Source organism: Ammospiza caudacuta, chromosome 1 (genome assembly GCF_027887145.1).
Source record: "Ammospiza caudacuta isolate bAmmCau1 chromosome 1, bAmmCau1.pri, whole genome shotgun sequence".
NCBI classification, from domain to species: Eukaryota; Metazoa; Chordata; class Aves; order Passeriformes; family Passerellidae; genus Ammospiza; species Ammospiza caudacuta.
The window spans coordinates 34,347,051-34,485,199 of record NC_080593.1 but is presented as its reverse complement, the minus strand read 5'-3'; the positions used below and the strand labels follow the sequence as shown (position 1 = coordinate 34,485,199).

Below are 138,149 nucleotides of genomic sequence, written 5' to 3'. Positions count from 1 at the left end.
CAGGGCACGGCTCCGCAGCCCGCGGATAATTCACTGGTTCCTGCAGAAATTACGTCACCCTCACCATCAGCGTCCCTCGAGGTCAAGAACGTTTTGCCCAGACTGGCTTAAAACTCTCGGGAAACACGCCCAGGGAGAGAAGCCGCTGCTGCAGGTACAACAGGCGAGGAACTCCAACAGGTCCTGCTGGGGCGGTGCCCGGGGAAATCGCGGCACATGGCAGCAGCCTGGCCGGACCTGCCGGGTACTCTCTGCTGCTTTCGGAGGGTCCCCTCGGAGGGAAAACCAACCTCTGTCACAAGCAGTCAAGGGTTTAGATGCCTGGAGCCAGAATACCACGAAATAAATATGCCTCCTTGCTTTGATCGCGTTCGTTGACTTCTTCTAGGACATGGTATGCTCTCCCATTTAGATCGGTGGTGCGTGCTATATGGCACATCTTACTCCTTATGTACATACATAGATATACACGGACACATATTCATGGAATATCTGCCTCTGTTCTTCCCTCCCTTGTTCCTCCATTGAAATTCAGTTTCAAAGAAACTGCTCAAATCCAGAAAGACTACGTCTATGCGCTGGTATATGCATGTCTTTTACTACGGTAACCTGTAGGGGTTTGTCATTCTCAGTCCACAAAACTCGTTTTGAATGCTTTTGGTCTTGTTGCCAACCAGCATTAAAAAAAAAAAAAAAAAAAAAAAAAAAAAAAAAAAAAAAGTATAATTAATAATCAAAGCATGTGGAAGAAATCCCACGGGCTGCTCCTTTCTCATTTAGCACCTTTCCTGCAATACTTGTAGCCCTGTAGGAAGCATAAATGACTTCTGGATGAACGTCCTGGGATGATTCCGTGGGGAAAATTTTGAAATACCTTTATATTTGAGGGTTATTCTCAAATATAAAGGGGGTTGGTCACCCTCTATAGCTCTTCCCTCTAGAAGAGGACCACGGGATTCAGCCCCCATCCATGTTTGGGGAGAGTGAACGGCAAGCCCGGAGCCCTCAGGAAGTGGGATGCTCCCCTGGGTGATGGGGGTGATCCGAGGGAGGAAGGGTTATGGGTCCCCCAGGGGTGGGGATGACATTTCAGACACTGCAGTTCTTCAGCAAAAGCCAGCCTATCCTATGGAATCGCTGTTTTTCTCGAGAAAAAAGCAAAAAGGCAAAACTAAGGAGAAGAGAGAAAGAGAGAAAGAGAGAAAGAGAGAAAGAGAGAAAGAGAGAAAGAGAGAAAGAGAGAGAGAAGAGAAGAGAAGAGAAGAGAAGAGAAGAGAAGAGAAGAGAAGAGAAGAGAAGAGAAGAGAAGAGAAGAGAAAAGAAAAGAAAAGAAAAGAAAAGAAAAGAAAAGAAAAGAAAAGAAAAGAAAAGAAAAGAAAAGAAAAGAAAAGAAAAGAAAAGAAAAGAAAAGAAAAGAAAAGAAAAGAAAAGAAAAGAAAAGAAAAGAAAAGAAAAGAAAAGAAAAGAAAAGAAAAGAAAACCCTCACTACTCGGAGAGAAGCAGCAGAACAAAATGTTGCAAGGGAAACGTTTCCTGGCATCCAGGCTGGGTGCAGGAAAGTCACTGGAAAATTGAATAAAACTGAGAGCGTGTGCTCCAAATCACCCCCCAGCGCGGGGAAGGAACATGCCTGGGAATTACAGGGGGGAGAATCGACAGGTGGGAACTCGCAGTGGGAGCTCGCAGTTCGCCCCTTCACGGGCGGCCTCGTCCCATCGCGCGTGGATTTTGGACCAAGATATCAAACCTCAAATCATTTTGACCGAATAGTAACGAGCTGCAAGCAGAGCGGGCTGAGCTCGCTGCTCGCGGTGCTCTGCAGGAAAACCTCTCCTGGAGCAGCGGGAAGGAGCCGCACGGCTTTGCGGGAGACGGGTTCATGGGAATTGCGTGCAGCAGTTCACCCAGCAGGGACAACCAGATCGTTCGGTTCTTGCCCCTGGCCTCGAAACTGGCGGGGTGTAGGCAGGAGGGTGCAATTAAGCCCCTGCCGTGCTTTTTCCCCCCGGGCTCCTCACAAACGCCCTGGGAAAGCGGTTGTGGCGGGCGAGGCGGGCTGAAGGCAGCGCCGCTGGCCCGGCCGGGGGGAGCGGGTGAGGAGCAGAGCCCACAGCATCTCACGGCCCTTCCCTCCCCTCCTCGGGCACAGCGCTGCGGGGCGATCCATCCTCTTTGAACCCAGGGCCTCATCCTCTAGGCAGCGAGGGAAGCAAACCAACTCTGCAGTGGCCTTTGGATGGGGAATGGTAGGGAGAACTCTGTTCTCAGCCTTTGACCCCTGTCACCCAGCTGTTTCTGGAGCTATTTCCTGCACCAGTCCCCCATCCTGGCACCCAGGGGAGGATGTTTCTGGCTGCCCAGGGCCATATCTGTCCAAATAGCTAGCACTCCTAGTGTAGAAAAAATATGCTGTTAATGTAAGTAAACCTATGAAGGTCCCATTCCCCTGAAGCTATGAGAGAAGCTCTGGGCAGGGAGACAGGATTCAAAACATCTCCCTTTAATGAGATGCATGGCCTGCTTGGTTGGTCAGCAGCATCCTCTTGGCCCAGGAGCACCAAGGGCATTATTCCAGGGCCCAGGTTGTGCAGATGGTCCCAGCACCCATTTGCCCAGAGCCTATATGGTCTCCATGGGATTTGGGTGTAGCAGCTGAGGTTACTTCTCCCTCCCAGAAGTCCTTCCCCAAATGCCAAAGACACCAAGCCAGAGCTGTTTTGCTTTACGCTGCCCAAGCAAAAGCTGATTTCCAGAACCCTGGTGGGGCTGGAAAAGTTTCTGCCCTTGGGTTGGCATTCCCGAGCAGAGCGCAGAGTGGAGGTACCAAACCATGTGTCTGAGGTGGCTGCCACACGCAGCACAGAGCAGAACCACCATCCTCCCATTTCATGTTTTTTTAAAAGACAACATCACTGTGTGTGCTTGTATAAATCCTCAGTGATTTCACAGCTCCCCGTGGTAATATCACCAGGCTGACTCTTATGATTTCCTCCACGCCTGCACAGTTTTAGATTTATTGGTCTCTTACATACTCATTCACAGAAATAAAAAGGGTGGGAGTGGAGAGGACTTGATTTCTGGCTGCTCTCTGAGGTTTCCATGCCAGATCCGTGCAAGATCGAGGGCTTTGGAAATGTGGGTTTGTAAAACAACCCCTTAAATTACTGCACATGGGTTAGGGGGTTAGGCACACACCCACACCCACACACTCACACGCACATATGCACATACAAAGTAATGTCTTACAAAGGGTTAAAATCTATTAAAGTAAATGTTGAAAAAAAAAGAAATTAAAAAAAAGACCCAAAGACCCTCAGAACCAAAAAACCTGAACACTCTTGAAAGAATCTCTGCATGGTAGATGCGTTAATCCATCCAATAATCACTCCAGAGCCTCATAGGTCAAAACTCTTCCAGCTCGAAGAAATTTGAATTTTGTGCAAATTAGGATGAAATCAAATGGGTTGATTTCACTTCCACTGTCCAGCATGAAAACTGGACAGTGGAAGAGGAGCTGCTGAAAGGACCAAAGAGTCTGATTTTCCAAAGGTTAGGTCCTAATCCAGCCATAGAGAGCTGAAGGGATACCAAGGCATATCATGATGATGACAGAGAATCAGGAAAGAAGTGCCCTCAATTTGATAGTTCTTTGAGTAGAAGTGAATCCTCAGCTCATCTCTTTCCACAGGAATGTTACTTACTCTCTCTACTCCTTAACTCTGTCTATGTGAAGTGTTTTCCTACTGCTAGTACAACACTTAGAGATAACCTGTCTCTACCTCCCCTACAAGAAATGCTTCTGAAACAGATCTCCATGGGGTAAGTGCCCCAAAAGGTATCAAGTTTGTCTTCCTCAGACCTCTGACAGATAGAAGGAAGTCTGCATGTGTCCCAATGAAAGCAATCTGGAACACAAGCCAGCTCCTCATTTCTGAGACTGGAGCATATGTATGAGATAGGGATGTTCCAAATGAAAATGTGGTATCTTCCAAGCCCTGCGGGGAAATAAGAGGCACCAACATTACATGAATGACAGATGCACTGTCCACAGGCTGTATTTTCCATGGCATCAAGCCTTCACACCAGTAAAAGATCGTTCCTAAAGCCCAGTAATTTCCTACCAACCTACCTGCAGAACTGGAGTTTCCAATGTGTAAGTACCAGATTTCAGATGCACTTTGGGTGCATTAATTAAAGGATTAAGCTGTTCTTCTCTCTCTGAAGCCTGTCTGGAAGTTTTTGCACACCCTTGGTAGAGTAGATGTTAACCAAATCAATTCTCATGATTTGTACACCTCATAGTAAACACGGTGGGCATTTTTATTGGGCTAACAGAGGGTTTGCATATGTAATGACTCCAGAGCAAGCATTGGTTGTCAGTAGACAAAACAGACAAAATAGAGAAGGTCAATTTGACCTATGAACCATGCAAGTTCACAGAGTAATTTGTACTTTGAAATATGTGGAACTTGGGCGACAGGGCTTCAGCATGCAGACTGTTCTGGATGACTGGAGGGTAAAGACTTGCTCACACATGGAAATGCTTAACAATGTCCACACAGGACTCGTTGTTTCACCTCAGATCCACACCCATCTCAGCCCAAGGTGAATTTCCTGGTTAGACAAACCTGAGCTCCAATGGAGATACGGAAGAACACAGGAACTTGCTCAGAACAAGAATGTTCACGTTTGGAGGTACTCTGGGAGGGCCATTGTATTTTGCGCTCAGATCCCATCTTAATTTGCATGAGCTTTCAAGAGGAGACGCTCATTAGTACAGTGTGATCCTTTCAATAACTTCCTAGTTCAGGGTGAGTGTCTTCTGTTGGTTTGCACTAAAGTCATCTAATCTAAATCTAAATCTAAATGTAATGAAATGAAACTAAACTGAATTTAGAGGGCTACCATAAATCTACATGCAGATTCTCATCTCAAACCTCAACCCAGACTGCTTCTGCACAGGGGTTGGATATAAAGAGATAAAACTAATTCTTTTTGCAATCGAGGAGGCCTCACCTGAGCAGAAAAGAGCAAATCACCCCCACTGTTCCTGACAGGAAGTTTCAGGCACGATGATGCGTTCAGCTGTAAGTTATCACCTCTCAGCTGTGACAGCACAACTGATGGACACAGCACCTCTTGGTCCATTGCAATGAAATTGAAAATAAGATTATAGAAACCGCTGGAATAAGATTATAGAAACCGCCGTTGGAATACACTAACTAGTCTCTCTAATTCCTGAGCTCTGACAGCGTTGCTGACAAGGCAGAAGAACTAGCTACCTTCAACTGCTTTACTCACAAGCTACTGTTATTAATTAACCTAACATGATTTCAGTTTAAATTAACCCACCAGCTGAGGAATGGGCATCCCATTTTTTTACAGCTGGAATGAAAACAGTGATAACCTACTACAATATATACATCAGCTAAATCCAAGATGAGTTATCAAACACATCCCTCAGTGAAATGCTGCATTTTGCGGATGTTCCTGCTTATGCACTCCTGTCCACTTTTTTATCTCATTTCTGTATAAATAGGTTTTTAATCATCTGGAGGATAATAAATACATTGGGTTTATGACAGCCCAGGAATGGGCATGTCACATATTGAATTGTTGAACCAACCAGTGCTTGTCATTTTACCTATGAAGTTGGATCGACAGTGGTTAGTTGAAGCACCAGGGGGTTTTGCTTTAGTCAAGTCAGGGACCCCTTGATCCAAAATCCATTTCCATGTTGTGCATGCTCTGGCAGCTCTTGTTCTCCCACCATTTCTGGCTTGCACAATCCCACAGGGCAGTCCTTCCATGTATCCTGTTCTGGTTAGTTTATTGAGTAGAGGCTGTGGCTGTGGCCACTCTCCCATTGTATCCTGTTGTGCAGGGTATGGCAAAGCTGCTTTGAAACATGTGAAATCACATTCCAGCAGTGCCTGATTTTATGGAGAGTATTTTGGGTGTAACTTCATGACATATTTTAACCATTTGAAAAATTGATATTTTTTTATCTCAGTGAAAAAAGTCCACTGTTTTGATGTCATTGGAGTGTGGATGATAAATTTAGGAGGAGAGTGGGAGCCAGGAAATCTGGAGCTTTCTTCCTGCCTGGCTGCTAGCTCTGTGGCCTTGGGCAAGCCCTAATATTTCTGACTCCACTTCCTAGCCTGTAAAACTGGGCTAATATTAGTTACTTCATGGTGATGACTGCAGCAGTGATCAGTTATCAGGTTTTTAATGGAAAAACCCCCAACTTAGAATGTTACTGCCTGTAGTGTTTTAAAGAACTATGTCTTTGTTATTCATATTGATTTTGAGGATTATAAGAACCACCCATCCCTTTATCCTGTTCATCAGGATTGCTTTACAGTATTCCTCCAAGGGACTCCCTTTGGAAGAGGGACAAATCCAGTTTGTAATCCAAATCATCTGCTTAGGAACATCCCAGGCATTATATAGCTGCTGTACAACATCTGAAGTGAAAACAACTCAGTTGTCATTACAGCAGATTTTAACTGGAAGAACAAATAATTATTTAATGGCAAGCTTAATGTTTTCCTCTTGCACTTCTATTTTGTAACAATTTCTTATTCTCCCTTGTTTTGCTCTTGTTGAAACGTCTTCTTTCTCCCTTTCAGAAAATCAAAGTGGAAATCTCAAAACACCTATTTAAGAATTTCTCATGGAAAATTCTTGCTGTCAGCTCTGTTCCAAGTCACCTGTGCCCTCAAGCAGATGCTGCTCAGGTAAACTACTCTTGTGTTTCCAAGTCTTTAAGTGTTAACCTAGCTCTTCTTTTCCTACATGCAACTGGAAAACTCTCCCGGGCAGGGGGCATCTTAGTGTTCTCTGCTTCATCCACACTCCACATAGTCCTGTTTACAGTGCCTAAGGAGTGACAGCAATAATAAAGATGAAAAGATACAATTAAGTGATCATTAGTCCTAATAATCCTCAACATTGGAGGAGTGACTGGAAGCCTCCTATTATCAGCCTGCACAAAAAAAGTCTGGATTTGCCTGATCCATATGGAGGATCAGGCCCATTCTGGAAGAGGAGTAGTGCAGGCATTCCTGACCACCCTATTTCTGGTATTTTGTGCAGCTGGGTGGGAATCAGAATCAAAGGGCTCAGCCATAGTTCTGATTCTAGAGGCAGCGAATATTTTCTGTCTGCAACACCACTGCTTGGCTCTGTAGCACTAAGTAAATCTAAAATATAACCCAAACTCTCTATAAAAGTAATGTAAACCTTCAAGATCTATAACCAATGCTTTGCACTCTCTAATGTTCTGTGGCAAATTTTATTGCAAGGCTTCATAGAAAGCCATTTACCTACACCCACATCCTGGGTAGGACAGTGTTGCCTGACAAGTGTCTGTCTAGAGGAAGCCACAGCAAAGCCATCATAGCCAACATTTTGTGGAAAGCAGTCTTTCTTATTAATTCTGTAGTCTCTGGTTACTCCCATTCCATTTTCCTGATTCCAGGCCTTCCCTGTCATTGCTCCATGGTGCCCCTCTGCACGAGCCAAGAGGCTGTAGCAGAGCTTGCAGATCTCATGTAACAAGGAACTTCATGGCAAGGAATGACACAGCCCAAGTCTCTGTCTAGCTTTCCCACAGAACTCCTGACATTGGTTTCACAGCACCACGAGCATGGAAGGTCTGACCCTGCAATGCCCAGCCAAAAACCATACCATTTTACACTAACACAAGCCAATCACTGCAGAAGGAAGGCAACAAATAACACGTTTGGAAAACACATTGCAGTGTTGGGATGTGGCACACTGATATGTCTCTACCAACGGGGAAAAGGAACCCTCCCAGGGACAGGAGGTGGGTGCAGAAAGGTGTTTGAGCCTTTGGCCATGACCCAGCTGCCTTACAGGCTGAGGGCAAACATGCAATCCATCCATCATCTCCGTGGCTGTGGCTGATCAGCGTTGCCAGGTTTGCGTTTTTAACAAGGCACACGCATGAGCTGAATATAAAATCGAGACAGGAGAAGAGACAAGCAGCTGCTGGAGCCGATGACCACTGATCCTTTCCATGTGAGGGGGTAACCTTTGGTAACCTTGGCCCCATGTCATGTGACAGGGCCAGGAAATAAACCCTGGGCTCTTACCAGCACTCCTGTGCATTACACCTTTATTGCAGTGATGACAGGTTGATGGCTACACTGAAAGGTTCTTTTCCTTTGGGGAGTCCTGTCCAATGTTCAGCTTTATCCGTCCATAAATGCTAAGTAGTGTAGGGTCGCTGGGAAAGGTTCCTGCCCCCCTTCAACCCCTGCATCTGAAGACTGAGACTGGGAAAGGGGCCCCTCACCTGCCTGTCAAAAGCCACTAATTCATTGTCATCATGGCTGGTTTTCTCCTGCCTGGAAGTGTAGAGAACTTACCTCTGAGGCACTCTTTCAGAAGGATCTTCCTTCTCTCTCTCCCTTCCATACCTCATCCCAACCCAGTGTAGTAAAATACCGATTAATTTCTGTGGGATTTCCTTGGATGTCAGGATATGGCTCAGATGCTCTCATTTTAGATAACTCCTCTGGCAGACAGAAGAATACTGTAAGAGTTTCTCTCCTTAACAACTTTGATAATTACATTAATAAGGGCTCTCAATGTGCTGCAGGCTTACAGGCAGAGCTGATGCTGAGGCATTGGAAACAGAGGAAATCAGAAGTTAGCTGAAGAAAAAAATAAACTAGGAAGAATGCTAATCACAACTTGTGAGCTCACCATTTTTTGAATGCTATTATTCCTTCTTTTACTCCACCCCCCGCAGCCCCTAGCTCTCTTTTAATTACCATTCGTGGGAAAGGTAAGCTGACCGGTTTGATAATTCTCAGCACCACAACAAGTGGTACAAACGAGTTTAAACTGGAGATCCTAAAAGCTTTCTCTTTGCATAAGACAAATTTATAGCTTGGAAACTAAATATTTGTTCAAAGAACTGTTGAAGGTGTTTGAGCACACAGGAGAGATGAAATGGCAGATTAAATATTTCATTTACATGTGATATACATGACATTAAGTCCTATCTTAATTCTTCACCTGTTTTCTGAAATCCTTTGACAAACACAAGACATTTCACCTCACTGTTTTTATTTTGAGTGGCTTTCATGATCGTTTAACTATTTGGTGTTGCTGTGTGGAAATATCCTAGGAAGGGTGCAGACTCCAGTCCCTAACAGGAGTGGCACAGGCTGCAGGAGGGTTGATTCCTTCTTTAGCAGACATTTCCAACTTGCTGCTACTGAATAAGGATGCGATTTCACCCAGGAAACCAGATCTGACTCCATGGGGCATACAGATGCTCTGCGGATAAGCTCCATAGGAATGTTTTTAAATAGAACAAACATGCAAACAAACAAGCCAATGGCCCTCCTTACCATAGAAACTCAACAAAATTTCTTTGGTGAGAAAAGGAGTTCGGCAATTTTGGGGCTTCTAGGAGTTCAGTGCAGTGTTTACTTTTGCACAGCAAGCCATATGAGACAGTCTTTATCAGAGCCATTTCCACCTCTGGGTTTTTTTGTTGTTGTTGTTGTTTTGGGGTTTTTTTTTGGCAGCTTGCTGAGCTACCATGAAACTGTGATCTGCAGCTCACTCAACCAAAGCTGCACAACAGGGTGGCAGAGATCCATCCCTCTTGTACACACACTTGTGCACACACACACACATGCACACCATTTGCCCTTTCTCCTTCCCATCAGGACTGTAGAAGAGAGAACACTTGTGTGGGGATGGTAGTCTGATAATCTGCCACAGTCTGCTTTCAGGAGAAATACAGATATTTATCCACAGGTTCAGGTGATGACTTCGGCATACAAACTACTTGTAAACATGCAAATTTGTACTTCATCCACAGCTTATTAGAGCAAAAGTTATTCCTTACTTGTACTTCTAATAGAAAATATTAAAACAGTACCAAATGTGAGCATAAGTGACTTTCAAAAGGGGTTTTTATTCTTTATGCCCTAGATGCCTAAACTTAACATTTTGACGTAGCACACAAGCTGTGATCATAAAACGAGTTTTACTGGGAAGCCATGTTTTCTTCTTGTGTATCAGACTTATTTTAATTCATTCTGGGTATGTTCCAAGCACTGTGTTAGAGATTAAAGGCAACTGTGCGCCCCAATTAGCAGCCAGCCCTTTCTAAGTAAAAATATTTCTGAGGGGCGAGATGAAAGTGGAATAATTTCTGTTCATTAGCAGTAGAGAGCTGGGACGGGTTTTTTTCACAAAACGGTTATACCTTGATTTTGAGCATCTCAAGGTTTAAAACGAGTGACTACGTAAAAATGAAACTCAGTGCAAAAATACCCCTCCAGGAATCGCTTTCGATAGCGCAGTGGAGCTCTGCAGTAAAAAGCATACTGACTAGTAAAACGTCGCGACTGCTCACGACTCAAAGCTCTCCGGCAGAAAATCTAGCTCTGGGGCACTAATCTCTCCTTTTTCTCATGCAAAACTTTTCAGCTGCAGTCGCTGTGCAGGCCGTAAAAACTATGGCTTCTCTTGAACCAAGGCAGCAGAAAATTCACGCCGTTCCAGAGGGACAGTCGGCCGCGAAAAAAGTGGCGTTCGGAAGGACTTCACCACCTCTTTCAGGGTACGATTCCTCTGCGCGAGTGCAAATCCTGCCTTGTGTGCCCTGTAAGAGAGAGAAGTTTTTCCCTTTGGAATAATATGGAGTTTACCAACTAAAAATCGAGCAAATAAATCTCTGTATTTCGGGGGTGTGTTTTACACCTGAAAGACTTGTTTTAATTTTCACATTTTCACAGAGGCCTATAAAGTGAAAAATTACTTTTCACCCGCTTAACCTTCTGAAGAAGAAAAAAAAAGAAAAAAAGAAAAAAAAGGAAGAAAAAAAAATTAAAAAAAAAAAAAAGGAAGGAAAGAAAGAAAGAAAATAAATTAAAAGAGCGGCGTTAGCCACAGTTAAACAGCCGGGTGAACACAGCCCGCCCTGCCCTGACGCGGCGGCGATGGGCCGGGAAAGCTCTGCGGTGCTGCCCGGGCTCCGAGCGGGCAGGGACTGGCAGGAGCGGGCAGGAGCTGGCAGGAGAGGACAGGAGCGGGCAGGGTCTGGCAGGAGCGGGCAGCAGCGGGCAGGAGCCGGCAGGGACTGGCAGGAGCGGGCAGGAGCGGGCAGGAGCGGGCAAGAGCGGGCAGCAGCGGGCAGCAGCGGGCAGCAGCGGGCTGGAGCGGGCAGGGGCTGGCAGGAGCGGGCAGGAGCGGGCAGGGGCTGGCAGGAGCGGGCAGGAGCGGGCAGGAGCGGGCAGGAGCGGGCAGGGGCTGGCAGGAGCGGGCAGGAGCGGGCAGGGGCTGGCAGGAGCGGGCAGGAGCGGGCAGGAGCGGGCAGGGGCTGGCAGGAGCGGGCAGGAGCGGGCAGGGGCTGGCAGGAGCGGGCAGGGGCTGGCAGGAGTTGGCAGGAGCGGGCAGGGGCTGGCAGGAGCAGGCAGCAGCGGGCAGCAGCGGGCTGGAGCGGGCAGGAGCGGGCAGGAGCGGGCAGGGGCTGGCAGGAGCGGGCAGGGGCTGGCAGGAGGGGGCAGGAGCGGGCAGGAGCGGGCAGGGGCTGGCAGGAGCAGGCAGGGGCTGGCAGGAGCGGGCAGGAGCGGGCAGGGGCTGGCAGGAGTTGGCAGGAGCGGGCAGGGGCTGGCAGGAGCAGGCAGCAGCGGGCAGCAGCGGGCTGGAGCGGGCAGGAGCGGGCAGGAGCGGGCAGGGCGTTGCCCGGCGCGGTACCCACGGGCACTCCGGCCACCCGTAGCCTCTCTTGCCACACGGCTCTCCTAAAAGCCGAGCTCTCCCCCGTGCCTCGGCCTTGCCCATGTTATTCCCCCTCCGCCATCTCGGGATAAATCGCCGGCGCCTCCTGTTAACTTTCTATCGAGCAGATTCGGGAAGGAGAGTCATCCACTTCGGTTAAACCACCCCAGGATCCCGACAGGGACCCCGACGACTGATTTATTCTCTGCCATTGTTTTACTGGACAACATTCGCTTGCCTAGAAACCGGGCGTCTCGGCTTCATATTGTTTGGAAATATCTTTGAAAATACCCCATCTGCCCGTCGTTTCGCCAATCGTAACACCTCTTTGATTTGAAGGAGAGAAAGCTTAGATCCTGCTTTTTATTGAAACCAGCGGAGGACCCTGGGAGGAGGGGGCGGGAGGGAGGAGAAGATGGGAGGGGGAGCAGGGCTGGGGGCAGCCGTCGGTCGGCATTAATCACACATCCATTTGTCGGGAGGAGATGGTGCCGATGCGTGCCGCGCACATGTTTCCGCGGCCGCGGTCCCGCATCACCTGCGGCCGGCAGCCGGGCCCGGCGCGGGGAGCGGCGGAGCTGCCGCCCGAGCCGAGTAACACGCGGGATCACAGACCGGGATGAGCCTGCGGATGCAGGTTTACCTCCTGCTCCCCGGGGCGGCTCGCTGCTCGGGCGGCCAGGGTGAAGTAAAGGGATGCAGACTGGTTTCTGGGCGGAAAGCCTCGCTTGTAGAGTTGAAACTTCAACATTTCCCTGGAAACACTTCTTCACAAGACATCTTTACAAAGACACACAGAGCCCCTGCCATCTACAAACACATCTGTGGGTGTATAGGCATGTTGGCTTGGACACGTAAATTCGATAATATGCACATCTCTTCCTCGTGTAAGTGAACTTCCTGCTACCAGATTTCCCTTGTTCAGTTTGCCCTTCTCCTCGACATGCCAGGCTCTGCCTTTAAATATCCTCCACGACAGAGTTTTTTGGGGCGAAATCCGCGGGAGACGAATTTATTAATCTGAAGTAGTCCCTGCCCTCTGCACTGAAAATAACACAACGTAGTAATTGCGGGACTGTGGCTTCAGCGCAAATCCGAGCTCAGAGCACAGCCCACATCCTGGTCCCTATTCCGGTGCCCCGTGAATCGGGCGTTTGTGTTGGCCTATGTGAGTGTTAGTTATTCCGGGCTGGACAAAAGTCTCCATCAGCTCCTGAAGGCGTAGCACTGGTGGGAGCAATGAAAACGCTTCCTTGTGGGCTCCCTCGCTATTGGTATGAAGAGTAAATTGTCTACCGTGGCGAGTCGCCTTGGCCGGGAAAGGGACGGAGAGACGGGAAGGATGGGCAGGAGACACGGGAGCGAGGATCGCGGTGGGACCCCGCGCCGCGGGTGTCTCGCTGCTCCCTGTGGGTGCACACCCGCAAATGTGGGCGCTGCAGTGCCCGCTCCCAGGACCTGGGCCGGGGATACCCTCTGGCATCCCTGGTCGGCCGGAGGGGCTGCCCTCGCCAACCCAGGCCCGTGCTCAGCAGGATGAGTGCATGTCACTGCCAACCAGGCTTTGCCCGGCCCCGCTTCCCCACCTCAAGCGGGCAGCTAAAGTGGGAGAGGGGAAACAGGAGGTCCGACCACTCGACACAGTTAGCATAGAAACTAGCCGGTATATACATACATTATATATATATATATATATATATATATATATGTATGTATGTATTTCTTCCAAGGGTGTTGGGATGAGGCAGAAATGTTTGCATCTTAAATTTTCCGAGCTTTCTCTTTTTTCAGTACTCTGTCCGTGACGGTGTGATCCGTCTTACCCTGATATAGAGAAAATAGCACTAAATTGCGTCTCTTTTCATGGCTTTTCAAATATCTGTCCTTCTTGCAGATTAAACCAGCGGCTGCTGGAAAAAAAAATCCCAACACTGTGAAAGGAATAAAACTCTTAAGTCCATAAAGATGAAATGTAACAAGTATGTTGAATACATAACGCTGCTATATAACAGTTTCAATTAGTTGAGTTAGTCCTCTGTAACGTCTTGTAAAGGTGTAAGGACACGTTTACAGTAAAAGCAACATAATGTTCTCAACTGTACGAGTTAATTATTTCCAGATCCTTTTTTTTTTTTTTTTTTTTTTAGAAGTGAGTTTCACAAGTAAAGGCTCTGTCCGGGTATAAAACAAGTGATGTATTTTTCCAGCATTAAACATCTTGAGTTCATAATGAGAAGCGGAGGAGAGAATGGACAGTTAAATAATTAGACTCGGGGATTTCAGAGACGGAAAAAAAAAAAACAACAACAACAAAAAAGAATAAAACAAAAGAACAGCTTTTTGTCTTTCGGGGAGCGGTGATTATGGCGACCGTGTCTCCTTCCCTCCTATTTATCTCTATTCAGTAGCAACAGTACATAAGGCAATAACGCTGCCTGGCACGGCCACTCACGGAAGGCAGTTGTGTGTAACCAGCGGCCGAGAGGGAGAGGGGAGCAGAGACTTCCTCCCATACAACTCACGAAATCCACAGAAAATTCGCGAAAATGCTCATCTCGAACTCAACCCCTTCAAACTTCTGGAAACGGGCAGGGTAAAGTCTCAGGAGTGCCTAAGGTCCGTGCACGACCCCAGAGCTCTGTGCCAGCAGCCTCGGCCCTCTCCAGCCCTCGGCGCCCCCCGCTCTGCCGTTCCTCCCGCGGGGGCCGTGGGGAGGTGGCACCTCCGCTGTCACAGGGCTGGGACGGAGCCCGGCAGGACAGTGTCCATGCCCAGTTCGGTTCCCTCCTGCCGCTCCTGCAGCGCGACTGTCTGTTCGCCCTCATGGTTTTTATGCTATAAAGGTCGCGACTACTTTGTTCACGAGGAATTGAACTTGCTCCCGCTCCCGAGTGCAGCCGAATTCCCACTTCTCCCCCCGTGATATTCCGCTCTCTAGCTGGACTCGTAAGCTTTTAAACAACACCCTCAAAACGAACTGCACGAACCCACCTCCCCCCTGCTAGTTTTCCCTTTAAATTTACCTCATATTTAACCATATTTTAATTTTCCTAGGTGTGGGTGTAAAGTCTCAGCCGGTCAAAGCGGACATGAAAGGGAAAAACAAAGGCAGATGGGATTTCCCATGCTTAGGCCTTTCCTGTGACTGAGTTCAGGACCTAAAACTCCATGCGAAAGGCTTGGCTTTAGGTCCCTGTGCTCCACAGCTTCCAAGACAAGCGTAAGATGAGGCTGACCAGGGATCCCTTGGTAAAAATCAAGGCAAAACTTAGTTGTCACTAATTTTTATTGACAATTAAAAGGCCCACAAATTCCTCTCTTGTACGTGTTCACTCAAATTTGTCTGATTTAAAACCAGGTGCTAGTATCAAACAAAATAAAGCATTCCGAATTTCTCTTGAAGATACTTACATTATTTATTAGACTATTTTGTTCATGATGAACCAAACTCGCTTCGGGTTCTCACGCTGCACCAAGACCAAAGAAAAAGTCTGCAGATTACCTCAATTTTTTTTTTTAAAGCAATCTGTTACAGTATCACTGTTTGCAGAAAGGGAACATACACACAAACATATATGTATATATAAAACTTGTCTAAGCTCCTCTAGAGCACATTATACACACACGTACTCCGGGAGAGGTAGAGCCGTGCTTAACAGCAATGAACATTTCCCCAGTCCTGTGGGAAGTCTGGAGGTGTCCGATAGAACTAGAATCCCACGAGACTTGATTTTGGTGTCTGGTTTTCACTCCTTTTTTCTTTTCTTTTTTTTTTTTTTTTTTTTTTTTTTTTTAATAAGGTAACAGGAGAGACGAATTTCCGATATCTGTAGGTAAACTATATTTGCTCTTCTAAGGATGAGAAAACTAGAAACGTCTCTCTGACCTACGACTGGGATCTCAGAACATACTGTTCTAAAGCAGAAATGTCAAAGTAAAGTAATTTACCACCTGGATGTCCTTGACTAGGATGATTAAAGTTCAATCCGAGGTGTGTGCACAGTTTTACCGTGTTATTTAAACGCATCAAAGGTCATAAAAGGATTCCAATAACATGAGTCGCAGACCAGAGAGCTTCCTCTGTGGAGAAATCCGTATTTTATTCTAGCCAAAACTCCAGCACACTCTTGAAAGAAAAAAGAAACAAAGAGAAGGAAAAAAACCCGGGATGTTAGGGGGTAAAGGGATTTAAATTCTCAAGGGGTTGGCAGACTTGCTGGAGGCTGGAGGGTCGGGCTCTGGGGGATACACCCGGGAAAGGACAGAGCTTTCGCCTCTCATTAGCTGCGCAGACATCTAGTGGGAAAGCCTCGCCACTGCAGCCCGGCCCCTCCGCCCCGCGGGAAGGCGCTTACCCGGCTCCCCGGACTCACGGTGCCCTCCTCTCCTCTCCTCTCCTCTCCTGTCCTCTCCGCTGGTGTCCCGGTAGTGGCGAGCGCTCAGCCGCGGCCCCGCCGTGCAGCCACACCGGAGCGCCGAGCGGCGATGGCGGCGCCCCGCGGCGCGGCCCCCCGCGCCCCGATTGGAGGCTCCCGGTGCCAGCCCAGCCCCGCCCGGGTTCTGCTCCGGTGGGACCGGCCCCCGACCGATTTCGGTCCCACGGGGGCGACCCCATAACCTGCCGTGCTGCTCCGCCCGGTGCCTCGCTCCCTTTGGCACGGGCGGTGCTCGAAACCCAGGCAAGGCTACCCACACCCCGCAGCCTCTGGGGCTCTGTTTACACTTGCAAATCCCTGATGGTTATCGTCGGCAGGGGACGGGAGCCTGCCCCGGGGCCACCCGAGCAAGCCGGGACACGCGGGGCGCTGAGACCCGCGGCTCCGGCGGGGCGGCGGACACCCGAGCTTATCCCGAACACTTTTTGCTCCTTTCTGGGTCGCAGATCTCAGCAGGAGAAGGCAGAAAAGGGAGGAGGAGAGATGGGTAAAACACACGTAGAGCTCGGCTCTAGGCTTCCCCAATGCCATGGCAGAAATTAATGTTCTCATTTACGCCGCGGGGAGAGGACGGAGTATCCGGGGAAGGTGGGGGAGGCGAGGGAGAGGCGTTGATCTTGAGTTTTAAAACATGTACCGGCACTATAGCGACCGATCATCCCGTGACCGGGGGTCCCAGACTGTCCCTGCCTAACAAACAGGTGGCTTTTCTTTGGGCACGACACGCGCTTCCAAGCTACAGTGAGGTCTAGTGCAAGGATTGCTCCTGTTTTGCGGAATGTTGTGTGGGTATTTCCTTGACTGGGTGTTCTCCTTCAGTTCCACATTCCCTCTTTTTCTAAGGAGTTCAGATCATCCCAGCATCTTAGTTGCTACCTAATCACATTGCAGGTGAAATGGGGGAAGCCCCATCCCGTGCCCAAGTGATGAGGATGCTCGGACATCTCCGACTTGTGAATGCTTAAACTATTGTTCTTGCAGCCCACAGGTTTTTCTTGTTTTGTTCCTTTAGTGACCACAGATGCCACACTTATATTTTCACACTAGGTATCAGAAATCTCTTCTGATCCTAAAAAGCCACCATCTTCCATAACCTTATTTTCTATTCTTTCCTTGACCCTTTCTGCTCCTCAAGTTGCCAGTCACCTGTCGTTCCCCAGGACTTCCCTGTATTACAGGAATGCTCCTCACCTCGGAAGCAAAACTGTCTCTTTGGATATTCAGAAAAGCAAAGAGACATCTTGCAATGTGCACACAGGTTTGAATTATTGGGCTGTAAATTTCGTACCGTGATAAAAGCTTCAGCCTGGTTGTTCAATATTAAAGCTTTTGGCAATAGCATCACTTGGGTTTTTTACTTCCTTCAACCCCCGCCTCAGACCTACATTCCCCTCTCACAGATTTCTGAGAAAATCTTTCATGTTTTGTTTTAATATCGCATATATACGTTTCAGGTTTCTTAGCTGGTGTACAAATAAGAACGGACATATGGCAAGAACATTTGATGTCTGAAAACGAGCAGAAGATACTTGCTAACCGATTTCCGCTGTGGAGTTATATGGGATTCTCTTTTTATATACAGGCAACTTTTATGTCAGCTAGGATATTCTTGCTCACAGTTTTTAAGGTTTCGATCCTGTGGTTGTTGTTTAAAAAAAAAAAAAAAAAAAAAAAAAGTAGTACAATCGATAACACACAAACACACACAACCCCCCAATAAAGGCAATTTAGTCTTAATTCTCTGATTAGGATACTTGTACACATAATTTCGTTTTTCCATCTAAGGGGGATTTGTTTCTCCACTTGACACGGCTGTGCCATTTAAAGAAAATGAGACTTTGATTGAAAGCTAATTATGAATTTGCAATTACTTGATTAGCTAGGCTCTGCTCAAACTTCGCAGGAACCTCAGCATAAACTTCTGACCTCTCTTTTAGCGACTCCCAGAGTAGACACAGATCTACAACCCCACTCTCTCCAGAATCCCGCTGAAATTCATAGGTCAAACAAGCTCCCTCTCCTTTATTTGCCAAATATTTACATCACACAAAGTGGTGATGACGCGTCTGTTCATGCCTTCATCAGCTCACAGTGACATTTTCCCTATGGTAAAACCTCCTGGCGGATTTGGGAGCTGGAGTGGAGTGTTCCCCCAGCAGCAGGTGGGCGGCCGGGCCGGGACAGCGGGATGTGCCCTCATCCTCTGGTCCTTGTACCAACGGCCTGAGCCATTCAACCTGTCCGGCCTCTCATGTCTGCACACAGAGATTTCAGACAGGATCCACGTCCACACGGCGCGACGGACTTCTCGAGGGAGAGCCCCTGGGTTGAGAATTTGTTGACCTGGCAACAGCAAGAAGCAGCGTTCAGCGGCTATAGATACCTCAGTGAGCAGAGGCGCACCAGCCTTTATGTTTCCTTTACAACACGACTTATGATATGTAGCTTTATGTTACTCCCAACTCTTTGAGGGGACGGGGGGGTCGGGTTCTCCTTTTCTCTTTTTCTTTTCTTTTCTTTTCTTTTCTTTTCTTTTCTTTTCTTTTCTTTTCTTTTCTTTTCTTTTCTTTTCTTTTCTTTTCTTTTCTTTTCTTTTCTTTTCTTTTCTTTTCTTTTCTTTTCTTTTCTTTTCTTTTCTTTTCTTTTTTTCTGTTTAGGAGGGCTGTGTGGCAGCGGGCCGCACCGGGAGGTGCCAGAGGATTTGACACATCCCCCACACGCATCAAGAGAAATTGCAGAGAAACACGGTCTTGTGAAAGTGGATGACAATTGGTAATTGCTGGCAGGCAGCGAGTATCTTCCCCACAATAGGAAGGAAGCGGCTCCGAGCGAGGATATTGGCTCGCTGGCCCCAGGGCAGCTACATCTGCAGGAAAATGGCCTCGGGTTGCGTGCGAGGGGACGGGCAAATTTCTTCCTTTAGGTATCTGCCCTAGAGGACCAGGGGGCACGCTTGGCTAGAGATGAACCTTTATTGTTCAGCCGCTCGTTATTTTGCATGTCAGAGGAGTTGCTATGAAACCACTCCCTTTTCTCCGTACCATTATTGGACTAAATATACTTTGGCTCCCGGGACTTTGCGAATTGTCTTCGGAGCGTGGGAATCTTGGCGTGTGCCCTCAGCTCCCCTCCAGTCCCTTGGCACCAGCCTGGCTCCTTCTCCCCGGGCATCTCTGCAAAGGCTCCCAGGACTGCTATAGGGTTGCTTTCGCTGGGTTGGAACCATCCCCGCTCTTCCCCCGTCTCTCCGTCCATGGCGAGGGTGGAAGCGTTTACACCCCCACGCGTGGGAGAGGCTGTGGGGGCACAGGGTGGCAATGCCAGGCGGTGCCGGTGGTCTGGCTAGCGCCATCCTCAAGGGCTCCAAGCTGGCGTGCTCAGGCAGATGAAGTTCGAGCCCCAGATGAGAAGATCTAAGTCCAGGCGTGGGCAGATGTGAACCGCTGGAGTCCGCTGTGTGCGGGTTAATTAGGGTCTGACTCCACTCCCGCCTTTCCTGGTGAGCCACGACTCTCAGTTTTTAGCTGATTCCAGAGTAAATAACATCATGGAAGTACAGTCAGCTGTCGCGTATGTAAGAATGGGATTTAGCCTTCAACAGAGTCACATATGTAACTGCTTATCTAAAGAAGACATAAAATACAATAAGCTTTGGAAAAATTCATGATTCAGCAAAAAGGGAGTAATATGCTTACCCAGAGATGCAAGTTATCGACTAGTCTGCATTTGGCTGGTGTTATGTTTAAAGGAAAACACTGTATAATTCCTATTTAGAAAATGTGTTCACGGTATGGATACAAAGACATTAGTTCCATCTAACATGAAGAGTAGCAAATGTCTCTCGTCGTGAAAGACAGCACGTATTATATGTACCTGAGAAATGTATTCTAGGCACTAGAACGCATTTTCTAGACCCCGGGTTTACTGGGATTTGACCAAATAAACTTTTAGCAAAAATGTGTGTGCTTGGTGAAATGTAAAGCTAATCAGAGAAGACGGGATCACATCACGGTATCGAGTAGCACTGCTGGTAGGTGGTTGGTTGGTACTGAGAGCACCCACGACATGGACGAAGGTCATTTTACCATGCTGAGGACTCAGCCGAATCCAGCTGCCTCTTCCTGCTCGAAAGTGATCACAGATCCGTGCAGACCTGTGCGTAGCTTTTTGTGAAACGCGTCCCCAGGGCTGTCCCTGCGGGGTCCCACCCACGCAAGAAGACGGCTCTAGCCAAGCCAGAGGTGGGATGCGCTTAGGGGTGGGAGAGGACGCCTCTCCAGCAGAGGAATGAGCATAGGGCAATGGTGCCAAGGCGGGAGGCACGGGTGCGGTCACACCGACACACCAGCCAGGGCGAGGGGACACAGCGCTCGCTTCAGGTGTGCGCGCCTGCTGCCCGTGGGTGCGCCATTCCCCGCGGCACCGCGCACCTCCCGCCTCACCCACTGCCGCTCCGTGCGCCCCCAGAGCAGAGACACCGAGTGCCAAAACCCACTGCTGTCCGTGCTCCAGGGCTGGAAGGGGCGATGAAGAGGGGCCGAGGCGGGACTCGGAGCTGCCCGGGGCAGGAGGCGGCGGCGCGGCCGGGCGCAGGTGCGGGCGCGCCGCGGGGCGAGCCGGGCCCAGGCCGGGCGGGCGCTCAGAGCGGCCGGGCCTTCCCTGCGGGCTGAGGGCATCGGGCTGAGGGCAGGGAGGGCCCCGAGGCCGCGCTGCAGCCACCCGGCCTGCTGGAGGAGCCCGAGCGAAACGGGATGGCAGCCACGGCGCTTCCCCAGCGCCCGCTCCCGCCCCGCTCCGCAATATTTGACAAGACAGGGGTTTGCCAGATCCAGTGTTTTAGCTTCGGTGGTTGGTGTTGTTTGGGGATTTTTCCCCTCCCCACGGGCAGGATTTCCACTCGTGGCTCAGATACGTTCCAGCCAGAGCCACCCTCCCCTCCCGCCAGTGCGGTGAGTCCCTGTCCCTCTTAAGATATTTCTTGAGAGAGGCGGGAATACAGCCCCGAGTGCGTACAGTCTCAACGGCGCTAAGGGCTGAAAAAGAGACGGAGAAGAGCTGTAAGGCAGAGTTAGACATTAGAGATAAACTGCCTCCATCAAGTCAATGTTTTAATCACTCAAACCACTTCTGAAAAGGGAACCAAAAACCCTCTTGAAGAATGTATTCAAACAGCTGTCTTCCAGTAAAGGCGAACATGTCCAATGTTTCCTGTATGATTTTTTTTCCTCTCTCTCTCCTTCTTTTTTTTTTTTTTTTTTTTTTTTTTTTCCTCTAGATACTGCGCACGGTCCTCTTTAACACTGAGAGCCAGACTGTTTCCCTCCCTAGGTGAAGATACGACTTCGGGGTCAGCGTGAAAAAAACAAATAAATAAAATAAAATAAAATAAAATAAAATAAAATAAAATAAAATAAAATAAAATAAAGACTGTGCAAGTTCTTGCAGAGAGCAGCAGCGTCCACTTCTGCCCCTGAGCCCCCCAGGTCGGATGTAATGTGTAAATGTCACGCTATTACAAGAAAGTTATGGTGAGAAAGGGGTTTTGGAAACGCTTTCTCTCGCACTGTAAAGGAAAGAGAGACTTCGGCTTCTTTCCGACAGCTTTTCAAAGGGAAATAAAACAGCACAAAGTGGGCCTGAAGCTCAGGAAGAACTTTTTTTTCCTTCCTCTAATGAAAAAGGTGGAGGGATAAGTTTAATTGTAATCAGGCTGCAACAATGCACCATGTGATCATGTGGTAGCAATTATTACAAGCTCACAGCAGAAATAGAGAGGATATGTTATTGTAGTTTACTGTACCTTTTTCCTCTCTTTTCTTTTCTTTTCTTTTCTTTTCTTTTCTTTTCTTTTCTTTTCTTTTCTTTTCTTTTCTTTTCTTTTCTTTTCTTTTCTTTTCTTTTCTTTTCTTTTCTTTTCTTTTCTTTTCTTTTCTTTTCTTTTCTTTTCTTTTCTTTTCTTTTCTTTTCTTTTCTTTTCTTTTCTTTTCTTTTCTTTTCTTTTCTTTTCTTTGACCTACTGGTAGATAGGGTGAGAAAATAATTTACCCTCAAAATGCTAAATCTCGAGAACCGGAGGGTGAACCAAAGAATATCAAGGAAAAGTAACTTGAGTATAATTTTGTCATCTGCTGCTATCGCACGTTCAGAACATTGCAACTAGATGATGGAATCGACCAGATAAAGTACTGCACGGCCAGCCAGGCCTCCTCCTTATCAGAATTTCCTAAGGGAAAAACAAAAACTTTCTCACCACCCTTGGTGTGAAAAAGCAGATCTGATGGCAAATAAATCCGCCTCAGTTTGCATGGCAAAATTAATTGAAATTATAAGGGAGGGCTTCATCACTGTGTTCAAGCAGCCTGCGGCTGACATAGAGCCGGCAAAGGCTCCTCCTCATCAGTGCATTTACACGGCAGTGTAAGTAAAATATTTTCTGTGGGCTACTAACATCCAGTGCCAGACTTGAGCTGCTTCCACTCGCCACATATAAGCAGAAAGCTACCGCACACCCCCTCTCCCCCGAAAATACTACGGAAAAAATATAAAGCAAAGCAAAACAAATCAGAAAACATACCTCGCCCGCGAGACAGATTTTAGGATCATTCCCATTTTAATTTTTAATCACATTAAATACCTTCAGCGTGTTTTCTGAAGATGAAATACGAAAAAAAATCATAAACAAAACACCAAACTCAAAAAGACCCACTGAGCGAAACGATCTTCTGAGACCTGGCTGCATTAAGATTAGCCCGTGTCCCACACTTGGGGTGAAAGCGGTGACATTGTTTTCCAGCACACCTTTTTCACAGGAGGTGCCGTCTGAATCTTTGGATTCAGACTGAAATAGTGGGGTTCCTATCTCGTGTGCGCCTGACGATTTTTAGGGCGCAAATTTCACAAAATTTCCCGAACTCTTCCCCTTTTGCATTTGCTGTTACAAATTCTTCTTATTTTGTAATTATCACAGCACCCCCCCTTAGCACGCAGTGGGAGGGAGAGAGTTAAGATGTCCTGCAAAACCCGCTCGTAAAGCTGCTTACTTCCATTAGAAACACATGAATATCCTGAAAGACACAGTGTATTTAAAACGGACTCAGGAATGTTTATCTCAATCCCTGATGCTTTAGAAATTGTGGAAGAAAACAGCCGTGACACTACTGCTCCAAATTACCCTTCTGGCAGGTAAATTTCATTTGCTCATGAAAATCAAATTCGATTAAGGCTCTTGGTCTTGCTATCACTTTACTCCCGCTTCTTCCAAGAATCCTGAACTCTGCAGGACGATTATTATTAGTGACTAAGATCACCCTCTAGCTCCTCCATTATCAGCTAAGATATTTTAGCGAGTTTAGAGGGATTTAACTCCGCGACAAACATATTTTCAGCAACCAGACGCGATTTTTTTCCCCTTCATGCTTATTTATTAGCTCTAAGCAGTGCATGGAAAAGTAAGAGTGGATTTCCTCGGGCAAAATTTGGGGTTGGGCTGGATTTTTTGGTGTCTTTTTCTGCATCCGTAGATTGTGATTAACCTACAAGAAATCAGCGTTCTCCTCAGCTGGGCATTCCCGCGGCAGGGCTGCGGAGGGTGCGTGTGTGTTATCACACAAAGACGGGTCTGGGAGGGGGGAAAAAGCTTTTTAGACACTGAGCCGACAAATTCCGTATTTTCAAAACTTGTCTTTCCACTGAAAGGACTTCTTCTGGTTTCTCTAAGAGAAATCTTAGGGCCTCTTTAGAAGTGAATGAGTGGCCATATTCCTATCACGTAGAAGGGTTTAAAAATACTTTATATTTTCACGTTTAAGGCCACATTGCTGCAGTCCTCACTGGCAAGACTATTCTTAGCTTCGTGGCGTCAGGAACACACACAGTGACCTGTTTTAAAGCACTTGTAAGGGCCAAATTCCGCTCTCACTTACACCTGCGAAGTGGGTGAAATGCTTCTGACCACTCTCGATGCAACGAGGTTAAAAAATGCTACCTCAGCACTTTATAATGCCTGAGATGAGCATGGCCATGAACCGCGATGGGTGACTACCATCAGTTAGAAATTGCCTGCCTATGAAAAGATTCAGGACCTTTTAAAATCTTCCTACTGATCATGGTTGTTCATAGTCCCGCTCCCCGAGGAATTAATACTCTTTTTAGAGGAAACGATTCAACAGATGTATTTCTCTCCAAGTTGTTTCACACTCTATATAAATGCAAAGCAGTTCGGAGGTTTGCATTAGTTCTCCTGGAAATCGCTATAGTTCTACCATGCGCTTGTATGTGCTGTATTTCAACTTTATTTCACAAGAAAAGGACAAAAAAAAAAAATTGGAAGAAGCTTTGATTGGTCTGCTTGCTGCATGTATGGAAGAATTTGATTACCAATTAACTTTTCCAAAGACGCTCAGATCAAATACTGGCTTCAAGTAAACTCCTTGGTTTTGGTTAATTTATCCAGCTCATCCCAAGACTTAGATTGTGAAAAGTAAAAGCTCTTCCACAAGTGGTAGGGAATGGTATATGTTCAAGGCAAGGGGGGCAGGCTCGGGAGTGTTTTTATCCTTGGTGTTGATTACAAGGTCCGCGATTTTTGAAGAACATCTGTTCTGCCCGATGCCGTCAGTCCTCACGGTTCCTTTCTAATATTTAATGGCAGATACCCATTAAGGTAGGAAGAAATTATAGCTGAGGAATGAAAATGCGGTATCGGGGGCATCAAAAATATTTGACGAGGCTTTTCTGTTCTCTCGGTGTCAATAATTTATTAAAAATAATCTAAATTAGGAAGGAAAAACAAAGCGTGGAGTCCCGTGTCCAACAACAGTTTTTCTGTACCCTACAGATGTCATTTTTGCCTATTTTGAGGAAACAGTCCCCTTCCCAAAATCCTCCTCACATCATGGCAAACAGGGAAAGAGAACTGTTGTATTACTGCTCTTATCATCAGTGACAAGCATGGCCTTCTTCCATAATTATTAAATAGACCTCTAGAGTGAGTAAGAGATGCAGGAAAGGGAGAAAAGTAAGCTCTCCAATCTAATCTCCCTTCTTCTTCTAGCGCACAGGGCTGGAGCAGCCCCAGGAGGGTAAACAAAACAAAATAACAACCACCAAAAGTCAGCAGACCGGATGCTCCCCCTTGCCCCCCGCCCGGACACCCCACACCCACAGCCTGCACCGGGGCCGAAAGCTACGGCTTCACAAGGCTTCTCCCTCCTTATGGAAAGGAGCTTGAAAAGCAGAGGCAGATAAGCGAGAAACTCTCTGCGGCTGAGGGTGAGGGGAGTTTGGAGAGTGGGGGCGGGCTGGGGAGGGGGGTACAGGAGAGCTGGAGACATTAGTGTTCTCATGGCTGCCCTCTTTTTAACAAATCAGACATCTTCGGGCTGTGAATGACAGTTCTCACATTGGCTAGACTGCAACTTTCAACTTGACCTTGGCCTCTAGCCGTGTCTAACCCGTATGTAAAACAGCGCTGCCCCATAGAGCTGCCTCCCCTCCCCACTTCTCCTCCCTCGTCCTGCAAAGCGATTTTCAGAAGCAGCCTCGAGAAAACCGAGGGAAGCAAACCGAACCAACTCGTGGCAGTCAAGCAATGTTTGGCCGGGGGAATCCACAGGTTTCAAAACTGGAGCCTGAAAGAAAAGGGAAAATATGCGTGGAATAAATATTTGCTTTTGGCCATGAGGAAAAATGCGGAAAAGAGTGTGCAAAGTTGAAAGTGGGAACATTTTACTGGCTACAATGAAGGAAAAAAGCGGCTAAATGCTGCCAAATTAGTAGGGGGATGACAGAGACTTCAGGTATCCCAACTCAGGCCACGGAAAAAGCACCTTGAAAAAATATCCTTGGGCGCCAAAGAGCTATTCCTCATGGCTGGCAGCTCTGCGCTAGGCAAGGAAAAGCCTGCTCGGTAACAATGTACGTCCCGGGATTGCTCTGCGCTTGTAGCCATGAGGGCAAAACAATGCTACAACGTCAATGGAAAGCACAATAGGATAATAAATACGCCGAGCTGTCAGACTCAAAACAAAGCAACACGCAATTGGGGGAAAAAATTAGTTTTCAAGATGGGAGTATTTGTGGCTGTTTTGTGCACACGCGTGAGGGCTGAGAGCTGTTAACGATGAGACGAACGCTGCTTCAGGTCAAGTTTATTGATAGCTCAGTGATGGAGGGTTCTGGGTTCAAGGCTGTGGGCGAAAAGCTTGGGGGAGAACAGCATCCGCGCGGATGGGAGGTGGGAGGATGTTAAAAATTGAAATTATTTCACCCTATGGAAAATTCATCCCGAAAAGAGGACGGAATTGTTGGGGTTTTTTTTTTCTAGCATTCACTTGCAAAGCGGTACGGCCTTCAAAAAAAAAAAAAAAACCCTAGTTTTCAGCCGATAATCCATTTTGTTTTCCCAGCACACACATACACGCAAAAAGCGCCGTGAGTCTGTGCACACACCATGCAAGCCGACGTGATATTTTACAGCCGAAAAAGATTCAAGTCGAATCGTAGGCCCAGGGTTTTATTATTACGGCAACAAATAATACAGCTGTATCACGATGAATATCCAGTTAACTCTCCCGCTTCCCAAGACCTTCCTAAAAGATAATAATAAATAAAATGGGGATTTCCCGGTCAGTTCCTCTTATCTCACTTCTGAGACTTTGTGGCGAGAGGAGCGAGATGGGTCTTGGGCTTTCGACGGGCGGGAAGGAAGGAGGAAAACACCCAGAAAAGACCCCGGGAGGCTCCGTTTCGACAGCCTTATGTGTCCCAGCGTTGCGCGGAGGAACGATTCTCCTCCCTCGGCTTGCGGTGGGCTCTCCGCGTCACCCACACGGGGCCCCGCCAGCGCTCCCCGGGGAGAGGCGGCGGCTCGGGCCGGCGGAGGAAGGGGTAGAAGGGGTGCGGCTCATCTTCCCTCCGAGACGAGGGGAGGCCTCCGGGCTTTCCGCGGCGCTCGGGGCGGGGAGGGCCGGAGGAAAGCGGCGCAAGGAGAAACCAGGCGGGGTGCCAAGGGGAGCCCCGCACCTCGGGGGGTGCGCCGCGGCAACAACGGGGCCAAGGAGTTCACGCCTCGGTGGCGAGGGAGGGCCGGAGGGAGGAAGGGAGGGAGGGAGGGAGGGAGGGAGGGAGGGAAGGAGAAGGGACGGGCCCCCCCCCCGCGGCGCCCTCGTCCCGCGCGGAGGCGGGACCGCGCCCGCACCCGTGCCCGCGCCCCGGGCCGGGACCCAGCCCCGCGCTGATTGCGTTATTTAATTATCTCCACTTTATTCCCTCAGATGTTTATCAGCTGCTTTGCATATCACGTGGGGGCGGGCGGGCCAATGAGGGCCGGCCTGGCGCGACGCTGGCGCGTCAGCCCTGGTCAAGTCCCGGAGATTGAGTATCTCTTTTTTCAGTCTTTGGGGCTTTTAAAAAAGAGCCACTAGTCTCAATGCGGAGCGGGCTATGACAGCCTCCGTGCTCCTCCACCCCCGCTGGATCGAGCCCGTCATGTTCCTCTACGACAACAGCCTGGATGAGATCAATAAGAACATGGACGGGTTTCACGCCGGCAGCAACTTCGCGGCGGCGGCGGCGGCCAACCCCTGCCGCAACCTGATGGCTCACCCCGCGCCCCTGGCCGCCCCCAGCGCCGCCGCCTACACCTCCAGCGAGGCCCCCGCCGCCGGCATGGCCGAGCCCGCTGTCAAGCAGTGCAGCCCCTGCTCCGCCGCCGTGCAGAGCTCCTCCGGCGCCGCGCTGCCCTACGGCTACTTCGGCAGCGGCTACTACCCCTGTCGCATGACCCACCACAACGCCATCAAGTCCTGCGCCCAGCCCGCCTCCAGCTTCGCCGACAAGTACATGGACACCTCGGTCTCCGGCGAGGAGTTCACGTCGCGGGCCAAGGAGTTCGCCTTCTACCAGGGCTACGCCGCCGGGCCCTACCAGCCGGTGCCCGGCTATCTGGATATGCCCGTGGTGCCCGCCATCGGCGGCCCCGGCGAGCCGCGCCACGACCCCCTTCTCCCCATGGACAGCTACCAGCCTTGGGCCATCACGAACGGGTGGAACGGGCAAGTGTACTGCCCCAAGGAGCAGAGCCAGCCGCCTCACCTCTGGAAATCCACTCTCCCGGGTAATACACCTGCATGGCTCCCCCTGTCTCTTCTTTTCATCCTGCTCCGCTCGCCTCTCCCGGGTGTCCCGCCGGCGGGTTCCGCGATAACCCGCCCCGGGCCGACCCTTCGCCGTCCCCGGCCCCATCCCGCCCCGGCCCGCACATGCCCTAGCGCGGCTGGAACGGCACCGGTGCCGCCCCCTGCCCCCCGCCGGCGCACGGCACATCCCGCCTCGCCTGGCCGGCCCCGGGAGAGGAAACAGCTGAAAAGGGCCGCGGGAAGGTCTGCGCTATTATTTTCCATAGACCACGAAGTACGCGAGCTCTGTAAATCTCTGTAGCCCCTCTCGATCCTTTCCAGAGTCCCTGACCGAGCTGCATGGGGTTTGTTATTATTTGCCTGTCTGACAGAAATGAGCCTTTGCCTGCCTAAAAGCTGCCTGCGGCAGCCAGGAGAGAGCAGTCCCCAGTGCTGAGCCGGGCTTTGGTAGCTAAATCGGAGCGGGGCAGGCGGAGGAGTGTGCTCTAACCCTAGTTCTTGTACCTCTTGAAGATGTCCTAACCCGTTCGAGCGATTTTCTAACGCTTCCCTGCACGCTTTTTCTGTTCCAGACGTCGTTTCTCATCCCTCGGATGCGAACTCGTACAGACGTGGAAGAAAGAAACGAGTGCCTTACACAAAGGTCCAGTTAAAAGAACTCGAAAGGGAATATGCTACAAATAAATTCATAACCAAAGACAAGAGGAGGAGGATATCGGCGACTACAAATCTATCAGAGAGACAGGTCACAATCTGGTTCCAAAACAGAAGGGTCAAAGAGAAAAAAGTGATCAACAAATTGAAGACTACCAGTTAATGGATTAAAAATGGAGAAGCAGCAATTCAAGAGTTTCAGAACTTTTTTTTTTTTTTGTGTGTGTGTGTTCAGATTAAAGTAATTATTAATAATAATTAAAAAGAGAAAAGACAATGAACCTCTTCTTTCAGAGCAAGAGATCTGTATCTTTGGAATTATAGCCTTTCTTTCTTCTTATTCTTTTTTTTTTTTTTTTTAATATTGCTGTAGCAAAATTGTGAAAACTGACAGTTCTCCTGAAATCCCAAACAGCCAGCCAGTATCACTGACAGACTGTACATCCCACAAGGCCAGCTCCGAGAGATACGCTTTCAATTAGACACGATTTTCTGAGAAACTTGTAAATACTTCTAGGACCCTGCTATTTGAAAGAAGACCCTTCGTGGCCACGATGCGAGAGCTGGTTAACGTGAGGAGGTCGATGTGGACACATGATCTGGTTTTCTTCCATTGCAATCCAAACTGTATGTTGAATGACTGCTCAGGTAAACCATAGTGAAACAATTTCAATTACTGTATGTTTTTAAGCAATGCATTTATTGTCAAAAAGTAATAATAAACCTCGAAGGTACTGAATAAGGATTTCAGAGACATCAGTAATGAAGGAAGTTCTGTGGAGGATCTGTCTTGATAGTAAATCTAAACATCGCAAATTAGCGAGGATAGAAAGGAAAATATTTGCTTGGAGATGTCTTTTGGTTTTATTTTTTGTTTTCCACAAATGAATTCTTGTCATCTAAACTGGGGGTTTTTTGTCTCTTTGGGGGTTTTAATTTTTTTTTTCTCCTGCAGACCATACAATAGATACATTTTAAAGGACTCTGCCTATTTTAAACCTGAAATAATCTTCAATAATTAATATTCTAAGTCCCCGAAATTTTAAAATATTTGAATATCGGCATTTCTTTACAGTAGGAAAAAAAATGGCCTGGGAAAAAATACTTTGAACTGTGAACTGAAATAACAAGAACTTTGAACTGAAATACATTTTTTTTCCCAGAAATATTTTGATTTATGTAATCGATATTTGATCTATAAGTAATTAGTCGTTTCTCCTTGTTTATTGTCTGTTATGAGGCCGCATTAGAATGTTTAGGGATTCTTTTTACAGCACCTTTTAATCCAATCAGTTATTTCAACCAGCACATTATTTTGTTTTTATTCACTATAAGAAGCTATCTTGTAAATAAAAAAAAATCAGCGCACTGTGAAAATGTACTTATGCACCCTTTTTTTTATATATTTCTACTGAAAAAAATGAAAACCCATGACGTGTAGAAGTATAGTAGTATTAATACTGTTAATAAAATAGTCACTGTAATAAAACCTGAAAGGAAAACTCTTTATTTTTTTCCATTCCTACGCACACTTAATGGAAAAAATTATAACGTATCTGTCTTATAATTGTAATACCGTTGACTTTCAGTATGTATCTTGTGTATAGATGGTGGATTCTGTTTTATTTTTCTTGGCGGTGTTTGTCTGCGGGCAGGCACGCCTGATAACCAGCGTTCCTAAACTATAAATGTTTCGGTAATGTTACACAGTGGTTTTGCAGCCGCGCTGGGGGACGGGGGGCGGAAGACCAGGATGATACGAGCGCAGCGCTGCGGCCCTCGCCGGGAAATGGAGGCCGGCGGCCGACCCCGGGGATGGGGGCGCGCTGCCCGGCCTGCCGATGCCTCCGCGGGGCGGTGGGGGGCTGCGTGGCGATGACAGGACGGGGAAGGCCCGGAACCTTGACCTTGAGGGGGAAAAAGCCGATTTGTGACCTTGACTTTTGACAGCTCCCGGCGCCGGCGGCATCCGCGGGCCGACAGCGCCACCTCGTGGCCAGCGCGGGGCGGCGCCCGCAGCATCCCGCGCCCGCGCAGCATCCCGCGCCCGGAGCGCCGGGAAAACGCCCGTGTAAAATGCCTCTGGAAGGGCCGGGCAGGGCGCGGAGCAGGCTGTGCTCCCTCTGTGCTCCCTCTGTCTCTGGCGGTGGCAGGGCTGAGCCGGGCTGACGCGGCGCCCAGCCGGTGCCCGGCCGAGGGATGCCTGTGCCGTGCGAGGAGCCGCAAGCAGGCCGGGATCGTGAGTGGAGGGCGAGCTGGTCGGGCACAAAGTTCGCCTCAGCCGCCTGTCTCCTGCGGTGGTCTGTAGCTCTAATTAGAGCTATCGGGGAACCTTTACGGTACATTTAGAGGGTATCATATACCGCGCTCGCTGTGTGCTTCTAGCCTTACATTTCTGAAATTCAAAAGGACCCACCTCTGCAGGGATCAGCGCAGAGCGATTTCCGTCCCTCAGATCTGACTGTAAGGCATTCGTGCGATAACTGACATGAAAACTACCTGCAGGAGCGGGATTTATTTTCCAGGAGGCTTTCGTGTCGGGGGCTTTGCCCTACACTCGGGATTTTAGCCTTCCCGCCGTGTGCGGCCGCGCAGGGGCTGTGAACCGCTGTGGTTTCTCGGGCTGCGAAGCCCTGTGGTTTCTCAGGCCGCGGAGCGTGGGAATTTTGGATGCATCCCTTCTGAGGCCAGTCAGGGAATTTCTGAGCGAGAAATCCCATCCTGCTGCGAAAATAGCCTAGGAGTGTCACATTATTGGCAGGCGGTTCCCAGAGCATGCAGCTCGGTTGTGCTTTGGGGTGACAGGGTGTCGGCCCCCTGTGACAAGCACCCGGCCTTCCAGTGGCCTGCGACACCGTGCGAGGGACCATGAGCAGAGACCCACGGGCACAGCCGCATCCATCCATGGCGGGCAGGGCCCTGGGCTGCCCACGGGCGTGGGGAACCATGGGGGAATAGTCTCCAGGAGCTCCGTGGTAGCCCCGCGGCCTGGAATTTTCAGCGGAGCTGGAGCAGGCAGAAGACTCCGCGCTGGAGCTGTTGTAGCTGCGGGAGCCCTGATAGCCCGCTCGAAGGTCTGGGGCTGTGGACTGGCGCCGGGGACCTGTCTCCCACCGGCTGTACCTGCTGCCCACGGGCCGTCTGCCTCGGCGGCAGGCACCGGACAGCGCCTTTCCACCCTCCACTTGCGACGTTTTCTGCTGAAGGAGAGAAATTGCCTGCAGAAGGCCACTGGTGAATTACACTTGTTCTTCCTCCCAGTGAATAATTTTGTTCATTTCGTTATATTTCCCAACCTATGTAATTTCGCGGCCTGTGTAATTAATGCACGAGACGCCGCAAATTATATTTACTTCAGGTCGGAGTTGGAGGCGATACAGAGGACTGAATCCTGCTTACCTTAATCAGGATCTTCTATTTTCAGATCTTGTCCCGGAGAGATATAATTCAGGGACGCCTTGAAAGTAGCCCACGATGAGAACATGGCCGACATTAGTATAATTGCAGTTTTTGGTTTTTTGTTTGTTTCTGGGGATTTATTTTTTAAATTTTGTTTGGGGGGTGGTTGTTTTGCTTTTGTTTTTTAAGGTAACTTTTAATCGGAGCTAGCGTTTGAAGATTATGTTTTCGCACTGAACTACCTACCGTTCAAATTTGCTAAGCATTTCAAGACTGACTGTGGATTAGCGAATTTAAATTCCCACTACTGTTCAAATAGCTCAGCCGCGTATATATTTCACAGGGTAAAAAGGGGAGCGTTTGACTCGCCGTCGCTGGCAGGAGTAAGGTAACATTTTGGATCCGACCCCTGCTGCCATGTAAGTCAGCATCGAGGCTCGTGGCTCTCGGAGGCTTCAGCAGGACGAGCAGGTCACGTTTCCCGGCCCCGTCAGGGAAGCCGGACCCCAGGCCGGGGACGGGGCCCTCCCCATCCCACCGGGGTGTCTCCCCGAAGCCTCGGGCGGGCGGCGGAGGCTCCGCGCCCGGTGCCGCGGGGAGGCCGAGCCGCGGCTCCTCCTGGGCCCGGCTCGAGGCGCCTCTGGAGAAATATCCCACTGTGCGAGTGGCCGGATCAGGTGAGCAGGGACCTGAGGAAGCTCCGTGCCCCGCTCTCCAGGGCACCGGGAAGAGGGAGCGGAGGTGGCCGTGGGAGCGCTTCGCGGCCGTGCGGCGGCTCAAGGCACCAGCACGGCGGGGTCTGAGGTTTCCGAGCCACGAAAGGTTCGCTCTGCGCGGGCCTTGCGTGCACTCCTGCCCTCGCTCCCGCCGTCCCGCGTGTCTGCCGACCCACGGCTGCACCCACGCAGCCCCCGCGCCTCCATCCCTCCATCTCCCTCGTCCCTCAGCCGGGTAGATGCGGCCTCGGAGCGCGGGGGAGAGCGGGCATGTAGGTGTGTGTGTGTTCGCGTTATTTATTACCTTCATTTACCGTCCAAAAGCTGTTGGCACATACATTTTCAAGTACAAATTGCTGTTGTACTACATATTCCCCTCTCACCAATCTGCCGCCAGAGTCCTAAAACACATCCCTAATACGTTTTACAAGTGAATATTATCACCAACGAAAATAATTAAGCAACGTGATACATTAATTCACGACCTCCGTCCTTGCACATGATTCGAAGATAATTATTATTTATATTCCCCGCGTTACAGAGAGTGTTTTAAAATGGTGGTAGGGAACTCACTGTGTCTGGATTGCTGTGTAGAGTTACGGGTGCAAGGAGTTTTATTTGTAAACGTTAAGAAAATATGCCGGAAGAAGGATTTGGAAGAAAAAGGAACAAAATTGAAAAACAAAATGTATGTAAACGTAGTACAGTCTTTTATTCTCTCAGCTTCCCTTGAGTCAAGAAGGTTAGGTATAATATTTTAGCAAATATGGAGAGAGATTCAAGGGACAGAGGATGCAAGCTATTGCTATTACTGTATATTTAGGTATTTATCAGAGCACTAATATCAGAGCACCATTTCATTCCTAGCGCAAAATGCGCAATATAATTTAAGACAACTAAAAGTTCGGTTTCACTTCAATCTCCACGTAGTTCACTTTCAATCTTAGATTCAGAGGCATACATTTTAATTCCCAGTGTCTGGAAATGTTAGTTTATAATCGCCTGATTCTTGGCGTCGTGGGTCTCTCAGTTTCCCATGAGCAGAAAACGTCCTTATGTCTTTGACGCGGACAGACAGGTATAACAAATGCTACACTTTTTCCCACCCAGCGAATAATCTGGTATTTCATCTATCCCCGCCTAGAGCACTTGGCAGTAGCAAAGGTGGTTTGCTATGGGAAATAAACCTTGACAGGAGCATATTTCCGAAAAAGAATAACTCTAAATCTAATTTTTTTTTTTCGGCTGCCTTTTGCTCAGAAAGATGCCCGTTTAAAATATCCCGGAATGTTGTCCTCAATATTGAAATGTTAGGAAAATCGCCTGTTACTTCCAGAAAAACGAGTTTATACACACACATACATATATATATATGTGTGTGTGTGTCTGAGAGAGAACGGGTAAGAATCTCGGCCTCTAGCCTATACATTAAAAATATCTACGGCGTAAATAAAATCCCATTCCTGGTGCATTTCAGCATTCTCCGTGGGCAGCATTAGCAATAAAATCAAGACAGCGTTTAATACAAAAAAAATATTGGCAGGCGCTAAAAGGCCGTTTGTCGCCATTCATAACATTTAGATTCGTTTCAATGCACTTTCATGAGGGTCCGAAGAGATGTCCTTGCGCACTCTCGGCCCTTAGAGGAGTCCAAAGAGAGGAGGGGGAGTGAACCAGGGGTGGCATTCCCGGGCGGGCCGGGGGGAACGTGGGGCGGTGGGTGCCGGTGCGCCCTGGCCCCGTCCGCAGGGTCCGGCCGCGGTGTTCGGCCACGCCGTGAGCCCTTCCCTGCCCCCTGGGCCCCCTCCCCCTTGAATGCAGTTGATTCATGAACTAGGGTACGAAATGCTAATGTTCATTAAGTCTACCCTCCTCCTTCCTCCCTTCGGCCTCCTTCCCGCCCCCGCACCCCCAAAAAGATTTTTTTTTTCTCTCCAGTGGATGGCTTCAACATGGCGTACTGCAAGGCAGAAGCTTTGCCCGTTCCTAGATCTGAACTGTGATTAAACATCCCCAAAGAGAGCATCTCTCTTCCTCCCGCCGCTTCCCCCTCCCTTCCCTCCCCTTAGCGTAAAGCGCCCTCTTCTACGTAGGAAAGGTCAAGTCCTACAACGCACAACCCACGGTCATTACTGTACTGTGACCCGGGGTGTACTGGGGAGGAACGGCCGGGTGTCTCGTGATCAAAAACACTGGGACTTTTTCTTTTTTTTTTTCCTTTTTTTTTTTTTTTAATTTCTCCTACTCGTGCGATGGGATTCCGTGGAATTAGACAGCATTTTAGCCTCCTGCAACCACCTTGTGTGCAAATCGCCATCGGAAGTCCTAAGGGACCAGGAGAGAAACAGAGAGAGGGGGGAGAGAAAGAGGGCGGGGGGGAAGAGAGAGAGAGAGGGGAAAAAAATAGCCATAATAGTAGTAGTAATAATAATAGCAATAATCGTCATTAGCCTGTGATATCGCTGCAGTTTGCCTGAAGCTGGCAGGAAGGACGATGTGTCCCCGTGGCTAGATTTCTCTCCATCTAAAGGCAAACCAACAACAACCAGAACAAAAAAAAATATAAACCCCCACATCAACAGCAACCCAAGATACTGAAAAATCCAGAAGGCATGTTTGGTGGACGGTGTATATTTAATCTGTGAGAGAGGAAACCAAAAATAAGCAATCCATCCTCAGTGAACTGGAGATCTACAGCCCAGCGCGGGATCCTAACTGTCAGTCTCCGTGGGGATATATTTTTGCACAGGCGAGAGACTTCTGGATGCTGGGGTAAGATTTTCGTGCTCTTCCTGGAGGCGGCTCAATGTTTCTCCTCTCTCCCTGCTCGGTGGTGAGCTAAGCAAACAAGGCAACAGCAAACACGCACCCGGTCCCCTCGCAGAAAGCCCCCTGCATGACTGCAGCGGAGCCATTCGGGAGGCCTTTGTGGAGAGTTTCCCAGGCCCCTGCTCTCCCCCCAGCCCACCCACCCGCCCCACTCCGCTTCTCCCACGGGGTTTGAGGCCGAAGTGCCGCTTCTCCTGCGGGGACCGGGTGGGCTGCCTGAGCTGATGCTATAATAGAGCCGAAAGTAGAAAAAGTGAGACGGTTTCTGTTAGCTTGGGTGCCGGCTCCACCTTCCCCAGGGATGCTGCTTTCCCCTCTAGCATAGGTGGGAAGCAAAGAGGTCTCTTGGCAGGAAAGTGCGCCAGGAGAGGCTGGGGTCAGAGCCCAGGACGAGAGCAGACTCGCAGATAGAGCTGCTGGTTGTTTGGCTTTGTGCAGCGCCGTGCTGTACCGCAGAGCTGGGTCAGGCTGCATGGAAAAGCGTCTCCTGGTTTTTATCTCCGGTTGTTTTATTCCCGTGTACTCGCCTCTGAAATTATTTTAATCATTCAAGTGCCGGGGAGGAGGGTGGACGGCTGTGTGTGGAAGAAATATGGGGAAGGATGTTTAACCGGTCTGCTTTTCGCCATTGTTTGTGTGTATCTGGAGAGAAAAATGCCAGTCGGGCATTGTAACCTGTCAGTTTTAATTAATCTGAATTTCGTCGTAATCGCCTTGATTTGAACGCACTAAGCAAATTGCTTTCATTTATTCCTGATCGTATAAAACGACCTATATGGTCGGCTTGGGTGAGGAGTAATGGAAAAGCGGGTTATTTCCATCCTGGCTTCGAAATGCCTTCGGGTAGGGAAAAAAAAAAAAGGAAAAAAAGGAAAAAATTTGATTTTTGATACTAAGCAATCTTGCATGGACTTCGTCTCCAGACAGTGGCTGGTTTACATTTAAATAAGTGAGGATTTCTAAGTACTGTGCTGCGTGACCGCTTGATGGAAAAAATAAAACCGAAAGAGAAAGAACGATTAACACCCGCACTTCGCCTGGTCCCATTCTGGATGTTCTGCCCAAATTCACCCGGGCTCTGCTGCAATGCGGATCTGTCATGCTCACGAGACCCGGTTTCTGAAAGCACTGCTATTGGTACCATCATTTGCTGAAAAGTCGAGAAAGGGAAACAAGCGGGACAGAGAGCGGGCTTCCACCCGGGCATAGGCAAGAGCAGCCATATTAGGCTTAGAGGAAGAGCTGTTTTCATGGATATCTTTGCTTTACATACGAGAGAGGAGACAAAAAACGATCCTTACGAGCTGGCTGAGTTGTACACGGGCATATGATCGCATCCTGAATTGCAGCACGTACTTTAGGCTCGTGTTATACAAATAGCTTCCTATAAAAGTTGCACAAGTACAGGTACTTTAATTATAATACAATTCTGAGAGTCCATCAAAATATGAAGTTGGAGCTTTGAAGTCGTTGATTTGACAGTCCCGCTATAGTGATACTTCCTGAACCCGCCCCCTAAAGCAAGCATCGATGAAGAAATGTCTTTAGTTCGGTGGGTTTCACGATATGCGAATAAGGCTCTCCTATAAAGTTAGCAGTGGTACAGTAAAATCTGATGTGTTTCTTGGCGAGGTGGGCAAAATAATTAAATAAAAAATTGAAATACCTTTATAAATCATTGTTAAAATTTAATGTGCATTAGAGAGAACCTTATATCCTATAAAATTCAATTTAGCTTAGAATCCCAGTCAATTACCTTGACGTGAATTTCTGTGGTATAGTGTGGATCTCGGCATCTCAGAAACAGTCTAGCTACGACTGCCTGGTCTCGGCATTGAGGCATTTCACTTTCTGTGGCTTTCTGGACTTAATCTAGAGGGCACATTATATATCTCATAGCTCTTGTGCGTTGTTTATATCATGAACCGGTAGGCAGAAAATGCTCGTTTGCCAGAGGCAAACGCGATAGGATTATTTTTTCCTCTCGGTGAATATATTTCCTGGATTAACAAATCTAAGGTCAAGTTCAAGGCATCGATTCTAGCAATACTTTTAAATGTAAGTCGACACGGGAATGTTTTGGCGGACTTTTTTTTTTTTTTTTTTTTTTTTTTTTTAATGTGTTGAGTAAAGCGGCACTCTCGGTTGCGGGTGAACTTTGCATGGGAACATCGCTTGGGATACGGCCGTCCGCAGGGACAACTGTCGATTACTAGCACCTCACTTTCAAGGGATCACTGGGGATGTTTCCCTAAACCGCTCTGCTTAATTCTTCATAAAATACATTGACACGAAAGGGGACTGGTACCTGCTCACTACAAACGGTGCTGAGGACACGGCGCTTTGTGGGTCTGGGTGGGAGTGGGTGGAAAGTGTCTGCTTTTCTGTACCTGCGCATTATTACCAAGGAAATTTGCTTTCGCCCCAGTTCAGAGCCCGCCGCTGGCTCTAGACACCCCTCTCCCGCAGACGAAGTTTGCTAGAAGTCACTTGCACCTGTATCTGGACGGACGAGGGGGGAAATAAGTGACTGTGTGTATGTTTTCTTGTGCTGGGAGAGCCTCCGAGAGTGCTCAGGGCGAGAAAAAGAGACATTTATAGCAGCATCGTCAGTCAATCAATTTCTGGTACACTAGTTGGTCTGAGGAAATCTCTTCCTGCGACCATCTGATTGCCAAACCCCGCAGCATTGTCTTTCGGGACTAGGCTCCGAACCTAGCAAATGTAAACATTTTAGAGGTGTGCAGAGCCCCCAGACCCCGGAGCTCCGGGCTGGGAGACCGGGTTTGAGGAGACGCGACATTGCGAGAGACTCCCCGCGCGTTGGGAAGGCGCCGGGAGGCTGTCAGAGCAGCAAACCGCTCGTCTGCTGGTGAGCAAGAGAATAGCTGCCGAAACACCAAGTTTTCTATCTAGAAGTAGCTTCCTCTCCTGAAAAAAAAAGCCCGCAATATTTCGGCTACTTGCTGCTATCAGAGAGCCCTCGGATGTTCTTCAGCTCAAAGGGATGCAAAATATCACGATTGGCGGCCAACAACGAGTATATCTCCGTAGGTCCGTAGTTGCTGAATCCTAAAATTCAAACTAGACGGGAAGCTTGGTAGGAAAAATACCCATTCACCCTCTTAATATCAGCAACTTAAAAAGACAGACAGAGGGTGACAGAGGAAAGGATTTTGCTAATTGATATTAAAAATTAATCTAAAGTATTCTAGCCAGATGAGTGCAGCCTTTTGAGGTGTTCAAGCCCCTGAAATAATGTAATGTGGTAAAAATTAAAAAAAAAAGAGTCAGAATTAAACTGAATCCTCTTTACATCTGCTCGTTCTCTTTACACGTATTCTGCAGTTTCCTACCAAAATCACAACCACGTCGCCTCACGTTTTGGAAAATAAAGAGCCATGTCACAGTACGGGGCTTCCACCTTATCGATATATACACATACAGAAGTACATACAAGAATTCACCTATTATTTAAATTATTTAGCTAGCTAATGTAGCACTTCATTCTATTGCAATCTTATGGAAACATATTTAGTTAAAAGAAAGAAGAAAGAAAAAAAAAAAAAAAAAAAAAGGAGAAGTATGCCTATAGCTTTTTTCCATAACAGACAAAATGGCAAACAGAAAATAAATGCCTTTTAAGAACTTCTGAGCCCGAGATATTTAAAATCCAAATAATTAACAGGTTTTTCTGAAGCTGCATTCCTGGCAAATTTTGCGACGAATTATCGCCTTGTGCCCCTATTTGCTTTGGTAAAGGAGGAAAGACGGTGCGCTTTTTTTGTTTTTTTTTTGTTGGCAGCGACATTTCAAATTCCCTAATGCTACGTTTTCTAATAAGCCTTTGTAGACTGTAATCAACCCTCACTTTTACAAAACACTGCCCTAACTCCTTAGATATTTTCTCCTGCTCGAGTGGTAATACCCTTCACCCTCCCTGTACGAGAGAAGCAGCAGAGATTGAAGCCAGCGATCCTGTAATATTTTAATTAGCTCCTCTTGACGCAAATTCCTTCTAGCACACGTTCCTCCTGTTAATTAGAGGCACCCACCCTACTGGCAAGGTAAATGGTCGGCTTCAAATATTTTCCAAGCAGAGCCCGGTACAGAAAGACAACAATTTAGATACAATAGAACTTGACCTTTTGGAGAAGCAGTAGCGAGTTAAACAGTTCCCCTTGCACACCATCTGTATATGAAAAAGCTAGACTATCGAGGCGTCCTAGTTCTGTTTATATTCCTCCCAAGAAGAAGAGATGTAGCTTTTTTCTCCTCCCTTTGTTTAGCTTAGCTATGGGTAAGAGTCTCCCCACCTCTTGGCCACGCTTCTCCTTTGCAAAACCGTCCTGCGGCAGAGGTTCCAAATTCAGAGCGGTTTTACCCTCTCTAATCCGGTCGAAATACATGGGAAGGCGTAACGAATGCATTTTGCTTCTCCAAACGAAATGCCTGCCTTTGTTTATGTTGTTCTCAGTGAGGTTAGCGAGGGGAAGGCTCGGTTTTCCCCCTTCCTCAACGCGGAAGTCCCAATTACTGTATTAAAAGAGCAATTCAACATTAGACCAAATAATCAACATTGATAATTGTGCTGAACACAGCAACTTAACAGCAGGCTCCCTGCAATTACCCACACATTCCGGGACTTTAGGCGTACATTATCTCTTGTTTCACTTAACAGCAAATAAAGCAGAGAACAGCCTGTGCCTTGGGTGTCTACTGGCTACCAGACGAGCTGTGCCCCCCTCGGTTTCCCCATCGCCCTTCCCGCTTGCTGTGCAGGCGGCACCCGGAGGCGTTTTGGGGTCCCCCTGCGTTACAAACCCGCTTGCAGAGAAACAGGCAGCTCGCTTTGGAGAGGTGGGGGAGAGAGCCCGAGCGATCCAAAAACAGGCATCGGGGCTGCACGTGTGCATGCTGTGCAAGCACATATATGCCCAGACACACGCACACCCACGCACACACACACGCTCCTATTTCCAGTCGCCTTCTCGCCCTTCTTGCCTTAATTTCCCTTTGTTTCCCAGAGGCAGCCCCGACCTCTGGCACCGCCGAGCCTCGCACGGCGCCGCAGCCCCCGCTGCAGAGAGGAGCGGCAAAGAGCCCCATACAAACCTGTGCCAGCTCTGCTCCCCATTTCTAGCCCCAAGGTTTGAAATTTATTGAAATGCAAGAGGGCGGCTGCAGTGAGTCCGAGGAGGTGGCGTCCCGCGATTAAGTGTTGGGCAGCTCTGTCATGTCTGCTCTGGCACAAGCTGAAGTTGACTGCCAAAGTGCTATAAAACCGCAGGTCAGTCTAGAACTGTTTTCGGTTCCCCTAGACGCGTCGTGTTCAATTATAGCCTTAAAAGCCCTAATACAAGTGCAAGAATTTGTTTGCCATCACACAGAGGCGGGGCGAGGCTCGGCAATGGTGGCGCCTTTGTTATCTCAAAGTCACTGAAATCCTTATACATTCCTTTTTGTTCGAAGGGAGGAGTGTCTGCGTGTGCGCAGGGTGTGGGGAGAGGTTTTCATCGACGGAATTGAACGGTGCGGGTGTACAGGGGAAATAACCAATGCTCGGACACCAAGAGAGGGCTTCCGACCCCCCAGTCCACTCCACCCACCACCCCACCACGACCACCCCCTGCAAAAAAACGGGGGAAAGTAAATGCGAGCAAAATTACAGCGTTGAGGAAAAAGCCAACCAGAGCGCTGGCACACCCCTCCCCACCTCAAGTTAAAAAAAAAAAAAAAAAAAAAAAGAAATTAAGAGGGAGAGAGAGGGAAAGCCCCCAAACCTCCCAAACCTTTTTACAATCCCTAAACGACATTGCAGTCTTCTGCTAGCGGTTTTGACGACATGCAATCCTTTTCCATCCACTTTCTAGCAAATATGTCAAGCTGGAAGATTAATTCATTAATTTCAAGTTCAGCTCACAGACGTGCAGTAAGCATAAGAAGTTCTTGCAGCAAACCAAAATAAAGAGTTCATTACAGGGATACGTCCGGAGCATTTGATTTGTGAAGGGTAACCCTTGTAAAATAAGAAAAAGGCATATAAACATTAATGCTAATAAATTAGTTTACTCCACTACAAAGTAATTACTTGATAATCTTGAATTTACAGCTTGAATTCAAACGCAATAGTTAACTATAATGTAGGGGAAATACATAATGAGAATATTTTCTCTCTGCATAACATGATTAGATTTGTTATTTAGTCGGTTGCGATAAGGCAAGCAATAAATAAATAAATCGATGTTGACATTTAAATACCGAGGATCTCCAGAATTTAGTAGAGAACTTTCTCCGGATATATAAATACTTCCACAGCACTGCAGAGGAAGGAGGGGGGGAAATCCAAATATTATTTCCCTAACATTTTCGTTTCCCTTCCACTAGCCTCCCAAGTCCACGGGGGCACGGATCTTGAGCTACGTCTGATTTCCTAAGAGTACCGACTTCACAATAGCCGTTTGCCACCCTGTTTTTCTATTTTGATAAAATCCAGCCGGAACTCAAATATTTCTTTTCTGAAATCGAACATCAGAAGAGCAAAAAAATACTTTCTCCGAGAGCTTAGGGATGTCCGTGCCTCAAAAGGTGCTGTATTCTTTGGCGTATTTCTGTGTTTTCTTTGGCTCTGCACATTCGGAGGGGTGTGCATTTTTATTGGCAGAAAAAGTACTTTTTCGTCTCTCCCCTGTACAATCCGCTTTCTATATCATCCCTTTCATGCAACAATAGTAAAAGTTTAACCAGGTTTTTAAAATAGGTCTCCCTGGGTGTCAGCCTTCAGCGACGACACAAAGCTAAAAGGAAAGTATCTCGGTACGGCGAGTTTGTTCCTACGGGTTAACAGTATGTCAAATAATTTTAACTAGGCTTCTGGCAATTAAACTCGGAGTATTTATCAAGCTGGGGTAGCCCAATATCCACTGGTTTTTCAAGCATTTAGTTGCAGAGTTGAGGCGGAGAGATCAGCAAACAGCCTTTAGCTCCGTGGTCTGCACTTTAAAGGGCTTGCTGGCTTTCTGGCGTTGCGACTGGGGCAAGGGATGGTTTGGAGAGGGTGAGGAGGGGAAACCTGCGTCCCGGGGACCCGACACTGTTAACTACCTCCAGTAAAGCTTGGCTGAAGCCGCGCGGGGTATTTGAGGTTAATATGTAAGTAAGGGAAGGAAGACACTAAGCGCTTCGGAAGTGAACATGAATGCAAGCATGTAATCTATTCACCATGAAAATCAGTAAAGACTTGACCCTGGCACATTCTTCCTCGTAAGGTTTCCAGAAAAACCCTGAAGAGTGAGGGCTTTTTTTTATTTTTTTCTTTTTTTTTTTTTTTTTTTTTTTTTTTTAGGGGGGGAGGAGGGAAAGCTCAAACCGATCAAAAAAAAAAAAAAAAAAAAAGGAGAAAAAATAAAAAGGGGGGGGAAAAGGAGACGTTTTCTTCAGGAGCGTTTTCCTCCTCCTCGTAAGCGGCTTTCCACAAGAAAGCTTGCGTGCATCTCTACTACGGTGCCCTCCTTCTCGGAGCCTGCCAGCGAGCCGCCGAACGCCCCAGCAAGCCCACAAACAAACAGAAAGGTCTCACCTAACCCCGGGGGGAATTGATAAGCCTCTCTGCTGCAGAGCCAGAGGGTGCCAGGGCCCGGGCGGCTAAGCCGGGGCAGTGGCAGGGCGGCAGTGTGTCCCCCCGGGCTCCCCCCCGGCCCAGCTGCGCTCGGCTCGCCCCTGGGCGCTGGCGACGAGCTGTTGCTTTCCCCCGCGACGGCCACAAAGGGAGCGGGGCCCGGGCCCGCCGCTCGTCAATGTCAACGTCGGGCCACGTGACCGCACCTCCCTGCGCCGCCGGGAGAGCTCTCCACGTCAGCCTACGTCTCCCCATCCCTTACTTCACGGATCCGCTTCAAAGGGGCAGCTGCGCTAGAGAATCATGTTAAGCTCAGCTAATGCGGAGAAGCCGAGGTAGCCCTAATGATGGATTTTGATGAGCGTGTTCCTTGTTCCTCTAACATGTATTTGCCAAGTTGTACTTACTACGTCTCGGGTCCTGATTTTTCCAGCCTCCCTTCTTTTTTGCCCCAAACCCCGTCTTCTCGCCCTATGACATACTCCTACTCCTCCAACCTACCCCAGGTCCAACCTGTGAGAGAAGTTACCTTCAGGGAATATGCCATTGATCCCTCCAGTAAATGGCACCCCAGGAACAATCTGCCCCACTGCTACTCCGCAGAGGAGATCATGCACAGAGACTGCCTGCCTGCCACCAACACTGCTAGCATGGGCGAGATGTTCGGCAAAAACACAGCTAACGTCTACCACCCCAGCACCAACGTCTCCTCCAATTTCTATAGCACGGTGGGCAGGAACGGGGTCCTGCCCCAGGCTTTCGACCAATTTTTCGAGACGGCTTATGGCACGGCGGAAAACCTGGCCTCGGCGGACTACCCGGTAGACAAGAGTGGCGAGAAGGCGCCCGCGGCCGCCGGGGCGGCGGCGGCGGCAACTTCAAGTTCGGAGGGCGGCTGCGGCAGGGCGGCGGCGGCGGCGGCGGAGAAGGAGAAGAGGAGGCGGCCGGAGAGCAGCAGCAGCCCCGAGTCATCTTCCGGCAACAATGAGGAGAAATCCGGCAGTTCCAGTACGTATAAAGGCAGCGCCGGAGCGCTTTTAGCAAAGGCAGCTTGAAATCTAGCGCACCGCCGCTGTTAAATTTTTATATGCTGTTTTATAAGCATATAAGGTTTATGAAGGGCCTTTAGATTTCCCCCAACAAAACTTTGTTATAAAAGGCGAGATCACGTGTTTAGTGCTGAAATTGGCCGTGAAATACCCACCGGGCAATGGATGCCTAATTTTTTTTTCCTTTTTCTTCTCCTTTTTTTTTTTTCTTTTTTCTGCTTTTTAAAAAAAATAATAATAAAAAACCAGTTCCGTGGTCAGCTCTTGAAAATATAATAACGTTCGTTCTGTGCCTGTAAATTCGGCAAAAAAGGAGATCCTGACTCCTTTGATATCAATGTAATCCAGTGATTTTATAAAAGCCATGTGTTGCACCAGAAGTCTAGTTAGGAGCTGAATTCAAAGCCCTCGCCGTTTTAACGATTGCGCTAGAATAGCGTTTAACAGATAAAGTAGCAGCCTGAACTGTAGCAATATATTAAAAGAAGCAAATTAACCTAAAGCTGGCCTTTTTGTCTAAAGGAAGCCATTTTACTAAGGCACTGTGGCAATTACGTGTTGCCTTCTGTCCAACAGTTTGTTACTTACAATTGTTATTCAATCTGTCAAAGTCTGATTTTTTTATGTGAGCTTTTTAAAAGGCAAAGCTAGTATACGGCCGGGGGGAAAAAATACCTCGACAATGAACTGTACCAGAAAAGGAAGTTTTTAAAGGGATAGCAGCTACGTTTAATGTAAAGAGCTCCTGAACCTTGAAACCTTTTATATTCTGCTTAATGAACTTTAAAACCGTAATGGCTAATCGAGAGGAGAATACCTCGATGCGGTGGAGAACGTGCTTGAAAATAGCCGGCTAGGGGGAGAGGGAGCAGCCTCAGCCTTGGGCTCAGGGGTTTTTCCCCTGCTCGGGACGCAGGACGGGATCAGGCCGGGCAGCGAGGGCTCGGTGCAGGCGGGCAGGGGCTCGGGGCGGGCTGGGCGCGGGCCCCCCCGCCCGCTGCAGGCGGCCAGGTGATGGCTGCTCCCCGGGCAGCTCCCGTGCGGGGTGGCGCCCGGCCGAGCAGCCCACAAAGGCTTTCCTCCGGCTCGTGAAATCCGCGAGAGCCCCCCGCCACCGCTCTTTCCTCCAGCTGCCCTCCCCGCGGAGGAAGCGCGGCCGGATCGCGGCTCTCGGCGGGGGTTTCTCCCTGCGCGCTCCCGGGCCCGCGGCGCCGCGGGGGCCGGGCTGGGCCGGCGGCTCCGGGCCCGGCCGCACGCACCCGCCACGGCGGAGGGCTGGCGCCAAGCCCCAGAGCCACCGGCTCCCACCCCGGAGCGGGCAAAACGCGTCTTTTCCACGTTAACGTGCTTTCCCTGGGAGTACCCCCGTCCCTCCTCAGCCCCCGCCGCCGGCCACCGCCGGGTCTCAAACGTTTCTGCCTTTTTTCGCTCCACAGGTGGACAACGTACGCGTAAAAAGAGATGCCCATACACCAAATACCAGATTAGAGAGTTAGAAAGGGAGTTCTTCTTCAGTGTCTACATAAACAAAGAGAAACGCCTCCAGCTCTCCCGAATGCTCAATCTGACCGACCGTCAAGTCAAAATATGGTTTCAGAACAGAAGAATGAAAGAAAAAAAAATTAACAGGGACCGATTACAATATTACTCAGCTAATCCACTACTTTAAAACTCATAGCGTTTTTCAAGACGAGATTAAATTCAGATTTCGCCCTTGACAAGGTCAAGCCACGGGGTTACGTGGAGGAAGGAGGTGTGTATCTGACGGGACTAGAAGAATCTAAGGTTTTACACACACGTAAACCTTCTCTGGAACTGCGATGATGATTTTTTATATATGTATTTACATATCAACTGGAATCGATTTGATTTTGACACACATGGGATCCATTTCTAAACGTGCACGTCACCTCTGAGTGCAAAATCCATACCTCTTACCTTTCCAGGCACTGCGGCTCACCCTGCCACGGCTTTCGGCAGGCACGGGCGGGGACGGTCCTTCTGCATCCCCGGACTCGCCCATCCCCGGCCCTTCCTCGCCCCTGTGCTGCTGTGCAACATCTGTCTGGAGATCGCCAGGTCGAGCTCACCCAACCAGGACCACTGCAGAATATAAACTCTGAGAAATAATCTTTTGTTCTTCCTTAGGAAAATGTCTGGGTTGGAGGCAGTGTTCCATTGCTCATGGGTTTGAAATAAGATTTGAAGGACGGAGACACACACACACACACACACACACACACACACACACATACAAACAGAACTAAAGAAAGGGGGGATGTCATGTCCACACCTTCCTGGGGCCAACCGCGAGTAGTTGTAATATGGATGTAGTGATGGTTATAGTAGTGTTTCCTTTGGGGGTGTGGGATGGGATGGGGGCGAGGGGAAAAAAGACCGAAATGAAAAAAATTAATTCTTTACTTTTAAAAATCAGGTATAAATTCGCCATATGTCGTAAAGAAACAATCACTAAAAATAAAATTAGAAAAATTTAATTAGCTCTTGTTTTATTTATGACAACAGACTATGCGTTGCCATCTTTTTGGAGACAAATCATATACAAATACTAAAAATAAATCGGCAAAAGAGTGTGAATTTCAGCGTTTTAAAAGAAACAGCTCCTTAAAGGAAACTAACCTTCTGGCTTCTGGCTCACAAACTTTCTTCAGGAAATACCTGTGGAGAACGACAGTTTAGCAAATACCACACAACACTTAATTGAAACTTGGAGTTGTGCAATGCACTAACATTGGATGATTAAAATAACTCTATTGCATGTTCGTTTAAAGGTGACTAGTGAGGAGTTTAAACAGAAGCCAAACAATGTAAATATGGTAATTTTGTTGTTGTCTACTTTAAATGTCATGAGCTCTACTTTGTCGCCCAGTCGACATATGCAAAGAATGGAGAGTTGTTTGAACTTATTTTAAATATCTATAAATATATATATTTCCCTGCAGGAACCAAAGTGTGAAAAAATGCAATTAAAAAAAAAAAAAAAAAAAAAAGAGGAAAAAGAAAGGAAAATATTTAAAATTCTATATCAGTTTACAAAGGATACCGTGTTCTATCGTTGAGGTAATTTGCTGTTGAGAATATCTGAATGTATATTTCATACAGGAATGGTGTTTTACAAGACTTGTAAATAATAAAAAAGAACCCATGACCTATTTTGTTCGAATGCCCTTTTTTTTTTCCCCTGGTTGGTTTTTTTTCAGTGGTGTTTTTTTTGGTTTTTTTTTATTGTTCCTTTGGGGCTAAAGGGTGTGGGATTTCTTTACATGTGCAACAAAGTGGTGATAAGAATGTTTTTGACTAATAAATTTTACCAAATGGATGTAATTTCTTTGTCACAACTCACAAAATGCAATATCTTTATATGACGTCACTGTTTTCAATCTGTATCATCTATATGTATATACAGTTTTCTTTTAATATGCGCAAGTATTTGGTTGCATGTATACAGTGGAACAGCGCACAAGGAAAATAAAATTAAAAAAAAAAAAAAAAAAGGAAACTTTATATTTTTACTCTGGTGTTACGTTACTGCATGTTCTTTTCTCCAATGTAACTCTGGGACCCGAAATTCCTCGTGACCTTCTTCGGCCATTTGGGGTGAATTACTCTTCTTTTGTGAACTTCATCGTTAAATCTTCGACTCTGGAGTTAACAAGTGAACCTGGGCTTGTTTGAGCATACTTCCAGCGGGTCACAGGAAAAGGAAAATTAAGTGTGTACATAGCTCGCTACGTGTTAGGCCTTCTCCTTCTCCTGCCAGCGCCGGCGGGGCAAGGTCCTGTGCTCCAGGGCTGGATGTGCCATTGCCGCTTGCTCCCCGCCGCGTGTGTCCAGGAGAAATGCCTGCCGGTAGCATTTGGGACGCGTTTTATAAGCTGGCACCAAAGGGAAGTTTCAAGCCAGCTGATGGATGTGGCCAGAATTTGAGAGCCCTAAGAAAATTGTTGTCTTTGGGGAAAAGAATCCGCATGGCAGCGTGGTGGAAATGGACTGTTTGAAATTGTCCTTGATCTCCAAGGCAGGGAGGGGGTGGACTGAGGCGGGCAGCGGGGGGAGGAGGGCTGGAGGGAGAAAGTTGGAGAGGGCAGGGGGGAGAAAACCCCAAACACCAAACAATAGCTGAGATAGGAATGTGTTTTGAGGAGAGTATTTGAATCTTTGATGTTGACCCTCATCCTAACCAGGAGAAGAAAGTGGATTCTGTTTTTGCATTGTTTACTGGCTTTGAACTTCTGTATTGCTTGGACATCACCCATAACCTTGAGGTGAAGGACTTACTGACTTTGGGCCTTTGTTGACCACCGCCACCCAGCCAGACAACGTTTACCCAAAGGGAATGTTGAAAAGTGAGGGGGAAAAGAGGGGACTTTGTTTGTTTGTTTGTCTAGTATGCAAGGGGAAATGCCAGTTAAAAGGAGACAGACAGATGGATGGACAGACGGTGAGAGAGGGATAGAGGGACGGATGGAGAGCTGAATGGCTATGAAAGTTAAGCCTGCAAGCTTCCTTTCCTGGTTAAAAATTAACTGGTATTCAGAGCCAATCCTAGAGACAGTAAAAACATGGAGTTTCTGTGGTCGGGGTTGGATTTCCTAGCCCAATAAAATCGCATCCTCTGTGTTGCTGTGACATTGCGGCCATAAAAACTGTCCGTGACTCGTCCGCTCGCCTGTACCAAACGCATCGCTCTAAAGGCAGCCGAGGCGCGCCCGGAGGTTTTTACACCGGGAGGTGAGCCACCATCGCTCCCCGCCGCCGTCCGTCTGTCCGTCCCCCCGCCCGCCCGCCGTCCTGCCGCGGGGCCCCGGCGTGAGGGCGGGCGGGCAGACGGACGGACGGACGGACGGGCGGACGTCGGCCGCGGTTTAGGGGCTGCTTTGCCACAAGATGGCGATCTTCAGATCAATGTCAAAGCCGCCCGGGGCAAGGGGAGCAGCCCTGCAAAGGGAGAGGGAAAAAAAAAAAAAAAAAAGAAAGAAAGAAAATCTTGGCCTTTGTTCACTTTGCATCCCTGGAGCCACACGGGTAATTATTGCACTTACCGGGCTCCGCTGCACAAAAAGCCGCTCGGGATGCCGGGGGAGGGGGGAGACGCTGGGGCTTCTCGGTGGAGTTAAAGCCTCTGGGCTTTGGGTTAGGAAATGCGCGAAGGTAAGTGTTTTACACATCTATCCGGCATGGAGAGCGGCGAGGAGTGCGCGGTGACCGGAATGGTACCCTGCCATGTGGGGTGGCCCTTGCCCTCACGGCTGAGCACCGCGGAACAGAACCGCAGGGAGGGGAAAGGATGCAAAAAGTTGCTGATTAGGATGTGAAATAATATAGAAGGGACTTTCTAAGCTGCAGTTGACCTTTTATTTTCTCTTAGTTTTGGCCAGCCACGTGGAAAATCCACGTTATCTGGAAATATTTTTTCAGAGTAACTTGTAGCTTTCTTCCACTTATTAAAAAGAAAAAGAAAAAAAAGAAGAAGAAGAAAAAAAAGAGAGTGTAGCATTGGAAATATTATGAAACTTGACATTTATGTGTGGAACAGTAGGTGTCTTCAATCAAATAGATCTATGGCAACACAGTCTGCAAATGACAGACAATTCTGACGATCTTATTAGTCTTGAACTATAGTTTAGTTAGGGTCGTTTGGTAACTTTAAAGGGTAGTCTGCTTCCTTGCAGCTGGACACAGATTGTGGTAAACAACTTTTGACATACTTATGCTAAAAACTGTTTATGTGATTGCATATTAAGTCAATGTTCGTGCAAGACCAGATTTAGACTTCGATTCTTTCCTTTCTTTCTTTCTTTCTTTCTTTCTTTCTTTCTTTCTTTCTTTCTTTCTTTCTTTCTTTCTTTCTCTCTCAGCACATGTGCTGTAAACAAACAATAGTCACTCATTCTCATGTGCTCGGGGCTGCTCTGGATTGTAGCTTTGAAACTCTATCCTCTCTACGAGTACCCCTAACTCCAGGTTACTTTCCATGCCCATAAAATTTTCACATGTTTTTCTTATGTCTCCATTTGAGAAGGGTGGGCGGGAAGGTGGTATTGTATGGAGAAGATACTGGTTTGGCTACATGCTTTAATACACATGTTTCTTAGGGCAGAGTTTAAAATATCTGTCCGAAAAAAAATTAAAATATGATTTTATCCTTCATCTTCTATGTATATAATGCCTGTTGCCTGCGGTATTTTTTAAATTGTACTTCCAGGGGACTGTTGCAAGTGTAGTTAAAAGCACATGCTCAGTCGACAGAGAGCAGTTTCAGATGATTATTGGAACCTATCGATTTCATCAAAGATGCTCCATTAAAAGCTCGGGGATGTTGATCCCTTTTGACTTCCCTCAGCCATGCCAGGACGCAAGAAGCCACGTGAGAAGCAGGGAGATTTGAGGGTCCCTTTGCAACATTTCATTTTACACCAGTCAAGTTAAACTCCACATATTTGATCAAATATTTATTTTTCCCCTTGTTGTTTCCCTGTCCCATTCAATACTTGGCTGAATAAATCAAAGGGACCCCAGCAGCAGTTAAAGCGCCCTCTGGTTACGAATTGTTTACTGACGGCCGCGGTCATAGGATAATATTTTAAAAAAACAAGCTTGTTTCTTACAATAACTGTTTATTATTTCACATTATTTGGGTTTGCGTGTTTTGGAGGGAAGAGTGGAAGCCAGCTCAGTGTCTACACTGTGTTTAATTAATCGTGTACTCAACTTCAGCTCACATACCACATCCAAACCCCTGGGAGGCTTTTTCATAAGCTCATTGGGTTTGTGTTTTGTTGTCTATATATATATTTTTTTTTTTTTTTTTTTTTTTGTTTGGGTCACGATCTTTTCATTAAATGTGCTGAAATCGAAACTTCTGGCCGACGTGTGTGTCTGACAGCCAAGCTATACCGCAACCAAAAAAAAAAAATTTATATGGATTCAGAACTTCTTTAAAGGGAAGACAGCCACAAAAAAAGGAGAAAGGCTACAGTTTCAAATGCTTAATAGAGCTGTGCGGTGCATCTCTGGCAATAGAAGGGGCGCACTTAAAAGACAGACTTGGGCATGGAATATTTTCCCCACACATATATAACCCGATACCGTTGTTGCTTCTGCATGGTGGTTGGGGCTCTCTGGACAATAGAAAGCCCCGTTGTTCTCGTCAGTGCCGGAAAACGGCGAGGAAATAAAGCCCTAATGAATTGGTTTGGGTGTATTTTGTCCTGCCGCACACCAGCATTTGAAACTCGTCAGAATTACTTGCAAAATATGTTCCTAATCCAAATAAGTAAAACGATACATGTATAATATAAAACATAGTTAGGCGAGCAAGCCTCCGGATGGCTGGAATAAAATTAAATCGCAGCCTAATTTTTAACGAGATAATCCGCCAAAACAAGCCAACCTCCCCAGCAGCACCACCAGCGTGAAAGAATTTCTAGTAAAGATAAAATTAGTGGGGCCGTCATTTGTCACCTAACTTGGCACAGACGCTGTTCCTAAACCTCCTGTCTGAAATCCGCCTTCTTTGGAGCAAATCCAGAAAAAAAAAAAAAAAAAAAAAAGGGAAAAAAAGAAAAAAGAGGAATCTGGCACACACACACGTTCCAGGGAGCTGACAGTTCCAATATTAAATAACTATAGTCTGATCGCATTAATTTTTGGAGCTGTATAAAATGCAGTCCACGGCTGTACTCTCAGATAGGCGGCGCATGCACTCCCGCACAGACTGCAAGGCCGTTTACGTTTTCACAAATTGCAGCTTGCCCATGTCTACAAATAAAAGCATATTTTAATTAGCTCGCAAAATGCGTCTCTGGATTAACAGCGCTGATCTTTTGGGTTATACGGGCCAATAATAAAAAGATAAATCACGGTTTAACACGATACGTTTTGAGATTTCCAGTCAGAGTTTGCTTAGGCTGAGCTGTCGGTTTTTATTTATTCCCTTTTTGGTTTTAATTTTAGTTCAACCAATAAAACGGCTTAACGACGCTATTAATGCATCTATTATATTTTTCTTAGATCAATAAAATTTTATTTTGATAGTATTGTCTATGTACGCCATGAATTTAGATTCTCCACGAAAACACCTTCTCGCTGGCTTTGATATTTATCAGAATTTTATTTGCTCGGTTTTATAGACCCTCGGATAGCTTTACTTACAGAAGTAGAATTAAAAAGAAAGTAATTCTCGTCCCCTGGCGTCCACAATATTCTTTAAAATTTCTTTTAAATAGGGGTTAAGTTCCAAGGGACGCATTGTTAAGCGCTGGTAACGCAGTAGCTGCACTCAGCGCATGCCAAATTAGCTCAGTTTAGTCAGAATTGACCATTATCTTTTATAGTTACGAATCAAGTGAACATTATTAGTTTTACTTCGCTGGGTTTGATGATGCTGGTTACTATTTGCCTTGGCCTTGTTAGCGATTAAAGAAAGCGGAGATAATGCAGCGCCGAGCTGAGTTCATGATCTAGACGGGGTCGGTGCCTTGACCATCAAACCGGCTCCGTTTACTGCGGTCACCGCAGGAGCCCACGGCAGCTCCCGCGGGACCTGACACGGGCTGGGGTAACCCACTGCTGCAAAACCTAATCGGGGAGGCCAAAGAACACCTTCCAAAATTCTCACCGGCCTCTGTGCTTTTTGTCTGACTCCCCGGCACTAGATCGCAGAGGGAGGAGAAGCCAACTCGCGTCTCATCCATGCACTCGCAGTCATTTCGGCTGACGAAGATTGCACCGTACTTCTTATAGTACTTTCCTTCACTTTAATCCAATTTTTAAAAGGGAGCTGCTTATTTTAAAAACAGGTTTGGAATGATTTCAAGCGTTTCTCCTCGGTTCCGTATGGCTTTTAGATTTGCAATCCGTTTCTATTTAATTTGGCAAATGCAAAATAAACATACCGCAAGAGCAGACTTCCCCAGAGTAATTTTTATACCTGACTTGTGTAGAGAAATGTATTTGGAAGGCGGCGCTGGGGCTCACGTTTCTTTTTATTTAGATCTGTATTTATGAAGCTAAGCCTATTGATAATAGCCTTCCTGTATACCAGCCAATAAACCAGTTCCTTATGTGGTATTAATTTTGTTAGTAATGATATGGCCCTCATAGGAATCTGATAAGGGTTCGTCCATCGCACATTAACACATCCGAAGTTAGTCGGGTTGGGAAATCACAAACAATGTCACAGGAGGAAATGCGGGAAAGGAAAAAAACTCGAAGGGCTTCTACAGGCTGGGAGATCTGCCCCTGTCACCGGTCAGAAGGAAACCGCGATGTGATGCTCGCCCCACCACGCTGGAAAAATCAGGCGCCTTTCCACAGAGATTTTATGGGTGTTCCAAAGTTGTAGCATCCCCTGCCTGCCCTGGCGCTTCCCGGGGGCGCGGAGGGACGCTGGGGAGGGCCCCGCGGGAAGGGACACTGCCCTCCTGCCGCAAGGAGGGATTCCTCCAGGGGAATGTCACGCTGTGGAAAAAAGCTTTTCCCCGTGGCAGGCAAATATTGCGGGACGAGACCACGTGGGTCTTGACAGATCCGTGGGGCGAGGGGAAGAAGGGCTCCCTGGGGGTTTCGAAGGCCGAGGGTAGGGCCCGGGGAATTCGGGGCGCCGAGCCTGCTCCGGCACACCCCTCCCCGCAGGCAGCGGCCCCAGCACCGGTGCCCGGCACGGACTCTGGTCCCGGCCGGTGATGACGCCCGGTCGGCGGCCGCTCTCACCCGCCCGACCTGCTGGAAGCAGAAAGCGGCCGATGGTGCTTCTCCCGGCGGCGTGCGGGAGAGAGGAGCGAGTGATGCTCCTCAGGGATGGGCAGCGGGAACTGGGCAGCCTCAGGCTCCCCTTGAACTAAAGTGCCCTTGTTCCGCGGCCCAGGCAGTGAGGCGACTTCAAAATGGCATAAGCGAGAGATGATGGAAGTGAAAGCAAGTAATCATTAAGCATTTCATTACGAAATCTATCTGTCTCTCTGCCTGCGTCCCTGCCTGTCTGCTCTCTGTCTGCTACCTCCGCCACAATTACATATCGACTGGACCGGGCTGTCTAGTATCTCGGTATTTATCTAGCTACTCTTATTTCTATTATTTAGTGCATTGCTTAACGGAGACGATGCTTTTGAAGAGGCGAAAGTGAAAAGACCCAAATGGAGCGGGAGGGAGGGGAGATATAAAAATGATCGTCCAAATATAAACACATCAATAAACACGGTGCGCAGCATCCTGCGAGGATCCATTTGAACTGCTCGCGTCTGGATTCTTTCTGTGACATATGTCTGGCTTTATATTTTAAATGGTAATCAGACCTCACTAAGAATCCAGCGTTAACTAAAGCATTAGAAGCTGCAACCGCACAATCAATCCTCCCAGAGTGGCATTGCTCCCTAAGAGATTCCTCAGCGCAGCGGCGAGCATTTTATCTCCAGGAAAATTAAGCCCAGCCTGGCGTCGTGGCGGTGATGTTAGGCTGCAAGCAGCCCCCTTCCTCGCTAGTTTAACGCGGGAGGCACCAGGCCCCTTTACGGTTTCCAATGATCCGTGATAAACAATAACACGTCTTTTATTTCTTAAAAAAACGAGACAATCAAATAAAATGAGCAGAGGCTGAGCATAAAACACCGGGCGAGCCGTGGCTTTATTAATTTCGTGTGACACATAGCTGCGGAGGGAGGTGAGCAGGCATTGCTGCTGGAAAGCCCGACCACGGGGAGAGAGGAGCGATAGTAAAAGCTTCATCTGGACACGGCTTCAGCCTAGGTATAATAAACATCAGGACCGCCGGGCTATTTTATAGCGGCGTGTGTGATAAGAAGGGAGCAAACTTGGAGTCAGTACCAGCACAGCCTTCTCTTTCCCCTTCCCCTTCCCCTTCCCCTTCCCCTTCCCCTTCCCCTTCCCCTTCCCCTTCCCCTTCCCCTTCCCCTTCCCCTTCCCCTTCCCCTTCCCCTTCCCCTTCCCCTTCCCCTTCCCCTTCCCCTTCCCGGGAGCGCGGCTCCCTCCTGGGCGCAGGCGCTCGCCCATATGGTGGAAGTGCGCGCGCCCGTGTGTATGGAAATCCATATTACACATTAATATACATCTATCTTCCAAATTCAGAGGTCGACCTGAGAGCAGCTCTGTGCATACGAAACCAGACGGGGAGGGGTTGCTGGGGAGGCCCGGGCTTCCATTGGCTGCGGGCGCCTGCCGTGGTGCGGGGGTATCTCTCATCATATTCAGCATGTTTTGCACAAGAAATGTCAGCCAGAAAGGGCTATCTGCTCCCTTCGCCAAATTATTCCACAACAATGTCATGCTCCGAGAGCCCGGCTGCAAACTCTTTTTTGGTAGACTCCCTGATCAGCTCGGGCAGAGGGGAAGCGGCGGGAGCAGGAGGCGGAGGCGGAGGAGGAGGCGGCTACTATCCCAACAGTGGGATCTACCTGCCACAGGCGTCCGATCTGTCCTACGGGCTGCAAAGCTGCGGACTTTTCCCCGTTCTGGGCAAACGCAATGAAGGTACTTCTCAAAGCATGGTCCCCAACTCGCACTCCTACGTGTCAGGGATGGAAGTGTGGCTAGATCCTCCCCGGTCCTGTCGCATGGAAGAGCCGGAGAGCCAGCAGGCCACCTCGTGCTCCTTCGCTACGAGCATTAAGGAGGAGAGCTCCTACTGCCTCTATGACTCAGAGAAATGCCCCAAGGGCTCGGCCGCCACCGAGCTCGCTCCCTTCCCGCGGCTGAGCGCCGAGGTCAGCGCAGCCAGCGGCGGCGGCGGGGTCCCCGTCCCGGGCTACTTCCGCCTCTCCCAGGCTTATGGCACTTCCAAGAGCTACGGCGCGGGGCCAGCCGGGGCTGCCCCCTTCCCTCCGCAGCCCCCCGGCCGCTTCCAGACGCCTCCATCTTTGCCTCCCGTCCCGGAGCCGGGGAGGAAGGAGGATGAGGAGCGCTCCCCAAGCCCCTTGGCGTGCGTCTCCCAGAGGGAGGACGAGACTCAGACTTCATCTTCCACCGCAGAGGAGCTCTCTCCAGCTCCGTCAGAGAGCAGCAAAGCTTCTCCAGAGAAAGAGCCTGTAGGTAAGCGAATGATGATGATGATGGTGGTAGTGATGATTAAGGAGAAAAAAATAAAAGAAAGAAAGTAAGAAAAAAAATAGTCGTTGAGGATCATAGTGGCATTGAAATGCGAAAGGAGGATCCCAGCTGCCCCGCGGGGCTGCCAAGAAGCGCTGCTCAGACTGACCTTCTGAACTTTGTAATATTCGGGCATGGGGTTGCCGTAAAAATTAATGTCCATCCTATAGTTTAAAACCCTTAGAGCCTCCGCTATGGGCAACTTTAGCCTGCATGCTGCTAAAATATATAGAAAAACAAGATCAATCTCTCCCCCGTGATGTGAAGGTGCCTACCAGATAACAGAGATGTTTGTAAAGCATCCAAAATAAGCAATAGGCAGTGCCAATAAATAAACCTATTAACGCGGTAAGTTATATTTTACGATCCAGAATGCTTTTCGGAATAACAACCGCGCTGAAATGTGCCATCTATGAGCTGCTATCAAATTAGACTGATGAATGCACGGCGAATATCCTTCAGCATCTACACTAGATAACAGAGCTGTTATTTATACTTTTCTTTATTTATTTCCCTTTCGTGTGCCCATGGCAAAAAATAGCTCCCCTTCCCCGGACGGCAGATTTAGCAGGAGCTTCTCTCCGTCCGCCTTTCGGACGCCCTTTTATTCCTTTTAGGCGGCTCGTTGGAAAGTAGCATTTAAAGAAAAGGGAAAAAAAAAAAGAAAAGAAGGGTCAGCGAAAAACTGTTAGAGAGCCAACCCCAAACCACTAACCACTCTTGAGCCATCAAGGGATTGGTGTTGCCTCTTTCCCAGTCAGTTCTACTGATAGAAATCACCCCAAAACGTTTTTATTGTTGTTATGACCGCATTTTTTCTCTCCCGAAATGGTTGGAAATGAGAAGGCCATGGCGAGGCTCTCCGGAAAGGCAGGGGCTGAAGGCAGGGAGGCTCCGGCTCCCCAGCTCACCTTGTTTTCCACCTCCGTAGCACGCTTACAAAATCCGGATCCGGAGGCTTTGTTTTTTTGGAAGCAGGTGCCTGGGGAGAAGGAAATGAGACTGCAGGCCCTTCAGCAACTGCCCCCAGTACCAAAGGGCTCGGAATGGCCGACAGGGAGAGGGTAGGAGCTCGTTTTGGAGGGTCGGAGATAAACTACAATCCGGGGCACGCTGCCCCGCCAGAGGCTGTCCGGAGGTTTGTGAGCAGTGGCAGTTCTTACCCGGACAAACCCAAAACCTTTGGGAAACCGTTCTGAAGCTCTCGGTTCCCTCAAGGACACCCCACATTCCAGTTCTCCGCAGCTGGCGGAGCGAGCCTATCGCACACACAGACACAGGCACACGCACAGATGCTCCTTCCTTCTCCCCCACAGCTCTCTGCCTCCTACCCGATGGTAACGTCCATTTTTTACTTTCTCAAAACTAGGCAATTCAAAAGGAGAAAATGCAGCAAACTGGCTCACGGCAAAAAGTGGCAGAAAGAAACGATGCCCCTATACCAAGCATCAAACTCTCGAGCTGGAAAAGGAGTTTCTATTCAATATGTACCTGACTCGTGAGCGTCGCCTAGAGATCAGCCGCACAGTCCACCTCACAGACAGACAAGTTAAAATCTGGTTTCAGAACCGCAGAATGAAACTGAAGAAAATGAACAGAGAGAATAGGATTCGGGAGCTCACAGCCAACTTTAATTTCTCTTGATGAACCTATAAACACATCTTTATGGTTTAAAGAGCCAGTATCATTTTCCTAGGCTGTATTCATCCGCACCTGTATGGATTAACGATTTTAGGCGCTCTCAATATGTCCTTAACCTCTTAAGAGCTACTTTGGGGGGTGGGCGGATTAAAGTCACGCTAAAGCACAAAATGCCGTGTGTGAACCTCCCCTCTTCCTTCAGCCTTTCCCGGGGCCAATTTGTTTCCTCTAAGCTTTGAAACACAAAAATACCATTTCAGGAGCTGCAAATATGTTTCTCCCTATCTGTCTCTCTGAAAAGTAAACAATCCTAGTTAAAGGTGCATTCATTTAAAATATAAGTGCTGTAACTTGGACTGTACGTAGCTGCACAATGAAGAATTTAAGTGTTGCCATATTTCTATATATTGGGAGCTTTCCCCTTCTCTGTTTGCCTTTTCTCCCCCTCCCCCTTTTTTCCTTCGAAAAGCGGGACTTAAAATAATGAAATGCAGGCATCCTTTAAAAGGGTTTCACGGGAACGGGTGTTAGGAATTATTTTTCCTTTTTTTTTTTTTTTTACACTTTACCTTAAAAGCCAATATTACAGCTTTAAATTTGGCCAGGAAAATGAAATATCTTCTCTTTAAAGGTATAAAAGATTTCGGTTTACTCATGGACTAAATTATTATACTTACCTCTGAATTTCTCTCGCTGGTTGTAGATATTTACTTAATCTAGTTTTGCTTAAATATGTGAATTTGGTGATTTTCTTTTGTGTCTATATATAACGTTACCATTGGTAACGCATGACAAGCACACAGAAATTCCCCCTTGAAAAGAAAATAGTCACTTTTTCCCTCACTAATTTCACTGAAAGTATATATCCTGAACATCAGATGGACTTTCTGAGCCAGAGTCTGAGATTGCGAGGGAGAATATGTTCGTCTTCCTTTATACTGTGAAGTTACATTCATTAAAGGGTCAAACATATAGGTCAAAAAATTTAAAAAATAAATAAAAAAAAAAAAAAAAGAGAAAGAAGGGGAAAAGCTATAAATACAGATATGGATAAATGTCTATTATTATTAAAATGCCGATACTGTTTTAAGCAAATGCATTCTATCGTTATTATAAATGTTAGTTCTAGCTATATCTAGTTCTTACCTTAAATCGGAATAAATTAATATTGTAATGCTGCTGTGCGTGAAAAAGACGATGTTTATGTTCTCATAGAAGAATAAAAAAACCGTGGAATGAATCCTTTTAATTTTACCTCTTTTTGTGACTGTTTATCCTCAGGTTCTACTTTATGTCTTCGAGAACTTTTACAACAGGAATAGTTGCCTAAACCCCCTGCAATTACTTTAGGAATCTATTTAAATATTACCTAGACGGTCGTAATTTGTCTGGGCCATATAGCGATGGTGCTCTAAGGTTTGTCGGCTTTTGTTCAGTTTTATGACTTGCTAGTATATCTGGATTGTTGCTGTCTTGAACGAGTGGTTTCAGTTGACTGAGGAACTGCATAGACTGAGGAAGCAAATTACTATTTCTTGAGGGTAGGGAAACGATATATTTCTTCTCTTTTTTTTTTTTTTTTTTTTTTTTCCTTTTTGTTAATCGAACACCTACAAGTGTGCGGACATTTTTAACTCCAGAGGACGTTGACAAAATTCTAGCTTTATCTCAGGGCTGAGAAGAAATCGTAAAGGTGAGATCATGGTGGGGGGGGGGAACGCCAGCCTCGCCTCCCTGCCAGCGGGCCCCTCCAGACAAGGCTATTCCCTACCTGGCTGCATGTGGAAGAGCTTATTTCACACAGGCTGCCTTTTTTTTTTTTTTTTTTTCCCTTGTCTTTTTTTTTTTTTTTTTTTTTTTTCTGCATCCTTTTTTCCTTGCTGCATGTTTAGCTAACAGGGTCTTGCACAAAGGGAACGCAAAAGGAAGGCTGGAAGAAAAGAGACAGCTAATGCTTCCTTGCAAGGGTATATGTATGCCGGGAGGAGGGGGGGGACAGACTTTGAACCCGGGCTGGTTTCTTGGGAGCCGTTAGCTTTTCGTGATGTAACATCGTCGTGCACGGCCCTTTTTCCCCCGATTACATCTGCATGGAAAGGCGAAAGCTGCCCGCTCGCGTGTGTGTGGGTGGTTGTTATTATATTTTACTCTTGTTTTCATTAACCCACCCGAGGCTGGCCGGGGGGCGCGGAGGGGCGCCGGCGGGGTGGGCGGGAGGGCGAGAGGCATGTTTTAGTCACGTTTCTGGTTTTATTTTCGTAGCGGGATCCTTGCGTTAAGGACCACGGCAATGGGGAAAGTAATAATTAGCGCCTGAGAACTGCTCTGTGGTTTAGGTAGTTTCATGTTGTTGGGGCTCCACCTTTCTCTCTACAGCACGAAACTGCCTTAATTACTTCAGTTGATATCATCACCAGGTATGCTTGGTGCGAGGGTCCTTTCTACCCGAAGAAATCTTAGCGCTGAAGTGAACTCTAGGCGTCAAGTCCCAATGCCATTGTTTCCCATCTGCAGCGGAGCCTCCTTTGATTCCTCAGATAAACACGGCAGCCGAGGGGGGAAGCTTGACAAGTTCTTCAAGGTTAGCTAGCTCCTAAGCGAGTCCCTGCCTGCTTGCGGGTTTTTAATATATCTCGTTGGCTGCATTCAAGGTCAGGTGCGTTTTTGCATTCCGCTCGGCGTGGGTCGAGCTCCGGGGGCCGGGGGGAGGTGGGCGGCTGTTTTATTTTTCAATCTGGATGTATTAAAAACCGAAAGACCTGAAAGCGTGCCTGGGGGAGGGGATGGGGAGAGATCAAATCTACCTGCCCCACTGCAGGCGTCATCAAAAACTGGGGCCCGGAGCGCACCCACGGGCGGCGGGGTGCTCCGCGCCGCCGGCGGCTCTCGGCCCCGCGCTGGGCAGGCCGGTGCTGCCGGAGCCTGGCTCGGGGCTCGGCCGGCTCCGCGCCTCCGCCGTCGGGCCCGCTACCCCGGGGCTGCCCGCGGCCCGCAAGGCCTCGGTTACGATCACGATTGCAGTGCGGGCTCTCCGCGGCGGCGGAACGGGCAACAGCGACCTCTCCGGGCCCGCTGCCGTCGCCGCCACCGCCGCCTTTTGTGTTCGCAGCGCGACCGCGGGCAATGGGCGGGCTCCCGCCGGGCCCTCCGCCAGCAGCCAGCGCCGCCGCGGCCGCGGAGCGGGGCACCCTCCGCGGAGGGAAGGAGGGCGGGGAAAAGGACAGAAAACTCACTCGTTGCTCGTTTAATTCTATTTATTTTTTAGCGGTCGTGATTATGTTTGCCTTTAAAAAATAGCAATAGTAAAACCTAAGAAGTTTTTCGAAACTTCAGGCTGGGCTGCAGGAGCTCAGATGAGTTTGGATAGCGGATTTCAGCCGTACTCAGAAATGCAGTCGTCCCCGGTCGGGGCAGGAGCTGAGCTCTGCGTTGCAGTAAAATTTAAGTGCTTGTGTTCGCCTCTCCGCACAAGGTCTGACGGGCTATCTGCAGTGTCTGTGTACATTTCGGGGAGTGTATTTGCAGTTCTGTGTTTGTGTGTGTGTGCCTGTATAGCGTCTTTTGCCTCTGCCCTTTTGATTCCCAGCTGAATCGCCTCATCCTGATTTTGGACTGCTTCCTCTAAATTCGGAATCATTTTTTCTCTTCACTGTGCCAAACCCCCTCCTTGGCTTCGTACCACCACTGGTTCCGTGAGAGAGGTCTGCAGTGGCAGGAAGCCCTGAGAAAGGCGATCCTGAACTTCCCGTTCAGGCGAGATCGCCAACGCCCGCGAATTCCTGCCCCGCGCCCGCGTACGCTGAGCGCCTCCGCGGTGCGCGGCTAATGAAGCAGCGCCTGAAGCTGCCCCCCCGCTTAAAAACCGACGGGATCCTTCCTGATGCAGCCGGGGGCTGGAGCTAGCGGAATGGGAGCTCTGCTCGTTCGGTTGCGTTGGGATGGAGGACAGGGAGTACTTTATTCGGACACGATCGCTCCAGCGCTGCTTCGTTCCTGGGAATTCTGGTTTCATGTAGCATTTTAATGTCTATGTATGTTTCTGCCCTGTTTGGGGTATTTTGCCCCCCAAGGTGGAAGTCACCAAAACCTTAAGTAATTTGCAAAGTAAATTGATGAAGCGAAATCGCCTACGTGGCTCGTATGAAAAATGTACTTTGGGTGAAAATGGATCTAAAACGGCGATAAAAGAGTCGAATATCCCAGCGTAATTGTCAGCAACGTGACCGCGTGAAAAATATCTAATTATTTGCTGTATTTCTCCTCTTACTTTCTGTACAACCTCTCCTGCCCCTTGGATGTTGGCAGTGAACAAATGCGGAATTTTACAGGGGAAATAAAAACGCAGTCACGTTCTTTTAAGCGCTATTGTTATTGTTATTCATTTGCTATTAGTTTTGGTGACGAACCAAAAAAATAAAACCCGCTGCTGAAGTTGAGAACCCAAATTCGAATATAAACATCCAGGACTCCTGCAGCTAAGATTATTTTTTCTGAATGGAAAAAGGAAGTTCTACAATCACATTTCACCACAGCTGACTCTTAATAATAAATACAAATGACGTGGAGTTCCGTCTTTCCAGGAAAGAAATACAATTATTTTTTTCTATTACGGAGTGTCTATACAATGGGGAAGAAAAAAAAAAAAAAAAAAAAAAAACCAAACAAAAAAAAAAGGAGAGAGCTTTATTTGCATTTTTAAAATTGTTAGAAAATAACGGGCCCCTTGTTTATTGAGATCTTGAACTGTTCCACGATTTTCGAACTCTAATGGGGGATAATAGTTTCATTATGAGCCTTTGTAATTTTGAATGTGGGAGAGAGCGGTGTTAAAATAGGCCCTCTGTAAGATTTCGGATTAAACTGTTGAGAAGACATGAAAAGAAAAAGAAAGAAGGAGAGCGAGAGAGAGAGAGGGAGAGAGCCCACATAGCGATGTAAAACTAATTAAAACCACACTTTCGCATGCACAATATTTACACGCGATTCTAATCATTACTCAGTCGTCCCTGCCGTTTGCTGGGCTCTCTTTTCAATACAAGATATTTCGAGTAAATTGAGCCTCTCACGGAGATTTTTTTTGTGCCCCCTGCATCTTAGTGACCGCGCTCCTTCGCCAGCCACGGGGATAAACAGCGTGAATGTCCGCCAGGGAGAGAGAAACCAGGGAGTCGCAGGCATGTTTGCCAAGAGCTCAGCCACTACTTTAATTCCTAACACTGGACTTGGATCTGGCCGCCTCTTACTTTCCCCCGCGCACCCTCCCCTCCTTCTGCGGAGGACTGTAACCCTCCGCTCGGCTTCCGATGCCGCTAGCGTGTGTCCTGCAGTCACAGGAGGTGCCAGCAAATAAATAACTATATTTGCACATAAATTTGATTCACCAGAATGCCGGACGGCCGGCTGCGAACGCCCCTTTGATAGCCGCCTGGAGAAGCAGGGTGCCTTTCGGCAGAGGGGAGACGGGGCATTTTCTCCCCTTTCCCCCCGCTGCTTCCCTGCATAGTTGCAGAATTAATTGTGGTGATAAATACCGCCGCCCGGCTCTGCCCGCACTCCTTCCCTCCCGGCCAGGACGGCGGCTCCCTCCGGCCACCGCCGCCCAGCCCCGGCTGCTCTCCCCGGCCTGGCGAAGGGCTCCCCGGTCCAAGGGCAGGGGCGGCGGGCAGGACGAGGAGGGTGTTTCGGTCACTGCCACACCGTGCCCGGCGGGCTGGGCTGGTGAAGTGCACTTCGGTGCGGGCCGGGCTAAATACCGAGCCAGCGCCTGCCCCTGTCCTTCTCCGGCCGGGCGGGGAGGGCCGGCTCTGCGCCGGCGTTTCCGAAAGGGGATACGTTGAATTTGACTTTCCGCTGCCAGGCCTGAGCCGAACGGAACGGTATTATTTACAGTGGGTTCCCAAACTAAACACAATAGTATAATTTAACCTTTCCAAGCACTCGTAAATTTTTACTGCTGTGAAACACAGCGATGCAAATGAGCGCGCTCATAGTTACTGACTTAATAACAACCCCGTGGCTCCCGAAACAATAACTCCTTATGAAATATAATAAATGTATATTTAAATACAGTATACCGCAACTACTATTTTGCTCTTTTTATTGCTTCGGTTATTGTATCGTTTTATGTGAAGGTCTCCGATCACAAGGCTGGCGGGATTTTTTTCCGCGGAGAACACGACCCACTGATGGGATGATTAATTTTGATATAAAATAGTCCGCTTAAACGAAAAAAAAAAAAAAAAGAGAGAGAGGGGAGAGAGAGAGGAAGAGAGAGAGAAAGAGGGGAGGGGGGCTGTAATACGGAATCTGATCTTTTAATCTCAGTTGGCCGCAATTAAAACAAACCCCGCCGTATAACTCAAATATCCCTTTGCATAAAAACATATGGCCTCGCTATAAAAATTATGGCTGGAAAACACTGACCCATTAATAGCCCGCGGACTGATTTATACTTTATTGTTCTGCTCCCCCGCCACGTGACAGGCGCAGCCAATGGGCGCCTGCGCTGCCCTCAACTTATTACTGACTCTACTTCTCCGCCAGCACCAAGTTGTTACGTGAAACCCGCAGCCCCGAACCGCGGCGGGTCCGCCGCCGCCCGCCCGCCCGCCATGTCGGCTCCCGGGACCCTCAGCAATTACTACGTGGACTCCTTCCTGGTGCCGGAGGGGGACGAGCTGGCGGCGCCCCGCTACGCCCCCGCCCCGCTGGGGCCGCCGCCGCGGCCGGCGGCGCTGGCCGAGCACCCCGAGCTGGCCCCCTGCAGCTTCCAGCCCAAGGCGCCCGTCTTCGGCCCCCCCTGGAGCCCCGCGCACCCCGCCGGCGCCAGCGGCGTCCCCGCCGTCTACCACCCCTACGCGCACCACCAGGCGCCCGTGGCACCGCCCGACGGCAGGTACATGCGTTCGTGGCTTGAGCCTGTGCCGGGCTCCTTGTCTTTCCCCGGGTTACCTACCAGCAGGCATTACGGCATTAAACCTGAACCGCTGGCGGCCAGGAGGGCTGACTGTACCACGTTTGACACTCACACTTTGTCTCTCTCTGATTATGCTTGTGGTTCTCCTCCAGTTGATAGGGATAAGCAAAGCCACGAAGGCGCATTCTCTGAAAGCAATGGAGAAAGTGAGGCAAACGGAGAGAAACCGCAGATCGATCCAAGTAAGTGGGACGGCGAGGGTAATGGACTTCAGGGCTCCGCGCCGGCCGCGGGGAGGTGTCGAGGCGCTGGGGCTAATTACGCGGCCGAGCACCGGCCGCCGCCGCGCCAGCCCGCCGGGCTCTGCCATCTGCAGAAGCCAGCGCTGCCTTTCTCAGGCTCGAACGGGATCTAGGACGGCTCTGGCTTTCCGGGGTGAAAGGAAACTAAAAACCTACCCAACAACTGCAACTTAAAAAAACATTAAAAAAAAAGAAAAGAAAAGAAAAGAAAAAAAAAAAGGGGGAAAAAAAGACAGAGAGAAATGCAATAGCCGCCCATCCTCACTCCTGCCACCCCAGCAAACTCAGCAGGACGTGCTCACATCCTCCTGCTTCGCCGCGCTCCCAGGCGTGGGCAGACGCCGGGGACAGGGGTGCCTAGAAAGCACTGGATGTGAATCAGATCTTTTTTGAGACGGCTCTCAGGGCAGGGCGGCTATTGCTGGGCTGAGAGCAGAAACCTCGCCGTTTACTTGGTTCCTCCCCTCCCCCTTTCGTCTCCTCGGTGCAAAACCCCGGGCTGGATGCTCCCAGGACTGCGAGACTGGTGGCAGAGCGCCTCGGGATTACTATCGCGATTAACGCCGTGCGAATAAGGGTCCTAAGAGGGCGAGGGTTTAATTATGCCAGCTGTAGATTAACTCGCCAGCTCCCTGGGTTTTGCCAGGGATGACACAGGAGAAGGTAGAGATTAAAAAGACAAACAATTTCGATGACATGTTGATCTGGCTGCTTACTCCCCGGGCTGGCAGTTTGAGGTGTGGGGAGGCCAGGAAGGAGGGAAGGATTTAGAGAGTGAGGAAGAGAGAGGAGGAGAAAGTATTTAAAAATTGTATTCTCTCCAAACAATAAAAAAGGCGAGGGGAGGCGGGGGCAACGGGGCTTTGCCGCGTGTGGTTGCGTGTGACCTCCCCATGTGTCTGTATTTTGGAGTCCATTGTGCCTCACGAGCCTCTGTGCCTGGGGAAATGAGAGCCACGTCCCAAACACGAACACCGGGACACCTGATGGGCTCTTTCTGCGTGGATTTCCCTCCCAGCCCCCTCCCTCCACCTCCCACCCTCCCCCTCAGCCTGAACTTCTGTTGTTTTCGTTGTAGATAATCCAGCTGCAAACTGGCTCCACGCAAGGTCCACCAGGAAAAAGCGATGCCCTTACACCAAGCATCAGACACTGGAACTGGAGAAGGAATTTCTGTTCAATATGTATCTCACTAGGGACCGTAGATACGAGGTGGCCAGACTCCTCAATTTAACAGAGAGACAAGTGAAAATCTGGTTTCAGAACAGGAGGATGAAAATGAAGAAAATCAACAAAGATCGAGCGAAGGACGAATGATGGCGACACGAGGGTTAAAATGAAAATGCGTAAAGTAAAAGAAAAAAAAAAAGAAAACAGTTAAAACAAACAAAAAAAATTCATCCCCTCAAGCCCTGCCATGCAATGCGTCTGGGTCCAGGCCTCATTTTTCCCTTGGCAAATTCTGATTATGATTGTACAATGATAGTCACAGAGGCCAGATTGCCAGGAGAGGTACAGTAAGACTTTTAATTTTCTAATAGGAAAGAAAAAGGGGGCATTAGCACGAAAAGGCTGTATAACTGGCTTGTATAAATCTACCTGTTTCTTCACTTATGGAAAGAAAAAAAAAAAAGAAAAAACTACCTTTTCATAATGCACAACTATTTACGGACTGTATAGTTTAGTCTACGTAGTTAATTTTATTCGCTTTTTTTGCGTGGCAGAGAGATCTCTGCTCTAATACTTGAACACTGTGTTTTATTGTGGTAATTATGTTTGTGACTCAATTTATGTGCTTGGGTGCTGTACCGGATGTAATGGTGTAAGCTAGAATTCAATTTGAACTCAGGTTGTTTATTATAAAAATTGCATAGAGTATAGCTCTGTAGTGTATTAAGTCTTTTCTGTATAATTAGACAGTTAACCTTTGATTGTAAAATATATATATTATATATATCCCAATGCAAAATAAAAAAAAAAAGGTAGAAAAAACCGTTCGTTCGGGATGTCTGGGAATTACGGTTCTCAAAATATGAAGCAAGTCATTTTAGTATGCACAGTTGATACATATATAGTACTGTCTTTGTCGGTTGTATATATAATCTATATATTAAAAAAGTAAATAAACAGACTAGCTTAAATATTGTTTTTGCACCAGTGAGCAGTTAGCAGATTTCGGAGCTATACGTATATGTGAAAAGGGTAACTACCTATGGTTTATGTTTGAATTTTAATCGAATGATTTGGTGGTTATTGTAATGAAGGTTAATTTTATTGATAATAAATTATACATTATAAAAACCTACATTTGGTTATTGTAAATTTGTATTGATTTTAAAAAATCTGGGAAGTTATGTTAATGCAGAACGTACACTGTCTATTTTGAAACAGTTACCTCATGGCCTACTGACCAAATCGTTGTGTTGAAATGATATTTAACTTTTTGCCAAATAAAATATATTGATTCTTTTATATTTTGTGATGTTTTAAGATTACTGAGGAGAGATTCTTCCACGGCACACCGAGTCTCGCCAGCAGATGTGGCGGGGCTAGGGCAGCTGCAGAGGCGAGGAGTGGTATTATTTTCGAGCCAAGGCAAACCCACGGTTTTATAAACGCAGCCCCCAGGTGATGGAAATTTGTTCTTTATTTTTATCCGAAATGGACACATTCGCGTCCTAAATGCCATAGCTTCTCTGAGGGTAGGGATTTCTTCCCCCCTTCGGGTAAGCTGGTGCTTAGCAGTGCGCGGAGGGAGCCCTTGGATGGCAGCGGGGCACGGTGCCGAGCCAACGCCGTTTTAATAAAATTCGCCGCCGGGGCGGGGGAACTAGGACCAAACCAAAATGTCCGACGTTCTTTGGCGCGGACAATAATGTAAATCTGCTCAGACGGCGACATTTAAACTGAGATTGTTAATTAGCCTCCACCAGAAAATGTCCAGCACTAAGCGTGCTTCCACAACCCCGGTGAGAAGGCTCGCCTTACCAGGGCGTTTATTTCAAATTCCTTGCTAGAGATAATTGCCCATGCAAAATATGTTATTTCAAACGTCATCCACTTTTTTCCTTCCCGTGCCTTCATTTTTGTAATTTTTTTTTCCCTTTTAAATGTCCCGTGGCAAGTAAATACAACCCGTTGCGTTTTACTAGCGCCTCAGATTATATATGTATTTATAGATAGATATAGAATCAGATAAAATTTTACTGACAATTATCGTAGAATTTATGGTGTCAATTTTAGTCGCTGATTTAGCCGAAGGAAAGCGGTGGGCTGGCCACAGTCTACAGCAGAGAACACGAAATTACATTTATTTTTTAAAAAGAAGAATGATTTCTTTGGAGTGGAAGATTTCCATACATCCCCTCCCTATTTCATCTACCCCTCCCCCGCCGCCCCAAGCCAAACCAAGCTCAGCAACAAAAGAAAATAGCAAAGTCTATGAGCTTGCTGAAATTTACCCTTGTTTTGGGCGGACATCTTACTGCTCACGGTGGATATCCTCCATAACATGAATCGCAGCACAGCTCTACACCACACCGACCCTTGTTTGCAAATATGGCGAATAACAGTAAAATCCTTCTCGTTTTATGAAGGTACCTTTACACATATATACATATATATATATATATATGTATATGTATATGTATATGTATATGTATATGTATATGTATATGTATATGTATATGTATATGTATTGAAAGCAAAATAGGACGGAACACACTTATGGTCTTGGCAGAAGTTGTTGTTAGGAAAATTCAGAGCCATACTACAGTGCAATAAAAGAAAATGACTGCTGTAACCGTTTATGGGGTGTAAAACGCTGCAGGGCTGAAGACAAAACTTAGGGAGCCGGCAAGAAGTTTACAGATGTGCAGAACTGCGGGAGAAAAAAAATATGCTTTCGACTTCACCTTAAAAAAAAAAAAAAAAAAAAAAAAAAAAAAGAAAAAAAAAAGGAAATAATTCCGAGGTAAGATTTGATGAGTTCTAATTAGCAAAAGGGAGCCCGTTCTGGCGTGCACACACACAAAAAAACCCCTAATTGATCCCCGAGCCAGTATTTGGGGATGCTGGGACGCCCTCTGTTGTTGCAGACAGAGGCAACTTCAAAGAATCAGCATTAAGAGTGTGTAATAAATGACGGGTCTGCAAACTGTCTGGAATTCGGCTCTTAATGAGTTTACAACTGTCCAGCCACAATTAAGATTTTCTACAAAAGCCTTTTCATTTGTTTTGTCTGGCTGTTTTAGATAAAGCGGGAGAGCGGAAATAACAACCTTTTATTGGCCTTCCCGTGCTTAAATCCAGGCTGGGAGGTGGACATTTATCTTGCCGCGGGCTGGCGGGCCGGGGCGCGGGCCGCGCCGGGCCGGGGCGGGCGGCGGCGGCGCCGCAGTGGCGGCCAGCCGGCGGCAGGTGGCGCTGTGAGCCCGCGAAACGGAGCCCGGCCGCCCTCCGCCATCAAGCGCTCGGCCGCCTCCCGACAGCTCCTAAAATGTCGACTTTATGGGAGCATAACTGGGCTCGGGAGCGCTGAGGTGGTTTTGACAAAGGCCGGCGGGTTTGAGGGTGCTTTTTGACCCTCTTTATCCCCGAGGTTTTTCCCGCCTTATCCCGCCGAGCGGGCGCTGTCAGGGTGGCGTTTGCCGCCTGGCTACGCTCAGGGCACTCGTGGAGAAAGTGATGCTTGATCTGCACCAAGGACACACTGTGAATTTCTTATTCTCAAAATACCGAGACATTTCCTATTATGTGATAGAGACGGATTGAGCCCTGGCACCCAACTGCCAGCTCCTTCTTTTCTCCCTTGCCCCAAACCTTTGCTCTCCTCTGCTTAAGCTCCGAGCCTGCAAACAGGGTATCCTGATTTCCCGAAGGGCTGGTGTGAAATGAAATATTGGGAGAAAGGGGAAATAGAAGGGTTCGGGCAGGATGTAAGAGGGTCTCCCCGGCTCAGCCTGGGAGGAGAACGCCCGAAGATCTTCACCCTTGGAGCTCTGGGGCCAACCGATGGATTTTCCAATGCCCTTGTCCGCTCTGCGCGGCTGAGACAGCCATGCGGGGAACCGGCAGTGCTGCAAAAATCTAGTTGGAAAATTATTTACCGGCCGGTGAAATTTTTCAACAGCTGTCTTTGATACAAATAAAAAGCCCTGCTTGTGTCCGAAGCAATTTCAGCTCTGTGGGACTCGTTGTGATTATATTACACAGATGTGAGAAGGCTGATGCTCTGCAAACTTGACGTGTCTCTCAAAGTCATTCCTAACTTGTTCTCGCCGTCTATTTTGTTTCCTCAAATAGTTTTCTTTTTTTCCCCTCTTTTTTTCCCTCTTTTTTTCTTTTTTCTTTTTTCTTTTTTCTTTTTCTTTTTTTCTTTTCTTTTTTTTTTCTTTTTTTTTTTTTTCCGCTTTGCTTTTGTTGGCTCCCGCGTCTTGAGAATGAGGTTTAGTGTGGAGTTGTGGAATATTTTCAGATGGCAATTGCCAAAAGAGACGGAGGAAAAAAGTAATTGGAAGGAAAATAAATGCAGGAGGAAAGGAAGCATAAAATATGGGCTGAAATATAAACGTTTTATTTCGTGAGTTTAAGCCGGGCAACTAAACAAATCCCTGCATAGTCCTCTGTAACAGAGCTACTTTCTCTGCATCTTACTTACATTTCCTTAAATCAAAGATCAAAGTCATTCTCTTTATATCGAAATTCAGCACTGGGAATGCAGTGAGTTAGTTTTTTTTCCCGCACTGATTCAAAGACTTAATACTTTCTAGGGATAAGGATCAACAGCCACTCCCTGCTTTCTAACAAGAGCCTTCCTATCAAATGTTTGTCGACAATGGCATTGCTAAACTTATTATGAGTAATTATTTTTTTCCTTGGGCAGTAAAATTATATTGAAATTAAAAAGTGTTTATGCATCGTCATACTAAGTAATAACTTGGCACAGCATGTTCCATTATAATCGTGGATAAATTATGGCGAGAACAGATTCCAAACCAGCAAAATCTTCTCTACTAAGAACCACATCAAGATACTGCTTAGTACACAAGCCATAATCATGTAGTGCTCCCAGGTCGCTTATAACTTACGAGCACCGTTTTATCACTACATTTTACTTCCCGGAAAGCTCAGTGCCAAAGAGGAGTAGTCCAGAGCTTACAAGGAAAAAAAAATACAATTAATCCATCCTAGAGGGTTATTTTTTAAAGCGTGCGAGAATATTACCATGACCAAAACCTTGAAATCTGCGCCTGTTCGCCCTTTCTCGATTGGAAAAAAAATAAATTCAAATGCAAAGCGGATTTACAGGCACGATAATCCAGCCTGATCCTGTAAGCGACAAAACGGGAGATTTCAGAAGCAGCGTTATGCCCAGCTCGCAGAGGGTGCGGGGAGTCAACAAGGTGGCAGGGACCCATGTCTAGGGGTCCTTCTAGCATTTATTCAGTGAAGGCTTTTTGATAAATCTAAACGGCTGCCAGGGGGAAATAAGCTGCAAGTAAAATACATTTAAAAAATCCGTGGCGGCGACAAACACACGTAAGCAAAGAAAAATACATAAACGTGCAAATTGTTGAGAATCAGGGAGCTCGAAATGCAACCACACGGACAATCTATTTGGTCCTACGCTATCCATATTTAAGTCTAGACATTGGTTATATTTGCTGTTTCTTTTTTCTTGCATCTTGGTATGTTGTCACCAGAGGAGCAATATATTGGTCTAATGCCATCTACTTCAGCCTCTTTGATCTTCTTGGTCGTCGTTTTGTTTGCATCGCATTCGTTTAAATTCTTGGGCCTCTATTCCCTTCCAGCAGCCTCTTCTGCCGGCATGCTCCCGCACCGCGGTTGCGACCGCAGGGATATTGTCTAATATTGGTGAATTGGAAGAAATAGCCGAAGGGGCTCTTTCGGCGCCTTCTCCCTTAATGCCTGCGAATAATAACTGCGTTTTCACATACTTAACACTTGGCAAACATTTACATACATCCAGCACATCTGCATGCTCCGAAGCACTAGTATCTCAGGGATCTGGTGATTTCAAGAACTGACTTGCTTCTGTCAGTAACCTGTGTTCATGGGGCTGCAATAACCACGCATAAAGGGTGCCAAAGGGTGCGCGGGTGGGTGTTGGAGGTGTGCAGGGGGGGAGAGGGTGCTCCACGTTTAAAACCACAAAGTTTAGGGTCCGTGCGAAATATCGGCAAGAACAATTTTAACTGGTGAGAAAGTCTTTGTACACGGGGCACCAAACTATAATTGAAAGGAGAATTTCCGGGGCAATTCCATTGTGCTTCTTCCAGTTTATGATGTGCAATACAGGCAGGCAGTAAAAGCTGTCTTTACCAGGACTCCCTGTCTGAGGGAAGGAAACTCATTTTACGATCCGTTTAAAGGAAGGGCACGGAGCAGCATCCTCAATGGAGAGCCATTCGCATTGTTGGGGACCCCAGTGTTTAGAAAAGCAGCAACTCTCCCCGTCGTGCGGGCGTACCGCTGCCGCCTAACGCTCTGGACTGCAAGGTATGGAGGGCGGAAAGGTAACTCGGGCAGGAAAGAGGCGGCGGCGATTTGAAGCTATTTGCAGGCGATTCCTTCAACTCTTAGACTTTCGGTTTATTCTGTATTTTCTTCCTGAGACATTCAGAAAGTTGAGTCCTCTTTTTTTTTTAATTTTTTTTTTTTGGGGGGGCATTATTTGTAGTGGTTTTTTGTGCATTCTGTTGTTGGGTGGGACTTTTTTGTTTAGTTGGATGTCGTTGTTTGTTTAGGGGTTTGGGGTATGTTTTTTCAGGTTTTTCCCCTCCTTTATTTTCCCGGGGAGGACGACTGTGATTTTCGCCCCCCCTCGGGGGCAGGCTGCTGGGAAGCGCCTTGCTTTCCGCGGCTCTGGGGAGCGGCGGGGGTGCCCTGGCACACCCTGCGCAGGGTTACCGCCTGCTTCTCGCCATTACAGCGCGCAAACAGCGCGGGGTGTGTGTGAGGGGGGCCGAGAGGAGCCACCTCCTTTAAACCGGGCGCACACAGATAACTCCACGCGTACACATTTAAAGCTCTGAAACCTGATTTCTCCCAGCGCCCCGCGGCCCGGCAGCGCCCGGGCGGGGAGCGGTGTCCCCGGGGCCGGGCGGGCGGCGCTGAGGGCGCTGGCGGCGGCTGAGGGCGCTGGCGGGCGGGCGGCCCCGGCCCGTCCATGGCCGGGCACCGTCGGGCCCCGGCCGGCACCACCTGTGAGGCGGGCGGGGATTGGCGGGCGGCGTCACATGACCGGTCACGTGCTGCGGGCAGCTCGGTCCAAAAGAAAATGGGGTTTGGTGTAAATCTGGGGGTGTAATGTTATCATATATCACGCTACCTCGTAAAACCGACACTGAAGCCTGCCGGACAACAAATCACAGGTCAAAATTATGAGCTCTTCGTATTATGTGAATGCGCTTTTTAGCAAATATACGGCGGGGGCTTCTCTTTTCCAAAATGCGGAGCCTACTTCTTGCTCCTTTGCAAGCAACTCCCAGAGAAGCGGCTATGGACCAGGCGCGGGTGCCTTCGCCTCCTCCATGCCCGGCTTGTACAATGTGAACAGTACCATATATCAAAGCCCGTTCTCTTCCGGATACAGCCTGGGCTCTGATGCCTACAACCTGCATTGTTCCTCTTTTGATCAGAACATTCCCGTCCTCTGCAATGAGCTAACCAAACCCAGCTGTGAGAAAGCGGAGGAAAGCAACCTGCACAACCAGGCTGAGCCTAATTTCCGGATATACCCCTGGATGAGGTCTTCAGGTAGGGGCGAGCGGAGAGGGCTCGGAGCCGTGGCAGCCAGGCAAAGCGTGTCGCCAGGATTACTGTCAGCACAGCCTTTATGGTTTTAATTATAGCCGAGGCGCCATTGCGTAGAAAGCCCGTGGCATTGTATGTAAATGAGTATCATAAAACTTTTTATTGCCCAATTAATGGGTTCTAGCCTCGTAAATTTATTTAACTCCATTTGCTATGGAATTTTTAGCATTGATTTGATTTGCGCTGTTTGCTATGAAAAAGCGGAGAGCTGGCTGCGGGCTCCCGGAGCCCCCACGGATTAAGCTTCTCCCCTGCCCTCTTGCCGAAGTTGGGGGGAAAAAAAATGCCGCTGGCTGGGCGAGGCGGAGGGGACAGAGGCGTTCGGGAGCGAGGGACGGCGTGTCGAGGGCTCTGCCAGCTCGCGTTGCCGAGACGTGCCACTCTCGTCCCCCCTGCCCTTTCCACGCAGATAAGAATCTATAGAAATGTACTAAACAGGAAAGCGGAGGGGGGAGGGGGGCACTGGGGCACGAGAGTGTGTGTGAAAAAGGAGAGCTCTCTTCTGGAGCTAAATGCTATGTATTGTTTACGATCCAGGCGGGATGGGTGGGGGGAGCCCACGACATTAAAATAAAATAAATACAGCCCAGCCTTCCAGCTTTTTATTTCTCCTTGCGAAACGTGAAAGTCTGGAAGGTTTTAGGGAAATACATCGCCTGGGGGAAAAGTTCCTCCTCCCAAAAGCAATTTCCTCCCCCACCTCCTCTCCTGGACGCTTTCTCTTCACTTTTTCTAGGTCTCGAGCAACTTAATTTTTGCCCTGCCTGAGCAGGGCAGGTCGTGTGGCTGAAATGTCTTTGTTAGGGCAAAGTGGGGGGGCGGGTGGAAGTCGAAGAAGGGGATCGTTCACTCTGGCTCGGCCACTTTTCTGTTTGTATGCTTGTTTATTTATTTATTTATTTATTTATTTAAAATATCAATAAGAAAAATAAAAAGAGAAAACTTTCCACTTCTCTTCTTGTCTAACTCCTGGCCGTGTGTGTGCCTGTTTTCAGGTCCAGATAGGAAGCGAGGGCGCCAGACCTACACCCGCTACCAGACCCTGGAGCTGGAGAAGGAATTCCACTTCAATCGTTATCTGACTCGGCGGCGGAGGATAGAGATCGCCCATGCCCTCTGCCTGACGGAGAGGCAGATCAAAATCTGGTTCCAAAACCGGAGGATGAAGTGGAAGAAGGAGCACAAGGAGGAGAGCTCCAGCACCCCGGCTCCCAACGAGCCCACGTCAGCAGCAGCCTCTGTCGAGAAAGTGGAAGAAGACGAAGAGGAGGAGGACTAAGAAGTCCCACTCGAGGAAGTGATCTCTTAGAATAGTGTGTGCACATGACAGTTGGAAAAGCTCCCTTTAAAGGAGAAAAGAAAAAAAAAAAAAAAGAGAGACTTTTTATTAAAAAAGAAATCAGTTCCCATTAATGATCATCTTGAAAGCAAGCGTTTGCAAACATGAAAACATTTCTTGGGCTGGTCTTCCAGCCTTCTCTCCACTCTCCCATACTCCCCAAACCTGCCCTATGCCGAACCTTTCGGTAATATCTCCTAAGAGCATCTTACAATCAGCTTGGTTTTTTTTAATCTCCATTAACCCAAATCTGGGTGGGCTTCTTCAGGGGACGTTTCAGTGGGAGAGCTGCTGCTTGCACAGATAGTAAACCGTGACCTTCCGAAGTAACTACCTGACTCCATAGTCCCAATCATGTGTAAGGGGAAAAGTGCATTAGGCTCACATTAAGAAAAACTACCTAATTTTGAATAAGTAGCTCTGCACTTCTCTTTTTGTTTTCTTTTTTTTTTTAATTTGTTGTTAGAAAAGTATCTTAAGTAACAGCTACACTAACAAAAGGTTAAACAGCAAATAAGGGGGGGAAAATGTTCCACAAACCACTACAATCTACAGCAATTATTTGTACTACCTATTTTCCAGACTACCTACCTATATATCTTGCTCTGCCTACCTATCTTCGAAAGTATACTGTATTTTAGTAGTCAAAAGGATGTTACAAGATTACTAATGTGAATCGCAAAACGCTTTTAGACATGTAAGTGTAGTCGTTCGAAAAGCACGCATCAATAGCTTTGGTATAGAATTTGGTACCGAAAAGTCTGAATATATTTAAATTTAAAATAATATATTTATTCCAAAGCAATTATAAATGAAAACCATATGCTGCAATATATCTTTGTTCTCGATTCTTTGCTATTTCGAGAGAGGAAGCAAACACACGCCAATATTGTACAAAGCGGTTTAATATCTCCCGTTGGCTTCTACCTTCAGCTGCTTCTGCTAAAGGCCGTTTTCTTATTCTGCGTTGATCTTACTTAATATAGCGGAAAGTGTTCTTTGAAAAGTGAATTTAAATGATCATGTAACCACCTTTAAAAAAAAAAAAACAACCACAAACTATTTGTCCTGATTATCTGAATGTGTTAATATGTAATACCATTAATTTTCCTACAATAGCAAGTATTGTAATTTTTTTGTCATTTATATTCGTCTTGAACCTCATTTGTAAGATCATGTCATAAATTGGGAAGTATGTAATTAATTTGGAAACTTTGTAGCATGATGTATTGTTAAGAACTCTGTATAAATCCGTCTTGAAGGTTTGGCTAAAGTTTATTCACAAATTGTATGTTACAATGTGTTTCGGTGTGTTCGTTGTGAACATTTGGATATGCCGTGTAAGTATTGGAAGTGGGAAAAAAAATGTCTGTGAACTCTCTTTGGAAGTGATACCGTGTTCAACTATCTCCCACGATAAATGTGTTTTATGTTACACAGAAAATAAATATGCTTGTTGACAATGAATTGTGTTTCTTTATTAAGGAACAAGTTCGAGGGAAGCAACAAAAATATATTACATAGACTAATAAAGAAATTAGACCACCTAAACATTTTTTTTCGGTAATCAGAAAGGGAAAAAAAAAACCCCCAACAACAAAGTGATGAATTGATAGGAATCAGTCAATATCTCTAGCTCGAGTTCGTGATTTTTTTTCCCCTAGCGTTGTTGATTAATAAAGCGGAAAGCCTTCTTTATGGGAGAGCTTCCTTCCACCGTGTTCCCGTGTCCTCTTGCAGTCATTACCCCAGTCCAGACGATCGGCGATCAAGTCGAAATCTCATGCCGTGAAAGAATATTTTGTAATGAACAGAAAGTGAAAGACGAAACTTCCAAGTGTAAATGATCTGATGGGGTACATATGTGGTTCGTGTGTGCGGCTTTCGGGGGCCAGGGGGCATCACGGTAGCACGAAAATGGGGGGAAACTGCCCCGCTTTAGAAAACATCTTATTTTTGCCAGGTACCACGCAGTATCAATGAGATCTAATATTACCCCCCTCCCTTTTTTTTCTAATTAAAAGAAAAAAAATATCGAACCTGAAAAGTCCTTTTATTCGGCCGGGTAAATACAGGTAAGACCTGGAGCATTAATTGCGCTGAAGTTCCCTTTTTTCTACTACACTCCGTTCCTGGTCAACGCACTAATTGTAATTTTAATAAAATTAGTACAAAGTCCAGGTCTTTTAAAAAACTCCAGGGCTGCCTCTGTGGTAAGATGGCGCCTCTCTAAGACCTGCCTCTTCTTAGTGATGAGGAAAAGGCCATAAATCCGTTGTTGTTTATGAAAATTTACAACTTTGCAATACAACTTTATGAGTTGTTCGGTTTTTCCATTGGTCGTTGTCGGTCATGTGGATGGTAACCGTGAACATGAACTTTTTTATAATTTCCCTTGCGAGAATAGAGCCGCATTCTTTTGCTGAGCTCTGTCCTGCTTCGGATCTCTCTGGCTTTCAATCCCCATTTCATTTGTTCTTTGTAAGGCAATAGTGAACAAAGTGTGCTGAGGTTCGGCATAAGCAGCCGCCTAGAACACAGATCCGGGATGGCAATTTCCAGTTCCCCCGCTGGAAGGTGTGGCATATTGGATTCAAAGCACTGGCGTGGCAGATTTTCAACTTGCAACCTGGCTAATTTCCTGCTTCTTCTGGCACCAAAAGGAGGGCGATTCGTCTCCTGTGCAGCCAAAGCGACAGCTGTCAAAGTCGCAGGGGCTCCTGTGAGCCAGAGCCTAAAAGGTGAGAAATGTATATGACACTACTGTAAGCAGGGAAAAATGGTTTAATACGTTTAAATATTAGACATGTGCAATTAAACCAAATGGAAATGTTACCGGCCAAAAATAGAGATGGCTGCAGCTCAGCTGATTTTAACTTAGGCAGTGCATGCATAAATATGCCTAAATAAAATGTTTGTTTTATGTGATTTAGCTAAGAAGCGGTGGATTCTTTTTTTTTCACGAAGTTGATTTCTTTTTGCCTTCGGCAGGGGTATGTTGTGACGTTCAGGTTATTTTTCTAATAATTCAGTTTTACAGCATCAGTGGAGGGGATTTTTTTTCCCCAGCACGGGGGGGAAAAAGTGATATCCCCAAACATTTTTTAATATTAATTCGCAGTATTAACTCATTAGCCTAAATTTCATTTGCGGTTGAAGAAATTTAGATGTGATTTATTTTTTTTACTATTTCATAAAAAAAAAGAAAAGAAAAAAAAAAAAGAAAACAACAGCCGAACAGCACAATGTCTCCTAGCTTCTCTGCCATGTCCGGGAGGTTATTTCTAGACGGGGGGAAACGGCGCGAATGTGGCTTAGATTTTCTTTATCAGATCGAGCGCTGCCTGCATAAATCCCTTGCCCGGCCGTGCGTCCGCTGCCGGCGGTTCGCGGCTTGCGCGCCTCGGGTGCGCGGAGCGGGCTTGGCGGCGGCCGAGCCCATTTCAGCGCCGGAGACGGAGCTTTCCCCCCCCTTGCTCTCCTTGTTGTGACTGTTACGGCGCGGCGCTGGGGCGGGGGAGCGGCGGCCGGCGGGCCGGTGCCCCGCGGTGTGCGCCGGCGGGGGGCAGCGAGCACCCGCGGACGGCGCCCCCGGGAGCCCCCGCCGCTGCCGCCCGGCTCCGCTGCCGCCTCCTCACGGCGAAAGAGCGGCTCGGAAGGCTTTAAACGCGGGTCCGGCTGTGCCGCCGGGCTGATAAAGCACTGCATTTGCATTGCATTGCGGTATCCGCCGGGCTGGAGCTGCAGCGAGCGCCGATTATTTATTGCGGTGGCGGGTGCTCAGTGCTGCCACGGCGTGGCGGGACGGCGGAGGCGGGCGCCGAGCGGAGCGGCCCCCGCGGCCCCTGGAACAGCGGCGCTGGCAGCCTGCGCTGCTCGGGGGAGCCCAAATAAAAGACCAAGAGGGGACAAAAAAAAAAAAAAAAAAAGCGGCCTAGCTTTTTCTGTGGGAGTATCGGAGCTCGCCCCCGGGCAAAATATTCCGGCAGGACCGGCTCTGCCCGCTCCCTTTCCCCTCCGATTCTAGCTCGGTGTGTGCCAACTGCAAGTTACCACGGTGGGAGCCGGCTGGGGAGGACCCGCCCGCGTCCCCCCGGCCGGGCTCTCTGTACCCCGCCAGTCTAAACAACGGTTCGCCTTGCCCAAACTGTTTGGATTAGGAGCTATTAGTTAAAGGTTGGTTTTGATGACGCTGGAGAGCACGGGAATGATTTGAAAGTGGTTTTATATACGAAGAGAAGGAGGCTTTTAAGCTTAAGAGGGTAACTACTCCCGCACCTGTATCCGAAAGTGGCTGGGGTCGCGTACGCGTTTGCGGCGGGAGGAGGAAGGCGGAATGTTCTGCGGAGGAGGTGCTGGGGGTGCGTGGGATTACGAAAACAAATAAACGGGGTATGAAATACACAGGTACCGCGAAGTGTGACTTTGTTGCGGTGGCAAAATGCAGCGACTGGCTTGCTTTCTGCTTTCCAGAGTGGGGGCGGGAATGGTGAAGGAAAACTGCTGTGAAATGTGTCCAGGCCGGACATTTCCTCGGCAGACTTGGGGGGCAGCAGATTATTGTGATTCGGGGTTTTCTGGGGTAGGGGGAGGAGCGGAAAGGACGCCTGAATGTGACTGAAGCAGAGATTGCGGTGCAGATTGCTTGGCTGTCACTGTAACTACTCGAACACGACCCAGTCAGGCAAACGTGCAGATTTCATTCCTTTTCGTGTTATGGGATCGGCGAATAAATATTTTCGCTGCCTGCGATCGGGCTTTCACAACTTGGTTTGGACGCAAACAGTAACTTGAAAAACGGGGAAGAAACAAAAAGAAATGGAGGGGGAGGAAATCAGACTGTAGCCCATGCTACAAAATGTAAATATAACTAAGCCTGGAGCGATTTTTATTTTAAAATTTGCTTTGGTGTTTGTGTGATGGATTAAAACAAAAGATCGTCTGCCCACAACTTTTTGGAAGTAAGGCCGGTGGGGTTTGTTTGTCCCGAGTATTCTTTTTTTCATGGTGTGTTTTCGTTCTGACTTAAACTGGCGATAATATGCTCTTTTAAAAGCCTTTTCGCATTTAGCATGCTGTGTGTGAGTGCTTGCTTTCTGGTGTTTCCTCCTTTTTAAACTCTATTCTCACCGAGTAAAAGACCCCTTATTTTTCCGGAGTAATCTGCTTTTCAGGAAATACATGTTTCTGAAATGACCTCTCAAAGCATGCAGCTAGTGAGCTGTAATTCTACCAGGTGTGTTTGTTGATTAGCTGGGCTGAAGAGGTTAAGGAAGTTGAAAAAAAACCCGAAGGCAATCAACATCTGAATGTGAAAGTCCAGCTGAGACTGCAAACAATACAAACTATTGTGGAGCGATGTTTTAACTCACTACTGTTTTATAGGTATCGTAATCTGTCCCCGGAAATGAGAGAAATAGTCTCCCAACAACAACAAAACTCTCCTTTGAAAGCTGCTTTAGGAAACGCTGCTCGTACGAATGTCACTTTACGTGACAGAGCGCGTTTAAAATTAGTCTATTCAATCTCTTGTAATGGGCAGGGATTATGAGTAAACATATATTGGAATGAACAACCCCATGTTATCTGCAGGAACTGCAGGGTTACGGCTGAATTAAACCCGTATCAGCGAATTTCATCAGAACAGTTACTGTCCGAGCCCTGGGCCAAGAATTATATTTCCGCTATGGGGTAACTGCCATATTGAAAAATGGAGGTGGAAATGTTTGTTTCGTGTATTGTTCTTCCCCTCTTAAAGACACAAATCCGCGTTTAATCAAATTATTCCGAGCAACAACGAAACCGATTGGCTTCCGCTGAGTCACTAGCGGGTTGTATTAATTAGGAATAGTCCTACTGGCTCCTTTTTGAATTTGAATGTTTGATACCCTCGGCTCTACTCTGGCGGGAGGAGGGTAGACTTGGGGAGAACAGACACATGGAACTTCATCTGGGCTGCCGGGGGGCGCCGGGAGCCCATGCGGCTCTTCCCGAGGCCTCCTCGGGTACTTGGTGCAAATCCAAAATCCCACTCCCCAGAAGGCCGCCGCCCCAACCTCCTAATTATGGGGATGTTCATTAAGATACGAGACCTCTTCCACTGCAGGACGCGTTAGCCTCTCTCACAAAAACTGGATTCGGCGCTGGGGCGGGCTCCCTGAGCTCCGAAGGGAAGCCTTAGCGGAGGGGCAATTTTCGACTGAATGGATAAATAAATACATTTTAGAATAGCTTAAAAATCCTTGGATGCAGTTGTGGCATCGCGACGGCAAAACGGAGAGAGGCCGGGTCCCCCCTCGCCCCCCGGGCTGCGCGGCGCTCCGCTCCCCCTTTCACGTGCTCCCTGCGCTCCAAAGTTTCCCTTCGCAGCATCCTCCACCGCCGTCTCGTTCCCTCCCTCCTCCTTCCCTCCGCCGGAGCGCCGGGGGCGGCTCGCCCACCCTTCCCACGGGGTCGCGCGAATCCTCCTCGTGGGGCCTCCAACTTTTAAGGGCGCCCCCTCCCCACCCCTCGGGCAGCCGGGGGACGTCCCCGCCGCCCGCTCCCGCACCGCCCGCGCTGCCGGGAATTATCGCCGCTGCTGTTGTTGTTGTTATTATTACGGGAGCGCTTTCCCGCGCGGGGCGGGGGCGGTGCCGCGGCGGGGGCGCGGCCGGTGCCGCGGGGAGCGCGGCGGGCGGCGCGGGGCGGCGCGGCGGGGCCGGGGCTGCCGGTAAGTTGGCGGCGCGGTGGCGGCGGCCCCGGGGGAGCGGGCGCCGCGCGCGCTCCCATTGGCCGCCCCGCCGTCAGCTGCTCCTATTTTCTGCTGTCGCTTTTGGCGCTCGGCCATCCAGAAACAAACCACTTCGATGACTCCTAATAGTTATCGCCAGATGTACTAATACACAACAAATCACGGTCCGGGAGAGGGGGAGAGCAAATGAGTTCCTATTTTGTGAATCCCACTTTCCCGGGGAGCCTGCCCGGGGGCCAGGACTCCTTCCTCGGGCAGATCCCCCTGTACCCGGCGGGCTATGATGCTCTCAGGCATTTTCCGGCTTCGTACGGGGCAAGCAGCCTGCAGGACAAGACTTACACCTCACCTTGTTTCTACCAACAGTCCAACACCGTCATTGCTTGCAGTCGGGCTTCCTATGAGTACGGAGCCTCTTGTTTTTATTCGGACAAGGACATTAGTAGCTCCTCTCCTTCCGGCAGTGGCAAACAGAGGGGGCCCGGGGACTACCTGCACTTTTCTCCCGATCAACAGTACAAAACCAGCGGCGGCCAAGCCAAAATTATAAATGACGAAGGCACCGACCGGAAGTACACGAGCCCTGTTTACCCCTGGATGCAGCGGATGAACTCCTGTGCTGGTAAGGCATCTCGGTGCAGTCAAGGGCGGAGAGGGGAGGAAAAGGAAAAGTTTCTTTTTTTTTTTTTTTTTTTTTTGGCTAGATAAAGTCCAGATTGCTGCAGAAACACGGTTCCTGCAGGGCAACATGTAACATGAAACCTTCGCAGGTTTAGACCTGGCACGTTGGCACCCAGGGAATGGTGGCCAAGGTCCCAGTATGATGTAGGTTTACTGGTGAAAGTTACAGGGGAATCCTTGGAAAATAAGGGAAAAAAAAAAAAAAAAAAGGAACAAAGCACTTTTATCACTCTCTTAAAGCCATCCCAAAGCCTCTGCTCTGCTTCTTCATTGTCAGAGAGCGATGCATGGAATATGCCCTCTGTACTGAGGATCCAAAGCATTTGTGGTACATTCCTCCTCGCCCCCCTCCCCCCGCTCATTAGCCTGTGAGTATTGGATATTGAGAGCACGTTTCTGGGGCCGTGGGCGCACTTCCATGGCATCGCGAATTTTTTCAGACTTAGGAGTGAACTTCACATAATTGAACTATTCTGTACAGGAGTGGTGCTGGGGGAATGGGGGGTGGGGGTGGAGTGGGAGGGTTGTACCGGGGTGACATTTATTTTTTATAATCCCAAATTTAAACGTTTACTTCAAGTGTTCGCTAATGACTCGCCTTCTCTCCCATCCTCCCGAGCTTATGTTTGCAGCAGGGTAGGTCTCACAGCTTTTTTTTGAAAATTAAACTTTTAGCAAGACCATTCCGATGCTGCTTTGCATTCAAGAGCAATAAATTCCGGAGCAAATGGCAAAACGCTCTTCTATGATCTTTAGCTGATGTCTATAATTATACTTAGAGACCTTCTGCAGTCCCAGCCATGGCAATGGCTGTGTGTTTGTGTCAACACAGCCACATGTGCGTGCACACACACACGCACAGAACATGCGTGAGGCTTCCCGGGCAGCACACGTGTGCCTGTGCCTGTGTGTGCGCACAGAGCAGCCTCTGCCCGGCCACTCGCACCGTGCTGCCTCCTGCACCTTCCCCAGGTCCGCCTCAAAGCCTCTTTGTATCCCACTTACCCCGTAAGCGCACTGCACATCTGCATTTACAGTTCGTCAGGCAGGAGAAAAGGAAAAGAGAGAATTAAAAAAAAAAAAAAAAAAAAAAAAAAAAGGAAAAAGGAAAAAAAGCCTCCAGGAAACCAAAGCAGCTTCCCCCACTCCCCGTGATTGTGCCTGCAAAAGGAGGCAGAATATTCTAATCGCTCTTTCTGGTCTGAAATCAGTGGGCCCTGTCCAATGCGATCGTTTTGTCTTTACTTCTACAGGTACAGTATATGGAACACATGGGAGACGAGGGAGGCAAACTTACACCAGATACCAAACGCTAGAGTTAGAGAAGGAATTTCATTTTAACAGATACTTAACCCGAAGACGACGTATTGAGATTGCAAACGCTCTCTGCCTTACTGAACGCCAGATTAAAATATGGTTTCAAAACAGGCGGATGAAATGGAAAAAGGAAAACAAATTCATAAGTTCCACACAGCCCAGCAGCGAAGAAACACAGGAAAAGTCAGGGGAGTAGAACCACGTTTAATAAACGCTACCAGGCCTTTCCTTAGCGCTTACTACTACTATTATTATTATTATTATTTACCTTGTGTTCCTTCGGCTACTGAAATCCTATAGGTTTGTCACAGTCTATTAATCCCCAAAAGGCTTGGTTAAAAGATGTATATTTGCAATCATCTGTGACTTACTCTAATATATGTGGAAGCCCCAGCTTTCGAGCTACAGGCATGTATGTATGTAACCACCTTCCTAAAGTGTATATGGCGTCGGTTAAAGCATTAGTGAATTGGCCGAGAATTTAAAATGTTTGAGATTAGCATCTCAAATGGGTGAGTGGGTGGGTGTCCCTGGTGTGCTTGTGTGAGAAAAGATAAGCAAATTAATTTTTATCTTTTTTTTTTTTTTTTTTTTTTTTTTTAATTAGAAATGCTTATATTGTAGAAAGACAAGAGATTTTAGAAAATATTTGGTTTATGGTTTTGCTAGCTCCCGCTACGGCGGGCCATCACGTTATTCTGTGTTTGGGAGTTTATGATCCGCAGGGGAGAAAAATTTTTAGTTATGTATAAGATATTTAAATAGCAAAAGGAAGAAATTTTCTTTTAAAAAAACTTGTATAAACCCCTGTGTATAAAATTTCAGTTAAAGAAAAGATGAATTGCAGGGAGATTTTTTTTTAATGCCGCTAAACTGCTTAGTCTGCACTATAGAATTAAAGTAAAAACTCGGCGTTAAACTTCAGGGGAAGCGAGGGAAGAGGTTTGGAAGCGGGCAATTTTCTGTGGTTCCCGTTGAGCTTACGCTAAGGTTTTGGTGAGCTCAGCTCTGCACTGAGGGGGCTTTGAATTATGGACTACATTTCTTGGAGCTTCGTGAGCTTAGATCGATCTTTTTTCCTTTTATCTTTCTTTCTCTCTTTCTTTCTTCCTTCCTTCCTCCCTTCCTTCCTCTCCTTCTCATTTGAAGAAAAGATCTTATTAACTTGGGGATTTTCTTTCCTGCTTCTGCGGTATCTTAATTCACATTCACATTACTTAGCACTGGAAAAAATAAATTGATACTTTGAAGAAAAATAGCTGCCATAAAATTCTTCCACTTCGAGATTTGTAAAAGTAAAATAAGGGCAAAAATTATTGATTAATATATATGTTGTATCTCTCTATATTATATTGCGTGTGCATGAGTGTGCATGTGAAGCTGTGTACAAATGCACTTGTATACGCATCGAAGCTCTTTTGTCTGGAAGGCGGCACAATTTGGGCTACTACTCTAAATGTTTTAAAAGCCAGATCTGGAGAATATAATGCAAAATGGCTACCACCGCATTTAGAGGATTTTTTTCTCTCCGAGAGGCGATAAAATAGCGGCAGCCGTAAAGTCGCCTGGAATCTGACCCCCTAGTTGGAAAAAACGCTGCACGATATTCATCTTTAATAGATATCTGCCATTTCACATCGGTAGGACCCGGCTGCCTCTCGAAAGCTCCGGCACGGGAATAGGTGTGGGGAAAATTATAAATCTATGTATATACGTGTAGAAGGGACATAAGCCTTGCCAGCACCCGAGAACGGATCGTATAGGATTTGTGAACCGGTGTAAAAAAGCCCCGCACGGCGGAGCAGGCAGGCACAAAGCGGAGCGCTCCCCGCACACCCGGCTCGGAGGAGCAATGCCCGCCAGCCCCGCAGCCTCGCCGCCGCTGCCGCTGCCGCTGCCGGTGGCGGCGAGCCCCGCTCCGCTCCGCGCCTCTCCGCTCCGCTCCGCGCCGCCGTCGGGGGCCGTCACCCCGGGCCGACCCCGCGGAGCCGCCGCCATCCCCCGCGCCGCCAGCGGGTGGCGCTGGAGGCCGGCGGACGGGCGGGCGGCGGCGGCGGCGGCGCGCACGGGAGGCGCGCCCCGGGCCGCCCGCGCCCTCCCAGCTCCCCCACCAGTGCACGAGTTTACCTCTAGAGGTCATCAGGCAGGATTTACGACTGGACAACAAAAGCACGTGATGTGAAGCCGTACCCCATATTTGGGTGCCTACGTAGGAGGGAACCAAGTACATGTCCCAGTCATTTCCATAATTCATCATAAATTGTGCAAGGGTGCTATAGACGCACAAAACGACCAAGAGCCACAAATCAAGCACACATATCAAAAAACAAATGAGCTCTTATTTTGTAAACTCATTTTGCGGTCGCTATCCAAATGGCCCGGACTACCAGTTACATAATTATGGAGATCACAGCTCGGTGAGCGAGCAATACAGGGACTCCGCCAGCATGCACTCCGGCAGGTACGGATACGGCTACAATGGCATGGACCTCAGCGTCGGGCGCTCTGCTTCCACTCACTTTGGTGCCAATGAGAGACCCCGCAGTTACCCGGCCAACACCACCTCTGCCTCGACAGAGCCCAGGTACAACCAGCCCGCGACGTCTTCCCACTCGCCTCCCCCTGACCCTCTGCCCTGCACCGCCGTGGCCGGTTCGCCTGTCAGCGAGAGTCACCACGGGGTGAAAAACTCCCTCGCCAACTCCACCAGCACTTCGTCCAATTCCAGCAGCAACACGCACATCAGCAGAGACGGGGTTGGCACCTCGTCTGGGACTGAGGAAGACACTCCAGCAAGCAGCGAGCAGGCAAGTGCCCCGACCGACCAAAGCACAGCCCAGCCTTCACAGCCCCAGATCTACCCCTGGATGCGAAAACTGCACATAAGTCATGGTAAAGCAAATACCCTGTTCTTTCTTTATTTCTCTGGAGGAAAAGGAGGATTTAATGTAAACCGGGTGGCAGCGCCGAGCAAGGTCGGGGAGAGGGGGAGAGGAGGGCGTGAGAGCGGGCAGTCTCCCCGCACACCATAACTCTGCTCGCAGGGAAGCACGCTCCCTTCTCTGGGCGAGTCCCCCCCGAAAGGAAAAAAAAAACCTCTCGGCCCCGAAAACACCGCCCGCCTGGCTGCCAGCGCCGGCGGGGGGAGTGCAAGGCGCCTTGCCGAAGGGAGATCGGGAGCAGAGGCTGCTCCCGGCTCTCCTCTGAATGGGGGCTCTTCCAGTGGGAACGGCGCGGCTGACCCCATTTATTTTGCTTAGACATATTAAAAAGAGAATAGGAAAGGGCGAGGAGGGCAGTTTTCACTGCTGGGAAGCCGTGGGGGAGGGGGCAGGGCGAGTCGCCCCAAACTCGGGGTAGAGGGCTCGAGGGGCAAAGCGGGGGAGCAAAGCAACTTCCAGCCCCGGGTACCTGCCCTGCCCTCGCTGCCGGGAGAGCGGCCGGAGGCTCGCTGCCTCCCAGAGCCTTCCCCAGCCCAGCCGTGGGAAAGGGCTGCACGCTTCAGCTTTGCTCTCTCAGCTCTGAAAACCCAGCTATCAGCAGAGACATCCTCCAAATCAGCTTATCTGGGGGAGGCATGGGGGAGAACTAACCTTATCAAAAAATTATATTAAAAAAAAAATAAAAGAAACTGGAAAAAAAATTAAATTAGAAAAATTCGAATCGTAAATCCAAGCGAAAACTTACCGAGACTACCAAATCCCCCTCCCCCAAGCCTTTCCTAAGAGGGGCTGGAGGGGGAAACTTGTTGAGCGTTTATCCAAACCAGAAACAAAACCAAAGCAGGACTGAGAATAACGGTCCTGGTTGCTGGTAGCTGCAATGAGACACGAAGGCTCCGAGAGGCTGCTGAGAATCTAAATCATGTACTTTTCTCTTCCAGACAACATAGGGGGACCAGAAGGGAAAAGGGCTCGGACTGCTTACACCCGCTATCAGACCCTGGAGCTCGAAAAGGAATTTCACTTCAATAGATACCTGACCCGCAGAAGAAGGATTGAAATAGCACATGCTCTTTGCCTCTCAGAGAGACAAATAAAGATCTGGTTCCAAAACAGGAGAATGAAATGGAAAAAGGATAATAAGCTGAAAAGTATGAGCATGGCAGCTGCAGGAGGGGCATTCCGTCCCTAAGCGTTTGATCAATTAAAAGTACTGAGCAGTATTAGCTGACCCTGCGTCGTCTCATGTCAGTACTAAGTTGACTTTCTAAAACTTCCTTGTGTTACTTCTGTGAAGAAACCCTGTTCTTGTCGCCCTTATTCATCTTTTAATCATGAGCCTGTTTATTACCATTCTCTCGCGTGTATAAGTAGATCTGCTTTTATCGTACATTTCTTTGTCTTGAATGGCTTTGTCTTGAAAAAAATAATAGATGTTTTAACTTATTTATATGAAGCGAGCTGTGTTACTTGAAGTAACTGTTAAAACAAAACAAAACTAAACAAAAAAGAACAAAAAGGAAAAAAAAGAAGTTAAAAAAAAAAAAAAAGGAGAGAGAGAAAGGAAACCCTGCCCCGGTTTAGTACAAATGTTATGTGTTGCACTCAACCTGCTTAACTGTGCATGTGTGGTCAAGTGTTAATGTCTGTATAGCTCCAAGCTGTTAAAAATATTTTTATTCAAACTACCTATATAATTCCTGTGTAATTAATGCTGTTGTAGAGGTGAAATGATGAAATCAACTGAACTTGTCCTACGTGTAGTGAATAGTGAATCTGTGACGAAAACTGTGATTCCAAGCAGTATGTCCTTGCTGTGCCTTTGTATATGACTCTTTGCACGAACTCTTAGAAGTGGCTCTTATTAAGCGCAGCTTCTGTGATGTATGTTTTTTGTGAACAAAGTTACAAATATAGTCAAAGTCTGGCTGTTTGAGCAAACTGTGATCAGCTTTTTTTTTTTTTTAATTATTATTATTATTATTTGTTTTTAAAAAAAACCTGACTGGAAATCAACAAAAAAAATAAACTTTCTATTGTAAAGTTTTTGTGATCTGATTTGTGCAAAGCAAGAAGTTGTGCTTCCTGATTTGCCTCTGAAAAAAAAAAAAATTAGCCCGTGCAGAGTTTGTTGTAATATTTTACCTGGCTCCTGCTGCACGTTGCATATGGTGGATGCTGCAATTGTCCGCCACCAGTATTTTTAATTGAAAGTTTCACCGTAAGTTCTTCCTTACTTGTTTCTCGCTAGGTGGAAAGCTGCATCGCAGGACCACAATCAACACCCTTTGTGGCTGAATCAACTGTTAACTGTTTGCTGATGGTTGAAATTAAAAAAAAAAAAAAAAAAAACAAAAAACAAAAAACAAAAAAAAACCCTACCAAACCACCAAAAAAAAAAAAAAAAAAAAAAAAAAAAAAAAAAAAAAAACCACAACCCAAACCCCAAAACATGTGCTTTGTTAAAATACGCTGCGAACTCCAGGGTGTGTTTGCATCGCTCTAGAATTTCTCCTGTGGTTTCATTAAGTATATTTTAGGACAGCCATGTCCAAGCCCTCTGCGCCTATTAGTAATCCTCTCTAGCCACATTCCCACTCTTCACCCTTTAAAGATTTTTGGTTTTCTTCGCTAGAATTAGTTTGCTATAAACGTAATGTTACTTACCCCATCAGAGCTTGAATGGTTAACTCTTCTGAGCTTCTAAGAGCAACTAAAGATTTGCACATTTACTGACTGGTTACATTGATGCCTTCCCTTAAAAGTTATAAAACAGTAAACTTTATAAGCCCCAGTTCCGGCTATATGACATTTGGGTGCCAAATGAATAGGGTTTTGTCTATGAATTAGATCGTAAAATCATCCATAGCACAGACAGATAGGCTCACTGGCTATAAAAAGTCACGTGGTGCCATTAAAGTAAGTTTTATGGTTTTGGGGAGTTGACATCCAACATTATATACCACATAACATATAATCTCACTGACGCTGGACTTCATTTGACTCTTTTGCAGGCTACGTGTGCCTCCTGGCCATTCAAATTGTCAGGTTTAGGGACAGAAGTATCCAAACCACAAGTTCTCAGTACTATGTGAAAAATGGCTCCTTGCAAGTCAAAGGTAAGTTTTGTGCACAAGTTCCTTAAAGTTTATTTGTACAGTGGGGAAGCCGAGGCTCCTGCTCGCTCTCGCTGCCTCTCGCCTCTCTCTTTTCTCTTTCTCTTTCTCTTTCCCTTCCTCTCCGCCTGGAGGTTTTCAGGACGGTCCCACCGAGCCCGAGAGGCAGGATCAAGCACTAATGATCCAGGTTGCGCTGCAAATACCTCCCCCCATCCCTTCACTCGCAGCAGCTAGCTCTCTATTTTAACGATCAAATCAAAGTAAACCACAATAAGCGACTTTGGCAGAGATGGATTTTGGGGCCTAGCTTTAATCACTTTGACTACCGCAGAAGATAATTACTTCCTTTGCTCCAATAGACTCTCCAAGTTTGGAGAGGTTTTGTTTAGCAAAGAGTAGTTACTGCAGGCGATTAAAAAAAGGGAGAAACAAAATAGATTGGGCTTGATATTATCTGGGCAGTATCTTATGGAGGCATGATAGAGTTGGAGGCGTGATGATATGGTAATAATCTTTGGATTGGTGAAATATGCTGCACATCAGAGCCAGTATTAAAATGGCACAGACTGTACTGGAGTGTTTAGATACATATTTTCTGCGTTGGGTTGTGCAGAAAGCTTTAGCTGTGTGTATATGTACATCTGTGAGTGCGTAGTGTGTTTTGGGGATGCGCTTTTATAACACTGCTGTAACTTTTCCCCGGTTCTATATGTAACTGCAGAAATAGAAACGTATTTAAATTATATTCATGTGTGCCTGCATGTACAAATCAGTTTGTACTTCTGTATAAAGCCGTGCAGATGCCTATATGTGTCTAATATTGGTGTATTCATGTACACAAAGGGTGTGTACGTGGGTACACATATATATGTTCTTGTGACTTCCTTTTTTTTTTTTTTAAGCGAACCAATTGACTGTAACTTGTAGCATTAATACAAGAGACTACAGGTCATTAGAGTGCTGCAAATTATGAAATACGGGCTTGGTTTATTGAAGATTGTAAATATCCCCCTAGCTCTGCTCTCTCCCTTTCTGCCTTATATTGCTGGCTGCCATTGTGGGGTAGGCCCCAGCTGCGTGTTTACTTCAACATTCTTTTTATTTAAGTGGACTGTTCTCACTAGAGTGTGATTACTCAGCAATAAACTTTATGGCCGGATTTAACTTCAGTCTTTGAATTTCCAGGACTTGAATGAAAGGGTGAAAGGAACTCTATCTTTCTCTGGGTAACATTAAGGCCTGATCCTTATCCTCAGAGCTGTTACTTTGGCGAGTGATCTCGGGGGGTATAAACAGACTAGTCAGGGGCTATAGTAGAATTCTGAGAATTGCCTATTATCTATCTATCTATCTATCTATCTATCTATCTATCTATCTATCTATCTCTCCAAACCAGCTGTGGGTACCTCTTTCTCTGCATAGGTTTGGAGTAACATTGATTCAGCAGATTGCATTGTTTTCTTTTATGTGTCATAAAGTCGGGTTTGCAAAAGAATGGAGTGGTTTGATGTGAGACAGAGATGGGCTTTGTTTTATTTCGCTAGTGCTGTGCTATTTGAATGTTGTGGTTTAGGCTGGTTGGGTTCTGTGAGCGAAAATGGGAGAAAGGTGCAGGGTTTTAGGAGGGTGAGGTTGTTGTGTACCTCTGCAAAGTCTGCATATTGCTGACTGATCCCTATTTTTAATTTATTAGTCTTTAAAGAAATGGTAGTATCTAAGGTAGGTTCATCCCAAAGAGCTCAGTTTTAAAAGCATTTAATATTTAAAGTCAACCCTTGCGGAAGATAAATAGAGTCTGATGCCTTTGTGTCTGTCGATCCTTCCTGTCAGCACTAAACAAACATATCTGCATATATTTAATATTTAAAAAATGAAAAAGGCTTTAAAAGAGCATATCCAAATGCACATTTGAAAATCATTTCCTTTTAAACAGCTGGAGATTTTATAGTACTCTACTTGACACATTTTCGTCAATAGGAATATCAGAAAGTTGTATATGATAGGCGTGTATTATATTATACTACATGCCATAAAATTTTATAGTTTGAGGCAAGGCATGAAAAACCCTTAAAAGTTTGGTCTTCATTTATATATAGGTCGTTTTCCAAGGAAAACCCTTTGCTTGTAGACGGGAATTATACCAGACACAAACAGCTCATGATTACTCAGTATTTAACAACACTGCCCCATTTGAATTAACTGGCTAATATACAAGCGCGCACGGACGCCCGTTGGACTAATATTTTAGGATCCTGGATATCATCCTGGATTGTAATTTTTCATTGCCTTGAGTGAAAAGATTTGCTACTGTGTATTTTCCACATTTTTGAATGTGGCTTCTGGACCATATCCCACACAAAACAATGTACAGTCGTTCAAGAACTATGGAAAAGAAAAATATCCCTTGGTCCAGAAGCATATGAACCCGCCTGTACTGCAAAAAACACTAGCAACCAAAGAAAGTTAGCTAGAAATCACAACTTCACCCTGTTTCTGGCCCTGCCCTGTATTAAGCATCACAGTTGACACCATTCAAACACAGAAATGCGTTAAGATTTCCTAATACGCTCTGAAATTTGAAATTCAAACGAGCCCACACTGCCGAACTCTGCGAAAATAGTCCCAGATCCGAATTGTTTTCCGAGGGAAAATGTCATGGGAAATTATACCTGAGAATCAGGAGAGAGATTTTATCTGCGCACCTTATTTTTCTGATGAGTTTAGGGGATTGATAAGTGCAAGGTTTTTTCTATTTTAAGAATGGCACGTTGCGTTCTGCGATTTGAAACACAGTTTACTTAATCCTTTGAAAGAAATACTTGCGTGCAGTGTCTCATGCCTAAGTGTAAAACCAATTAAAGATTAGGCAGCTCTCTTAATGTGTGGAACTGTTGACTTTGCAAGACTTAACTTTCTCTAAACCAGGAGTGTAACAATCCAATGGAAAGTCATCCGTAAATTACAGCTCTGCAGCCTTGTCTAAACTATGCAAATGCCCTAATTTCAGAACAAGGAAATTATTATTCTGCCGTTTCCTTACATGTAATAAGTGTGTATCTGTGGAAAGGTGACAATAGAGGAGTTTGCAATTTGCTCCATGGGAAATTGAATGGAACCGATCATGAGGGGGGAGATCAGGAGGTTTCGATTTCTAACGCTGAATACGGGAGCAGTGCGTTTTCCCTCCCCGTAAATACAGATTTGACGCATTTAATGCAGACACGAGTAAATCTCCTGACCAAGTTAAGATGTCGTTTGCTTTCTTAGTCCTTTCTCTTTCTGCCCTCAAAATCCCCCGGATTTGAGGCTAGGGTTACTAGCTAGAGAGGAAAACCACAGTTCCCACAATCTTCTGGTCATCTTTGAAGATATTATCCCTTTCAAATTAAAGCATCTTCACTAATGTCTCTCTGTAAGGCAAATACTCATGGACCACCCCGGTCACATGTTCCTGTAGCTATGCGCACAAACAATTTCAAATCTGACACAGAGATCGTGTAAAATTTGCATGGATTTTGCCTTATAAGACGCAAAAGGAATCTTTTCTATATCCCCTCCCCCCAAAAAATGTCTTTTCAATAATAATATTTGCTATGAAGGTTATTGGGTAATTATTGCAATTTTGTGGAACAGTCCTTGCTTGAGGTGAAGTCTGTCTCCGGATAATAAATGGCAGCCCGTGCAGTTCACTGCCAGGTTAAGTAAATGCAGAAAAGATAAATCTGCACACCCTAGGAATCACCAGCAGAGCTCGCTTTAGACCAAGTTCACAGTCAACTCGTTTGCCTAGACAAGGCTTCGCAAACAATTAGACTTGTTTCTTTATGTTTAAATCAAGGAGAAATGACTAAAACCCTTCAGCAGAGAGCTGCAGCTTTTCCCCCAACGCTCGTCGTTCCATTCCTTCCAACCTCACGCCCGGAACTTACCCAGCAATTCACCTGCAATTGTAACCATTTAGCGCCTTTGAGTAACAGGCTTCCCTCCAACGCTGCCGAAAGGCTGTGCAAACTGATCTAGCAGCATTTTACAAAGCTGAGAGATTAAGGAAAAGAAAAAAACAATTAAAAATGCAAAAGTATCCGATTTCTCAGCAGCAAGAAGAAGGAAAAAAAATAGCAACAATAAAAAAGAGAGCCTTTAGAAAGCTGGGGGAAACAAGCAGAAGTATTGAAACAAACAGTGCGAGTCTCTTACTCCTAAAAGAAGCTGCATAGCTTTTGTATATCTTTGTGGTTAAGGGCGTTACAACTGCAGGTCAAAAAGTTGAGGGTCAAAAGTTTACGTTTTGCACCACTCTTAGTCATTCGCCCAGACAGAGTTTGATGTCAATGTTATAGCCGAGATCTTGACTATCAGCACAAAAGATAAAATAGCTTTGAGTTACGTGTGTATCACAGTATGGACTCCAGGTGAACCCTACTGGCTGAATGACCTCAATTACCAAGGAAAGGATAGAAAATTCCTCTTTTCAAGAGTAATACACGTTGTATTTCATCTTGAATTATCAGCCACATTTGTGTCTGAATATCTCGGGTTCGGCCGCGGCAGGTAAACACGCGTGTTACCCCCACAGAAGTCACTGATGCTGCCTCCTCCAAAAGTCAGGTAGCAAAATGCCTCACCCTTGTTTATTATATAATAACCTGCTCTAAGAGGTTTAATGTTAAGCCTTCTCACTTTGCAAAATGGCAGGAAGATAAGATAGGAGCGAAGCTATTAACGCGTGTATCGATCCTAGCCGCGTCTTTGTTTTTGCTCTCATTTCTGTAGCGACCGCTAAACTGTGCTTAAACAGGACATGCCGGAGATAATACGGGCTATATGTTTGGTCCGAAGGAGCTCGTTTAAAAAGCGGAGCGGTGGGGCCGTGGTGCGATACCCATGGAAAATATTACGGAGAAGCTGGCGCCCTGCGCCTCTCCGTGATTTGGAGGGTTCTCACAGCCTTCTGGAATTACCCGAGGCGGCAGTTCCCAGCGAAATTGGGAGTAAGACGCGTTGTTTTTCCTCTCGCCACCCACCCTTCTTCACCCTTCCAAGAAAAAGTTTAGTGGAATTTCTTAGCGCGGAGAGATTCCCACATTGCTGGGATTTTTTTGTTCCCAGTGCCGCCTCTGAGTAAAAGCTTTAGCTCCTTGGTTAGACGTGTCTGAGGGAGAACTAGCCAATATTGCTCAAGCAACTTCATTTTGGAGGACATCATCGCAGACGGGATTCAGCTTGAAATTTTAAGGCTGAGGGGTCGGTGGAAGAGGGAAAGGATACTCGAATATAGTCATAATCAGACCTGAAAGGTGTGGAGGAGGCGACAGTGCGACAAGGAAATCCGAGAAAGAGCGCACCTCACCCCCAGCCACGCATTGCTGCCTTTCCACCCCCAAGGCAGCAGCCTACACCGGCCTCTGTGTAACTGGTACGCGTGAATTATTTGCCAGAGACACAGCTGGATCGTGGCAGGCGAGCGCTGTATCTTGGGAACAAGTACGCGAGAGGTTAGATATCAGATTAGCCAAAGTGATTATCGGAGATTGTGCCTAAAGTACCTGCTGAAGCCTGGAAAGTGTGTAATGCAAGTGTTTGCTCGGCGTGTAGACGCTGTTCACAAGTTGTTGCTGCTGCTCACTTGTAGCGAGCCCTGGCACTGCGCGTTTAGGGAGCCTGCCCGTTCTGGAGATAGTATATAACCTTTCACATCCAGACTATTTATTTGGTGTAAGAGCGAAGCCTGATAACAAGCTAAAAACCGTAGCCAAATATCTATTTTGTTAGAGAATAGCAGGCGGATTGTTTCCAAGAATAACAATGCGTCTTTGATATACCCAGAATGAAAGCTGTTACTATAACCGGCTTACTCAAGAGTAGGTGACAGAAATCCATTTACTTCCTCACTAAAACAATTAGTCGTCCGAATTCCGTATTTTAAATCTGGTTTAGAATAAAAATATCAATGAGAATAATTTCAAAGAAGTTGAAACCGCGACTTACATAAATATTGACTCTTTTCAATTATTGTTTAAATTGTTTCCCCCTCCACCCCCCCCCAAAAAAAAAAAAAAAAAAAAAAAAAAGCCAACGGGCTAGAACAGGACAGTTCAGTTAATAATTTGAGACGAACTCTTTCTGTCCTTTCACTCTCTGCATTCAGCACGCTGCTCTCTGGCGTGGAAGGTCTGCTCAAAAGACCATTCATTTAAAATCCAGGCACAAATCACATTTTACGTGTGTTTATTTAAGCGCACCAGGACAGGGTGAGCAAACCCCGCCAACCATTCCGTTGTTAAGAGAAGCCCCAGTGCCAGGGAAACCATCGCTTTTATCAAATGCTGAACTTGGGGCAAAAATGCCAACATTGCCCCGGCAGCGCCCATTGGGAAGGACGCTCTCATCCGCGGAGGCAGGAGCAGCCTCGGGGCTGTATCATTCCCAGGAACAAAGAAAGGAATACAGTCGATACATTCCATAACGTTTACATTTTCCCTCGATTTTTTTCGTATTTTTCCCTTAGAAGAAGTGACCTGGGCAAAGCACCCTGCTATCTAAAAGACACTGTTATAGACCTTTTAGAAAAACTAAGTCCAAGGCCGAGGTGAACTTCAGGTCACCGCGTCTAACAAATATGAAAATGTCGCCTGGTGAAGGGCACGCCTTGTTATTTAACAAAGACTGTCAATGTGTAAGATTAATAAGAAACAAAATGCACACGGTGTCACTTTTCGGTCACTTTGAAACTTGGGACAGCCTCGCATTCAAGAGGGGAAAGCTGGGACTAAATATATTCAAAATGGTTCAAATCAAAGTCAAACCAGGCTGCTAGTGCGATTCTTCCTCCTTCTACCGCTCTCGGTGGAGGATGCCCGGCACGGCAAGAGGTTGACTTGAATTACTATTATTATTATTATTATTATTATTATTATTATTATTAGACTACTATTATTATTATTGCCGTTCTTATAATTTTCTCTTTCGTGGTAATTATGTTTTAGCTGCGTATGTGGAGGGTAACAGGAATGCTTGTCTGTTTCACAAGAAAAAGAGGGATCCCCTTTTTCTCCCTCTTTCGGTATGTATTGAGTTGCTTCTTCTTGGTGCATGAAAATTTACTCTCTCCCTCTCAACTTAATTCCAGTGCTGTCCCCATCCCATTCTCGGCCAGCCTCGGCCAGGAAACTCTCGCTTCTTTATTAATTGATTGAAGTCTCCTTCTCCAGTGAAATCGAGCCTTTAGTCCTTCTAGAAAAATAAGGGAGCTGGCCTATTTTATCCTATCCTTTTCTTTCTTTGAGAACTTAGGGTGATGGTACAAGTTTGTTAAAGGGAAGTACTGGGGGAAAAAAGGGTTTGAGATTGTTTATTACAGCCATAAATCTTGCAGTAAAATGTCGAAATGGCCGTGTGCAAGATAACACTTGGTGGTCTTGGCTGGGTTCTTGTTTATGATAACAAAACCAGAAAGACACGGAACAGGCCTTTTGGAGGTCCTGCCTCAGCACATCTTCACAGACCAAGAGAACCACACGAAAAAGCCAGACTCGAGCTGGGCAGCTCAGGTCACCTTGCAGATTTACACTCGTATACAAAACTGAGTACTTCTCTCTGTAACCAAGCGCCAGAGCCCTCCTGTAGAAAAGGGCACGGTGAAACTTTGAGATCTAATCGCAGTAAATAATACGAAGCAGAGCCCGGCCAACTCTCCCAATATAGCGCTGATCTGACAAACCGAGACAACTCTTCTCGTTGTGTTTTACTGTGGCGTGGGAACACGGCAGCCCGCCGTAGTGCTCCGGCCACAGAGCCTCAGGACTTATGCCGAGGATAATATTTACGATACCCCAGTGTAATTCATCTGGTGCTAGCCGGCAGGTATTTGTATGTATGCGTCTCTGTGTGTGCATGTGTCTCTTTATACCGGGAAAATGCTATCGTGGTGGACTTCGCCGGTCTTTTTTTTTTTAACAGTCATGCAGATGGGAGCTTTTTTCCTTTTAGGAAATGGGTTTGCTGTTGTTTTGTTGCTTGGAATCTAAATAAAACAATCTCCCCTTTTCTATCAAATGTGTGCTGTTGAGCAGTTGCGGCTGTCTCTGTGTGTAACCGCGTGTGTGTGACCGCATTTCCTCTCCACGCAGAGTAAATAGAGAAACTTATCTATTACTCTAGTTAGAGTTCCATAGATGTGCTGTTGGAAATGAGTAAGTAAATGTGTTTTAACTCTCTTTACAAATTAGACATTCGATAGTAGGAGGAAATGAGTGATTGTTTAGATAAGTACCCCAGTATACCCAAGTGCTGGAAATGTTCTAACATATTACAAGCCGCATGCAATGTGCGTGCCTATGTGTCTGTGGATAAAATATAAATCGATACTCTGTGTGTCTTGTTAGATAGAATATATATTCAAATAGAATTTTATTGCATGTATCCATTATCTATTAAACTGCAAAAGACAATAATCTGAATTTAAACCAGGGTAACTGTTAGTGTAATATCTTTAGGAAGGCAAGATCTAAACTGTATCATATTTACGCTTGATATATTAGAAGTATTTTCCCATACCAGCAGATGAGATTTAGCCACTCAGCAATTATATTCTCTAAGGGTGTGGTAAATATTTCTATCTGCTTATATTCTTTCCTGTACAGATAAAAAAAATAATCTGAAAAAGTTCGCGCCTACTCCAAATGTGGCAGACTAACTGACTTTCAATAAGTACTTTTTGTCCCCTTAGAATAAGAGCGTAATTAGTTTAACCATCAAATTTCAATTACCTAAGGTCAGGGCGGTTGCCTCGTTTCCCCCTGAGCTGCAAATACCGTTAACAGTCTCAGTTTTAGCAACCTAGAAGTGCCCGGGTGCCCTCTCCCTCCTACACCAGGGTTTGTGAGCTACTGCTGCGAAGGCGCTAGCGATTTCTTACGGAAGTGAAAATTAAAAATAAACCCCAGACGAGGCACACCAAACCAACGGACTTAAATTCGTAGTTCAGAAAGCTCTGCTCCGCGGGAAGGGATGCTCCCAGTGAGCCCTGTAATCGTCGGTAGGAAGTGTTTGATACCGTCGTGTCCGTCTTCCCCTCTCCCTTCCCCCTCTGTTCCCCGTTATTTTCAGGCTCGATCTATGCCTTGCTCCCCGCAAGCCCCTCGAGGACTCTCCTCGGCCTCCCCGCAACCTTCGTTCTAACTTTCCCTCCAATTAGCCCAGCTTCAAAGGGGCACAAGAGCCCGGGCGGTCCGCAGCGGCGGGGCGCTGGGGACGGAGGCTGCAGGGCGGCCAGTGGCCTGTGCCCGACAGCCGCTGCCGCCCTCTGCCTGCGCGCAGCCCCGGCGTTTGGGGATGGGCTCGTTCAAAGGGATTGTGCAACGCCTTGTGCAATGCCTGCCTCCCTCTGGATCGCGCAGCTGGGCTGCGCTCCGCTTCCTCGCCCCGCTTCCTACACTCTCCCACGGGAGAACGAGGACACAAAAAGTGCTGGGGCGGGCGGGGCGGGTGGGAGACTGTCAAAGCCGGATTAGTTTTATCTCGCTTGACACCGCGACTGCAGGACGCGGCCCGGGCCGGCGGGCGGGAGGAGCCGGGGATGCTGGAGAGGAGCGGACGCGGGGCGCTCCCTCGCCAGGCAGCCGCCGCCCGCGGGGGAGGCGCGGTCCCCGCCGAGGGTCCGCGGGCGCGGAGCTGCCCTGCGGCCGCTCGTCCCTCTTCCATTTCCTGATCCGGGGTCCGCGGCCCCGCGCGGTAATTGGCGCTGGCGGTCAGGTGGTGGCGGGGCGGCGGGGGGTGCGGGTGTGTGTGTGCGCGGGTGTGTGTTTGTGTGTGTTGTAGGCGCTCCAGGGGTGGGAAGAGAGGAAGGGAGGGGAGTGCAGCGGGGAAGGGGGGGGGGAAGGGCTGGAGGCCCAAACTTTGGCAGCGGCAGCACTTGACAGCAGCGGGAGGGGGAGAGGGAGGGAAGGGAGGGAAGGGGGGGGAAGGGGAGGGGCCTCGCCGAGCCCAGAAAAACGACAACGCGAGAAAAATTAGTATTTTTGCACTTCACAAATTAATGACCATGAGTTCGTTTTTGATAAACTCCAACTACATCGAGCCCAAATTCCCTCCCTGCGAGGAATACACGCAGCACAGCGGCAGCGCCGGCAGCTCCGCCAGCTACCACCCGCACCACTCGCACCCGCACGCCCCGCCGCCGCCGCCGCCGCCGCCGCCGCACCTGCACGCCGCGCACCCGGGCCCGGCGCTGCCCGAGTACTTCCCGCGGCCGCGCCGGGAACCGGGCTACCAGGCTCCCGCGGCGCCGCCGGGGCCGCCGGGGCCGCCTCCCGAGGCGCTCTACCCCGCGCAGGCACCCTCGTACCCCCAGGCGCCCTACAGCTACAGCAGCGCCGGCAGCGCCGCCCCGGGCCCCGAGCAGCCGCCCCCGGGCGCCTCGCCGCCGCCGCCCGCCAAGGGCCACCCCGGCCCGCCCCAGCCCCTGCTCCCAGGCCATGCCCTGCAGCGCCGCTGCGAAGCTGCCCCCGCCGCCGGGGCCGGCACCGGGCCCGCCTGCCCGCTGCTGCCCGACAAGAGCCTGCCCGGGCTGAAGGGGAAGGAGCCGGTGGTCTACCCCTGGATGAAGAAGATCCATGTGAGCACGGGTGAGTTGCCCTTGCCAGGGGGAGGTGGGGATGCGCCTGCAGAGGAGGGAAGGGGGGAGGGTGCTCCCGGGACCGGGATGGGTCGTGGCGTGTGTGGCTTTTTTTTTTCCCCTCCTTCTCCCTCCGCGTTTCCTAATAGTAAAAGAAAAAAAAAAAAAAAAAAAAAAAGAAAAAAAAAAAAAAGAAAAAGAAAAAAAAATTCAAGAAAAAAAAAGAAAAGAAAAAAAGGAAAAAAAAAAAGAAAAAAGTGAGAAACCTTTTGTATCCGGGGTCCTTTATCAAAAGATTTACGAGACGCCAAACTGTTAGGGCAGTAATTATAGCCCCCATAAATTTAATTGCCCTGCAGTGGCTCTGGGCCATGTGTCTTTGAAGCTTTTCTTCTAACCCAAATGCCCATCACCATTTTTTATTGCTCCTCGATTGTCCCCACTGTCGATAGGCTGGGAAACAATTTTTCTTGCCGTTTATGTATCTTATGTGAACCCGGTGTCAAGTTATTATATAATGATTATGTTCCATCCCTTCCCCTCTCCTTCTTTCCTCTCCGCGTGTGTATGTGTGTGCACGTTTCAGTGAACCCCAATTACAACGGAGGGGAGCCCAAGAGGTCCCGCACTGCCTACACCAGACAGCAGGTCCTGGAGCTGGAGAAGGAGTTTCACTTCAACCGCTACCTGACCAGAAGGCGACGCATCGAGATCGCGCACACCCTCTGCCTCTCCGAGCGCCAGGTCAAAATCTGGTTCCAGAACAGGCGCATGAAGTGGAAGAAAGACCATAAACTGCCTAACACAAAGATGCGCTCCTCAAACCAGTCCACACTGAGCCAGCAGTCCAAAGCACAGACACAGGGCCACCCCCACCCGCTCGATGGGGCTACACCCAACGCAGCTGCGCTATAAATACGGTTTTTGGTTTGAGTCTTTTTGGTCTTTTTTTGTTTGGTTGGCTTTTTTTTTTTTTTTTTTTTTTTTTTTTTTTTTTTTTTTTTTTGTCGTTGTTGTTGCTGTGTTTTTTAAAATATATATATATACCTATCTATTGGGGTTTTCAAGCTGCCTCGAGGTGGAGGCTGGCCTTTTGGACCAAACTGTGTAAAACAAAACAGGAGCAGAAAAGGAAGACGAGACGTGTCCAAGAACGGGCACATGTTTAAACCAAAACCCGGACGATTGTCTACATTGTATATAGATAATGGTTCCATGCCCATCATTTTTTTCTATTTATGGAAACACTCTCTTGCCGTCGGTGTAAGAGAGGGATGGATGCTGTCATGGATGAATTCTCTGTACCTAAGACGGACTCTTTTTTTTTTTTTTTTTTTTTTTTTTTAGGGAACACGTTAAAAATTAAAAAAAAAAAAACGTTTAAAACAAAGCAAAGAGCTCTTGAGACACTTGTGTAAGGCATTGACTCGAATACCGCTGTTCTGTGATGTGTTCATGGATTTCTCTGTGCGTGCTTGTGTGTGAGATGGTGCACAGGCACGTATACACACACAGACCAACATGGGAGAACGAACACGTCCACAAGAGGTTAAAGACTTGTGAAAAAGTCCCCTTACGCTGTCTAAAGGAAAATGTTTTATGTATCAAAGGTAACTTAACTGGTTTTAAGTGTAGTCCCCTCAGTAGCTGTGATCTATTAGTTTTTCTCCACATTCCCTATTGCATTTATTTAAAGAAATATTGTTATAAAAGCTGTTGCTGTCTTCATATTTGGCACCGTCTAAATAGTTTGGGTCCATGTACAATTTGTGGATTTTTGGTGTAATGTATAACAGTGCCAAATGCTAGTAATAAAGATTATTCTGTACAAAAGAATTAAACGCTTGAAACACAAGTCCACTACGTGCTGTTTCATCCACCTTGTGCATGGCTGGTGTTGGCGTCAGGAATGGAAACCAACAGTTTAATGCATTGTTTTGGCTTGGATTCATCTTGTCAATAAGGTAATGGTTATTTTAAATGTGGTGAAAAACCTCCTGACTCCTACTCGCCTGGCTGGGAAAAATTGAGTTGCAGGACGAGGAAAGGTCTCGCTTCATTGTATAGGTGAGTGGTGCTCTCTTTAGCTGACTTAGGCAGAATGAGCCCGACTCCACCGCCGGCCGTGCGACTGTTTTCAGCTGCCTGACAAGAGAAACTGTGCTTCTTCTGGGAGCCAATAAGCTCCCATGCCGTGATAACACTTTCAATCTTTAGCCAGTCCTGGTTTATTCATTCATTTTTGCCTGATTATGATTTCTTAGCTGGCTAGCACTCTTTAAGGGGAATACTTGAACAGTAACCTAAAATTTCTTTTTAAGCTGCCTTTTCTGTTTCTATTTCCTTTTTTTTGTTGTTTTTGTTTTTGTTTTTAGATTATTTCAAAATGTGATGAGAAAGCCTTGGTAGACACATGAATTTGGATACAACTCATGAGGCTTTTTTGACCGAGATTGTCACGACCACTGTGGCAAAATGGGATTCAGCTGGTTCCAGCTCAGGCTGTGCATCTCCCTGCTTCCAGGCAGCTAAGGAGTTCAGGCAAAGCAGAGCTGCTAACAGAGCTGCTTGGGGCTTTCACAACACGGTGTATCACTGAGCTAGGCAGGAAAGGTCTTGGAAAGGAGCTCAAGTGCTACCAAATCTTCCAGGGAAGACCTGCAGGCCAATAGTTATTTATTTACTCAGCCAAATACACACAAGATGGATTCTTGGAATCAGCTCTTGTCTTCACCTAAGTGGGGCCACCAGGACCAGGGGGGCATCATCATCCCTGGTTGAGGTAGCACCAGGCTCCATAGGCTGTGCCAGCATCCCTGCCTAGCCATGGAACATTTACCACCCCAGAGGAAAATGGAATGTGCCACTGGCAAAACACGTTCAGCATCAGGAAGGTGGCAGCTGTAAACACCCTCAGCAAATACGGCTGTCCCCATACCTGACCAAGGAGCAGGCCTGAAAAGCACACTTGTGCTCACATATTGCTATTTGCTAAATCCTGAGTCGCCAGTTGTCTCCTTATAAAGGGGGAAAAATATAGCTGTGTGTCAGGTAACTACTATCTGCAAATGTGTAGTTCTTCATTTGGTTTATTGCTTGAGAATCCCTTAATGTGTTTAGAGCCAAAATTAGCACAACTGAGCAAAATTCCAGCTGAAACGTATTAACTGGCAGTGCAGGATTTTAGTGTGCAGCCTATGCGTACAAACCTGGTTTGCTCCCATTGTAAAGAGAAATGAAATCACGCTGCAAATAGCAATTTTAGGGAGAATCATTAATCACCTCCTACAATAAATACTTCTTTGTAATTCAACAGCGGTTCTGAAAGGCATTCTCTTGGAAAAGTCTGTGAAGACGCAAAGGATTTTCCTGGGGGAAAAAAAAAGTGGTCATGTGTAAAGACACAGCATCTTGGCTGTCTCCTAAAAAAATGTACATTCTCTTGCTGGAGATTGAGCTGCGGACTGCAAAATACCCCATGGCCGATTATCATCGTTTAAGGTAAATTCTCCTTCCTTCTCTTCCCCTTCTGCCTGTGCTGGGAGCAGAATGCTGCTCCCGGGCTGGGAGCCCTCTGCTCCCCGTCCAATACCTCCCGTCTTTACAATAACCTCAAAAATTACATCGTCCTGTTTAAATTCTCGCATTGTGCTCCCTTTGCTAAGGCAACCAGGAGTTCACCGAGAGGACAAATTTTCTATCCCATTAATTGTTTTTTTTAGAGGAGCAGACTGACCCTTCAAACCCTTGACCTTTAAAGACAGTATTCTTTTTAATCCGGCACTTGGACCTAAATGTCTCTGCCCCCCTCCCTCTCTCTTGCTCTCCCGGTGTCTCTCACACACGGATTTATCTGCTCTGGCCACAAAGGCGAGCACAGCTCAAAATGCTGGAAGTGGAAGTGTGTCAATATTTCAAAGAAAGACCAAATCACCTCGGAGTCAATTTGCTGTCAGCAGGGAACGCCACTCGGTTAACCCCGGCACCCACCTCCCCTCCACCCACCAAGAAAAATACTTCTCTTCCGAGATCCCCATCCTCGTTTCTCCTGCAAGCTCTTGCTATACCTGGTGTTTCATTACAGGAGGAGCTGAACTGTGACAAGCGCCTTGTGGTATTTAATAACCAGGGCCATCCTGCACGGGGGGATTACGCAATGCTAGGATTTTTTTCTTTATTTCTTCCTTTTTTTTTTTTTTTTTTTTTTTAAATTTTTTATCTTCTTCCCCAGGGTGCTTGCAGTCCCATGGCTTCTTGTCCTGTGTTTGTAAACGAGGAAGGGGTGGGGGGAGCCCTCACGCAGGCGGAGATCCCGACAGGCTTGCAGTGAAACTCCAGCTCTCCCGCCCCCCCCGCCCGGCGTCGGGGCCGCGTTCGGGCCGCCCGGGCTCTCCCGCCGCTCCCGCTCCTCCGCCCGGGGACCGCGCGTCACCCCCCGAGGAGGCGGAGGCTGCGCCCGTGCTCTCAGGGCCGGGCCGGGCCGGGGCGGGACCCGGGTGTCCCTGCGGGGCTGTCCCTGCTGAGCGGGCCCGGGACCCGGGTGTCCCTGCGGGGCTGTCCCTGCTGAGCGGGCCCGGGACCCGGGTGTCCCTGCGGGGCTGTCCCTCCTGCGCGGGCCCGGGACCCGGGTGTCCCTGCGGGGCTGTCCCTCCTGCGCGGGCCCGGGACCCGGGTGTCCCTGCGGGGCTGTCCCTGCTGAGCGGGCCCGGGACCCGGGTGTCCCTGCGGGGCTGTCCCTCCTGCGCGGGCGCCCAGGCCCGGCCCACGGGCGCGCGTGCGGCGGGCCCGGGGCAGCTCCGCCGCCGCCTCCCTGCGGCCCGGGCAGCGCTGCTGGCTCCGCCCGGGCCGCGGACCGGCGGCACTCACCCCCGACACACGGCCCGGGCAGCGCCGCCCTGGCGCTCTCCGTGCCCCTGGCAGCAGCGCGGAGCCCCCTCCCCGCCTCAGACAATGACGATTTGGGTTCAACTGATTCATCTGGAGTGCGGGGGGAGGAGAGTGTAAGCTGCCCCGGCTCTCCGTGCAGAGCGGGACAAACCCTTGTTAATAATGCCCCAGAGCTCTCCCTGGAAACTGAGGAGCTGTCAGAGGCAGGAGAGATTAGGGGACCCAAGTACGAGCATCCCTGCGCTCGCAGATAAAGGTGTTGCGTCTGTTCTGGGGGAGATATTGAAATTTTAATCTTTAGGGTCACGTGACTCATTAAATAATTAATGCAGATAGTCAGGAATGGATCTGTGGCCGTCAGTCCTCACTAGGAGTGATTCTCTCAGAAGTGAAACTCAACTCCTTGTTACTGGAGTTTGTTTTTCTTTCTTTCATTTTTTCTTTTTTCTTTTTTTTTTTTTTTTTTCCATTTAAAAAACCCCCACCTGATTTATCTTGAAAGATTCTAAACTTCTTAAGCAAGCAATAGGGTCTGTGTTGGTAAGTAGGTAGTGTGTATTTCTAGCTTGATGACTTTAATTGTTTGTGCTTGCTTTGTCTGCTGAGCATTTGCTTAACAAGCTTAATATTTAGAAATGTTAAATCTTTGTTTTAGCTGCCTTGTGGTCACATTATGGCTTTTGGTGATTAAGTGTTACGGAGGCAAACACACTTGATAATGTTCTAATTCACACTGTGGAAGGCTGGGTGCCACAGTGCAGGAGGACCTGCTTTGTTCAATTTTCCTGGCGTTAATAAATCACCGTCTCTTAATACATGGCCAAAAAAGCAATGGAAATGCAGTGAGCATTGCAAAGGAAAAGTCATGGGCGAATTTCTCTATGACTCATTAGTCTGAACGATTTATGTACGAACTTTGAGTGCCGCGATGAATATTAGAGCTTGGGATAACAACTAATTAAAAAAAAAAAAGAAAAAAAAAAAAGTAAAAAAAAGTCATAGTTTTTTTAAAGTGCTTTATTGCTACTTAGCAACTCTTTCAAGAAACAGCATACTTTAAAGGACCGTGGCAGTGTAAAATATGGTAGCGTGACCTAATAGCTCCAAAATAAATAACAGAAAGTCGCTGGCACCATTTTCAGATACACGCTCCATATTTAACACGAGTGGGACAACCCAGTCACGACACGCTTGATCGATGATTATTGCTGTTTGTAACATGATTATTGATTAGGGATCAAAACAGCTAAGGTACGGCTTTGAGGCTAAAATGCCGGGGGGTTCCCCCTGTGCTGGAGCCGAGTGGAAGGAAAGGTAGAGCAAAGGATAACCGCAGGAAGCAGCTCTGTGATTGCAGCTCGAACTTTCCATTTTCTTTTGTGTTTGCCAGTAGATTTTAACAGTCAGCGCTCGCAAATTTATGAGACAGCAATAAACAGTTTAGTAGGCTATTATTGCATGATTTTATGTAGACTGGAGTTCAACACCAAATTTAAAATTATTAGTGTAATTATGTAACTACTAAATTACCAAAGCAAAGTATCTGCTCGAAAAGTTGTCCCAAGACAGACTTAATATTTCCAGGGCTCAGATAACACCCTTCAGCAAGAACGGTGTTATTTAATTATTAGCATTTACATTTACTGACGATTGTGAGATGCGTTAGACGGGTTTTATTAGCAAGACGGAATACAGATGAAAAATATTAATTCATATGTAAAAGTGATTCAGTAAGTGGCATGCAAATACTGTTTATTTTAGGGGAAAAGAAGCAGCCCAGTTTTTTCCTCTCAGTCAATGGCTTTCATGGATGTCGGCTTTTTCGTTGCTGGTTTTTTTTGTGTGTGTACGTTGTGTTGGTGAATTTTTAATTTTTTTTTTTTTTTTTAAGCATTTGGGCCCGATCCCGCTTCGCTGAGGTCAATTGTTAGTCTCTTAGTGAGCTTGTGGTGGCAGGATTGGGCCCGGCTAACCGTTTGAATAAAAGCCCAACCACAATACGCCCCGCATTTAAACTGAAATCCTTTCCGAGTTTTATTCAGCAGAGATGAACACCACGACTTGTGTTTAATGTCTGTTCTTGATTAAATGATCCTAAACAAAGGTTTCCCAGAGGAAAATAAAGCAGACATTCATGTAACAAGAGTTAGGAATGACAATATTTCCAAACACTTGGAGACAGAAGGCATAGCTGTCTACAGGGAAAAAAAATAAGGAAAAAAACCCAACCAAAACAACTGCACGCTTTTATTTCTCAGCTCCCCGTGCTCCTCACCCGGGTGGGAATCCACGCTCCTCGCGGGAGCCCGAGCCCGCTCCATCCCCGCCCGCCCCTCTCCGCGCTCTCCCAGCGCGCCCGGCAAGCCATGTATTGCCAATGAAGGAGCAAAATACCTCCCCCTGCACTCCCCGGTAAGGCACTGTTTGTTGCTTGTTTACAGGGAGCCCCGAAACGAAGCCGCTCGTCCGGGGCGGTGGAAGGAGCCGGGAGCGCCTCTGCCCAACCCTGCGCAGCTGGAGGAGGTAAGAGCCGGGCAGCGGCCGCTGCTTTTGCGCCGGTGGCGGCCGTAAGAATGCGATTTGCCTGGTACCTGCATGAGGAACAAGACTGCTGGAATGAGATTTTGTTGTTGTTGCGATAAATATTTAACCTAGCTGGAATTTTTTTTTTTTTTTTCTGGATTGGCTCTATTCATCTTCCGTGGGTGTTGAATGCGCGTGTCTGGGCAGACAAAGAAGTGTACGGGACCTGAGTGATCGCCATCCTTATAAAGGCATTGGGGACAGGAAGGATGCAAAGTCATCTGAAGAGCGAAAGAGTTAGAGAATTTCTTTGTCCGTTCTTAGCTCCTTCCGAAATCAAAGGCACAAGGCGAGGGAGAGAGGGTTGGAGCCAGTTCGGTGTTGAATGGCTGCTTATCGCGGCTTGTCTGCTCGCCTCCTCCTCGAGGAGTTCCGCAGCCAGTCCTGGAAACGAGAAGTGCATGTGGGGATGCTAGAAAACCTGATTTTTGTCTGCGTGCGTACAACAGAATGTTTCGCGAATATATTTCGGGTGTTTGTCCGTCCTGGCCTGCTTTGCGCTGAGTGGAGGTCGGTGTCTGGTGGTTCGGAGTTGCTGAAGTCCTTGATGTGCTTGGTCCTCTGGCAGGAGAAAAGAAATGCTTTCCATAGTGACAAATTTTTTTTTTATGCCGGCCGTCGAGAGGGGAGGATTACATAGAATTAGCTCAAATTCCTGCTAGATTTACCTGCTCCTTTTTGGATGTTGATGTACAATTAGTGTATTTTACTACCTTTTAAAAGCGGCCATAAATTACAGGACTACAAGGGCTCTTTGTGTTGGCTTAATGAGCTGCTTAAATCTTAACTACAAAAAGGCGCTGCAAATGTCCATTCACGCTTGCGTTCGGAAATTGAAAGCGAAAACACGGTGCGAAGGAACCTTCCTCCGGTGGCATGTACCCACAGCATGGCGGGCAGAGATATTTGGGATTCCTTAGCGGACCCAACGCCGGCAGGCTCAGCTGACTCTGAGCAGAACTTCTCTCGCAAGGGCACAGTCGATAACGCTGCTCTTTTTATCTACTTGGGAATGATCAAAGACCAACTTTATCAGGCGCATGGATGTAGGTAAACAGCTCTGCACCCCAGCAGATTGCAAATCTTTCGAGGTAGCGAGGAAATAAGTACTTATATCGTACGGGTGATTCCCATTTCATCTCCACATGGGAGTGATGGGCACACCTCTTACCGACTGGCATAAAAGTAAACTTGAAGCACGGTAAAAGTTCTAACTCCAATTATATTGAAGGTAACTTCAAATAGCATTAATGCTAAGATTGGCCATTAATGCCAGAACGGGCACAAAGGGTCTCCCTTAATGAAGGCACGTTATGAACTCAGATCTGTTTGTTGTTACTGAGGCTGGAATTCAAACTCAGCTCCAAGGCATGTGTATAAAGCACAGAAAAATCAGTAGTACACCTACTGATAAAGTCCACATTTTTTTCTACTAGAAACACTCTTTCGGGTCTCCAAATCGTCAAGGTAAACAACGTTGAGTGTCCAGGAACAGGAACAAAGCAAGAAATGGGGTGGCGAGGGAAGTCTAGCGCCTGCGACTCGCAGCATCATTTGAATTTGCATCTGAAACCTCGTAATCACGCTAATAGAGCAAAGAAAACTTTCTCCAAATTCGGCGGAAGAGAACAATTTTCAGCTGCAGTTCAGGACAGCACAAAGTTGGGCAGACTCCCCCTTCTGCCTTCCCAAAGCACACTCTGTGAAAGGTATTCACACGTCAAGAAGTTACTTTTCTTAAGAATTAATTAGTTTCCCCACTATATACACCAAGTTAATTGTTAAACAGTAGTTTTAGGATTAACTTGACCATAAATACCAATAAAGATGTTCACAGAAACAAGGTTTTGAAGCCAATAGCCACAGCTAGCGTTAAGGCATTTCAGATGACTTATGATTGTGATTTATTGCTTTTGTAGTTTCTATTTGCTCAAGACTGTAACTTCTAAAGCCATCTTTCTACTTTTGACGCAAAGCAGTCAATAACTTTTTACAGCAGCCCCAAGAAAGACTTGCTTCGCTTTTTTCAACATCTGCTCCATTCCCCATTAATTTCAGTTTCATTGTTGCAGAAGAACTTCTCTGTGCGTTTCCTCTATGAGACGCAAACTCACCAAATTTAAAAGAGCCGAGAATCCACCTCAAGTAAATATCGGCCTTGGTTTACAATAAGTACGAGAGCTGTGGAGTTACCGGGCAAGCTGATAGTTACAGATCGGGCATGTCGAGAGTGCCTAATGCCCCCTCTTTCTGGGGCATTTGTAGTTTTCAATCCAGTTCCCAGTGAGGGATAATACATGTATACCCTGGTACTGGCTTAGTCACTTCCCTGTGAAAAATTGCGAAGTTTTCTCCTGCTGTAACGTCACGCTGACTTTGCTGCAATGCCACTACTGTACACTGATAGGAATGGGTTTACATTCCAGTGGGCCACTTTTACAACTCAGGAGAGAGTATAATAAGTCTTGTCACTAACAAACCTTACACTAACACTAAAAGTCATCTTTAAAAAGAAATCTCCTTCCATTCTGTTCAATGAAGTGTAGGTGAAACAGTAAGAGGGGATATGTAGTTAGCCTCTGAGCTCATGGGAGACGGTGGAAAGATTTGGGCAAGGGTGTGCACATGATGATGCACGATGCTGGAGCCACAGAACTGAACCAGGAGCACGGTAAAAACGTGAACTGTCTGATTTACTTTGACTCCTTCCAGAAAAGTTGTGTGAGTGGAGGGTTTCTTTTGTTTGTTTAGCTTATTGTGTCAATAGCACAAGTTAAACAATCTTACAGGGAAGATGTGATGGGTTCACACACAGGCGAAGCTGCCTGGCTCAGGGGCCACATACAACTTTGTTTTTTTTCTTTTTTCCTTATTTTTTTCCCCTTAGGCAAAGAACTCCCCCTCCCCAATTTTTTTTTCCTTTTCCAACGCTAGAAACCTATAATTTTGTGCATCACTCAAACTAGCTGTATAGGAAATGCGTAAGCACAGGTTTAACAGCAAGGTCCCAAAAGATTTTGCAAAATTCAGAGGCACGCCAGTGAAGGAAGGTGTATTCTTCATAGTGTGTTACGAGGACAAAAATCAACTAGCCTCTTAGAAGAGACTCTTTTTTGCCTTTGTCAGGTAATTATATGTCTTTTTAGTTTCTACAGGAGCCCTGATGTAGCGTGTGGGAGTTGAGCAAGCCCTGTACAATGGCAGGGTAGAGGGAGCTGGGGGTGGGGGGAAGGCTGGTGATCGTCCCGTTTAGAAGGGGGCTGGAAATAATAGCATTAAGATTTGGGCTTTCTTCGGGGCTTGCAGAGGACATGCGACGACGTGGAGCAGAGCGCTGGGCCTCGGGAGCCAACGCCGGTTAATTGGGCTAAGTATCAAAGTGCAGCGTTATAAGGATTCCTCTTACCTTCCAAAGGGTTTTGTGTAAAGAAATATTGGTGTGGGAGGAAAGAGAATCAGACCAACCTCCCCCCATAGTCATCTGCATCTCTTAGATTTTTTTTTTCTCCTCCCTTAAAACTCTTCTTTAACATATTGGGTTAAGGCTTTAAAAAGCGAAGGCTCGCGCTAAGAAACCCTGTTCCTTCAATGATTCCCTATTTCAAATAAAAGGATTTAAGTTGACGTATGACCACGTGAGCACATAATACAGCGCATTATTGTGGCATTTGGAGTGGAGACCCGGTCTGGCTCCGTCTGCGATTACGCTTTTCCAGTTTCTGTTCAGAGCAAGCACTGCTTTCTATTATTTTTTTTTTCCTCCTGCCCCCATCACCGTCCCCACAAGAGCTGGCCATTTCGCTGACAGCTTTCGTTCCTTATGGAAAGGTTATTGTCGAGCCGAGAGGACGAAATGCTTCGTTAGAAAGGATGGATTTTATTTTAAGGTATTTCCGTTGATTGTTCATTTATGTGGTGAGTTATTGCTGTTCGAGGCAAAGGTCAGTAGCAGAGGCTGGAGTGAGTGCGTGTGTGTGCGTGCGGGTGTGTGTGCACCCGGAGCCAGGCTGCTTCCCCCTTTGTTTCAATTTGCTGTGGTAAATATTCAACTCTACCCTTGCAGCGAGCAGAGCAGGCAGAGTTTGCTTCTTTATTTATTTTTCTCCATAGAGATCCCACACTGCTGCTGATGGCCAGCTGCCTCCGCTACAGCCCCTCGATTGCCATTTTACCATTATTTATGACTGGCTGGAGATGGGAAGCCTCTTTTATTGCCGCGTTTGAATATTTCCCCCCCCTTAATTTTATTCTATTATTTTATTTGTGCGTTTGTGTGTGTGTTTATTTATTTATGTATTTGGGCGAGTAGGAGAAAGCGATGTGGGGGGCGTGTGATGCTCCTCTGTCGGGGTCGTGCTCGAGTGTGCGGCAGCGGTTGTTGTTTTATGGGTGTTTGTTCGGCCGCTGCCGCTCCGTAAATCGATGACTGTGCGATCGTGCTGCCATTTTATTTATGATGCTTTAGTGGTACTTTGTTTATTGTGCGAGGAGCGCTGCATGAGTGCTCAGCTCTATGGCAAAGCTTCCCCTTCCCAAATGAGCCAAGGCGCTCCTCTTTATTTCTCCGCGGTGAGAAGGAGCTGAACCAAGAGCCAGCCACGGCTTCCAACAATAAATCAGCCTTGAAAATGTGGAGGTTTATTCTGCCTCTCTGAATGGGGGTCTGGAAAGAGAGAACTAAAAGGAGAGAAGTGGAAAGTATCTTCCAGGAGAACAGATACTAGCTCTAAATTAATATCCATGCCGTCGCATACATAAATATAGATATATCCATATATATAAATATCTAAGTATTTGTGTATACTTATCAATGTGAACGCATAGATATAAATGTACTTTAAATGACAAAAATGAAAGATTGCTTGGCTATCCAAAGAGGACAAAATGGTAAATGAAACCCTGTTTCCCCGTTCTGCCCCGGCTTTGGGAAAGGTTGGAGCCCTGGGACTCGCTTTCCTCCAGTTTGTTCCATGTCTCTCGCTTATTCCTGTTGAGCCATTTTGTGTCCCGTTCCGCGCTGTTTGTAATTGCTCGTCTTCTAAGGGGTCAGAGAGAGGGAGAGAGGGACAAAAGTGAACTATGATGAAAACTCCGCTGAGAGCACCAAAAAAAGAGGTTATTTCCACCCGAAGCTATTCGCGGCCGTTCTGCAGAGACCTTCAGGGTGATGTTTGGGATGGTCTCACATTTCCCTACTCTTTAAAGCGGCTCTCGAAGCAGAACTGACCCAAATAAATTTTATTTCCCCTTCTCGCCACACTGAAGCACTTCTCTCTCTTCAGCAAGAGAAGGAGCGCTCTTTTGCTCCTATCCGCGTGCCTAAAAGCCAACATTGGCGTTGCCGTATTTTGAAATGAGCCAAAATGTGCCTCAAAAATAAAATCCAAGCTTTAATTGCAGCTAAATTACTTGGCAGTCTTTCCTCTGATTTATGACCCAGTTTGGATGCATATTGACCTAGTTAAAACACTCATAAATAATACAGTCCTGCTCTAGAGTAAAAGAAAGCAAGAAGAGTTCTGGAGGAAAGGAGGATTTCGGCGAGTTCTGTAAATAACTTCAGTCTGTTGAGCAAATAGCAAAGAGTGCGATGCCTCTCTAGTGTTAGAAAATATAAACAACAATTTAGATTGACCACGGCTTGCTTCGATTGTCCAGTCCTTCCCTAATTCAGCTGATATCCCCTTCTAACTCTCTAACGACTGGGACAAGCACCACTTCCAGGACTGGCCCCCTTCTCCCTCAACTCCCTGCCCTGCTATTTCATCTCTGGGAGCTGCCCCAGAAGCAGCCCTGAATTATGGTGCTGCCTGCTTCCATTTCGGGGCATCCAAGGACAAGGCGCTTTACAGGCATTATTTTATTCGGAAAATAGTAATTCGGGGGAGGTGGGGGGGAGGGAGGGGAGGGAGTGCCACGGAGTGGGACTCTTCGGGGAGAAAAGGCAGGTCATTTCTGACTCAGAAATCAGCCCCAAACACTGCCCGTCCCCCCGCCCCGAGCTGAGCCCTATCTCTCTCCGTGGAATGGAGCAGAAAGAAAATATTCGGCCTCTGGGAGGGAAAGGCAGATAAAAGCAGCGGGGATCTGTGCGTTGGGACACTTATCCCGACATCATAGGAGACATAAAAAAAAAATAATCATCTTCTCATGTTTAAAATTACCTCTTTGGGGAGGGGGGGGGGCGTGGGGAAATGGGACTAATTGGAGAAATCTCGCAAAATACTCTTTGCAGGCAGTCAGATGAATGGAAGAAACGTTTCCATATTCCTATGAACCACTTCGGTTCTCACGATTAAAGTCCTTACATATCCTTTCATTTTAAAAAAACTCCCCCCCACTTCCCTTTCCCCGTTCTTAAATACAGACATTTTGCCAGAAAATCCCGCTGGAGATGGTTCCCAAGCTGAAACGCACTCTTAGGAAAAACTCGCCCGGCTTTCGGCGGGGCCCCCCAAACCGGCAGGCTCCCCGGTGTCCGCAGGTTTCGGCAGTCCCCATCTTTTCTCTCCCTGTCCAAATCCTCCTCGCCGGTCCGGGGGGCTCCGTCGGGGCGCAGCGCTGCCTCTCTCAGTGTTCGGCCGGGCAAGTGGGCGAATGGCAGATCAGCAGTTTCAGAAGAAAGTGTGGGGTTGATTATTGACTAAAAAGACTTTTTTTTTTTTTCTTCCAAAGCAACATTCACAGGATTGTTTGAAGCAAAACGCAAACGAAGGATTTTTGCCTCTTCTCTCCTCCTACGCTGGCCGCTTCCCCTTTCATGTGGTGCCTTCTCACTTATGCCATAAGGAGCAAGTGTTTTCTGTTTTAGTGCTCTGTTTACAGCTTTGGTGCACGAAGTCATAAATCTTGCATAGCCATAAATGACAAAAACCATTGGTATGCGCAAGAGGCCACCCCAGCCTTATAGTGCTTTTTATTTCTCGCTTCCCCCTCGCTTTGTTTGTGTTTAAAGATGACGCTGGGTTCCCTCGTGCTTTAAACGGACTAGTTATATTTATAACGCCTTAATTAACGAAGTAACGTCAAGTTTACACCTAGATTTTATTCGCAGGCTCCGCTTAGTGCTCGGAGCCCCGAGCCCCGTTACCGCCTGCCAGGCGGGCAGGATCCGCAACTTTGTTTAAGTTCTCGTTCGCACGGTCGCCGCCGTGTTCCTGGTGCGGGAAACCGGGGGGACACCGCCACCCCCAGAGCCCGTGGCGCTGAGGAAAGCGGCCAGCGCCTTCCTCGGCCGTGCCGCGGAGAGAAGGCGAGGGCGAAGCCGTGAGGCAAAGCCGGGCCCGAGTCCACGCGAGGCTGCCACCCACGCGTCCCCACGGGGCGCTGCGGGCACCCCGACCCGTCTGCGCAGCACATGTGCGTGCGTGAGCGCCTCTGTGCCCGTCCCGGGCGCTGGGGATATTTGAGGGGGGCAGGGGGGTGTCTGTGTGTACATCTGTGTGTGTGTGCGCTCACGCATGCATGAGTTAATAATTAGTAACTCTAATGATTTCCAGCGTGGCTCTGAAAGCATTGCCCAGAGCGGGGATCCTGGTGGGCTTCCGTTGGCTCTCCGGACCCAGCCCCGGCTCTGCGGGCTTTGCTCCCCTCCCCGGGGCTCAGCCGTGGCTGTGCGGGGCTCCCGGCCGTGGGGAGCGGCACAGGGGCTATTCTGCAGCTGCCCCCCAAGCCCACCGGTAAGAGGGACAAACTCAAACCTCCACAGCAGCACCCTGGAGGCTGGTGAGAGCGACCCTTTGTGAGCGCCGTTTGTCTTCATTAGCATAATTTTCCTGGACTTCGGTGACGCCCGGGTGCGGGGGGGCCGCACTCCTTCACTGCCGTGTTCCTGCGCTCCCTCCCCAGCCCCCACCCTGCCCCGAGCTTCCCCAGACGGCCGCCTTTCTTTCTTCCTTCCTTTTTTTTTTTTTTTTTTTAATATTTTCCTATTTTCCCCGCTCCAACTCCCCCCCCCACCACCACCCTCCTCCTCCCCTCTTTCTCCTTCCCTTCCCAGAGCAGCCCTGGGAACCATCCCCGTCCTCCGCGCCCCGCGCAGGGGGAGCACGGTGCGCCGAGGAGCGGCTCGGGGTAGGGTGCGCAGCTGGAAGCGTCAGGGGAGCGGGGCAGGCGGGCGTGCGGAGCCATCGACCCCATCCCGTGCGGGGCAGGACTCGCCCCTCTCGGCCGCGGGGAGCTGAGCCGGTGCCCACCCCGCGGCCGCAGGGACCGAGCTGGGGCAGACAGCCCCTGCTCTCTCTGGGTTGTGTCGCCTCCAAAAAAAAAAAAAAAAAAAAAAAAAAAAAAAAGAGAGAGGGAGTGAGAGAGAGAGAGAGAGCATGCTGGCTTCCGCCTCAGTCGTCAGAAGTTAAGGTAAGCAGGCCACAAATACGCTGCTATCAGTCGTGAATGGCGGAGTTTATGTCCCAGTGATTTATGACCGTAGACTTAAATGTCGGTTCAAGAAGAGTTCACAAGCTGGGGCTTCCTTCCAGGCAGTGACTGATACCCTTACACTTCGTGTTCAGGCAGCTCTCTCTCCTCTCTTCCCCCCACCCCCCACCTTCCCTCAACTTTGTCTTTATCTTTCAGGAAATCTTTCAGGGGGGCTGCCTGGTTTTTCGTCCTAGAGTCAGAGTTTGGGGCTCGGTTGGGAGTTACAGGGTAAAGATCTGGTGTGCTTGGGAAGGGGGGAAGCGCAGGGAAGGACAGGGTAGGAGAGAGCTGAAGTGGGGAGTGGGGGAAACCAAGCAATTTTCCTGTGCTGTTTCTGGGCTGTCTGGGTGGGGGGAGAGAAGTTGGTAAAGTGCAGAGCCGTGTATTGCACAGACCGAGACGGAGCCGATAAAACAGGCATTGGAAAGATTGGGGGCCCATTTGTGTTTGTAAGACCTGCCTTTTTGTCTTCGAAGGGGAGAGGAGAACTCTTCCCATCCCAGGCACCGGCTGGGGTGGTGAATCCACCTCCTCTCCCCTTTCCCGTTAGGACGCTGCCGGGATCGTTGTCGCTCTTAATCCCGCTATTCCCACTTTCTCCTGGAATGACCGGGCGCTCCTCAGGTTACCCCCGCTTGCTTCTCTATAACTTTGTAGGAAGTGATTAACTTGGCGAACCCAAACTCGGGATCTGATTTTTTTTTTTTTTTTTTTTTTTTTTTTACTTGCTGGCAGACAGCCGAAGCTCCAATAATATTTTGCCTTCCAAGTAAAGTTGCCTATTGTCTGCAGGCCGGCAGCTATGGGAGCCGAGCACCCCGCGCCCTCGCTCCGCGCTGCCCGTCCTGCCAGCGCCACAAAACTTCGCAGCGGCCGAAGGATGGTGAAATATTTGGTGTCGCGGTCATGAAAGGCGGGTGTCTTTGTGAAATCACCGCTGGCTGATTGTTTCCCCCTTCTCCTCTGGTAGCGGTGTCTATGGTCTCTCTTTCAAAGGAATTGAGAAAAATCACACCAGGCCTCGATAGCACAGGCAAGGAGAGGCGAGGGGCTGGAAATTGTGTATGTGCCTCAGATCTCCACTGGCTTATTAGCTTAATAGCATCCAAAGAGCTTGATTAGTGCAATAGCAGGGTAACCGCCCTGCCGTAGGTGTGTTACCTTCATTTTGTTACGATCTAACAAAGGGAATACTGTTTTCTAAGAACTTGTATAACTTGAAAGGCGTAGAATGAGCTCGTTTGGTGCTTGTGTTGTGTAAGGCTTTTCGCCCCTAAGCATTTGTCCTCGTTAGATGTTTTTGGGGGAAAATACCCAGCTGCTGAAGTACAGGGAAAGTGGTAAAAGGAAGGAGGCCCTTCTGATCTGAAAAGACCTGGTTATTTGCCAGCAAGGGGTTAGGAGGATGGTGAGAAACACACTTCAGTTTCTGAGAACAATGTGAGTGCGAGTGGAAACACCTCCTAGATCGGAGGTTATGCACAGGTCTCCTCTCTCATTAATACGGGCGATACTTTAATGGGTTATTTTCAGGCAGGTGACGAGTAGACTTTAATTTGGGCGGGGGGGGGGGGGATCCCAGAAATAAAGGAAGATGGGTAACAAAAAAAAAAAAAAAAAAAGAAAAAAAAAAAGAAAAAAAAAAAAAAAAAAGAGGGGGGGAAGGGATTCGCCCGGGCAGGAGAAGCATTCTCTGAGTTTGTGTCCACCCTCTCCCCAGCCAAGTGACCCTCATACATCAAATTACATAGCAGTTTCCAAGACAGAACCTATTATCGCTAAGTTGGAAGGAAAGTTCAAGCCGTGGTCATGGAGATGAACGCTGGTTTTTCAGGTTTCTGGTGTGTTTTTTTCGCCCAATCCATCATGTTTTAACAGGTAGGATCTGGCTGATTCCACGAAAAGTTAGTGTCTTGAAAATAACTGCTGAAAAAACCAAACCAACAACCGCCCCTGCCGGCCTCTCTGGAGGGGCTGTGAGCGGCGCCGGGCGCAGCTGGGGCCGGACCCACTCGCGGGTGGGAGGCGGGCTCGGGGGCTCCGTGGAACCGCGCTCCAGCACCGAGCGGGAGCCGCTGCGGGCGGCGGGCGGAGCTCGCCCGGGCAGAAACCGCTGGTGCCAGGGTGCGCGACCTGGGCGGCTCGGGGCGGTGTGCGGGCACGGAGGGGAGAAGGTGCTGGCTTGGTTTATTTTCCTATCGAGCTTTTCATAGACAAGCCAAAATCCATCACTTGGGGTCGGGGTGTTTAAATATCCCTGCCTAGGAAACCTTTCCACCCTGCTCCTGCCCCCTGCCACACGTAGACAGGAACCATCTCATATATTTCTTTGAAGTTGTATGAGGAGACGTAACCAGGAGAGAAAGGCTAAAAATAAAACAACGCTGGTTAAAGCAGAGGGTTTGATCTTAGAGTTGGACTGAAGTAATAGCCCAGCCCCTTTGCATTACCAATTCCTCGATCACCCTTATCTCAGAGACCGGTATTAAAACAGCCTCTTGGTGATAAACGATCAACCCGCTTGCTCTGTTCCTTAACAAGAAAGAAATAATAATAAAAAAACAAACCTAGAAAGCCTCTATCCCGGTGCAGCAAAGCACATATTTGTAGCTGCCAGTAAATCCAGGCAGCTTTTATATCGAAATGCTCCACGCCTGAGGCCAAGTCATGCTGCTAAATATTGCTGACCACTTTTTCTTTTATGGCTTTCATGTCACTTAGCTATTGAAAGTAAGATGGATTTGTACCATTTCTTCACCCTGCTCTGCTCTCCCCACACCCCAGGTCTGCCCGGAGAGGCCATTGGAGGAAGAGCGCCACGTGACAGAGGGGTGCCAATGTTATTCTCCAAGGGTGTCAAGACCCTGTCAGTTTGCGAAATAAATATTGGGAAACAACGAAATGCAAAAAGCGACCTACTACGACAGCTCTGCAATCTATGGTGCCTACCCCTACCAAGGAGCAAATGGTTTCACTTATAATGCGAGTCAGCAGCAATATCCTCCATCTTCATCACTTGTGGAAACTGAGTACCACCGCCCCGCGTGCTCCCTCCAGTCCCCCGGCAGCTCTGTGTCCCACCACAAGGCCAATGACATCAGTGAGAGTTGCATGAGGACCCTCCCCAGCCAGACTCTCCAGCCCCCCAGCCTCGCTGACCCACAGGCTCCACCGCAGCCGCCTCCAGCCCAGCAGTCACAGCCTCCACCTCCGACCTCCACCTCACCATCTCAAAATGCCAGCAGCAACCCTGCCCCGGCCAACCCCACCAAGAGCCCAGCTCTTAACTCACCCACCGTGTCCAAACAGATATTCCCATGGATGAAAGAGTCTCGGCAAAACACAAAGCAGAAAAACAGCAGTTCCAGTTCAGGTATGAAACGTGCTCCCCCTCTCCCTGGGTACTCCTGGGCTGACTGTGCATCCCGTGGGGAGGAGGGCCACCTCACCCATCTTCGCTTCAGGGAGGGGAGGGTGGGGGCTTTTTTACCCTCTGAGCTGACCCCATGAAACTTTAGGAAAGGGCTTGCCATCACTCAGTTTATTCACTGAGGGGAGCTCGGTGAAAAACACACCCCATACAAAACTTTCCCAGTCTTGCAGAAGGGATCTGAACTGACTTTGCTTCCTAGTGGCAGAACCACTTGTGCCCTCCAACATCTATCACATTTCTTAGGTAATCCCCCCTTCAGTAAATCATGTCAGTGTGGAGCAGCCCAGGCCTTAAGCCAGAGGCTTGTCCTGAGTACTTTGTTGGCATGGTGCTGTTAGATTAATAAGACAGTGACCTATCTCTGCTGAAGTGTAACGGGAATAAAATAGCTCATAATCATGTGCAGGCAGGATCAATGCCCTGCATGCAGTCAGAACCTCTTCCTATTTTAATAAGCTGATTGGCAAAGTTACAAGCCTGGTAAACAAAAATCATTCAGGAGTGCTATAAACTTCAGCCCATAAAACATTATTTGAGGGTTGGAAGTGTATATCAACACTTTTATTACACAAGGAAACCCAAACTGATAACACCAGTGCTAGCTCCAAAGCCCAGAAGTCAGGTTATTCTGACTTCTTCCTCTTTTTTGCTTAAATGTACCTTGGAAATAGAGTTCAAAACTTTAGCAAATGTTTTGCTGGTCTGCTTTTTTAAAGCTGTGGTAAGACTGCTGTTTTCAACCTTCTATATCATGTATATTTATTTAATTAAAAAGCAGTGAGATTTAGGTATATTTCCATGCCTATATGCAAGCCTAGCTACTGTATGTTCTGCTTTATACATATTATACCTCCCAATCACTACCATATGTTCATGCTATATACCAGACATGATAAAAAAACCTACTATACTGATAATTCTGTATTTATATGTTAAAATTTTTGTATTGTAGATATCTAGCTTTCAGGCATTTGTAGCTGATGTATATATATATATATATATATATATATATATATATGGAAACAGCTATTTTTTGAAGACTCTGATTCCACTATGTAGCCACAGGTTCAGTTTCAGCGCTTCTAAACCTCACTATGTTTCTCTGAACCTTCCCTGCTCCTCTTTACCAAGCTGGAGCTAGGTTGGATGCTGTCATTCTTAGGGGAAGCGATTGCAGTCACACAGTGACACTAATGAGGTCAAGGCTCTCTTTCGAGGCTTGGAGCTTGGCACAACTGAGCTCATGCCTTGGGGAGTACTCGTTGCACGCATGGGCATCCATCTCGCCTTTGGGAGCTGAAGTCTCCAGGTGCTGGTGTTGTTGGCCATTTTCTCATGTTGCCATGTGTAGGTTTGCCATGCTGATTGTGTTCTTTGTGTGATTTACATAGGTGAGAGTTGTGCTGGTGATAAAAGCCCTCCAGGGCAAGCCTCCTCTAAGCGAGCCCGTACAGCTTACACAAGTGCCCAGCTGGTAGAACTGGAAAAGGAGTTCCACTTCAATAGGTACCTTTGCAGGCCACGAAGGGTAGAAATGGCTAATTTGCTCAATCTCACAGAAAGACAGATCAAAATCTGGTTTCAAAACCGCAGAATGAAATACAAAAAGGATCAAAAGGGAAAGGGTATGATGACCTCTTCAGGAGGACAGTCCCCAAGCAGAAGCCCCGTCCCTCCAGCTGCTGGGGGATACCTAAACTCTATGCATTCTTTAGTAAACAGTGTCCCCTACGAACCCCAGTCGCCTCCACCATTTAACAAGCCTCATCAAAACACCTATGGCATCCCTGCATCGTATACTGCTCCTCTAAATAATTGCCCACCTCCTCAAAAGAGATACACGGGGACAGCAGCTGTGACACCTGAATATGATACTCATCCTCTTCAAGGCAACGGTTATGGGAATCCACACATACAGGGAAGCCCCGTCTATGTAGGGGGCAACTACGTGGAGACCATGACCAATTCTGGGCCTTCCATCTTTGGTCTAACTCATCTCCCTCATCCTCCCTCTGCCAACATGGACTACAGCGGGGCTGGGCCAATGGCCAACAATCACCACCATGGACCTTGTGATCCACACCCAACATACACAGACCTTACTGCTCACCATCCTTCTCAGGGAAGAATTCAGGAAGCGCCCAAACTCACTCATCTGTAAGAGACAGGAGTCACTAAGAGGAACAGCAAGCCCCCGAGTTTTGGAAAGTACTCATCCCTTCCCTTCTCTCTCCTCCCCCCCAACATGTGCCCTCCCCTTCCCTTCTCGTTTCTTTTGTTCGTTTTGGTTTGTTTTGTTTCCTTTCGTAAAAGCGTTTTCTAGTTTATGTGACGTAGCAATATTTGTTGCTTGAATTGCTCTATAGTTTCACTAGTGGATATTTATCTTCTTGAACTGTAGCCTTGTGTCTCACTTTGGGAGTATGCAGAGGCTTTATACTTTACCTTCTACACTTTTATCAAAACAGGGTATATGAACAAATTTTCTATAAAAGGAATTCTTAAATGTGAATTTGTTCGTACATGATTGATCCCACGGGGAAGCAATTTTTTTTATTGCACTTCTTTTAAATAGCAAGAAAGACATCAAAAGCGCTTGGACAGGGACTTCCTGGACAATTATTGATACGTGTAAGTCTTTCAATGTGTGTATGCTGGTGAACATTCAGATTTATTTATATTTTTTTTTCGCAAACATTGAATAATCTAAGTGTTTAAAATTTTATTTATCCCCATTTGTTCATATTTATATATATATAAAAAAATCTGTACCCTGAGTATTCAGGAGGCCATATATTAGATGGCATATCGGCACGTGTTAGAAATATCATTTGAAAGGAAACTATTAACTCCTTTTATTAAAAATAGTGATAATAATGATGATGACGATGCAATAAAATCTGGGAAAAAAGATTGCGGTTTGAATACTTTACGCTTGTAACATCCAGCTAGGCAAAAAGTGTGTGAAGCTGAAAAGGCTAGATTTGTTTTGAAAGTTATACATTCCTTGCTGCTCACGTTCTGGAAAAAAAAAATAAAGTTTTTATTCTGAATAATAAAGAGTTAAGGACATGTTCTTCTCAGCGCAGGGGAATGGAGAGCCCTTCATGACGTGGGGAGCTAGGAAACTCGTCTGTAAACTTACACGAGGGTCTGCTCACCCGAAGGGCCCCGCGATGCCTTTTCAGCATTTCATAGGCAGGAAGAGAGATTTTTCTTTTCCCTTCTCTCTCTCCCTTTCCTTTTTTTTTTTTTTTTTTTTTTTTTTTTTTTTTTTTTTCCCCTTTCTTCCAGCAGGGTTTCAGGGCCCGCGGCCGCCGCCTCCTCCCGCACCCGCTGCGCGGTGCCCGGCGGGCGCGGATCGCCCCCTCCCCGCGGGGTGCGCAGGGGATCGGCCGCGGGGCAGCGCCGGGAGCGCGCCGGGGGTGCGGACGTGGGTGTACGATCGCGCGTGGGAGGCGCGGGCAGCGGCGCCCAGGATGAAGGCACAAAGCCCCGCGTGGGTGCGGGCGCAGGGGCCTCGCTGCGCGGGGCTGAGCCGGGCGGGGAGGGCTGCGGGCCCCGCCAGCCCCGGGAGCGGCGCGGGGAGCGGGCTCCGGGTGCGCCGGGGCTGGGTGCGCGCACCGCTGCTCCTTCCTCTCGCCAGCCCCGCCGCTTTCCCCTTTGCCTTTAAGAAGTGGGTTTTACCTTTCCCTGTTTTTCCCTGAATTATTATTAAAAAAAAAAAAAAAAAAATTAATGGGGTTGATTTCATTTTTGTTGAGCCGCCTTTCCTCTCACGGCGGCCTGAAGGTGTGGGGGAGGGGAGCGCTGTGCTCCGTTTCTTCCCGCGGGGGGGTGTGGATGTGTGTGCGGGTGTGTGTTTGTGTCGGGGGACGAGGGGGGCACACGGTACTGTAGAAGGGCGACGGTCCCGGCCCCAAACCGGCACCCGTAGGGGTCCCCGGTCCGAATCGGCTCGAGGTAGAATGGAGAAACCCACAAGCTTGTGCTTAAATCCGATTTTTCTTCCTTTCAGGCAAAATGTCCGTAATTTTTAGATTGAAACTCGAAAGATAAATCAAAACGGACCTTAATAGACTAGGTAAAATATACCCTTGCACGTTTATAAAGACATATTCCTGCGCTGTGTAGGTAATAACGCACGCTGTTCACCATCTGTATCTTTTAGAGCACAGAAAAAAAATGTCGCCATTTTGGTCTCATGCTGAAATATTATTAATCTTTGGGCTTTACCTTGTTCCCAGAACCATCCTCGCCTGATGCTGAAACATTGTCATGCATCCGTGAATCTATATAGAGCTTTTCTGCATAAATAGATAAAGCATGCCCAGTCAAAGAAAAGGATAGCAAATAGATTTATACCGTGCTGTTTATTGTATATATAGACATGTAACCGTGGAAGGAAAGCCTATGTAGGTTAATATTTTTCACTGAAATCTGATTATTACACAATACAGACCAGCGACTGATTATTACTTTTGTAGGCGAAAGAAGCATTTTTTTGCAGCATTGCAGGACAATGCTGGTTTCAAAGGAGAGCCCGTATAAAATTCCAGCCGCCCCCCCGCCCCCAGCTCTCGGATCAGTTAGGTTAGATACAACAAAAGGTAACGGTACAGTCACGATACTTACTGCGTGGTTCCTTTAGCACCACGAATTGCATTTAGGAAAACGTTCAAATAGAAGGAAGTTGGCGTTTCACTCCCCTCCCACCCCGAAGAAAGAAAAATACAGGCGATTTTTCCCCCTTCTTTTCATAAACCGTATTCAATCCTCTCTTCAGAGCCTGTAGGTTGCAAATAAGAATTTGTAATTTTGCATTTAAGATTCGTCCGATTAAAAGATGCCCCTGGAGGCAGAAGTAATTGGTTCTCCCAAGAATTTCGCGTCCTCTCTCTGCAAAGGTTTTGTTCCAGGTGGTTTTTGTATTAGACTGACCACAAGAAACAAATGTGCAGAATAGAGACACCCACACAGGTTTTACTCACAAAGCCTGGTTAAAGTCCAAACCTCTCTCTTTATTATTTGCCATCCTGCTCTTAATCCCAATAATTTCCAGAGGGGGAAAAAAATTAAAAAGAAATCAGAGAAAGGAAAAGAAAACGTAGGCATCAAGAAGGAAAATAAAACCGGACTTTTCCCACAAGCAGCCCAGTCCTCTGCCAGCAAATTTTAAAAGCAGCTTTTTTCCTTGTTTACTTGCGTTTCTTGCTCTGCCTCTTTTCACGGCCACATTTGATCTTGGAAAGAGCAAGAAGCTTTAAATGTGTTCTTAAGGGCCAGTAGCTGTCAAACCTTTTGGCGGCCAAGATTGATCGCGGGCAGACACCACCAGAGCTTTGTTTGGACTAAAAGCAAGAAAATTAAACCCCTTGCATTTTCCAACAGCATCGATATTTGTAAGGCATCCCTTTTGAGGGATTAAATGACAAGTCTCGTTCTATATTTTATTTAAACAAGCAACCACCAAAAAGCCCATTTAAAGCCTCTCGGCCCCTCCCCTCCCCCTCTCTCCAATGCCTTCGCAGATATGCTATATCTTGTGGGTGCATTAACTTAAAACCGATTTTTTAAAATGCACTTCGTGCAGACTGGACGCAGACTGATCCACTGAGTGCTTTGGGTCTTGTTTTCTGTTTCCCCTCCCTCCACCCCCCGTATTTTTTTTCTTTTTTTTCTTTCTTTTTTTTTTTTTTTTAAATATAATTACGAAGACGGTTGCCGACCCCTGTTTGGCAACTCCGAAAATAAAACGAGACGGCACCTCATCGCGCTGGCGATGGTTCCTGGCTCCTGGAGGACGCGGAGAGCGGCTCGGAAGCGCCTTCCCCCGGCCCCCGGCGCACCCCACCCCGCCGCGCACCCCCGGCTCCGCGGGCAAGCGAGCCCCGTCCGGGCTCTCTAGGGCGGCTGTGACCGTAGGATTCATCGGGTTGGTGATTGTGGCCATCATTGTCATCACTCTCCCTGTCGCCTCAGTATGGCTGGAAAATTATGCCAAAAGCATCCAAATTCGGGACTTGCCTCGACCTGGCGGGGGTGACTGGAGGCGGCGGAGGCAAGAGCCAAGCGTCGGAGGCGAGCGCCGTCTCTCAAGTCAGAACCCCGCAGCATTTTCGCTCTGTCTGGCCCCTTGAAAACAAACCCGCTACCAGCCCATATATTTCCTGGTAATCGAAAATACTCACCAGACCCAGCCTACTACGGTTATTAAGCAAATTATGCCAGCAGACGGGAGTATCGTTTGCAAGCTAAGGCACGGGATATATACTTTTTTTTAAAGAGGCAACAGCCAGACGCGTTTGCAGCCTCGCGATTTGGCTCGCCCAGAGAGATTCTCCTAGGGTTATGTGTTACGGTCCAATCCCGGGAAGCCAACTGGAGAGGGAAGTCATGAAGCGCCCGGGCTGCTGCCTATGTGACTCTTCCCCTCGAAGCAAGGTTGCTGAGGAAGATCCTGATAAACAATGGCTCAGCACCGGCGACCGATTGTTCTCCATACTGTACACCCGATAGCCACCAAAAAAGAAGAAAGAAAAAAAAAAAAAAAGGGAAAAGAGGAAAAAAGAAAAAAAAAAGGGGGAAGAAAAAAAATCAAACAAGAACACAAAGCCAAACAAACAAACAAACAAAAATACAAAGGAGCCCATTGAGGCTGAGTCGGGAAGGAGAAACTAGTTTTGGAGGAAGTGCTATTCCTAGGAAAAAATCAAGACCCTCTGCTTCAGACTCCTGCCTGGGTGCAACTTCTTATGCGGGGGCCTGACGGTGTCAAAACTTTGAAGATTAATGGATTACTTTGTTAATGACTCAAGGCGTCAGATTGAGGTGCTTAAATGATTTGTGAGGTGCAAAGCGTTTTCCTGACAGTCCCAAACAATGAGAGAAGAGTGTGCGGGTGGATGCGAGGAAGGCAGCAGGCTGCAGGACAAGCAGCCACACACACACACACACACACACACACACACACACGCACACACACGCACACTCTCGCAGCCTCTCTCGCAAACATATCCACGCACACGCACCCTCCTCCCCACCCCCGATCATTTCAGATTAGGACGCCAAGGGGATAGATACTCGAGATATCATTTCCCCTTTTAAAAAAAAAGTGTAAATAAAGCCTTTCTGGCCCCCAATGAGGCGTTCCTTCCCGACTTTTTTGGATCAATCAAACAGACAGTGGCTTCTTTTGATTAAAGCCCAAATTGTCATTGGGCAGAGGCAATCATGTGACAGCCAATTCGGTCCAATTTCAACCTTGTCTCCATGAATTCAATAGTTTAATAGTAGCACGGTCCCCATACGGCTGTAATCAGTGAATTAGAAAAAAAACACCCCACCAGCGATCTTCTATGCTATATTTTTTTCTCCTCTCTCTCCTTTTTCCTGGGCCTTCCCCTCCCCCCGAGGCCCCTGAATCCGAGGGAACTTTTTCTCCGCGGGGGCTGCCAGTTGAAGGCCATGAATTTCGCATTTGAGCGAGAGATCGGTTTTATCAATAGCCAGCCATCGCTTGCTGAGTGCCTGACATCTTTTCCCCCTGTCGGTGATACATTTCAAAGTTCATCAATCAAGAACTCGACGCTTTCACACTCGACACTGATTCCTCCTCCTTTCGAGCAGACCATCCCCAGCCTGAACCCCGGCAGCCACCCTCGCCACAGCGGCGGCGGTCGCCCCAAGGCGAGCCCCCGCGGCCGCAGCGGCAGCCCGGGCCCCGCCGGCGCCCCGCCGCCCCCGGAGTACCCCTGGATGAAAGAAAAAAAGGCGTCCAAGCGATCCGCGCTGCCGCCCGCCTCGGCCTCCGCCTCAGCCGCTGGACCTGCCTGCCTCAGCCACAAAGGTCAGTCCAAAGACGAGCCGCCAGCCCCGCCGGGCCGCTATTTTGGCTCCCCGCATCCCCCCGGCTTGGATGGGGGACGAGGCAGAGGGCGGGCGGGCGGGAAGGACGGAGCTGGCGGGGCTCGGTGGAAACCCAAACTTTCCCCAAACTTGCCTAATGCGGGATGATTTATTTGAGTTGGAGCTGACCTCTCTTGTCTCGCCGTCCTAGAGTTAGGATATTTGACAGTAATGAAGAGTGATAGATTGCTCCCGCTCAGCTAAGCAGCTGATGCATTAATTATAAATTGCGGTATGGCTAATATAAAGTTTGCTCTGGTGTGGGGAGGTTGGGGAGCTGGAGGCAGCGATTTGGCGGAGGTGGCCGAGGGGCACGCAGCACCGGGCGCTCAGCAGTGCAACACAATGGGTTTACTGCATCCAAAGGCGGCCATTTTGTTGCAGTTGCTGTTTTATGCTATATGGACATATAGATATAGACACATACATGCAGAGAGAGCACTCCCCCCCACCCCCCCGGGATGCGATGAGCTGGGGTGCTGAAATTCAATCCGTGCATTTATCTGTTTTGTATGTGTGCCCGTGTGCCTCTGCTTTCGCTGTTCGGGCGGGGATGCTTTGGGGTGCGTGTGGTGGTGGTGTTTTTCTTTTTTTTTTTTTTTTCTTTCTTTTTTAACAGACCCCCTTGAAATCCCCGATAGCGGTAGCGGTGGATCTAGGCGCCTGAGGACGGCTTACACCAACACCCAGCTTTTGGAGCTAGAGAAAGAATTTCATTTCAACAAGTATCTCTGTAGACCAAGGAGGGTTGAGATTGCAGCTTTGCTGGATCTGACTGAGAGACAAGTCAAAGTCTGGTTCCAGAACAGGAGGATGAAGCACAAGAGACAGACCCAGTGCAAGGAGAATCAAAACAGCGAGGGGAAATTTAAGAACCTAGAGGACCCCGAAAAAGCGGTGGACGAGGAAGAAGAGGAGGAGGAGGAGAAATCCCTCTTCGAGCAAGCCCTCAACAACGTCTCCGGCGCTCTCCTGGAGCGGGAAGGCTACGCTTTCCAGCAGAATGCCCTCTCCCAGCAGCAGGCGCAGAATGCGCACAATGGCGAATCCCAAACTTTCCCCGTTTCGCCTTTAACGAGCAATGAGAAAAATCTGAAACATTTTCAACATCAGTCACCCACTGTTCAAAACTGCCTCTCAACAATGGCCCAGAACTGCGCAGCTGGCCTGAACAATGACAGTCCTGAGGCCCTAGATGTCCCTTCTTTACAGGACTTTAACGTTTTCTCCACAGATTCCTGCCTACAGCTTTCAGATGCAGTTTCCCCCAGTTTGCCAGGATCTCTGGACAGTCCCGTAGATATCTCTGCTGACAGTTTTGACTTTTTTACAGACACACTCACCACAATTGACTTGCAGCATCTGAATTACTAAGAAATTAAAGAAGTCCTCTCCAAGGGTCCTGCTTTCTCCTCCTTTATCTTCTTATTTTTTTTTCCCCAGTGAATTAATTTTATGTTTCCCTTCCCTTTCCCTCCTCACTATTTTCTGTTTGTTACTTCCCTCTGGTATGCCATTTTGCCGTTTCCTATGAAGTTTTAGTTGTGTTCAATTTTAACCTAGCCACATTCTAGGTCCTTCTATGAAAGCAATATATGAGGTCTGTAAGAAAGTGATCATATAGGAATGTATCTTCACTTTCTTTTTATTTTTGTATTACATTAGGATGCGTTGTCATAAGTATTTTTGGTAGAATAAATTCTTGTTTGCTACAAGGAGCTTTCTCTTTTTTCTTTCCCTTTCTCCTCTCTTTCTCTCTGTTTTCAAGATGGATAACATGACGGGTATCTCTCCCCATCCCTTCCGCTATTAATTTACTAATAATCAAAATCAAACGTTCTGACAATGAGCTCTTCCCTTTTGGCAATTTAGGACACTCGTTAGAGAGGAAAAAATCGTTCATTTTCTTTATTATCAGGATTCTTATAAGGGAAGGAAAAACGAACTAAAGAAATTAAAACCGTTCACAGGTTTGATGGAGATTTGTTCCTTTTAATGTATAAATGTGGCATCTTATCTCTGTGAGGATACAAAGCTTGGAAATCCTGAGCTGTAACAAAAGCAGGAACGAGGACTTTCTCTGTTACAGGCAGAACATAACAGAGACTCAGTAGGATAAGCATCTCCTGCAGAAAGCAGCCTGTTACATGAACGAAAGGTGCTTTAAAAAATATTAAAATAATCCTGTTTTTCTAGAAAGTAGTGCTTAGCAGCCAGAAAGATATTTCAGAAAACGTATCTTAAAAATATCAGAGCTCACAAAGAATGTGGTTGGTTACTTCTCACGTGCTGGGTAATCCAAGAAATCAGCCCTAGAAGGAGAGAAAATAGAGAAGTTAGTGCCTGTGAAATCAAAAGGGTGGCAGAAACGCAGGGGGAAGAAAAAAATATTTAGGGAGGAACCGGCCTCTCCCCTCCATCCTTCTCGGGGGCGGTGCGGGGGCAGACCCGAAGATACTTTTCTGTGTAAGCCTCCTTGAGAGGTGAAAGACTGATAACGAAAAGGGGAAACTCTGGCTTTAAAGTTACAATTTCCTCCGGCTCCCCGCTCTTCTGCTGGAGGCGGCATAGACGGCCTTTCAGAAACCTCCACCAAACTGCCTGCCAGCCGGCGTGGCCGAACCCCAAAGCGCAGGGTGAGCCCCCCTTAGTCCTTCGGGCTAAAAGGGAGCAACAGATGCCGGCGGGGCTCTGCTCCGGGGGCCGGGGGAGCCCGGGCGGGAACGGTCCCGGCTCCTGCGTGAGTGAGTGCGAGTGCAATGCAATGGTTGCATTGCACAGGCGAGAGGGGCTTGGGCGGGGGGCTCCGAGCGGGGCTCTGCTGTCCGTCCATGCGAGCAGCGCTGTCTCCCAGCCCTGAAACACGCTGCGGAGCTGGGATGCGTGGGTTATAGCTGGAAGGGCTGAACGCAATTCTTCCGAAAGTCATAAATCAAACTCTTTCTATGAATGAGAATGTCATCAAAGAGATCAATTGCAGGAACACATTCACAAATAAAAATCCTCTTACGTATTTGCCGAGGCTGGGGATCCCCGTCTAAAACCATTAAGTGAGAAGGCGTTTAGTCATAATTCACTTTTATTGCTCCTTTAAAACAACAGCTTGGCTGAGCTGCGGGCGCGGTGAAACCTCGGCCTCGGTTCTCCTCCTTCCCTCTGCTCCAGCCATGTCCCTGCGGAAAGCGAGCAGCCTCCCCGGCATTTTCACTCCTCTGCCACTGGGTTAAATTGGACCGCAACATTCATGTAAGGGTTGGGGTTTCTTTTGTGCCCAGATTTCCGGATGCTGACTACGCTTAAAGAAAACCAAAGCAAAACGAACTCAAAAAACCCCCAAAAATAAAACAAAACCCCAAAAACCTCCTAAACAAAACCCAGAAACATCAAACAAAAAGAAAATAAAAACAAAAAGAAAAAGGAAACCTTCTACAAGGTTTAAACTTCTCACAAACTCAATTTAAATAAATGGGGGAATTCAGCAAGCAGGAGCCGCCTCCGAGGCTCCGGGTGAACTCTGGGGCCACAGCGGGGGCACACTCCCACGGAAAAGCCTGAAGAGCCGGGATCGCCCCCTCAGCCCCAGTTCCGTGGCAGGAAACGCGGAGCGGAGCCGCGGAGGGGCCGGGATGGCCTGAGGGCAGGGGGAAGGGGCAGGAGCTCCCCCTCGCCCGGCCGCGCAGGAGGGAGGGTGTGGTGTGTGTTCCTCCTCTGCTCCGATCCTTCTCATGGGGTTGCCCCCATGCTTAGTGCGGGCAGCAAAACCCGAGAGCCCCGCCAGAGAGACAATGCAACAAGAGACAATGGCACCAAAAAGGCAGAGAAAAAAGGAATTCACGATGCTGGAGACTGTAAGAAAAGTGATTCATCGGAATTTACGGGTAAAAGGGAGCTACTTGTAGTAATTTTTTTTTTCTTGGCTGAAGGAAAAAGCACTGAGAAGATGTCAGCCCTTTTATTAGTAAGCAGACTTAATAGCTGTCTCTTTTCTCTGCTTTATGCGGTATTTATCACAACTGGTTTACAAGAATGAAATAAATGTGTTTACAGCTATAACCATAACCAAAATTGGCGCAGTATAATATCATAAACGCCTCTGGAGTGTTGTTGCTCTTGTCCTCCACTCCACCCCCCTGCAGTTTGAGAAACGGAACCTTTCCAGAGGGCCCTTAACCATCCCTGCCTCTGTAGTAAATCAGAGCAAATAGACGCACTGAGGGCAGCGGGATGACGCGGTGGAGAGAGGCGCCCCTCGGTTTGGGCTGGCAGCGGGGCGGCCGTGCGGATGCCGCGGGATGAGGGTGACCCAGCAGCGGTGGGAACGAGAGCTCTGCACCCAGTGTTGTTGTGTTGTAGCTCGTGTGGGAGGGAGGAGCCTGAGGGTGTGTGTGTGGGTGTGTGCGTGTGTATTCGTGAGCGGGGAGTGGTGGCGGGCTGGAAAAGCCTTTTGGATTTCAAAACAAGCAAGGATCGAGCGTGAGAACAGAGGGACGTAAGAGTCGGCACCTGCAGAAATAGAGGGGGTAGCCCCTCCTGGGACTCGTGTCAGGGAACATGATTTCCATCCATCTTTCTCCGAGGCTGACGCTTCGCAGAACTTCTTTTGAAGACTTTTGGTGCCGTCTTTTCTGCCTGCAGACGGCTGGGCGCGCTGGGGCAGACGGATGCCCGGCCTTTACCTCCCCTTTCCCTTTCCGCATACGTAAACCGCATGTGAGGTCGTAACCCACATCTCACCGCCATCCCTCCTTCTCTGGCCACGGGCCCATTTTTTGACCCCCGTCCCCACCGTGTTGGGGAAGGGTGGGTTGGAGTCGATGCTCAGCGCGGGTCCCGGGGGTCTGGGGCTGCCTCTGGCCATCTGCCACCTCTCCCTACCGCCGAGCCGGGTGATGGAGCGCAGGGACAAAGGGGCCGGGATGGCGGGCCCTGCGCCTCCCTCCGCTCCTCTGCCCCTGTCCCGGGTCGCCTCCTCGGCCTGCGACCCGTTACACCCCGGACAGCCGGGCCCCCACCCTGTCCCAGGGCGGACGGGCGGCAGCGGCGCTGCGGGAGCACAGCAGATGGGCTGCGGAGCCCTCGGGCCGCCGTCCAATCATTCGTCCTCCTGCCCCCGGCTCCTCCTTCCCTACCCCAACCCTAGGCTGGCGAGGGTGAGCCCGGCGGAGGTGCGGGGGGAGCAGGGATGAAGGCCAGAGGGTGGCCGGTGAGCCTGGGAGAGCACAATGGCCGTCAGTCCCAAAAGCGCCTCATTTCCATGCTAATGTCCGCGGCCGCCTGGTGATGCGGCTGGACAAGCCCCTTTAACTCTTGGCGTGGCGTCGCGTCGGGGCTGCGGCGGGGCTGGACCAGCGAGACCCCTCGGCACCGGCACTGTCACCGTCTCCACCTCCACCCGCATCCCATCCACATCCGTATCCTCGGTCCCATGCCTATTCTCTACCTTATCCTTACCTTCATTCCTGTCCTTATCTCAATTCCCATCCCCGTAGAAGTCCCCAAACGCATCCACGGTCTCATTCTTCCCATTCTCCCCATTCCCATTCCCGTTCCAAGGGCTGATGCTCTCAGCACTGTCTCTGCCTCTCTCCGCCCCATCCCTCGCTCCGTGCCGTGGATCCAGTCGCGTCCCCCTGCCTCCCCCACCCCCGCCGCTGCCCTGGCCGGGGTTTGGCGGGCAGCAGAGGTGCCCGGTGCAAGCTTGGCAGCGCCGACAGCAGGGTGATGCTGGGGCACCCTGGCAGCAGCACTCACCCTGCAGGGACGGCCGGTGGCTCCGCGGGCCGGGCGCAGCCTCCAGGTCTCTCCTGCCTTCCTCTCTCAGCTGGCGGACGAGACCCAGGGGGCTGTCGCGGCGGGGGTGTGTGTGTACGGCCGGGCCCGGCCCGCCCCCACCCCCCGGGGGCGCCGCCACCGCCTCCCTGCCTGCCCCGCGGTGCCGGCGGCCGGAGCGCTCGGCGTTTAAATGCCCCGGACGCGGCGCTGTCTCAGCGGCAGGAGCCGGGGAAGCCCCGCGGGCGCCGCAGCCATTGGCTGCCGCCCCCCACGTGCCTGCCCGCCGCCGGCGCCTTCGTGTCATTTTCCTGCCGGCCCCATGGAGGAAGTGGGAAAGTTGGCGCGGCCCCGCCGGACGCTGAAGACCCGGTGGCGGCGTGACAGAGGGACGCGGCGAGGATGAGCTCCTTCCTCGAGTACCCCGTCCTCGGCGGCGAGGCGGGGGGCTGCGCCGCCCGCGCCTACCACCCCGAGCACGGGATTACAACTTTCCAGCCCTGCGCCGTCAGCGCCGGCAGCTGCAGCGGAGAGGACCGCTTCCTGGCGGGCCGCGGGGTGCCCATCAGCCCCCACCGCCACCACCACCACAGCCCGGCCCAGCCCGCCGCCTACCAGCACCACGGCGGGCTGGGGGTGTCCTACGCGCACCCCGGCTGCGGCCCGACCTACAGCGCGCAGGGCTTCGGAGCGGCGTACGGCCCCTACCCCCTGGGGCAGGACGCGGAGCTGGGCGGCGGCTTCCCTCCCTGCGCCCCCGCCGTGTACTCGGGGAGCATCTCCTCCACCTCCGCCGCCGCGCAGCACCCGCTCCCGCACCAGGGCTACGCGGGGGCCTCCGCTCAGTACGTGCCTCCCCCTTACGGGCAGGAGCAGCAGAGCCTGCCCCTGGGCACCTACAACCATGCCCTGTCTCCCCTCCACGCTGGCCACCGGGAAAACGCCCGCTCCCCCTCCACCGAGACCTCGCCGCCGGCGCAGACCTTCGACTGGATGAAAGTGAAGAGAAACCCACCCAAAACAGGTCAGTGGCCGGCGGGAGGGCCGGGGCGGGGGCCGCTCCTCTCTCTCTCCGCCGAGGGTGCGGGGAAAGAGGCGCGGGATCCCGCAGGGCTCTGGGCAGGTGGGTCGGCCCGCACCTCTGGGAGCAGTCGCGGCTGCCTGCCCGCGGAGCTGAAAGCCAGCGCCGCTTATTCCTCACTTATTCCTGACTCCCCCTTCTCCTCCTCTCCCGTGGTCATATTTCTGGTAATTCATAAACCACTTATCAAGTTTGCTCTGACACTAGAGGCTGACTCCGGTTTAGCACCTCGCACTCCATCACTCACCCTGCCGGGCTTTCCCTCTTATCCTAAGAAGTTCTCGCTCCCTATCGCTTAGCCGGTGTGGACATATTGATTACATCGCCTATAAATCATTTGCGCTCACTTACTTACCGCTGCATGTCCCCTCGCAGGCAAGGCTGGCGAGTACGGCTTCGTGGGGCAGCCCAACACCGTCAGAACTAACTTCACCACCAAGCAGCTCACCGAGCTGGAGAAGGAGTTTCATTTCAACAAATACCTGACCAGGGCCAGGCGGGTGGAGATCGCCGCCTCCCTCCAGCTCAACGAGACGCAGGTGAAGATCTGGTTCCAGAACCGGCGGATGAAGCAAAAGAAACGGGAGAAAGAAGGGCTGCTGCCCATCTCCCCCGCCACCCCCACGGGCTGCGAGGAGAAGGCGGAGGACTCGTCGGAGAAGTCCTGCTCCTCGCCCTGCAGCGCCTCGCCCGCCTCCTCCGCCTCGGACACGCTCGCTGCCTCCAACTGAGACCGGCCGGCCCCGACGGCCGGCGCGGCACACGCGTCCCTCCGCCGCCGCTCTGCCGGTCGCTCGCTATCCCCGAGAGGTCCCGGCGAGCAGCCGCTCCCTCCCCCGCTACCTGCGCCGCCGTCCGGCCCGGGGGTGCCGGCTCCGCCGGGTCCCGGCGCCTCGGTGCCAGGGGAATTTGCTTCCCGGCCCTCCTTCCTTTTCTGACGGTGGAGCTGCGTTGGCATACGCGTAAGGGTCTCCCTCCTCCACTTCGAGGACGCTCCGCCGAGTTTCCCTGAGTGAAAGACAGGTTATTTAGGGTACATAACCTCACAAAGAGATGCACTATTGCAAGTGTTTACACGACTTATAGGACTTTCATCCCCTTAATTTAATGTATTCTTTGTTCGTGTCAATGAGTTTGTTGCTTGTAAATACTTTGTCCGAGAGATTTATCTTTTTACAGATTTTTCTAGAATGATGTTTCGATTATCAGGTTAAGCAGGGTGAGAGCATTCGCCAAACTGGATCCATTTTTATATTGGTAAAGTAGACGACCGTATCAAGTAAACGTCTTAAGCTCAAGCAGATACCTCAAAAAAGTAGCGCTATTTCTTTAAATGTGACAAACAAGGCTTCAATTGCACTAGGTTTTTTAAACCTTGCCCGGTGTGCTTGCTCCCTCTCCTTTTCCCCCTGCCCTGAAAGCTGTGCTGGATTACGTGCAGCTGAAGGGTACAACCATCCAAAAGACCTCGCCCCTTCCTATTTTCATATTAACCTTCCTTTAGACTCGATGTCTTTTCAAACTACTCGTGAATGTGACAAATGGCCAAATGAATGTATAATTTCTGTGGTTGGTGTCCAGACCTTTGCATGACGCACCGTGCTTTGCTGTACTGCGGGTACACTGAGTTCTATCAGTTGTCGTGTGTGAGCAAAATGTCCTCCTGATTTTTCTGTACAATCATGAAAGGCTCTGTGATTCCACCGGAGGTGGAATCCAGGGCAGGATTTACGGGTCCTTATAATGTCTGTAATAAATATATTCCACTTTCAGGTAGCTCTCGTCTGCCTACCTCTGCGTGACGTCAACGCTGAGTCATAGGATGGGCTCAGCACTTTCCTTTCCCTTATTTTCTTCTACTGGGGTCTTTCCAATGGGGAAAGGGAGTAGGAGTCTCACAACCCCTCCTATGTTGTTTTGTCAGAGTCAGAGCTCTGGCTGCTCAATCTGACTTCCTACACAAAACTTCTTCCTCTCCTAGGCTCAAATAATATTATTTTTAGACAATATAAGGCCCTTCTCTCCATTCTCTGTAACTGGGAGGAATTTATGATCCCAATTTAATTCTGCAGCACAAACAGGAGAACTTCCTGGGTCAAGTGCTAACCTTTTCACCTCGGGATGGATGCTGACACTTAAATAAATAGAGCACCCTTCAAAAGCAGAAACTCTCTTCAGCCAGTCTTTCCTCACACTGCAGGCCCCTCTCCAAGGACCGCGCATTTAATTAGCCTGGGCACTAAGCTTGTCCTGCTTCCCTCTCCCACCCCAAGCTGCTTGATGGGGTGCCAAAGTGGGAGATGGCTCCCAGGTTGTTTTTGGTGCTAACCCCAGCCCATTCCACCGCCCCTTCTCCTCTTGCTTCGTGCCCGACCCCCCGGCCCCCCAGTGTACAACAGAAAGCTCTTGCAGGTAAATATAATAACTGTTCCAAGAGATGTCAAGTGAACAGCAGGTGGGGAAGGGAGAGGAGCCTCTGTGGGGAGAACCTGGGTGGCAGGACACAGCAGAGGCATGCTCAGCTGCACGGGGGAATGTCTCAAGTCACCGATGCCTCTTGAATTACAAGGCAAACACGCCTAACATCTCCTTCACCCGGCCCAGCTGCGGGAAGCGCTACCGGGCTTCTCCTGGGGCTGCTCTGCCCACGCAGGCTTCGCTTTGCGGGGTCCGCAGAGAGCCAAGGAAATTTTCTTCACTTCGGTGTCAAAAGAGACAAGCCCTGATTTGCAAGGCGCGGCGGCCATATCAAGAGCCGAGCTTTCTGCAAGGGAGCGGGGCTGTCTCCAAAGGCTCCCGCCGATGCCTCTATTTCTTTCATTTCCCCGCCTGCCATATACTTTACCTTTTGTTTATTAGTGTAAAGCCACAAAGCAAAACAGAT

General features: G+C 48.2%; 11 protein-coding genes and 1 long non-coding RNA gene across 15 annotated transcripts; 11 read left to right on the top strand and 1 right to left on the bottom strand.

Moving 5' to 3' along the window:
* The first annotated feature begins 27,657 nt into the window (after window positions 1-27,657).
* On the top strand, window positions 27,658-29,169 carry HOXA13 (homeobox A13). Its single transcript, XM_058818088.1, has 2 exons — window positions 27,658-28,330; window positions 28,925-29,169. The coding sequence occupies exons 1-2, from the start codon at window positions 27,658-27,660 to the stop codon at window positions 29,167-29,169; spliced, it is 918 nt and encodes a 305-aa protein (XP_058674071.1).
* A 14,743-nt stretch (window positions 29,170-43,912) lies between these two features.
* Window positions 43,913-46,688, top strand: HOXA11 (homeobox A11). The gene is made up of 2 exons (XM_058812397.1): window positions 43,913-44,576; window positions 46,054-46,688. Exons 1-2 carry the CDS (start codon window positions 43,913-43,915, stop codon window positions 46,284-46,286), a joined length of 897 nt encoding a protein of 298 aa, XP_058668380.1. The 3' UTR covers window positions 46,287-46,688.
* A 9,175-nt stretch (window positions 46,689-55,863) lies between these two features.
* Window positions 55,864-58,981, top strand: HOXA10 (homeobox A10). The gene is made up of 2 exons (XM_058805784.1): window positions 55,864-56,683; window positions 58,110-58,981. The coding sequence occupies exons 1-2, from the start codon at window positions 55,864-55,866 to the stop codon at window positions 58,382-58,384; spliced, it is 1,095 nt and encodes a 364-aa protein (XP_058661767.1). The 3' UTR covers window positions 58,385-58,981.
* A 6,011-nt stretch (window positions 58,982-64,992) lies between these two features.
* HOXA9 (homeobox A9) lies at window positions 64,993-68,038 on the top strand. Its single transcript, XM_058804449.1, has 2 exons — window positions 64,993-65,539; window positions 66,678-68,038. The coding sequence occupies exons 1-2, from the start codon at window positions 64,993-64,995 to the stop codon at window positions 66,914-66,916; spliced, it is 786 nt and encodes a 261-aa protein (XP_058660432.1). The 3' UTR covers window positions 66,917-68,038.
* A 5,878-nt stretch (window positions 68,039-73,916) lies between these two features.
* On the top strand, window positions 73,917-77,246 carry HOXA7 (homeobox A7). The gene is made up of 2 exons (XM_058807719.1): window positions 73,917-74,383; window positions 75,436-77,246. Exons 1-2 carry the CDS (start codon window positions 74,008-74,010, stop codon window positions 75,717-75,719), a joined length of 660 nt encoding a protein of 219 aa, XP_058663702.1. The 5' UTR covers window positions 73,917-74,007; the 3' UTR covers window positions 75,720-77,246.
* Window positions 77,247-78,355: 1,109 nt separating this feature from the next.
* HOXA3 (homeobox A3) lies at window positions 78,356-123,476 on the top strand. 4 transcript variants are annotated; one of them, XM_058799881.1, is made up of 6 exons: window positions 78,445-78,520; window positions 90,467-90,571; window positions 104,503-104,687; window positions 108,515-108,596; window positions 119,859-120,447; window positions 121,899-123,476. In XM_058799881.1, the coding sequence occupies exons 5-6, from the start codon at window positions 119,976-119,978 to the stop codon at window positions 122,666-122,668; spliced, it is 1,242 nt and encodes a 413-aa protein (XP_058655864.1). In that variant the 5' UTR covers window positions 78,445-78,520; window positions 90,467-90,571; window positions 104,503-104,687; window positions 108,515-108,596; window positions 119,859-119,975; the 3' UTR covers window positions 122,669-123,476. The 4 variants fall into 4 exon arrangements, with proteins under 4 accessions (XP_058655872.1, XP_058655864.1, XP_058655887.1 ...); XM_058799889.1 differs by lacking the exon at window positions 90,467-90,571 and having other exon boundaries at window positions 78,356-78,520; XM_058799904.1 differs by lacking the exons at window positions 78,445-78,520; window positions 90,467-90,571; window positions 104,503-104,687; window positions 108,515-108,596 and adding an exon at window positions 112,446-112,543.
* HOXA6 (homeobox A6) lies at window positions 82,699-85,030 on the top strand. Its single transcript, XM_058799953.1, has 2 exons — window positions 82,699-83,134; window positions 84,447-85,030. The coding sequence occupies exons 1-2, from the start codon at window positions 82,699-82,701 to the stop codon at window positions 84,704-84,706; spliced, it is 696 nt and encodes a 231-aa protein (XP_058655936.1). The 3' UTR covers window positions 84,707-85,030.
* On the top strand, window positions 86,702-89,454 carry HOXA5 (homeobox A5). The gene is made up of 2 exons (XM_058799941.1): window positions 86,702-87,402; window positions 88,394-89,454. The coding sequence occupies exons 1-2, from the start codon at window positions 86,841-86,843 to the stop codon at window positions 88,642-88,644; spliced, it is 813 nt and encodes a 270-aa protein (XP_058655924.1). The 5' UTR covers window positions 86,702-86,840; the 3' UTR covers window positions 88,645-89,454.
* Window positions 100,559-102,141, top strand: HOXA4 (homeobox A4). The gene is made up of 2 exons (XM_058799928.1): window positions 100,559-101,196; window positions 101,773-102,141. Exons 1-2 carry the CDS (start codon window positions 100,608-100,610, stop codon window positions 102,099-102,101), a joined length of 918 nt encoding a protein of 305 aa, XP_058655911.1. The 5' UTR covers window positions 100,559-100,607; the 3' UTR covers window positions 102,102-102,141.
* A 4,498-nt stretch (window positions 123,477-127,974) lies between the features above and the next one.
* Window positions 127,975-130,075, top strand: HOXA2 (homeobox A2). Its single transcript, XM_058799916.1, has 2 exons — window positions 127,975-128,356; window positions 129,035-130,075. The coding sequence occupies exons 1-2, from the start codon at window positions 127,975-127,977 to the stop codon at window positions 129,787-129,789; spliced, it is 1,137 nt and encodes a 378-aa protein (XP_058655899.1). The 3' UTR covers window positions 129,790-130,075.
* A 353-nt stretch (window positions 130,076-130,428) lies between these two features.
* Window positions 130,429-134,341, bottom strand: LOC131568254 (uncharacterized). Its single transcript, XR_009275713.1, has 3 exons — window positions 134,167-134,341; window positions 131,426-131,705; window positions 130,429-130,727 (listed from the first exon to the last, which is right to left on the bottom strand). It is a non-coding gene; the product is annotated as an uncharacterized LOC131568254 (long non-coding RNA).
* Window positions 134,342-134,586: 245 nt separating this feature from the next.
* Window positions 134,587-136,992, top strand: HOXA1 (homeobox A1). Its single transcript, XM_058808660.1, has 2 exons — window positions 134,587-135,208; window positions 135,641-136,992. Exons 1-2 carry the CDS (start codon window positions 134,587-134,589, stop codon window positions 135,994-135,996), a joined length of 978 nt encoding a protein of 325 aa, XP_058664643.1. The 3' UTR covers window positions 135,997-136,992.
* The last annotated feature ends 1,157 nt before the right edge of the window (window positions 136,993-138,149 follow it).

Excerpts from the sequence above, each read along its gene's own strand:
- HOXA13 (XM_058818088.1), top strand. The coding sequence starts at position 27,658 with ATGACAGCCTCCGTGCTCCTCCACCCCCGCTGGATCGAGCCCGTCATG. Across the intron at positions 28,331-28,924 it reads CTGGAAATCCACTCTCCCGG|ACGTCGTTTCTCATCCCTCG; the intron begins GTAATACACCTG and ends TTTCTGTTCCAG.
- HOXA11 (XM_058812397.1), top strand. The coding sequence starts at position 43,913 with ATGATGGATTTTGATGAGCGTGTTCCTTGTTCCTCTAACATGTATTTG. Across the intron at positions 44,577-46,053 it reads GGAGAAATCCGGCAGTTCCA|GTGGACAACGTACGCGTAAA; the intron begins GTACGTATAAAG and ends TTCGCTCCACAG.
- HOXA10 (XM_058805784.1), top strand. The coding sequence starts at position 55,864 with ATGTCAGCCAGAAAGGGCTATCTGCTCCCTTCGCCAAATTATTCCACA. Across the intron at positions 56,684-58,109 it reads TCCAGAGAAAGAGCCTGTAG|GCAATTCAAAAGGAGAAAAT; the intron begins GTAAGCGAATGA and ends TCTCAAAACTAG.
- HOXA9 (XM_058804449.1), top strand. The coding sequence starts at position 64,993 with ATGTCGGCTCCCGGGACCCTCAGCAATTACTACGTGGACTCCTTCCTG. Across the intron at positions 65,540-66,677 it reads GAAACCGCAGATCGATCCAA|ATAATCCAGCTGCAAACTGG; the intron begins GTAAGTGGGACG and ends TTTTCGTTGTAG.
- HOXA7 (XM_058807719.1), top strand. The coding sequence starts at position 74,008 with ATGAGCTCTTCGTATTATGTGAATGCGCTTTTTAGCAAATATACGGCG. Across the intron at positions 74,384-75,435 it reads CCCCTGGATGAGGTCTTCAG|GTCCAGATAGGAAGCGAGGG; the intron begins GTAGGGGCGAGC and ends GCCTGTTTTCAG.
- HOXA6 (XM_058799953.1), top strand. The coding sequence starts at position 82,699 with ATGAGTTCCTATTTTGTGAATCCCACTTTCCCGGGGAGCCTGCCCGGG. Across the intron at positions 83,135-84,446 it reads GCGGATGAACTCCTGTGCTG|GTACAGTATATGGAACACAT; the intron begins GTAAGGCATCTC and ends TTACTTCTACAG.
- HOXA5 (XM_058799941.1), top strand. The coding sequence starts at position 86,841 with ATGAGCTCTTATTTTGTAAACTCATTTTGCGGTCGCTATCCAAATGGC. Across the intron at positions 87,403-88,393 it reads AAAACTGCACATAAGTCATG|ACAACATAGGGGGACCAGAA; the intron begins GTAAAGCAAATA and ends TTTCTCTTCCAG.
- HOXA4 (XM_058799928.1), top strand. The coding sequence starts at position 100,608 with ATGACCATGAGTTCGTTTTTGATAAACTCCAACTACATCGAGCCCAAA. Across the intron at positions 101,197-101,772 it reads GAAGATCCATGTGAGCACGG|TGAACCCCAATTACAACGGA; the intron begins GTGAGTTGCCCT and ends TGCACGTTTCAG.
- HOXA3 (XM_058799889.1), top strand. The coding sequence starts at position 119,976 with ATGCAAAAAGCGACCTACTACGACAGCTCTGCAATCTATGGTGCCTAC. Across the intron at positions 120,448-121,898 it reads AAACAGCAGTTCCAGTTCAG|GTGAGAGTTGTGCTGGTGAT; the intron begins GTATGAAACGTG and ends TGATTTACATAG.
- HOXA2 (XM_058799916.1), top strand. The coding sequence starts at position 127,975 with ATGAATTTCGCATTTGAGCGAGAGATCGGTTTTATCAATAGCCAGCCA. Across the intron at positions 128,357-129,034 it reads TGCCTGCCTCAGCCACAAAG|ACCCCCTTGAAATCCCCGAT; the intron begins GTCAGTCCAAAG and ends CTTTTTTAACAG.
- HOXA1 (XM_058808660.1), top strand. The coding sequence starts at position 134,587 with ATGAGCTCCTTCCTCGAGTACCCCGTCCTCGGCGGCGAGGCGGGGGGC. Across the intron at positions 135,209-135,640 it reads GAGAAACCCACCCAAAACAG|GCAAGGCTGGCGAGTACGGC; the intron begins GTCAGTGGCCGG and ends GTCCCCTCGCAG.